Source organism: Paramisgurnus dabryanus, chromosome 7 (assembly GCF_030506205.2).
Source record: "Paramisgurnus dabryanus chromosome 7, PD_genome_1.1, whole genome shotgun sequence".
NCBI classification, from domain to species: domain Eukaryota; kingdom Metazoa; phylum Chordata; class Actinopteri; order Cypriniformes; family Cobitidae; genus Paramisgurnus; species Paramisgurnus dabryanus.
In genome coordinates, this window is record NC_133343.1 from 21,579,565 (window position 1) to 21,716,529 (window position 136,965).

The following is a 136,965-nucleotide window of genomic DNA, read 5'->3' on the forward strand; positions in this document are numbered from 1 at the left end:
TGCTGGTGCAGTTCTACCGATTACAGCGAAATGGACATCAGCATGTCCAAGAAGAAAAAGAGTATGAGAGAGTGAAAGAGAGAAGGGAAGGGGGGGTGACAGGTTTGGAACAGATATACTTTGAAAATGACTGAGACGGATTTGTCCAGTTAACCCCTCTTTAGCCAAATGGTTGAGAGATGTGAGCTGGAGTGGGTGTGATCAGAGGGAGCTTTGGAAATCAGGTTTTTGTGAGCCTTACAATCTCAAATGCCTGGTCAAAGACTCAGCAATAATTATTGACTATTGAAACTAACAAGTATACAAACTTCTTTGAAGTTCTCAGCAAAACGTGACTTGGAGAAACAGCACAGACAGAAAAAGAACAAGGAGGAGGAAGAGAAAAAAACTTACACTGTAAAAAATTCAGCTTTTTTAGTTAAATCAACATATTTTTTTAAGTTAAAAGTAAAATTAATAAATATATAAGTTAACCAATTTCAATTTGTTTTTAAAAGGTTTTGTCAATTATCACAGGTTAAAACTTAAAATACTAAGTTGAATTGACTTGCTGCATTTATTTTACACTGTAAGATGAAAAAAGTTTGCATGACTTTCAAGAAAACCAAAAATCAGAAATGTGAAAATAGCAGGGAAATAAAGTAAATAAAGAATAGAACAATAGGAAGATTGCAGAGTGGAGTAAACAGAAGAAAGATGGGGTGGGACGATCGCTACAAAAATGAGATGGAGGAGTTATACTAATGACTAACTACTTGCAGTGAATATATGATTTTTATTGATGGGATGGACTCTTTGCTGAGTTGTAACAAGTTTGTCTTTTTTATGCCTAGGCGATCTATCGAGGTAGAGAAAAATTACACTTGACCTTTCATTCTTTTCTTTTTTCCTCATTGAAGTGAAATTGTCCTGGAAAAATGTGAATGTGTTTTCTCCATTCTCTCCCGCTCCCCTCCTTCGTTCTCTTTCGCATGCGCTTTTACTAAAAATTGAAATATTGATCTTAATTAGAGTTTGCCGAGCTCAGCAGCTCGCGTTGAGCTTTGAGACAAGCGGCAGCAGACATCTGTCTAAGGCACTTACATCCCTGCCGTCACAGCGAGGGAACGATAGAAAGGGAGGGTGAGAAAAGAAGAGTGATTGCTCCATGAATTTCTCTTTCTCTATGCAGATAACTAAAACGCGGTAAGTGACCGTATTTAAGGAGCATTATGGGCACAAATAAAAGTTGGTCTTGTGCCCTCTTTGGCCTTAAAACAAAAATCAGACGAAATGTGACAAATCTGTCATTAGATATTCAATGCTTCATGATGCATAAACAACTCTTAAAGTTCATAAGTGCATAGTAATGTCCAAAGATTACAAGGTTTCTTTAAAACCTGTGCAACAGAACACTGTAAAAAAAATCCATAGAAACTTTTACTTGTAGCTGGTTGCCGGTAACTTACCGTAGATTTAAAGACTTTTAAAAGTCTTTGTCTTTACAGAGTAAAACTAAATTAACAGCATCAAGCAAAGCATTCTGGGAAACAAAATCTGAAGCAAAAAACAGAAAAAGGCTGATGATGATTTCTGGTTCCCAGAATGCTTTGCATGAGGCTGTTATTGTATAGTTTTATTCTGTATAGATAAACACTTGTTAATATTTAAAATTGATTTAACTTCGAACAAACTCTTGCCAGTAAATAACATAAATTTAAATCTACAGTAAGTTACCGGCAACCAGCTGCAGGTAACACTGTCATTTCTACGGATTTTTTTTTAACAGTGATAGCCCATACTTTTCCAGTACTTACAGTAGTATGCTGTTTTATCAAATAAATAAAAACAATTTGAAGGAAATACAATATTAATGATTTTACAATAGTAACGGTATTGAAAACAGCATTTTGGTGGAAACACTGTAAAAAATTAGCTGTTATTATGCAGCTGGTTGCCAGTAACTTACTGTAGAAGAAAAGACATTTGTTTGTTCTTTTAACGTTGAAAAAACTGTTGCCGGTCAATAACATAAATGTAAAATCTACAGTAAGTTACCGGCAACCACCTTCCAGTAATACTGTAATTTTTTTACAGTGAATGGTACTATTGTACAATTTTTGATATGGACATTGTGTAAAAGTTTTCGTCCCTAAACTAACAGTAATTTTAATGTATATTAGGCATGATTTGATTTTTTCCAAAACACAAAAAAGTTCAACAATATTTTTGAATCAAAACCTGAGGTCAAAACAAGAGCTGCAACACAGAAAAGATAAATAAGTTGCATGGAGTTGAGTGATGTTCAACAACTTTAGTCTTGATTTTACAACACCCATATCAACACACGTTTTCATGAAATATCCTTTCCTCCTAAACGATTAAACGGGAATCAGACAGAGCTGGATGAGAACTGTTTGCCTTCTCTCCATCTCTCTCTGTCATCTTGCTTGCGAGCGCAAATGTGGCTGGCATCATGGGGCCGGCCTTTATCTCGTTAACTGGCGAACAGGCTCGTCACTGCCAGCGAATGTGTCGTGTTCCGCAGCGAGACCCTCGACACGGCGTATTAATGCCCCCTGTCGTTGCTGGCGCCGATGGTTAACCAGGTTTCCTGTAGCGACCGGCAGTCGTTTGTCACAGAGCACGGAGCATGAGGCCTTGGTTCAACGGAGCATTAATAGCCTGAATATCAGCAGTCCCCGCACAGCAAGGGGCGTACAGAGGATTACGGCTCAACATCATCCCCGCCGTACCACTGTTTAACACTCAACATACTAATTACATTATCCTACCAAGAGGAGAGGGAGAGGAGGAGGGCAGCCAGCGACTGGCAGGCTCATCTACCAACGGATCCTCAATCAAGTACGCATTTTAGGAGAAGACAAGGAGAGGGAAAAGGAAAATGACATTGTCAGAAATTAGTTGTGATTGATTTGTGCAGACAGCAGTTACAAAAAGAAAAAGTGAGCAGGGTAGAAAAATGGGTTTTGAAGAGCGTGAAGTGCTGTATTACATTTGTCTTTTCCTATAGATTCCTTAAGACTCAATTACAGTGACATGAGCGATGTTTCGGACACAAGCAATGTTCTGAACACGTGTGGGAAGAAAGATACTTTAACAATGAAGTCACTTATATAAAACATGCTGCTCATATGAGTTGTGATTGAACTTTAATGTTCATTTTAATACTTGAGAAAGGCTAATTTTTTTTACACAGTAAACAATGCAGGATGAAGTTAAAGGTGCCATAAAATAAAAACAAACTGTATTTACAGTACCTAGACATAGATGAATAATAAGAGCTCTGTACGTGGTAATGACATATCGTGAGCCTCAAACGTGTTTGTTTCCTCATTTTATGTAAACCTCGTGCACGCAAAAGAATGCTGGAAAACAGGCCAATCTCAACATAACACAGACTGTGACATCATCAAATTACACATTAAATTAATTACAAAGTTGTTAAAAGGCTAAAAACAAAGTTTTGACTGCTGAGTTAGCACTACATTAATGCTATATTTTAGCGTTTATGCTGAAGTTCTACTATTGACTTTACAGTTACGTTTTGCAGGTCCATACTGAAAAAAAAAACTAACTTCCCACTCAGAAACGACCATTTACAATCTCTATATATATATATATATATATATATATATATATATATATATATATATATATATATATATAAATATAAAACAACACACATTCATGTATGTATTTAAGAAACATTTACATGTATATATATATATACACATATATACACATATATATATATATATATATATATATATATATATATATATATATATATATATACACACATACATATATATATTTATTAATATTTTTATATATTCTTTATTATATATAAATAAAAAATAATATATAAATAAAAAATTTCTTAAATGTATATATATATATATATATATATATATATATATATATATATATATATATATATATATATATGTGTGTGTGTTTAACTATACATAATATTTAAACACAGCACAAACTTACATATTATGCAAAAAATACCTTTATTTTGTATGAGATTAATCTAGATTAATCTATGCCCAGCCCTAGTAAAAGCGTTTCTGGATCATTTTTGCACTTAATAAATTTACATACCGTCTATGTAAATAACAAATAACAATTTAACATATTACTTTAATGCATTCTTTGGCACCTTTAAAACAACTTGGTTTTGCAAGTTAATTCAACCGACTAAGTTTTGACTTGTTTTTATAAGTTATGTCAACTTATCACAAGTCGAAATTAATTTGTTTAGTTAAAAAGTAACAAATATATGTTGATTTGACAATTTTTTTTTCAGTGTAGTTTTCTTCATTGTTAAATGAGCATGTGTGTGTACAGAAGTAATCAGCCAAAAAAAGGAGACCATAATCGTGCAAATTTCAAAGTGATTTTATTTCAAGCTTTTGATTTAAAACACTTCTCAAGATTACATTCAAAGCAATAAAATATGTTCCTTGTTTGCATAATAAGCTTAGAAACTTCGAAATGCAGTTTTTAAAAATCCCTGAGTGTTACTTTGACACTAATTCCACGAACTCAAAATATAAACTTCGGCATATTTTTGATGAATGGGCATCTCATTATGCAGACCTATTTAAACTGAGATACAGGGTTCCGCAATTTGATAAACTTAAAAGACATATTCCGGGAAATAAATATAAATATAATTTCTGGAATTCGCATATTTGATTTCTTGCAAGTAAACAAGGCGAGTGACTTAAAACCAAATCGGCTCATTTATTAAAAGAGAATATTCCATAAAGGTTCAAGAGAAACTTGAATTTCTGAAATAATAGGACAAAGACATTTCACAGATTCTTTTTTAAAGAATAAAATAAACCCACCATAGAACCGCAGCCCACCTTTGGTAGGGGTTCTGAACACAGAAGCTAGAAGCGTGGCTTGATATGTAGTTTTTTTCCTGTAACAGAAAAAAGAGAGGAGAGAGGAAACATACCATAAAGAAAGATTGTGCATCATAAATAAATAAATACCACTTAAAGATTAAAAGCTTTTTATGCTCTCAAGAAAGTTAATTAAGACTATTGGTTGATACATACCAGTAACCAATACTGAAAAACTAAGGGCTGTAAGGCCTACATTTATAAGAAATTGAAAAAGCAAGACAGAAAAGCAAGAAATAAATAGCCCCGACAATGTAATGACAGAAGTAGCTATCACTCTGGTGTCACTGATGGAGGAGTGACACAGGAGTATGTGATTGTTAAAGTGTGAGTGATAGCACAGAGGAAGAGAGAAAAGATGCAGGCAGTGATGCATGGAGCGTGTGCTAATTTATGCAAAGCTGAGAGAAGTTTGTCCGATCTTTAGACTGAGAGTGGCTTAGACTCTCATTAGTAACAATTAAATGCCGTTTCTTTGTATGTGTGTGGCTGTAGCAGAGATAACAGAGCAACCACACAGCATGACCGGTGAGCAGGTGAGTATAAGCAGCACTAGTTCAGTCTGCATGTAGCAGATGATTTCAGTCAACAACAGGATGGTAAAAGTGACAAGTGAAAGGCTCTGGTGGTCTGGTGGGCACCTGTGCTATTCTAAGAGAGAGATCTGCCATCAATGATCCCAAGGGGAAAGTGATCTGGAACTTGGCATGGCAGAGAAATAGGAAGTTGGCAAAGGGTTGTGTGTGTATGTATAACAAGCACAACTTTGAATAAGCATGCAGACATGACAGAAATAATCTCACATTAAAGCTTAGGAAATAGCAATTGCCATAAAAGTACATGACAACAAAGCAAAGGATAAATAATGAATCAGACAGACCTGAACATGTGTACTGCATGTTCAAATGTTTACAGAGATGATAATACTGCATGAGTGGCATGCCTAAGTTTGTCCATGTGGCTGTGTAAGAGACACTGTTAGGATGTGAGGTCAAAGGCTAATCATAGCAGTTTCTGTATTGCAGTAACTGATATGAGAAGCAAAGTATAAAATCTCGAAAAAGAGAAAGGCTAAGTGATAGAAGTTTAGTTGAATTCTTAAAGGTTATGAGCGGTTTCTCAGAACTTGTGAGAGAAGTTGATCATTATTTACTTTAAGAATGTGTGCGAGCATGAAACAGGTTTGGATTATTGGGTGTGGAGAAAGACACTTCCATAGGGTTTGACTGAGAGAGAAAGAGAGAGAGAGAGGATATAGGGCCCCAGTCCTCTAATCCGTGAGACAGACATGCCAGCTTCAGCTGTGCCTGTCCTTAACAACAAACCTAAATATTAGTACCTCCTAAGTAAGAAGTATATACCTAATGTAGGCCACGCTTAAATAATATCAACCCCCTTGATATAATTACCCCGCTCACTACGTCCTAAATAACCCGTCTACTTTGTCTAAAAATATTTAGCAACACCAATATCCATCCCATATATTTACACATACTGTACAGTGACTCCCAAAAATATATGGAGAAAAGCAAAGAGCTTCAAATAAATGTCAGTAAACCAACAATGCTGTCTTTCAGCAAAGTCACTATTTTGAGCAAGTTCCTCTCAAGTTGACACAGCTACCATATAGAAGAATTAAAGGGATACTCCAGCCAAATATCAAAATTACCCCATGATGTGTACAGTACTCACCCTCAAGCAATCCGAGATACATATGTCCATGATTTTTCAGACGAACACATTTGGAGTTATTTTAATAAATGTCTTTGCTTTATCAAGTTTATAACTGTAGAAAACAGGGATCAGGGAACACCTTCTGACTTTGAGGCTCAAAAAAGTGCAAATGTTAAACTTTATAAACTATAATACTATCTTTTGGTAATGACACCATCTTGGACCTAGAGTCACTCCGCAACGTACCCACTATGGTAAAATTCTCTCGTGAATCGCCTGAGTCCAAGATAGCGTCATTACCGGAAGCTAGTTATTATTGGGAGATTAATTGCGATTAATCGCATACAAAATAAAAGTTTGTGTTTGCATAATATATTTGCGTGTGTTTTGTGTGTAATTTTGAGTGTATTTATAAACACACACACATTTAAGAAATTTAAGAAACATAAAATAAAATATAATATAAAAAAGATATATAAAATAAATGTAAATGTTTTTTAAATACATATATGCATGTGTGTGTATTTATATATACAAAATAATAACAAACAGTGCACATACATATATTATGCAAAAACAAACTTTTATTTTGTATGTGATTAATCACAATTCATCTTTTGACAGCCTCAGTAAATTTAGTTTATGAAGTTTGAAATATGGAATATTTTTTTTACAGAATCTCATCGATTACCCACTGAAGACCTGTATTAACCACTTGGAGCCATGTGGATAACCTCTGTGAGGGATGAATGCACTTTTGGGGGGTTTAAAATCAAAAGTTGTTCCCTGATCCTTGTTTTCTATGAAGCTTGGAAGAGAAAGGGCATTTAATAAAATATCTGAAAGATGATGGAAATATGTACCTCGATAATTTTGATATTTGGCTGGAGTGTTCCTTTTAGGGATGCTTAACGATTAATCGCGATTAATCTATAGCAGAATAAAAGTTTTTGTTTACATCATATATGTGTGTAAACTGTGTATAATAACTTTGTATAAATAAATGCACACACATGCATGTATATATTTAAGAAATGTTTACATGTGTATATACATTTGTATATTTATGTATAATTTATATTATATACAAATATAAATACTTATATTTGTTTCTGAAAATTATACATGCATGTGTGCAAATTTATATATACATATTTATTATACACAGTTTACACACATATATGATGTAAACAAAAACTTTTATTCTGCTATAGATTAATCACGATTAATCGTTAAGCATAACTGTGTTTGACTAAATTTGAGCATCTAAATAAGTTTTCTATTATTTTTATTAACAGTACATCAATTTCAAAATCAATCCACTGTTTTTGTGAAATACTTTGTTTAAAACTTTTACTTTATGTTCTATTTTCATGGTTTTCATAGATTTTTAAATGCATTTGTGTTCAAAAAATAGCAGTGTACTAATAAAATTGAAAAAAGTGCAGAAATGTTATTAATAAATTTTATTTCCTTATGTATTGAATACATTTCCCAAAATGTATTGAAAACATTACACATTCAATTCCAAATCGAAGCATTTACAAAATGTACAAGTGTGTCTTGTTCTTTAAAAGGGAATCAGAGATAATGAATATTAAGCTGTTAAACATTTTTCTCTGTAGACCCCTATAAACTGAATAAATTTCTTCAGATTTAACTTAATTTTGAACTATTAAATAACTAGTTGCATAAGCATTGTTGTTGATAACTGCTGCACATCTGTTTCAAATCGAGTCAACCAACTTCTAGAAACAGATATTTTAGCCCAGGATCCACAGTTCCTATCAATTTTTAGATTTTGTTTCAGAAACTAATTTTTTTTATGTCACTCTCACCCCAGACGTTTTCAATGGGGTTGAGATCAGGGGATTGAGCTGACCACTCCATTACCCCTGGAAGCAAGATTTTGCCCACTTGCTTGTGTATTTGGGGTTGTTGTCTAGTTGAAACACCCATTTTAGGGGCATTCTCTATTCTGCAAAGGGCAACATAATCTCTTCAAGTATTCTGATGTATTCAAACTGATCCATCTTCCCTTAAATAGGCCCAACACAGTAGTATGAAAAACATCCCCATACCATTTTTAACTGTTTTTACAATGTACTGTGACTTGAATTCAGTACCTGGGGGTCGCCTGGGCTTCTGTCGATAACAACTTGACCCCAAAAATAACTATTTTACTCTCATTAGGACACAAAATGTTACACAATTTTTCTTTGGGCCAGTTGATGTGATCCTCACATGCCTTTTTTCTACACTGGTGCTTTACGGGAGCTTCTTACCAACAGCTTGGCTTCAATCAGATGACTTCTGATTGTCAGAGTACTTACAGATCATTTTAGATCATCTTTGATCCTTCTAGAGGTGATGAATGGCTGAATCTTTTTCTTTCATCTATTTAACAGAAGTTGCTTGTTTTCTTCCATGTGTTTCCATTTTTATGTTGCCAATTTAAAGCATCTGAGATCATTTTAGCTGAGCATCCTAAACTTTGCTGCGTTTCTTTATACGTTTCCCCTCTCAATTCAACTTTTTAAATCAAATACATTGTTCCTCTGAGCAGTGATTGGGACGGCTCATTTTACTTAGAAATTCAGCAGCAGATATATTTTATAACAATGGGTGAAATATTTTCTTCCCCTCTTTTTTAATAAATGACCAAAATGAGTTTTTTTTCACAGAATGAACTCATTTTCTAATTAAACTTCACACTGCTATTATTTTGATCACGACCCTTTTAATAAATGAGTCAATTACTCAGAACAAGTAGTGTGGATATCATTACCAATGAGTCTGGTGTACAGATAACACTACTAAATCTGTATGTAAATAATGTGCAATGCAGACATTACTACTACTAATATCAGTGATTTATCAGTGTAATGATGTTGCACTGCTATTTTAACACAACTGTATTACCTGCACTGTTATTTTAAGCTATTAGTTGTATCACACAGAAATGTGTAAACGTAGTTTATTTTTGACATACACACCTTTGGCCTGTGGGCCTGCTGCAGGAAGAAGCTCTTGGGCATCACCGTTCTCCGCTGTGTCAGGAGAGCTGGACAAAGAAATGAAGGAGGGAAGCTTCTTAGGATCAGAGCAGGATGGGTCTTCATCTTCCTGTGTGGATTCTGCAGATGGACGATTCTCTTCCACTGATCTGAGAATGCAAAGCTACACTTTAAAATACCAAAAAACGGTTTATTTATAATGAAATGTTAAAATACAAAAATGATGCATAATTGCACAATTCCTCCTCCTGACCTTTTCAAAACATCTCTGTTGCGGGCTTTCTTGGCCGGTACCGGGTTCGAGTTAGAGCCGGTACGTTTTGTGCTTTGTCTGTGGTGGAGCTTACATTTGGATCCACGTGGACAGACACCCTTGCTGGAGAAGTCCGGACACACAAGAGTGTGTTTCTTCTTGCACTGTTGAGAGAGCAGAGAGTTCAGAAAACTTTCTTTTTTTGTATTCAAATTCACTATGAATGTGTTTATAGGTTGCTTATACAACGTGGGACACTGGGGGGTGAAAAGAATGTACAGGTTTCATGTTTGCCACAACTCTGCGGGAGTGCTCTGAAGTTAGCAAAAGAAAGTGTTTGTGTGTGATCACACATCAGTAGGTGTGCTTATCTGACAAGTGAGAGAAGGCGAGCGAATGCTTGTGTGTGTAAGCGAGAGTAGGTGAGAGTGTCTGTGTGCCCATGTAATTTGGGCGTAAATTGGTAGCTTCATTCTTTGGGAGACCCGATCCCTCCCACCTGTCAGAGGAGCTAATTATACCCCACTATGGGGTGAGGAGCGCGAGACTCGTGTATAAGTGAGAGAGGGAGACTGGGCGAGTGCGGTGCACGTTGCTCCAGAAATAGAGCGAGTTTGTGTCTGTGTGTGGGTAAAGGATCGTGTGTCCGGGAACAGTGTGGACTCCCAGTTACCTCTCGGGTCAGACCGCCCAGAGACAATCTCCCCGAAAGAACTCAGAGCCACATGAAACATTTCAAAATTCTGTCCTAGCAGAGCTCCATTACACCGCTCACACAGATCTACAGTTTTTAAAGTCAATCGAAAGAGGTTTTAATTTTGAGGTGCGTGTGGGTTGGGATAAAACGCCTCCGGAAATCATTACTAAGATGTCTTTAATTCACTCTTTATTCTAATAGTTGGATTAAGCCCTCAGGGACCGTCAGCACAAAATGTGTTGTCCTGTTCCATCTGTGCTGTTTCATTAAGTGCATACAGTATGTACAAACATCAGACAACATCTTGGGCCATTGTGTTGTATCAGGTTTTACAGTGCGTCAGATGGTATTATTTGAAGCGACTTATAACACACGTAATGTATACATTTATCAGCATGCGTGTTCCCTGGGAATCGAACTCTCAACCTTGTGTCCTGCTAATGCAAAGCTCTACCAATCGAGCTATAGGAAGTTAAAAGTAGTTAACCTTTGAGAACCCTGCACAGTTTCATTTTGTTATAGTCTGTCTAAATGTTTTTTTTTCACAGAAAAATTGCATCCTGTGTGAACAACCCCTTAGCAGGTTATAAGTAAGGGACCATATATGTTACTTCCTTAAGAAATAAATAACTACAATTTTAGAGGTACAACAGGCATGTGATAATAGACATCAAATTCAGATGAGAAATCTTTTTCTGTTTTATCTTCATAAGGCAAGTAGATTTAAATTATTAGTCAATTTTCTAAAAAAAAAAAAGAAAAAAAAAGAGAATTTCCTCACCACCATGTCATCCAAAATGTTGATGTCTTTCTTTGTTCAGTCGAGAAGAAATTATGTTTTTTGAGGAAAACATTCCAAGATATTTATCATTTTAATAGACTTTAATGGACCCCAATACTTTAATGCAGTTTAAAATTGCAGTTTCAAAGGACTCTAAACGATCCCAAACGAGGCATAAGGGTCTTATCTAGTGAAGCGATTGTCATTTTTGGCAAGAAAAATAAAAATATGCACTTTTAAACCACAACTTCTCGTCTTCCTCCGGCTGTGTGAAGAGCCAGCGCGACCTGGCGTAATTGCGTAATGATGTCGAAAGGTCACGTGTTACATATATGAAACGCACATTTGCGGACGATTTTAAACAATAAACTGACACAAAGAAATTAATTGGTATCATCTGACATACAACAACGTAGGAACGGTCCTCTTTCTCCACACTTGTAAACACTGGGGCGAAGTTTCGCATACGTCATCAGTGACCTCTTGACGTGATGACGTATTACGTGAGGTCGCGCTGGCCGCATCACACAAACGGAGGAAGACGAGAAGTTGTGGTTTAAAAGTGCATATCTTTTATTTTTCTTGCCAAAAATGACAATCGTTTCGCTAGATAAAACCCTTATGCCTCGTTTGAGATTGTTTAGAGTCCTTTGAAACTGCAATTTTAAACTGCATTAAAACTGTTAAGTATTGGGGTCCATTAAAGTCCATTAAAATGAGAAAAATCCTGGAATGTTTTCCTCAAAAAAACTAATTTCTTCTCGACTGAACAAAGAAAGACATCAACATTTTGGATGACAATTAAATGAAAGTAAATTATCTTGATTTTTTAAAGAAAATGGACTAATCCTTTAAGTTGATAACAATTACGCATAGTGGCTATGGGGTGTTCATATCCACGGCAACAGCTTGTGGTAAATTATTATACAAAAACGCTAAACGTATATATTTTATAAATACATACAATCTTGTGTAACTGGATTATCGTACCCAATGAATCTGGGTCTCTAATGCCCCCTAAATCATCCTATAGACAACATCATCACTCACCACACTCATGGCTAATTGGTCCAATTTGCTAAATCCCTCGCCACTTGAATTCAGTCGATTCCAATTTCACCCCATTTCAGAAGAGCATTTGGGGCCTTTCTTTTTTTAAACACCCATTTGTTTGTCGTTTGACTGATAACATCCGCGTTGAGCTTTAATCATCCAAAGCTCCGCGAAGGCAGACAGGACAAACGTGCGCTTCGTGAAAAATCACAAATATAGTAATGTGGGTTAAGCTGGAAAATCTACTCAGGAAAGTATGGCAGACCTATTTGTATGCTTTTATGCTTTCATATAACTATCAAATGTTATTCGGTCATATTTTGTTAACAATTATTTCTTATCTGCCTAATTTGAAGGCAAGTTTATAAAAAATCGTACATTGGATTTCTCTTTCTTAAAATTTAAGAAAAACAATATTTTAATTGATTACTGGTTTACTTTACATCATTTAAATGTAACAAAAAGATTAGAAATTCATATTGTAAGGAATGAAGTAGGATATTAGTTCTGATACTTGATCGTTCTTACATTATGACAGACGACCATACCTATAAAACAGGTGTCTGAATTGTTTCACTGGATATTCCTGAATAACAAATTACTATTGCCATGTCTGAATGATATGTATGCACTAATGCTTGGAATCCTTTATATATGCATACACAGTGCAATGTCAGAAGAAATGGTCAGTAAATGGTTCCTAGCAGTCAATTGTGGGGGTACCCTTTCAAAAAAAGTACACATTTGCACCTAAAGTGTTCATACAGAGGTATAGGTACATATTGGTACTAATTGTATATATATGTGTGCATACAGTGGTTTGAAAAAGTGTTGGCCCCCCTTCCTGATTTCTTATGTTATTGCATATTTGTCACAAGTTAATGTTTCAGATCATCAAACAAATTTAAATATAAGTCAAAGATAACAGCAGTGAACACAACATGCAGTTTCCAAAACTACATGGCCCTGTGTGAAAAAGTGTTTGCCCCGCTGTTAAAACATAACTTAACTGTGGTTTATCACACGTGAGTTCAATTACTCTTGCGACACCCAGGCCTTATTAACAGTACATTCACACAGGGCTTAAGCCTTAACGCTTCCCATTCACTGTTAATGGGTGACGTCATGCGTTGCCGAACGGAATTGTGGATCCGTCGGCGCCGCGTTACTGCCGTTGCTCGCAGCAGAAGTTGGACATTTCTCATCTTTTCAAATGGCAATGCGTGTGCAGCCAATCAGATCGCCTTATGCAAATAACCAAGACCGGAGGATGTGTTGCGGTCACTGTGATTAGCTGTTGGCCCCGCTTCAGGTGAGCCTTTCAACAAGCGTTAACGCTTTCATCCTGTGTGAATGTACTGTTACTGCCACACCTTTTCGCAATCAAGAAATCACTTTAAAGGGACCTGCCTGACAAAGTAAAGTAGACCAAAAGATCCTCAAAAGCCCCCCACACATCAGGTCGAGATCCAAAGATATTCAGAAACAAATGAGAAAGAAAGTAATTGAGATCTATCAGTCTGGAAAAGGTTAAAAAGCCATTTCTAAAGCTTTGGGACTTCAGCGAACCACAGTGAGAGCCATTATCCACAAATGGTGAAAACATGGAACAGTGGAGAACACAGTGGAGTTGCCGTTCGACCAAAATTACCCCAAGAGTACAGCGACAACTCATCCAAAAGGCCACAAAAGACCCCACAACAACAACCAAAGAACTGCTGGCCTCACTTGCCTCATTTAAGGTCAGTGTTCATGACTCCACCATAAGAAAGAGACTGGGCAAAACGGTAGAGTTCCAAGACGAAAACCGCTGCTGAGCAAAAATAACATAAAAGCTTGTCTCAGTTTTACCAGAAAACATCTTAATGATCCCTAAGACTTTTGGGTAAACACGCTGTGGACTGACGAGACAAAATGTTCCCATTACGTCTGGCGTAAAAGTAACACAGCATTTCAGAAAAAGAACATCATACCGACAGTAAATATGGTGGTGGTAGTGTGATGGTCTGGGGCTGTTTTGCTGCTTCAGGACATGGCAGACTTGCTGTCATAAAGGAACATGAATATTGCTTTCTACCAAAAAATCCGGAAGGACAATCTGTTCGTGAGCTCAAGCTAAAGCGAACTTGGGTTCTGCAGCAGGACCATGATCCAAAACACACCAGCAAGTCCACCTCTGAATGGCTCAAGAAAAACAAAATAAAGACTTTGGAGTGGCCTACTCAAAGTCCTGACCTCAATCCTACTGAGATGCTAAGGTGGCATGACCTTAAAAAGGTGGTTCATGCTCGAAGACCCTCCAATATGGCTGAATAACAACAATTCTGCGAAAATGAGTGGGCTAAAATTCCTCCACAGTGCCGTAACATTGACTCACTGCAAGTTACGCAAATGCTTGATTGGAGTTTTTGCTGCTAATGATGGCCAAACCAGTTATTAGGTTTAGTGGGCAAACACTTTTTGAAAAAAGGCAATTTTTTCCCCGTAATAATAAAAACTTGCATGACAAATATGCAATAACATAAGAAATCTTGAGGGGGGCAACACTTTTTCACACCACTGTAAGTGGCACACTAATAAACACATTTTTATCTAATTAATAGCAATAATAACACCTAATTCAATAGCTAAATATTTTAATTTGATAAAAATAGGCACTCTACAGTTTAACGTGTTTAATGCAAAGAGTGTAGAAGATCTCAATCAGTGCAAGAATAAGGCTATTCCGATTTATAAAGAAATTTGGAAATGTATTAGTCCATGTAAAGTCAATCATGGGAATCGCTTTGAGACACATTATAAATGTTAGAAATGTATTGCTGAAACATGCCACAAAGACTTATGTAGTACTTAATTGTGGAGTTGGAATTTTTAAACTTATTTTCACCATTTCTGAGTTCAGGATTTTTTTGTCGTGCCTAAAATCGACTGCGGACACGCCCACACCACTTCAGAGTAAAAATGCTGCCTATTTTTCCAAAATTTTGATTTATTTACTTTTCCCTCATTTAAATTTGGTTGGGTGTTAAATAACAAATTTTTCTGTTGTGTGACAAACTCAGAACACATTTAATATCTGACTAGGGACATTAAAGGAATAGTATGTCTTTGCTGAATTTTGATGAAGTTTTAATGGAATAAAAAGGTTGGTATTTACTGTACAGGATCATGCACGTGTTGCAAGTATGTTTTTGCTGTAAATTAGTTTTTTTGTTTAAAGGAACTAATGCTTGTTTGTTTCCGAAGGCAATATGCTCTGTTGGTATTCCTAGAAGTACACCCACATTATTGAGAAACCTCTTTAATCTTAAGAAATAATTCTTAGAAATCTTTACTATGATGCACTAACAAAATAATTTTATAATGAACATATTAAACACCAATATTTGTATCATGGACAAAGATGTAATAGTTTTGAAAACTATGTCAGATTTAATAATTCTACAAATTATATTTTATTTGACTGCTATTTTCAGCTTAGCTTATATTGAGTTTCATTATTAGTTTCTTCCCTTTTTGAGGGGAACCACGGAACTAAGCCCTGTATTAAACACAGAACCTTACCAGAAACACAAAGACACTGCTACTTTATTTTAAATAGATTTGATGACTAACGTTTAAAGTTCAAAGAACGGAACCCCATCAGTTTTTTTGGTACACTTCTGTAAAGTGTGCCTTACTCCACGCGACCTGCACGTGCTAAATTAAAGTGCAATTTCTCTTGGTCAAAATGATCACAGATTGACAAAAAATCTCAGTAGTTTGACTATAATGAAAAATAATTAAATTATACTATTATTTTTATAGTAATCTTACGACTAAAATCCCAGCATAAAGCCAAAAGGCAAAACACTTAGTAGCCCTTTATATAATTTTCCATAGTTTAATAAAATAAAAATAAGATTAAAGGTTATTAAAATATGTTGTTTTAATTGTAGTAAAAAACAACCACAATTTTACTATGGTCTCACCACAATAACTATAAGGTTTTAGTAGTAAAACTTTCCTAAGGGAGTACCTAATCTTAATCTTAACATCTTAGTTCTGTATGGGACTTACTGTACAGTGCACCTTACAATCAGCGCTATTATAACAGAGGGAGGCAAGACGAATGTGCCCAGTAAATGGGAATAACACCACAATTAGTTGTATATATGTAACCCCCTGAATAATTGTAAGAAAACAGTTACTTAAAAAAAATATTGACAATTACAGACTCACAATTATAGATTTTGATGAATAATGTAATATTTTTCACTGTTAGTTATTGCTTATTTAGACTTATTATTAGCAGTTAAAACGGCGTGTTTGGCACATTTACCTCAGTGTTTACGTTACTTAAATAATATTGCTGCTTTTTCTGTAATAATATCAGGGTTTCCCCCAGCACATTTCAGTTCGGGCGGCCCGCCTAAGCTTGGAAACCCTACCACCTTAACTAGGTTGTCCAGAAAAAAAAATGCTGCACAAAAGTTCGTTAACTGCATCTCGGAGAATAGCGCATACGCAGTAGTTACACTCCTTTAAGATAATGTAATTAATAGTGGGAAATAATCAGTTTTTAAAATTTTTGCACCATCTATCATCATTCGCCAGACGCTCTACAACATATGGTTTAGTTTGTGTTTATTAACCCTTTAGTATCACTTCATCACGCAGCTATTCCTATTAGAGGTATCTGTTAAAAACATTTAATTCATTAATAATCTAGTATGTGTTCATTTTCTGTCATATTTTCTTCAAAATTAAGTTTTATTTGAGTGTTTTAAATAAAAACATTTTAATTTTCAACATGACGCATATGCACCGCCCCTTTGATTGCCACGCCCTCGACCCCGCCCAACCTACCACCTTAACTAACACATTTTCTGCGGGAAACCCTGAATATTACAGTTTGTATGTCAATTCTGCTACCTAATATGTTTATTTATGTAATTATATGCTGATGCTGTAATGTGAAATTATATAAGGATATTTATTTCCCTATGAGACTGAGACAGTCATTGAATTTCTTGCCTTTAATGTGCTTGTTGTATAAATGTTATTTTTGTTATGGATTTTAATGCATGTTTATATTATTATTTACGTTCATATTGCAACTGTCCAGCACTGTATAATTGTTCTATTGCAACAGTGAAGGCATGATGTACAGATTTTTCTTTATTGTAGAACCAAAAGCACCCGCCCTTTTTTCATAATTAAATAAAATTTCAAGGCCAGTTTTCATCAGGAATAACGTGAGACACTCTAATTGTGTTTCAGACACTTTACTTAATACACTGATACGTTTGGCACTTTACTTAATACACTGATACGTTTGGAAGTTTTTTAAACAGTTAGCGTGTTTTGGCAAATATTTACTATAGATATTGGACACTGGATTCTTCCCTTGGGAAAAATCTAATAGTTACTTTAATGTTGCCACGACACAAACATGGTAAAACCTTTTCCTTTGTTGTCAAACTCTTTATAAAGAATAAAAAATACTATTGCAAGGTTATATCTTAATTGTACAATGCTTATCCAGGAACTAATCCATAGTCTTATATCACACGCAGCAAGAACAAGATCTGCTGTATGTCCTTTATTGTTGTGTACTGCTTTGCTGATGATGATGTTGATTGCTATTTTCCAGCATACATCACGCCTGCAAAGTAAAGCCTGGAGTACAGTACAATAAAAATTAACCATACTTCGACCTTAAAGAGACACTCCACATTTTTTGAAAATATGCTCATTTTCCAACTCCTCTAAAGTTAATCATTTGATTTTTACCGTTTTTGAATCAATTCCAGGGCTCAAAATTAACTTTTTTATTTGGTAGCACCGGTGCTCCCAACTTTAAAGAGTTAGGAGCACCAGCAAAGATTTAGGCGCATCCATCCAAAAATTAAAAAGCACCACAACTACAATGTAAATGTTAATAGATTTATTTTATAAAAAATAAAACACCACCACCGGGCTTTACACATCCTATGGCCAGCATTTAAAATTTGGTCTTCTATTTGTTTTTTTGTTGTTTTTTTGCTGCATAGATTCCTAAATTAATACCCAAATGCTGTTGAAATAGTATAGCAGCAATAATAATTTAACAATTACAGGTAACATGATTAAGATTACAATAGAAAATCTAGCAAACACGTAAAACACTGATTAATTGTGACTTTACAAAAGTGACCCTAATATAGAAGGCTAATATATATTATTATTGATAACTGCATTACCAGGATGATATTTCTACTAAATAGGCAATGTTTTAAAAAATACAACAAAAACATACCATCAGCATTGTCATGTTGCACATCAACATGGACCACAAGGATGTTGGTCGGATGTCCATTCACCAGCGCATGCGCACATACACTATCAAACACTCTTTGACAGACAGGTCGGTGTCTCCATCAATAATGAACAAATTTATCACGACACGTCTTGTGTTTTTGGCACTTTCGCCATGTTTAAGCAAGGTACGTTTGGCGTTTAAATGTTTTGATTCCGCCACCAACGCCGTTTTACAGGATTTACAGTAAACACAGTAAGTAAGCCATTTTCATAGCGGAGCCACTCGTAATCTTTATGCCACTCTCTCCGAAAGGTTTAACGTCAACTCGTATTTTCCGGTGGTGGAGTTGCATTTGAATCCGGATCATCGTCATTAATTACAGTAATAACATTGCCTGTAATCGGCTCGTTCTTGTCATGCTCGCGGTTCGTCTTTTCACATTTCCGCGCTTCATGTACCAACGTAGCACGGCAACAAGGAATGACTGACGCTCATATTAACCAATCTGCGGTCTTCATTAAGTGCAAGAACTTAATGGTGAAATTTGATTGGTTATGTAACGATGGAGAGAACACTGAACCTGGGACAGCACCAGCACGCAGCATCACAATCAAGTCGCACCACAACAAAATGGGCAGTCGCACAAATGCTCCCAAATATATTTTAAGGTCGCACAGATTAAATTTCGGTCGCATATGCGACCAAAATGGTCGCAATTTCGAGCCCTGAATTCAGATGATCTCCGGGTCTGGCGCTACCACTTTTAGCATATCTTAGCATAATCCACTAAATCTGATTAGACCATTAGCATCACGATAAAAATAACCAAAGAGTTTCAATATTTTTTCTATTTAAAACTTGACTCTTCTGTAGTTACATAGTGTCCTAGAAAATTTAAAATTGTGATTTTCAAGGCAGATATGGTTAGGAACTTTACTCTAATTCTGGCGTAATAATCAAGGACTTTGCTGCCATACCATGGCTGCAGAAGGCGCAATGATATTACGCATAGGGCTGGGCAAAAAAATCGATTTTTCGATTAATCGTTTATTAAAATGTGGTCGATTCAGAATCGATTTTTTTTCTTTCATATTTATTTCTGCAAACATTGAACAAAAGATTAACGTTAATCGAATTACTAGTCTTCTTCACTAGATGTCACCCTATTTTTTGCTTTGCGCGAGGTTACCAAGGAGTGAGAGGCAAGCCTGTCATTCATTAATTTTTTATTTGAATAATTACCCACTTGTAACCTGCTGTTCTTTTTATTAGTATAGTATTTTTATTTAATCTATATTTATTGAGTTGAATCGAGAAAAGAGTATAAAAACCGGCCCGAGAACCGGAATCGAAAATTGAATCGAGAATCGAAATTGAATCGATTTGACAGCTTGTGAATCTAAATTGAATCGATCTGGAAAATCTGAATTGATACCCAGCCCTAATTACGCAGTACCCGAAAATAGTCCCCTGCTGTTGAAAGTTACCAAGGGGACTATTTTCGGGCACTGCGTAATATTATTGCGCCTCCTGCAGTCATGTTACCACAGCAAAGTCCTTGATTATTACGCCAGAATGAGAGTATAGTTCCTAGCCATATCTGCCTAGAAAATCGCAACTTTTAATTTTCTGTCTGTCTTAGTACACGATGTAACTACAGAAGAGTCAAGTATTAAATAGGAAAAATATTAAAACTCTTATTTTTTTGCGCAATGCTAATGGTCTAATCAGATTCAATGGATTATGCTAAGCTATGCTAAAAGTGGTAGCGCCAGAACCGGAGATCAGCTAAATGGATTCCAAAACGGTAAAAATCTAATGTTTAACTTTAGGGGAGCTGGACAATTAGCATATTTTAAAAAAGGTGGAGTGTCCCTTTAAGGTTACTGTTTGGCGGTGAAAACGCAAGGGTTTGCTGTCCTGACTCGTACTGTACCATACCGTTGGTAGAAACAATGTATAAGTGATCGCCTCTATTGCATATAAGATGGGTCGGATCTGTTTAGCATTGAACTGTACTTAACATCATGCTGGCATCTCCTGGACATTTATAATTCAACAACATTGACTGGAGTCTAGTCTCTGCCGCCAACAGACTGTTTGATGTATATTGAACTTAGATGGCTAGAAGTAGTGGGATTCAACCGTTTTCAATCTCATTGGTTGAAAAGAATGTAATGTGCACGGCAAGCTAACACATGTGTTATCCTAATGACATTTTCTTTAATCATTTCATATGACTGTTGATAATGATAGCTACAATATCACAGGAATGGCCGGAATAAATCTTACCTAACTTATAAGTTGATTGGCAATTTAGAATGATATCTAATTAGTAGAAAATACCACTGATGGGAGGTGGCTGCAGTACTGAGAAGGCTCATTAACTTTGATGTTCACGGCTGTGGTCCGAGGAAAAAAAACACAAAAGCCTGCGTCCTCGCCATCCATGCTCTCTCATACATTTTAATTTACATAAAAGCAGCAAAATAGGGAAATGAGAAGTGTGTGAGGGGAAAAAAGGGAAAGTAGATGGAACATCTTTATATCAGTGCAAGTTAACAATTTTCCACTTGATTTAAGAAAGGCTGGGAAGTCTCTGGGGCCTATTAGAAGAGCTTTCTACTGGCCACAAAGCAGAAAGAGTCAGCACATTTTACATTACCGAGACAGAGAGCAAGAAAGCGAGAGGGAGAGACCGACAGAATGTATGGTGTGATGATGCGCGCTATAATGAAAGCTCATAGTGAGAATAGTGACGTAGTGATAAAGGCATGAGAAGAGTGATCAAAATGAAGAGTGAAGGGAGATGACCAGCAAACAAAGGGGGAAGCATGACAGAGAAAACAGAGAAAGAGAGCCTAGAAAATGTAGGAGAGGGAGGATGAGACAGGTTTAACCCTTGCTCTGCTGGCGTCTCCATTGCTGGCCTCTCGCCTGTACTGCTGTCATCAGCACTTTTTCACGTCCATAATTATGGTGTGCTATCCATCATATCTAAGACAGTGCTTTTGGGATGGTGCAAATTTACAGACCTAAGCACTTCAGCTAATAGAATAAATATTAATATCTCTCTCCTTATATATTCTCATTCTCACCCCAAATATTTAAATGAGCCCTGACACCGAGAGAATGCATTTGTTACGATGGAGGGAAAGCAAAGGAGAACAAATGGAGAGAGAAGACAGTGAGAGAGAGAGAGAGAGAGAGAGAGAGAGAGAGAGAGAGAGAGAGAGAGAGAGAGAGAGAGAGAGAGAGAGAGAGAGAGAGAGAGAGAGAGAGAGATGGAGAGAGAGAGACAAGTAACAAAACATACTACGGAGGATCGAATCATTGCAATCAGAAAAATTGCCAATTAAACATTCTGTGTAAGACAATAAAGCTACTGAATGCAAACAGTTTATAATTTAATTGATCATTCTTTCCTCCTGGAATAAATTAATTGCTATCATCTCATATGCTTGGGATCTGTGTAGCAAAATGCCACCGGAAATTGGGCAAACACTGCTAAAACCTATCCTACAACACCACTCAGGTCATTTGAAAGACTTTGAACAACTTCTCAGACAACACCTGGTCAAAGACCACCCATTAAGACAAAAAGAGACCATCTGACCGACAAATTAACTTAGTGACCACAGTCTGTTTTGCCACTATGTGCCAATGAGGCATCAAAAACAGTTCTTCTATGGTATCACTATGAAGAACCTCATAAGCACCTTTATTTGAAAGATTGTTGGTGTTGCTACAGCTATGTTCTACTAGTTAAGTAAAGTTAGCCTACAGCCAAGCCTTCTTATTACTAAAGTATTAATGAACTTCATTTTCATGGCATGAAGCCAGCCAGCGGTCAGTATCTTATCACTGTATGCATGTTAGAATATGGCAGGTTGCATTGATGTCAACAGTTGACAAAAACTAGAAACTATTCTAACTGGATAAGACCAAGAAAATAATGCAATTTGACTGTGTAAACACCTGTCAAATGCATGCGCTGGTTTATACACTTGGCACTATGTATAAAGGACAGGTGTGATGGGAGAAAACAGGAGCATGTGTGTATGTGTGAGAAAGCCTGGGTGAAGACAGGGGTCATGGATGGGTTAGAACTTGCTGGATTTCAGAGCATATGAGGACACTAGTAAATGTGGGTCATGCGGCCCTCTCCTGTACTGCCCTCAATGTGCCACTCACAAACATGGAAGAAACCAAATGCGCATTTCATAAGTACCCTGATGAAGTATCAGATCATCAGGGTAACAGTTTTATTAGCTTTATTTATAACTCTTTCGAAAGTAACTTTTGGTTTTTAAAGAAGGGGTGAATCAAATAACTTCCTGGGATTGGTGTTGTAGACAAGACTGACATCATCATAATTCCTCCCCCTTCGGAGCTGCAAGTTAACTCCTGTTGGCATTGCATTATGACCGAATCTTTCAAACATGGTAAGGAGGGTCACATTTCTGGCAGACATCAGAGGTATTCAGGCCAATCACAACGTACAGATTAGCTGGCCAATCAGGGACCGTTTTGAACAAAATAAAATCATAGTAGTGGCCGTTAAAGGCGATAAGTGAATCTTTTTGTTGATGTTTGAACTGTTTTCAAACAAACGGAGCGTAGCTAACTCCTCCCCTCCCCCTCCCTTCCGTGCTTTCATGAAAGCGCCCACCCCCAAATACTTCTTGTCGTTTATTGGCTGGAACACTTTGTTATCATTTCTGGTGCTAGGTTTGGTCACTTTGTTTTATTGCAGTTTGTGGAGCCTATGCTGTCTACAGAGATCGCGTTTTTTTTACAGTTTGATCAGCGGACAGGCAGCAAGCAGATAGTGAGGAGATGTTTGCTGTATGTAACCAAAAATGTTTTATGGTCTAAAACTTGTGAATTCGCTACGAGCACCTTTAACTTCCAGGTCTTCAATGCGGCCTGTCCATCAAAACCAGGATACAAAATAGCCTATTACTTATTGCTTTTGATGTTTTTGAATGTAAAAACCACACAAACGTCATGAGCAGATGTCAGAAAACAGTATAAAACAATAAAAACAGCAGATTCATCGACTTTTTAATTGGTACATACTCAAAGTACAGTACATGAAATAATAAGACTTTAATGCTGCGTTTACACCAACCGCGTTTCAGGCGTCAAAATCACGCCTACCGCACCTAGTTTGCCGCTTGAACAGTTTGAATGCATTCGCGTGTGTAGATCGAAGTAGACGCACAGAAAAAGCAAGCATTTGACGCGCGTCAGAGGCAAAATCCGCTTCTTGTGGGTGGGGCAAGTGCTATGCCATTGTCTGTTTGCAGGATGGCTGATGTTGATTGTGCATTTATTGTGAAAGTTACCGGTTTGTATTTAGTCACCTTACTATAGGGGGAAAATAAACGGCGCGGGTCGATAAACGTCACGTGAATCAAAAGTGAAATGTATATTTACAACTTACCAGGTTGCCCAATGTCCTCACTGACACTCTTCCAAGCGAGGTCCTTTTATTCCTTTCTCTATAGAAATAAGAACTTGTGTCGTTTAGCTCCGGGTGACTGCTCACGGACAATATCAAGCCTTCATGCTGAATGAGTGACTCTGGGCGGGGCTGCCGCAACAGCAGCAAGCAGGCTCCTGATTGGTTAACGCGGCCCAAAAATCCACCAAAGTTCACATTTTTCAACTCGGGCGTCAGCCACAAATTCGCGTCAAATGCAAAATGCACAAAAAAAATCACCATTCGCGCTGCGGGATCTCCAGACATGCATCAACGCGTCTTCACATTGACTTAACATTGAAATCACACGCGCTTGCCGCCTCTACTGCGTCTGGTGTAAACGCAGCATAATGCAAGTAGAATACAGACGATACTTTTTGGTGGCAATTATGGCCTAAAATGTTGGACATTTGTTGGACATAAGTTTATTGTAAAAGTCACAGTTGTTCTTTCTAACGATCTGCACTATTTATGGATTTTTTTTTTATGGAAATATAAGTGTTTACAATACAATAAGGTGAAAATATAAGGTGCTCATTTTTAAAAGAATAAATTTCCCCACCGAAACTTTTCTAAATAAATGAATTTATGTATTTGGGTGACATTTATCAAAACTAACGTTCGACTAAATAATTACTGGCTTGTTGTAACCAACAAATACTGTATTCAATACTGCTACTCTTTACTAACATGCAACTTAACGGAGCATTTTCCAAAATGTTCATATGGTTATAACACAAACGAAAAGTGACAGTGGAGATTAGTAATGCATATTTATGCTAATAGTTTAGAATAAAAAAAGGTTTATTCGGTTTCATTACCAAACCAGTAGGTATATAAAAAATAATTTTGTTTAATTTGTTAATTGTTTGGGAATTGGCTGCTTGCTAAAGGTAGCTTTAAAGTTGATACATTTACATACATAGTATGCGTTTACACAAACACACACCAGCAAAATTTTAAATAAGTTTAAGAAATGAGGCAAGCAAGGAAAGTTTACATATACTGTGTTTACAATATAATTGTCCAGCAGTCTCACCTTATCACCCTGAGGACAGTAACCTCTTACGAAGTCCTTGCAAATGTCTGCTTTGCGAGAAACATAGACGTGGCTGTAGGGGCAGCTACTGTTATTACAGATCCCCTTCAGGAAGTATGAGCACACAGGCATCTACAAAGAAAAAAACAACAGGAAAATAATTTTAGGTATTAATGCAAAAACACAATCTAATGATGGTAGTACGAGACTTGTAACAATACATCCCAGCCTTTTAACTGACTGTCTAACAGATGTGCGGAGATATCAAGTAAGTGATGGAAAAAATAAGTGATTTATGCACAAATGGCACCATTATTACGTTGTATTCTATTAAGTTTTTTATCAGTTTTTATATTACTTAACAGTAATTATATACATGAGATTTGAACAGACTTCATCTGAATATAATCTGCATGTATGAATAATCTGAACGTGAGCGAGAGCTCTCCTGGCTTAAAATAGCATGTGGGGTTTGAGCACACGACGAGCGGGAGGGAGCACCGCTGCCCTCTTAAGTGGAATCTCATTTCCATGGGGGTCGTATCATTTCTGCTTAATTAACTGCAACAGAAATATTGACCCAAGCGGGGCGTTGTACCGCCCGTATGATGTGTTTATGTGCAGGGGAGGGGAATGAACGCTTGCCATGACAGGGATTGAAGGGGTGTGGGGGATGGTTTGGGGCAGAGGGGGTCTTGTTTCTCAGTTATTTGGAGGAATGATGTTCGAGGGAATTGGATCGTTTTCAATTGCAGGCGTGAACTCGAGCCATGCTTCTTGACATATACACGGGTGACATATACAGGGTGTGGGGTTAAATTGAACCCCAAGGCTGTGGGATGGAAAAGGAGGGGGTTTAGGGCGAAATGGGGGTTGGGACTAGCAGGTGGGCCTGCCCGCAATAAGGGTGCCCTGCTTCTTGAAGACAAACGGACAGCTGGCCTCTGTGCATTGCAAGGGTATAGGGTGATGACTGTCACAGGTGCAATGATTCGTGTTTTAAACAAGTGTTAGAAGTGAGGCAGGCAGGGGAAGTATGTGTGTTTTACTGAAAGTGAACTCTGTCAGAGGGGAGAGATTTTACTGTGCCAAATAAACAACACAAACAGGTGCCAATCCTCAAGTCTGCAAGGAAAAATTCAACCTGGAATACCTTCACTTTTCTTGTAACCTCTTTATTTACCAACCCTGCTTTTATTATAATGAGTGTTAAACTATATATATTTGACCGTTGGCCCGTTGCATGTTTCTCATAGCACTTTGGTCCCAAATCAATATTTCATGTCCATTTATTTATTTACAGTATTTATCCAGTAAGTAGCCCTGAAATAAGAAGGCATTATTGCATTATACAAAAACCCGATCACCCTGTTTGAGCAAGCCGTATTTAAACAAACCAAGTAAAATGACTTGTTCAATACAAGCAAATGCCAAGTGTTAGCATGTAACAACAATGCAAACAATACTGCATTAAAATAAATTGAAATTATAAGTCAGTGTAATAAGTAAAAGCCCATAATAGGCCTTTAAGCAAACGAATCATGGCCATAAAAGACACTGTATGACCCACATGTGTGTGTCTGTCTGAGAGGGGAAGGTAAGTAACAAGATCGTAATGTTCACTTCTGGAGAATCTAGACTAGTATATGATGGGTCACATGTTGCTGATCCCGCCTCCACCTGTTTCCATGACGGCAATGTCTTCTCACAACCAGGCAAAAACTTCCAAGTATGTAACTCTGGAATCTACTGGGATTACCTCACAGATATTGACACTGTAAGACACCATATCATGACCTGAGCGAGGAAGCTTAGAACCTGCCAAACCATCTTTCATTATCACCCCACAGGCCATCAAGCACCGAAAGTAACCCGATACCACCCCGGACAGTCGATCGTGACTTCTGTTAAGACTTTTATGGCTTTGTAAACAAATTCAAGCTGCATTAGTTAATCTTGTTCAATTACTACCATAAGGAATGTTGAAAAGGAAGGCTTTGATGAAAGTTTGGACTTGCCTTCTCTTTGGCTACTTTATGAGAGAATGGACACGATCCATCTGTCTGTTTGCAGGTGCCACGTAGAAACCTGTCGAACAAATAAGAATTTCATGTTGAATGCTACCAATAACAGAGTTTCTGTAAGGCTGATTAACCTTTCATATACAGAGCAACTTGAACATTTTCAAACATTTTATTTTTTAATACCAAATAATGTTAATCCAACAAGTTTGTGAGACTGACAGTAATACCAGCATTATGTATAGGATTTTTTTGGGAGACACCATACTGTAGGAATTCTGTGATTTAAAAGGCACAAAGCAGAAGCAAAAAATACTCAACAAAAGAAGAAAGGAGGGCTCTTTTAAAATTTAAACAAGGGCTGTCAATCGATTCAAATGTTTAATCTAGATTAATCGCATTATTGTCATACAGTGAGAAGCAGCAGCACCTGATAAATGCACACCTTGCGTCGTATGAAGAAAAAGTGCCTGATTTTGAGCGTGGAGCTCGCGTTGTATGAAAAAACAGCATCTGACTTTAATTATAAATGGAGTGGACGCATGTCAATAATCATAATCAATTATTATTGATTATACCGTCGAGTTGTTGCAGCCCTAATTTGCACTATGGAAAATAATGTGGACTAGTCTAACTTTAACCAAGACTTTGCATGGGTATTTAAACCACCAAATATTGACATCTGAAATATCAGACTTTGGGTAAAAACTTCACTTTTCATAATAAGGTTGACATTTGCATGGAATTGCCCACGGTGTATGCGGATATGCAGTACCTGGTGCAGACCGCCACTTTGTCGGGGTCATGGATGTAGGGGCAGGCGTCTCCATGATTACATTTGCCAAACCGGTTGTAGTACATGCAGTACTGCTTGGCTTTCTGTTTTTTCTGACGGGCCTGTCGGATTATAGCTAAACTCCTCTGCACAGCACGGCTGTAAAAAGAAATGAAAATAAACCATCATCTTGTGAAATGTATCATACCGTTATCCTGTAGCATTTACAATATATAAGGATACTAACTTGGCTATGTATCGCGTGGCAGATGTTTTGGTCATGTTGCTAGTTAAGGAAACATCCGGATTGTACCACTCTCCTGTAGTGTGGAAGACAGAAAATTAAGGGATCTTTATACAAGATCAACACAAAGATAAAACAATTTAGTAAAATAACAGTACGGGATGGTTTCTCAGACATGGATTAGACTAGTCCTAGACTAAAATAAATGTAAGAGCTGTCCAAACTGAAAACAACTTGCACTGACATATCTTAAAATACATCAGTGCCCTTTGTTTTTCATGCCAGAATTAAATATTTTCTAATTAAACTAAGGTCTAGTCCTGGCTTAAGCTAATCCCTGTCCAGGAACCACCACTACATGTTATTATTATTACGTTATCTGTGTTTGTGGCATTATGGAAACACACAAATTAACTATACAAATTAAACCTTTGTAAAAAAACATAGTTATAGGATGATGCTTGTTTTACCTATGGCCTCATTCAGGCTTGCACACAAGCTTACTTATTTATACAAGCAAGTCTAATAACATGTAAACACAGGTCATCCCGTTCAGCAGGCCAATCAGTACAACTATGACATATATCAAGCTGTCTATTTATAAGTTAGAGTCCGTCAACCGTAGCCAAATGGGAACATGAGAAAGAATTGCGTTTAAAATGAGAAAGAATTGAGTTAAAGGGCAATGAGGGCAAAAGGGGATCTGGGTGCATGTAAAAAAAATGCCTGGCTGCTGGTCATGTCAGTTAAAACTGTGAAATCTATGTTAAAACCAGAGTGAGTCTGTTTATGGTAGTTATACCAGACCTGTGCGCGTTAAGAGTACTGTTGCAGTTGGGAGATTATAAGTGGATAGTGTGTATGTGCGTTTTGTGTAAATTTAAAACTCTCATCACAGGGCTGGATCTGATCTTTAATTCCAATTCCGCCATAGGCTTTAAGTTTTAATCTGGGCCATTTACAGTTTCTGTGTCTCCGTCTCAACCTGTGACCTGTGACGGATGGCAGCTATATTATTTCAGAAGGTGACCCACGGCACCCTCTACTCTTACACCACAGTATGCGTTGAAAATCTGTACAGCGTTCCCATACAAAACCAACATAGAGTAAATTGATCCCCAAAAACAGCTGCAATACCAAATTAGCATATATTTATGTAAAAACAAACAAATAAAAAAATGAATTTCACATATAAAATGCAACACACATCCACATTTATAAACATTTTCGTATATCATATTAGACAGTCCCTCTAGAAAAACGCGATTATGCAATCGCATGATTCAACACATAATCAGCCAAAGTCCATATATTTATTTTTTAAATACGCAGCACTTTCGCAGCATAATTTGCAGATTTCCGTGCGCAAAATATGCGGGCTTGCATGATTTCATAATCCCCGCATTTTCCTTGTAAAAGTCACATATATCTTAGCAGAAAGTTGAAAAATTTTGCATTTACCTCACACAAACGCAGCCATGTCCACTGTTGCCATGGAAACGTTATGAAGTGACGTGAACTTCATTGAAAAGCTGCAAATGCTGCAAACAGCTTTTGCAAGTTCCCGCAGTTTTTTCAAGTTCCCACAGTTTCATTGCATAAAATTGCATAAATATCCCACATAATCGCACTTTTTGAGAAAACATGCAGCAAGATCAAGGATTTTTGCCCACAACAATCACACAAAAAAAAAACTATTTTCTGGAAGGACTGATTACACTGCAAAAAATGACTTTCTTACTTAGTATGTTTGTCTTGTTTTCAGTAGAAATATCTAAAAATTCTTATATTAAGATGCTTTTTCTTGATGAGAAGTCTAGTTTTTAGACAAAAATACACAATTTAAGTGAATTTGGGCTTAAAACAAGCAAAAATATCTGCCAATGGGGTGAAAAAAATCTTGAAATAAGATTTCTTTTTTCATAAACACTTGAAGCTAAATTTTCTCACCCCATTGGGAGATAATTTTGCTTGTTTTAAGCACAAATTCACTTAAATTGTATATTTTTGTCAAAAACTAGACTTATTTTCTTAGGTCATTTTGCTCATCAAGAAAATACATCAACATTTTTTAAATATTTCTACTGAAAACAAGACAAAAATACGAAGTAAAACAGCCATTTTTTGCAATGTATAACCTTAAATCAGAATTTTTTTTATATACATATGTATAAACAGGCAATTATTTTTGTCAAAAGGTTACCTGGTTTACTGTTAGGCGTGCAGACAGTATGAGTGCGAGAGAGCTTATTGGCTGAGACTCTGTATAGTGCTCCGCCTATCCATCTCATGCTCCGCCCCCTCCAATGTCTTTCTGATGTGGTCCTCAGTCGATTCTGCAGGAGGATTCTGAATTTGAAAAAAGCAAAAGCAAAACTGAACAACAGGAAAGCAATGAAAGTAACACTTAAACACCAACTATCGGCCAAAATCTAATCAACATGATTGTTTTATTTTAGTAATTAAGGCTAAAACAGTTATATATTTTTTTTCTCTTTGGTCCAATGATAACATAAGTCAGGGAGGAAGTTTTTTGCTACTGCGCCTTCAAGACCTCAGGGTAAAAACCTTTGGCGGGTTTGTTGTTGTCAAGTCCAGTATGGTACCCCATCTACAATACAAATATTGATGATCTATCCCACATTTTACAAATACCATGACCAGGCAAGCAAACTCCAAAGACATTGCTAAAATGTGGTCATATGCAAAAAAATTCAGGAAACTGAAAATGCAATGATGGCTGTATATGCTTAATCAATTGTCTTTTTCTAGATTGGAGAGGAAATAATCAATTTCGTCACAATTTAAAATTCAGTGATTTCTTAAATCATGACATGACACCTGTAAGAGACTTTTTACTGCATATCGTATCACTCCACACATCTCTGAGTGAGGGCAACAATGCAGCTATTCGCTCCGTCTCTCCTTCAGCTTCCTGTGTGTTTCACCATCCCACCTTCAACACTCTTTTCTAATCTCATCCTCACCTTTCCAAACACACCAACACTAACACACACTCTCTCTCGCTATCTCCCTCTCTTACTCCTGGCTCCTGTGTCACAGCACTCTGGTAAATTGCTCCTTTAATGGAGGGGACGGCCGTGTGGAAATGGAGAGAATTGAAAAGAGGAGGAAATCATTGAGATAATTGCCAGGGCATGAGGCCAGAGCAGAAAGACTGCCCCCAAACATACTCTCTGATGCTCTCTCTCTCTCACACACACCAACACACACACACAACATAATTCTCACATTATTTTGTTTCAAGAAATTTTGGTGCAAAAACAAGAAGAAATTAATTGTTTATTTGATGTATGTGGTTAAGAATGGTAAAACTTTCAAATGGTAATTGTCACTTTTAAATTAATTAAAAGGGAAAGTTCACCCCAAAATGTCTGTGTAACACAATGTAAGATCAAGGCCATAAACTACCTGCATAAATGTACGAATTCCCCTGAGAGTCGCCATTCACATTCATTGAAAAATAAGGTTAGTAATTGATAACAGAATTTTATTTTAGGTCCTTAATTTATTGTTTTGTTATTTTAGTATTACTCAATATTACATCCTCAGTGCTGTGTGCATACAGTCAAATATTTGTGTCAATACTACAGTATATGCTAATCGTACTCATGTACTCTCAATTCTATATAGTCAATCTGAGGTTATGTATTTAAAGTTGGTGTAATAAGTAAAAGGGTCACTAATCTGTATTAGAAGACATGAGAGCTTTACTACAAAATGTTTCGAGAGCCCATCTAAAGCCCTACAGCAATTGCCTTCAACATCAATCTACACCCAATACAAGAGCTTCAACTACACAATCTATTGCCTCGGCCATTATGTCCAACCCCAGCCCACACATACAGCACAGCATCAACACTGAGGTTGAACACTCCTACACACACACACACACACACACACAGAAAGCATCACTGGCTTAAATACAAGAAGTTGCCAAAAATGGCAATGGGTTTTAAAGGTGCTCTGTGAAATTGTTTACTTGTCCAAAACTTTAAATTAAAGGTCACATTATACACACTGTAAAAAGTAAAACATGGCTGTTTTTCGTTTGATGTAATTTTTTTCATTCCAATAGCCTAAGCTTATTAGATTGTTAAGTAAAATTAAATTTTGTAATTTGTATGTGTCTTTCAATCTATTTTATTAGATTGATACAATATAAATTATAACATAACAATTGAAATTCAAATTATAAATTCGATCAAACGACTTTTATTAGATTGATAGAATATAAATTATAACATAACAATGAAATTCAAATTATACATTCGATCAAACGACTTTTATTAGATTGATACAATATAAATTAAAACATAACAATGAAATTCAAATTATACATTTGATCAAACTACTTTTATTAGATTGATACAATATAATTTATAACATAACAATGTAATTCAAATTATACATTCGATCAAACTGCTTTTATTAGATTAAGCACGGTTTGCGCATGCGCAGATGAAAACTCGAGAGAGTTCTTCAGGGAGAGACCGAAAGCAGTTGACGGTTATCTGCTGAACAACGCGAACAGGACCCGTTTTTCAGGTAAGGGGGAATTAACCAAAATTGCACGTCTGCGTTATCCTTTCCCTTTATACTCACACTATAATTTTTATAAGGTAGTTCAGTTTTCATAAGGTGACTGTCACCGTTTTACCTATAGCCAGGTTTACAGGCTAGCGTGACCTAGCATTATGTAATAGTGATAATATTAACGTTATATAGACTGATATTATGAAAGGAAAAAATATTTTCTCGCTCTGAATGTTGTAAAAAAGTTGTTTTCATGACTAAGGCTTGAGTATATTGCATTTCTCTGCCGACAATTAACGTTAAATGAATCACCTCAATATGTGACGTGTAATGTTACACTGATTTTGCCGCTCGGAGTTTAGGCTAAATGCTCCGGGCGCTCAATGCCGATATGAACGTGGATTTTATATGCTTTATGTTTTACATTTGCGAAGGCGGAAATGAATGTGAGGGTGGTGTACTCATTTATTTACTCATTAGGGTTATTTATTGTCTCGCCAGGATATGCCAAGTGATGAAGAATTGGAGCAAAAGTCCTCAGTAACATGCCCTCAACCGCAGCTGCTGTATCAATGTTATTTGGACTGACATACCCATGGTTTCTTATTTGTTCTTATTTGATATATTCACATTTTAATATGCTATATATGAAATTGAACTTGAAATGAACTGATTACTTGAACTGTCTCAGAATGCTGTATTTGTAAAACGTTTGTTTTGCCAAAAAAGTCTGTAAAAACAGTGATTTTCTTGGGATTTAATAAATATTTAAAAGAACGTTTGATCTGACTCATTTAAACATGTATTTATATATTGAGATAATTTAAAAAATTTAGATTATGTCAATTGTGAAGCCTTTTATATTGGAATGAATACATATTTCAGATTGAAGGAAACTGAATTTAGATCAAGTCTTTTAAAAAACCTTTTTTTTAATTTAAGCCAATTTAAATTTTTGATTTACCCCAAATTCAGAAAAGAGTTTGCATGAAATGCAAAAAATTAGTTTGAACTGAATGGTTTCTAAACATTAGATCAATGTAAAATCTTTATTGTGAATGGTTACTTCAATTTTATTAGGTTAATCCAATGTTTCACTTTTTACAGTGCACGCTGGTTTTTCTCTCATGTTAATCATGAGTACCTATAGAGTAGTATTGCATCCTTCATACATTCAAAGAGTCTTTAGTTTTATCAGATTTATAAAAGACAGATCAGCTGTACAGATTCTTTCCACATTAACCCGACCCCCTCGAGGGGTAATGCAGGTGGAGCAGGTCGCTTGCGCTATTCCAGTTAAAGTGCCCATATAAGGACTTCCATTGTACTTCCTGCACTAAAAATTGTCCATAAAAAATGAAGCAAGATCGTTATGTATGAATCTTGTTTGTAAAAAAACTTTCAGCAGCTTAAGTCAGAATGCATGAAATAGCTTGAAATACAAGAAATGACCAGGTGTAAAAAGGTTTTAAAGCAAACCTCAGAAGTGACAAAGTTACCCCAACAAAACAGCAATGTAAAAGACTGAGACACATGAAAGTTGTGATTAAAAATCAGGTTTTTTTGTACAAAACTCATCGATCTGAAAAGAGCTCTGTCCCTGATTGGCCAGCTAATATATAGTGATTGGCCTGAATACCTTTGACGTCAGATGGAAATGTGACGCTCCTTACCAGGTTTGAAAGATTCGCTCACAATGCAATGCTAACAGGAGTTAACTTACAGGATGTGAGTCCAAGTGGGAGGAATTATGATAATGTCAGTCTTGTCTACTTCAACATGCCCAGGAAGTAAACTGTTGCTTACAATCCGTGTGTTTGTTGTAGAGATTCACGTTGGAAATTATTACTTTTGCTACCAATACACACTTACACACCAAAGGAAATGTAAAATCGTGAATCGGGGCCATAGCTGCTCTTGTACTAATTAAGATAAAGTGTAAAGAGTCTAAGCCTAAAATTCCACATTTACATCTTCCACTTTCCACTGGTTTGTTTTTCTCCATTGAAGGCAATGACATTACTTGTTCATCTACAGGGGAACCGCCATATATACCTTTAGATAGTGACACGAAAGGCATGTCACAACGCATAGTTTTGCTGTTCTATTTCATCCCTACTGACCGCCAGAGGCGGTGCTTAAGCACTGAATGATCCATCTCGCGCATGCGCAGGTCGAGTGTTTATACCAACAAAGTCACCCGTGACCCCTGATGCCTACGGAGAGTCTATAACTTCCGGTGACATCAGAGGATCTGTTCCTTTTCATCTTCTCGCTTCGCAGGTTGTTTTTTCCGCGCTAGCAAAAGACTAGGATATTGTGTTTCATTCGTTGCTGGTGGCCTTGTGGCATTGTATTGTCGGAGCAGCGAGTTGCTCGCCCTCCAAAGGCCGCAACGGAATCCACCGACAGGTGAGTTACAAACTTTTTACATAACTGCTCGTTTGGTGCATTTGTTGGTGACGGCTGTGTTTTCGCTCCCTCTCCCGACATTTGTAATCTAACGTTAACAGTTACCTTTATATTATTGATTCATCTGCGATTTATTGTTGTAACACGGACGCGTTTTTGGTTGATTGTTCAGCTGCGCTCGTGTAGTTACTTCGTGCCAACTCGGTTGTGCCGGTTTATTTTGTTAAACGTCTTTTTGCGCTTTAACTGCGCTTTGTGTATTTAGTACCAACTCGGTTGTGTCGGTTTTTCGTTTAAACGTTCGGCGCTTAACTGCGCTTGTGTATTCGTGCCAACTCGGTTGTGCCAGTTTTTTGTTAATCGTTCGGCGCTTAACTGCGCTTTGTGTATTTTGCAACAACTCGGTTGTGCCAGTTTTTTGTTAATCGTTTCGGCGCTTAACTGCGCTTTGTGTATTCGTGCCAACTCGGTTGTGCCGGTTTTTGTTAATAGCGCTTACCCTTAACTGGCTTCACAACGTTTGCGGTGACGGTTGTGCTTTCGCTCCCGGCACCGGTACTGCGTTTAGTGTCTTATTATTTCGTTGCCCTAAGCTGGTGGAGGCAGTGCTTTCGCTCCCGTTCCCAGCATATTTGTGCCTCAGGGACTAGATTGGTGGCAGTGTTCCCGCTGAAGCTAATCTTTTTTCTTTTTTGCTACATTTGTTGGTGAAGGTTGTGCTTTCGCTCCCTCTCCCGGCATCTGTACTGCATTCTGTGTCTATTTTTTCGTTGGGATAGTTTACCCTTAGCTGGTGAAGGCAGTGTTTTCGCTCCCGCTCCCAGCATAGGTGTGCCCCTGTGACTAATTGGTGGCAGCGTTTCCGCCGAGGCTACCTTTTTTTTCTCAGTTGCCAGCATGGTTGGCAACCACTCCTGCTCGGCCTGTATGGCTCCTCTGCAGCTTGAGGATGGCCATGATTTATGTCCCTCATGTCTTGGCTTTGAACATTTAAAGGAGGGTCTTTCTGACGACCCCTGCATGAACTGTGGTATCATGCCTCGGGCAGTGAGGGCAGCTAGACTGGCTGAGGTGGAGCAACTGTCGGGCTCTACTTCGTCGATTGGACATTTGACCCCAGCCCAGCGACTGGTTCCAGATCAGACTGGGCAGTCTAAACGTCAGGCTGCTGAGGCCGCAGGCCCCACTCCTGCAAAAAAGGCCAAGGGACCCCGGCTTGCCTCTAAAGTGGACCAACTAACAGCGGAGCTCAATACTATGAAGTCCCTCTTCCTGGCTTTCCAGTCCGGGACTGGAGCAGAGCCGCCAGATGATTTTGTCCCTTCGGCAGCCTCCTTGGAGTCGGAGGACGATGTGCTTTCCATGGCAGCTTCAGCTGGCCAGTTTAATGAATATGAGCCAGAGGTACTTCCACAGATGGGAGCCTCCCAACCTTCTGCGGCCGGCTCCCGGTCTTCAACCCATAGCTCTACTGGTGGTGTTGAGGACTGCTCTATGGGAGCCATCATTCGTATGGCTCTTGCTCGTCTCCAGTTGGACGTCCCGCAAACTCAGCCGGCTCCGGCCAGTGCTTTTTTCAGGCGTGTCCCAGCCTCCGTCAGCTTTACTGCGCCCCCATCGGAGGAGTATTTGAGGGAGTTGCAGGCATGTTGGAGGGATTCTAAGGCCCTCTCTCATGCAACGTCCGATGGCCGGACCCTGGCAGCCATGCAGGACGCACAGAAGTTCGGATTGGACCGCATGCCAGCAGTTGAGCCGACAATAGCGGCTCTTATCATCTCACCTGATGAGGCTTTGAGGCCGGATGCTAGGTGCCCTCGCCCCCAGTGCCGGGTTACAGATGACCTGCTCTGTAAGGCCTATGATGCAGCGGCTCGCATGGGACGCATCGGTAACTCCATGTCCCACCTGATGCTCGCTTTGTCAACTTCCCTGCAGGAGACTGAGTTGGATGCCTCTGTCCACAGCTTTAGCGTTGCTTCACTACAAGCATTCGCATTGATGTCTAGGGAATTGGGGCGGTTGATGTCTACTCTTGTGCAGGCTCGCCGCCAGGTATGGTTGGCACAATCTCCTCTCACTGAGGCCTGTAGGAGAACCCTCCGCAGTGTTCCGGTGGAACCAGGGGAGCTGTTTGGTTCCGCAGCTCTGGAAGCGCTTGAGCGCACGGTCCAAGCCGGACGGACTCGACAGCAGCTGTCCGGGCTTCAGAGAAGCGTTCCGCCTCCTAGCAGGCCTAGAGGTCCTCCAGCTGTCCCACAGCGCAGCTATCGTCCACAGGCTCACCCCAGGGGCTACCTAAGGTCTCTGCGCCCACGTCCACAGCCTGCTCAGCAGCAGGCACCGACCTTTCGGGTGCCTGACCGGCTGCCCTCAGGACAACCTCAGTCCTTTCCGACCCGTCGTGCCTCTGGAACCTTTAGAGGCCGGGGACCCCGGCGCTGAAGCCCGGGGGTCGGCCGTCGGCTGTTTTTCCCAGCAGCAGCTCAGCTATTGGGCTGCCTCCACCAGGGACCCATGGGTGCTCTCAACCTTAACCCACGGGTACAAACTTCAGTTCCGACGCCGGCCCCCAGCCCATGGCCGGGTCAAGATGACCATCATAAACGACCCGGCAAAAGCCCAAGCCCTCACCCAGGAGTTGTCCGCCCTCCTGGACAAGGGTGCCATCGAGCCAGTAGATCCCCTATTGCACCCCGGGGGGTTCTACTCAACTTACTTTCTGGTAGCAAAGAAAGATGGCGGACTCCGTCCTATCCTCGACCTGAGGGGTCTCAACAGGTTCCTGAAGGTTCTGAGGTTCCACATGCTGACCACTGCAGAGGTTCTACGTACAATTGCCAAAGGAGAGTGGTTTACGTCAGTAGACCTGAAGGATGCCTACTTCCACATCCCTATAGCTCCACACCATCGGCAGTTTCTGCGGTTTGCCTTTCAAGGGCGCCATTTCCAGTTCCGAGTGCTCCCATTCGGTCTCTCCCTCTCCCCTCGGGTGTTCACCAGGTGTGTGACCGCAGCCCTTTCGCACTTGCAGTCGCGGGGCATGAAGATTCTCCCATATCTGGACGACTGGCTCATCTGTGCGCCATCCCAGTCTCAAGTGGCACTGGACACGTCGTGTCTTCTCTCCCATGTGGCCCGCCTGGGCCTCCGGGTGAATTTTACAAAGAGTTGCCTGGTTCCATCGCAGGGCACGCTTTTTCTCGGTATGACTCTAGATGCAATCACCATGAAGGCTCGCCCATCACCACAGCGGGTGGACGACATCCTCCACCTCCTCCTCCTGTTTCGGGAGGGCAGGCAGTTACGCTATGTGGAGTTTTTGCGCCTCCTAGGGAAGCTGACGGCTGCCGCTACCGTGATTCCTCTAGGACTGCTGTCGCTGCGTCCCCTCCAGAGGTGGTTGCACGGCTTTCATCTAGATGTCCAGTGGCACCGACACAGGAAACTCAAGGTGTCACGTCGTTGCCTTCTTGCTCTGGCCCCATGGAGAGTAAGGTCATTTCTCCTGCAGGGCATGCCCTTGGGTTCCATTGCATCTCGTCGGGAAATCCTCACAACAGATGCTTCTCTCTCGGGGTGGGGTGCTGTGTGGCAGAATCGAACAACTCAGGGGCTGTGGTCTGTCCGGGAGCGCTCACAGCACATCAATGTTCTGGAACTGCGGGCTGTGCACAGGGCATTGCAGGCCTTTCTTCCCTTCCTGGGAGGCCGGCATGTGCTTGTGCGATCAGACAATGTCTCAACTGTGTCTCACATAAACCACCAAGGAGGCACCAGGTCTGCACCGCTGCTGCAGGCGTCCCAGGACCTCCTGCTGTGGGCAGGGCCACACCTGGCCAGCCTGAGGGCGATGTATTTGCCTGGGGAGCAGAATCAGGCGGCAGACTTACTCTCCCGTTGCAAGCCTCCGCCGGGAGAGTGGCGGCTTCATCCGGATGTGGTCCTCAGCATCTGGGACATCTTCGGCAGGGCAGGGGTGGATCTCTTTGCCTCAGAGGAATCGACCCATTGCCCCCTCTGGTTCTCCTGGACGGAGAAGAGCAGCCCTCTGGGCCAGGATGCTCTCGCACACGATTGGCCAGAGGGTCTCCTCTATGCTTTTCCGCCAATCCCTCTGATTCTTCCAACACTGCAGAGAGTCCTCCAGCAGGGTCACAGGCTACTGTTGGTAGCCCCCTTCTGGCCGGGAAGAACATGGTTTCCACTGTTGTACAGTCTCTGCAAAGGTTCACCGTGGCGCCTCCCAGACAGGAGGGATCTCCTGTCTCAGTTACAGGGCCGAATCTGGCATCCCGATCCTCATCGCCTGCAGCTGTGGGTCTGGTCACTGCAGGGCCCGACCCGCTGCTGACTGAGTGTTCAGATGGCGTCTGCAATACCATATTGAATGCAAGGGCGCCTTCTACCCGGGCGCAGTATGAGAACAGGTGGCAGCTGTTTACTACATGGTGCTCAGACAGGGATGTGGACCCTGTGCACTGTTCAGTTCCAAAGATTCTAGAGTTCCTCCAGTCACTCTTGGATGGCGGCCGGTCCCCGGCTACCTTGAGGGTATATGTGGCAGCTATTTCCTCTCTACATGCTCGGGTGGACAACGACACTGTGGGGTGTCACAGATTGGTGTCTCTTTTTCTGAAGGGTGCATGGCGGTTACGCCCCCCACGAGCACAGCGCGCCCCAGCCTGGGATCTGCACCTGGTGCTCGATTCTCTATGCTCACCTCCCTTTGAACCCCTGGCTCAGGCAGAGCTGAAGTGGGTCTCTATTAAGACTGCCTTTCTCCTTGCTATCACGTCAGCGAAGCGTGTTGGGGAACTTCATGCGCTCTCTGTGAGTAACTCATGTTTGCGGTGGAACTCCGATGGCTCAGGGGTTACCCTGTGGCCGAATACAGCTTTTCTTCCGAAGGTTTTGTCTTCATCCAACCTTAACCAACCTATCCACCTGGCGCAATTTACTCCCCCAGAAGGGGAGGATAGATTACAGCGGCTGTGTCCCGTACGGGCTCTCAAAACCTACGTGGTCGCGACTGCGAGTATAAGGCAGTCAGACCAGCTCTTCCTCTGCTATGGTGGTCCTAGAAGGGGCTGTGCTCTCTCCAAACAGCGGTTGTCTCATTGGGTGGTGGATGTAATCACCCAGGCATATAAACGAGGTGGTCACCCCCTGCCATCCGGGGTGAGGTGCCACTCTACCAGGGCGGTCTCAACTTCATGGGCGGCCCTGCGCGGCGTGCCCCTGGAGCGCATCTGTGAGGCGGCATCATGGGCATCCCCAAGTACCTTCTCCAGGTTCTACCGGGTGAATGTCGCCACCCCCCATCCACTGGAGGTGGTCCTGTTGCCGGACTCTGTGCTCTCCTCTCAATAAGGTATGTGCTAAATTCCTCGTGACTTTTTTGGTATATGTCATCCAGTGCTTAAGCACCGCCTCTGGCGGTCAGTAGGGATGAAATAGAACGAGAGTTACGTATGTAACTACGGTTCTATGAATCCCGGATGACCGCCAGAGCGTTCTGTCACTCAGAATCACTGTGTACTCGCAAGAAGATTCTGTAGGAACAGATCCTCTGATGTCACCGGAAGTTATAGACTCTCCGTAGGCATCAGGGGTCACGGGTGACTTTGTTGGTATAAACACTCGACCTGCGCATGCGCGAGATGGATCATTCAGTGCTTAAGCACCGCCTCTGGCGGTCATCCGGGATTCATAGAACCGTAGTTACATACGTAACTCTCGTTATTCTGCATTGATACAACTGCATTGATGTTTGAAAAGGTTGTCCTTTGAATGTTTTTAATTAGTCATTGGTGGGCCGTAAGTTGCAAAAGGTTAAGAACCCCTGGCCCAGCTAACACGCATAAATGGTTTTTAAGGTTATACTTAGGATCCAAACCCTAAGCATAAGCAATAACAACAGCACATTTGCCTTAGGAAGCACCATCAAATATTTAAAGATTAAACAATATAAACAGGCCTTGGCACAGAAAGTAAAACTAATGAAAAAATCAGCTATTAACACATGCACTGATAAAAGTGCCGAACGACTTGTAGTGCATCAACTTCCTTTTAGCTGTAAGAGCATATGTCACACATAATTCACGCAGGTCTATACTGGCTTACTGACTGCAGTCATGGGAGCAATAATGAGGCGTAATGGGAGAACAGTAGCTGCCCTAACCGGGTCTTCGACAGAGCACCCATGAGCCATAATGGAGCCTAATGTAGCCACGACATGAACAAGGAACATGCACAGCAGTTAACCTCAATCAAAGTGATAAATGAATTAAATATAGAGGGCTCAAATGCAAGTTTGCTTTCAGCAGGGTTTGTTTAAGTTAAAACGTCTAAATGTAATGAATTATATGTTATTCCTAAAATTCAAAATACTTTTAGATAATTTGGAGAACACAAGGTTAAAGGATTAGTCAATTTTCTTAAAAAAAAAATCCAAATAATTTACTCACCACCATGTCATCCAAAATGTTGATGTCTTTCTTTGTTTAGTCGAGAAGAAATGTTTTTGAGGAAAACATTCCAGGATTTTTCTCATTTTAATGGACCCCAACACTTAACAGTTTTAATGCAGTTTAAAATTGCAGTTTCAAAGGACTCTAAATGATCCCAAACGAGGCATAAGGGTCTTATCTAGTGAAATGATTGTCATTTTTTAAAAGAAACGGCCGGAACAGTCCTCTTTCTCCACACTTGTAAACACTGGGGTGTAGTTTTGCACACGTCATCCGTGACCTCTTGACGTGATGACGTATTACGTGAGGTCGCGCTGGCGCATCACAGGACCGGAGGAAGACGAGACGTTGTGGTTTAAAAGTGCATATTTTTATTGCCATAAATGACGATCATTTCGCTAGATAAGACCCTTATGCCTCGTTTGAGATCGTTTAGAGTCCTTTGAAACGGCAATTTTAAACTGCATTAAAACTGTTAAGTCTTGGGGTTCATTAAAGTCCATTAAAATGAGAAAAATCTTGGAATGTTTTCCTCAAAAAAACAATTTCTTCTCTACTGAACAAAGAAAAAAAATCAACATTTTGTATCACATGGTGATGAGTTTTTCTGGATACATTTTTTTTAAGAAAATGGACTAATCCTTTAACAGAACAAAGGTCATGGCATATACTGATAATTTTAATGCATTTTAAGTTGCACTGAAAAAAATGATTCATTGAATTTAATCAATTTTTTTAAGGTAAGTGGTTGCAATCAATTTATTTAAGCTACATTTAAACAAAAGTTTTATATTTTACTTGACGTTACTAATCTTTTTTGTTTAAATGTAGCTTAAATAAATTGATTGCAACCACTTACCTTAAAAAAATTGATTAAATTCAATGAATAATTTTTTTCAGTGTGTTTTGGATAAAAGCATCTGCCAAATGCATGAATGTAAATAAATGCAAATATAATTATTTTATGAATCTTTTGAAATTTGAGAAGAGTCACAATTTACTGCACTAGTAAGGATAAAACCTAAAACAACGGTTTTTAAAAACACAGTTTTAAATCTAAATACACTGAAAAAAAAAGATTCATTCAATTTACTCATTTTTTTAAGGTAAGTGGTAGCAATCAATTTATTTAAGCTGCATTTAAACAAAAGTTTTTTGTTTTGCCTTTCTAATTTTTTTTGTTTAAATGTAGCTTAAATAAATTGATTGAAACCACTTAGCCTACCTTAAAACAATTGAGTAAATTGAATGAATCATTTTATTCAGTGTTACAAAGAAAGCAGTATGAGGTATGTCAACATGATCTTACAGTACGAGAATTTGTATGTAGTATACGAATTGGCTAATTCATACAAAGTGAATCATAGAAAAAAAGGACCATTATCATAAAAAAGCAATAATGAAATCTCACCCCTAACCCCAAAGTCACAAGCGAAAGCAAATCATACAAAAACATACGAGTGTGGTCGAACAAATGAGCCAACTTGTAAAATACGTATAAATTGCCATGAGATTGCGTTGGGTATGTACGACACAATGATTGGATGAACTGTCCCTCTCTTTAATAAGAAGCACAGCCAAAGACTGCTTTGTGACCTCTTGTGCCTTTTGTTTTAAAAGACAAGTAAGAGAGAAAAAGCTACATCATCTATAGAGGTCTCGTCCAGTTGTCCTTGAACTCTTTCAATTGTGATATCTTCATTGAACCAGCACTCTCTAAATCACACATCCTCACAATGTAGGGGCAAAATTCCTTCAGTTGCTATTCTGGTATCAGTTACGTTAACTTAGACAGAAAGCGATGAGAGCTCATCTGCCATAAGAAGTAGAGTGAACCGGCGTACTTATACTCATGGTCTGGAGGGACATAACACGTCGACCAATGTATCACTTGAATGGCAGTGGAGAATTATTTTTATGGGACACACGATGGGTTGTAATTGCGCTGTTGGAGTTGGGTATGATTTAGTGTTAGGGGGCTCTGACCCTGAAGCTATGATATAAAAAAGTCTTCATGCTCTTTCTAAGGTTCTACAAGTGGATATGATAGAAAAGAGCGAAGGAACTTATTTTAACTTATTTTATTTTAACTTATTTTTAATTTGAAAACAGGCGCTTACGGTTAAGAACAACGAAATGTAAAAATGACATTTAGGCATACCAGATTTGCTGATGTTGATGACCCATACCTCAAGCAGCTGAATCGAATCGCATTTTTTGTCCCTTTATTTCATTGTCAAACTAAACGCTTTTACAGCAAACATCTCTAAGGCATCATGATTTTTATCACTGCCATTAGACACAAATCTGTTTTTTGCTGGTATGCGGCATATTTAGGGGGCACCGTAAGCAACCATCAGCAAGGAAGGGTGTGACTCACTCACACCTGTGTCAGGACACAAAAAAAAAACATCAGCTTTGTTTTCTGTCTAGAAAATTGCCTGTGAACGTCACCTAACGTGCTTCATGTGCATTAACTTAAAAAATAAAATAATTAGGAAGTAAGTCAGGTCTAGTTCACTAATATAGCAAATGATTGCATACGTGCACTCGACTGTCTGGACCAGACATGTGCATGCATGTGTGCTTGTCCCATTGCGTTTCGACCGCAGATGAAGAAGAGAGCAAATCAGCACTCTGGCAGGGTGATTAACGATGTGACTTTTGTTTTGGTGACGGGGAAGAATTCACAGGCCGCACGGGCATTCGCAATAATGCTTGTCTTGTCTATTTGGCTGCAGAGAAAGCATTAGTAAGCTCATCCTGAAGAATAGACAAAAAGAGTTACCCTTGAAATGAGCTAGCTGCTTTCACTTAACCAATTTTCGTTGTGTAAATGAGTTTTTGCTTTAGGCAAAGTGGATAATGAGGGGTAACTTAGTGATAACAATACTAAAGACTATTAGATGTGGAAAACTAAACAATTTGTTTGAAGAAACACCTAAAGGGCAGACAGGTGGGCACTGGGCAGATTGTGATAGAGCTGGGGGAAAGATGACAAGATGCCACTTTGACTGCTTCCTACTTCAGTTTCCCATTTCACCTTTTATTAAAACTCACTAAACAAACTTAAAGGGACACTCCACTTTTTTTGAAAATGTGCTAATTTTCCAGCTCCCCTAGGAGTTAAACATTTGATTCTTACCGTTTTGGAATCCATTCAGCTGATCTCCGGGTCTGGCGCTGCCACTTTTAGCATAGCTTAGCGTAATTCATTGAATTTGATTAGACCGATTTTTTTAAGCAGATATGGCTAGGAACTATACTCGCATTCTGCCATAATAATCAAGGACTTTGCTGCTGTAACATGGCTGCAGGAGGCACAACGATATTACGTAGTGCCCGAAAATAGTTCCCTGCTGTTGAAAGATACTAAGGGGACTATTTTCGGCTGCTGCGTAATAACATTGCGCCTCCTGCAGCCATGTTACGGCAGCAAGTCCTTGATTATTACGCTGGAATGAGAGTATAGTTCCTAGCCATATCTGTCTAGAAAATTGCAACTTTTAATTTTCCATCGGTCTTAGTACACGATGTAACTACAGAAGAGTCAAGTTTTAAATAGGAAAAATATCGAAACTCTTCGGTTAATTTTTAGCGCAATGCTAATGGTCTAATCAGATTCAATGGATTATGCTAAGCTATGCTAAAAGTGGTAGCAAACAGACATGGAGATTGGCTGAATGAATTCCAAAATTGTAAAAATCAAATGTTTAACTCTAGAGCAGTGGTTTTCAATCTTGTCCTAGGGGACCCACAGCTCTGCATATTTTGTATGTCTCCCTTAACTGACACACCCAGTTCTGTTCATGGATCTCTCCCTTAATGAGCTGATGATCTGAATCAGGTGTGTTAGATAAGGGAGACATGCAAAATGTGCAGGGCAGTGGGTCCCCTAGGACAAGATTGAAAACCACTGCTCTAGAGAAGCTGAAAAATTAGCAGATTTTCAAAAAAAGTTGAGTGTCCCTTTAAACGAAATGTGACCATGCCTGTGAAAACCGAGCTAAAGTCTTTTTTTTGCGATTTACTGTTTTCTACATAAAATCATCCTACATCATGTAAAAACACTCAATATCAATAATATCGACTGAGTAAGGCCATGTCAAAGATTGAAATGAAAGGGAAACAATGGTTGAAAACTTTGATGCTCCTAATCACAAAATTAGATTATGAGACTTTGTCTGAATTTTACGGGCAGGGTCATTATAGTGGATGTAAAACCTGTAGCTGTCAGTACCTTTAATGCACTGTAAAAAGTGTCTGCCAAAAACATTTTGAATGACAAGCAACAACAGACTTTTAGTAGATATTTTATGTGTAAATCTTGGAGGCATATAATATATACTATATATAGTGTCATTCTCAGCCATGAGCTGGCAGAAGAAGTATTATTAGTCAAACTTTTCTGGGTGTTAAGATGCTCTATTGCTCTACATTAATTTCACCAGTTCTTGTTTCTTGTTCCTCCTGTTCACCCTTTCTTTAGCTCTTATGATGAGATGAATGGAGAGGTGGTAAACGAGAGGGGAGCCATGCTGCGGCACATCCTGTGCTGATCAATACCAGAGCACTAAACCTGATGAGGGCCACTCTGGCCACTCCACCCACATGAGAGAGCGCGTGACCGCACGTGTGCATGTCGACCAGAGAAAATATAGGGGAAACGTTGCGATCGTGTCCTGTTTTTAGCTCTAAAAGACATAAATAATGTTTGAGTAAAATACTGGAGTAGATGTGTAATGTTATGCAGTAGATGTTTTAACATATACGTCTTAGTATGTTGAATAAAATATTACACCTACTGTACAATAGGGGTGGGGGAAATCGATTGTTAGATGCATCTCGATGCAGACGTGGACAATTCTGAATCGATTCACAAATGTAAAAAAAAAATTGATTCTTAATAGTTAGTTTACAAAATAATAACGTGATGTTATCAGAACCAAAATGTAGAACTCAACTGCTGCACACAGATAGCTTGAGAGCACATACTGGATGAGCGGAGCTTACACGAGCAGTAGAGAAAGAAAAAACAAATACATTTTAGCTAGCCCTGTTTGACTAATTTTAAACTGCAAGATAAACAAAATACACTTTGTGATGGTCTTCCTTTGACTTTTCTTTGTTCAGTGAGCGGCAGTGAGAAAACATCAACTTTAATTTACTGACTCATCTGAATGTGCAAATACAGTAGCGTTTCCCAAAACCTGCCACTGATTGTTTAGACATAAAAACACAAATATACTTCTGTAAAAATATGCACATAGTTTGTTATCCAGACGGAAGCGCTGGGTGCACTGCATTAGATAAATACAGTAGTACTGCCAAAATCACTATGTATAATATTGATGATGATTAGACGATGTGTCAGTTCGTGAAAGTTAGTGCCGGTTAACATATAGAATGAATACATCTCATTTAATTACTAATTTTTACTGGTTTTATAGGGCACCTATTTCACTGCTAAAAAAACTTATTTTGTGTTTTTGTTATAATACAAAGTGTGTGCGTGGTGTATGGTAAAAAAACACATTATTTTCCACATATTGTACATTTTTGTAGTTCTGATTTTGTACAAAGCTCATGCATTTCAAAGACGCTGTGTCCGTGATAAGCCTGGTAATCTGTATATTGTGATTGGCCTGCATCCCTCTGACACCAGCCCTCCTGACCATAACTTGTGTCAGTGTTTACTTTGGGGTATGTACCTTCTGCATATCGTTAACATGTACTAATACACACTTACACACCAAAAGAAATGTAAAATCGTGAATCGGACCATAAGACCCTTTAATGTCTGAAAAAAGAAACTTTAGAGACTAGTAGCAAAAGTGCAAATACAAGTTCGGCTCCAAACGCAAATGTGATGTGATGACGTCACAAATATGTTAATTAGTATATAGAGAATCGATTCTGAATTGTATTGGGACCCTAATGCTGCGTTCACACCAGCCGCGGTAGAGGCGTCAAGCGCGAGTGATTTCAATGTTAAGTCAATGTGAAGCAATGACGCATGTCTGGAGGTCTCGCGGCGTAAATGAGGTGTTTAGTATGGCATGGTAGACGCGATTCCGAATGGTGCGAATTGAGCATTGCTGCAGGAAACGCGCGAGTTGAAAAATTTGACTTTTGGCGGAAAAACATGCCGCGTTAACCAATCAGGAGCTTGCTTTAGTAGTGACGTGATAACAGAAAGCAAGCAGAGTCGCAGAAGCCCCTCCCATGACACGAATTTCCGCGTGAGTGTCTCGATGACTAGAATTTACATGTGAATAAAAGCGAGCAAACTCAAAATGTTCAAGCAACAAACTAGATGCGGTAGATGCAAATTTGAAGCCTCAAACGCGGCTGATGTGACCCTACAGTTACGTTACATTCACACGGGAAGGAAGCATTAATGCTTGACGGAAGGCTTGTCTGAAGCACTGCCAACGGCCAATCACAGTGGCCGCAACAGATGCTCCGGTCTTCCATAAACGTAATTGGCTGGCTCGGCCGAAGTTATTTGCATAAGGCGATCTGGTTGGCTGATGCACCCGTTGCCGCTTGAAAAGTTGAGAAATGTTCAACTTCTGCCGTGAGCAATGGCAGTGACGTGGTGTTGACGGACCCACATTCAGTTTAGCAATGCATGACGTCACCCATTAAAAGTTAATAGGAAGCAGGGTTTCCCGCAGAAAATTTGTTAGTTAAGGTGGTAGGCTTGGGCGGGGCCGAGGGCGTGGCAATCAAAGGGGCGGGACGTATGTGTCATGATGAAAATTAAAATATTTTTATTTAAAACACTCAAATAAAACGGTGTGAAGCGCGTACGCGCTATTCTCCGAGATGCACTTAACGAACTTTTGTGCAGCTATTTTTTTTCTGGACAACCTAGTTAACTCTTTCCCCTCCATTGACGAGATATCTCGTCAATTAAGAGAAAACGCTTCCCCGCCAATGACGAGATTTTCCGTCTTTCCGCAATACCGCTATTATCCACCAGGTGGCGCCCTTCCGCAACTTTTTAAAACCGGAAGTATTGCCCTATGGCAAGCTGCTGCATGTCCGTGTCTGTTTTAAAGATCGCTCTGAATGGGATCTCTATGAAAAGTCTGTCATAAAAATTTAATTATCTCTGCTTTTTGCTCAAAATATGGTGTTTTTGCAAAAACCTACCCATTTTCAAAAGCTGATTGCAAAAGAACCACTAAAGGTAAGATGAAACGTTTTTTTTTTTGTTTGAAAGCAGAGGGTCTGTTCTTTCATTTGGTATATTGTATGTTTATATATTTAAAGAAGAACATTTTCTGGAAGGCATTAAACTTTGGTGAAAATCATGAAAAATGCTGGCGCTGGGTGGCAACTTTTTTTAAAAACGCTGGCGGTGAAAGAGTTAAGGTGGTAGGGTTTCTAAGCTTAGGCGAGCCGCCCGAACTGAAATGTGCTTTGTATAAAATGTTTAATCAGTATAATAAAAAAGTTGAGTTCCTCATGTAAGCCTATTCTTGTCCTTTAAAGGCTAACTTTAGGTCTTCTGTTGAGCATCTTATTTTTTTACTTCTTTAAATAACAACAAATAAGTATATTCATTTTATATAGCTTAAAGAGTGTTTTTTACAGTGTATTATCACATAATAAATAGATCAGATTGCCTTTAATTAAACAAACAGTGGCCACTTGCACAAGAAGCTGATTGGCAGGTAAATCTGCAAACAAGAACAAGTACCGTATTCATAAATATAAAAATTAACAAAAAATGAAGATGCTGAAAACAAAGAGCAAAACAGATAGCACGTAATGGGAGGAGGGCAGTTTGTATGCTTGCATGCATGAGCTTGTGTAATTTATGCCCAGGCGTCCGTGTTTACGGCTTTCTTAATTCAACTCCTGCTACTATTAATGTAGTTAATGTTGAGATTATATCTATTTTCTGGTGGCTGCCGGGGATTTACGAGGGCGTTTCCTCCCCCACCCGGTTCCCTCAAACACTCAATCATCAGACATAGTCGTACTGCTGACTACACACTCCCACTGCTCTCCAGCTCGCTGCTCTGGACGCCGGGTCACTGCATGGTAGGGTGAGGGGCTAAAAAGCCACCCGTCTGTCTGCTTCAGTCTCCTGCCCGCTTGAGCTCTTGGGTGATGGACTGTGCAAAGCCATCTTGTTTGTTAACCAACAAACACAGAGACACTTACGGCATTATAAAAGCACGTCAGACAGCTGACAAAACCATGTGTTCCCGATGCTTGAGTGCTGGTAGACCACTGCGCTACCGTAGCAATGCAGAGGCAGGTTCGATTCCCAATAAGCACAGATAAAAGTTCCGAAAAAATGTGTAACTTAAATGAAATAAGTAGCTTCGGATAAAAATGTAATGTCTGCCAAATGTGTAAATGTAATGAGTACAGAATGTGGCAGAGCGCCACAATCTAAAATACTCTAAAAATAAGCATCACCAACAAATGAATGAATCAAAGCTAGGTAGATCGTTAAAAATCTTCCCTTATCTTCTCTACCCCCACGCTATCTCTCTCTCCCTCTCATTTCCCTCTCTCTTGTAATATTTCACAATGCGTCACAGAGGTTCAAATTGAAAATCCCTTGATGAATCAATATTTATTGCAGGCAGCTAAATGAATGGCGGTAAGTCATCACAGCTCAAAGGCAGTCTGAAACCAAGCACGCCATCTCACAAAATCTGCATTACACAAATGAAACCCCACAAACACACACTCGCTTACCCATTATAAATCCAGAAGCACTGCCCCACCGAATCTAAATTATCGCTCAATGACACAAATGTAAAAAAATCGGTAGCACTTTACGGTACAGTGCCTGTTACATAAAGCAAATTAAGTTTAAATATAAATTGAAGTTTTTATGTAATATACATTACTTATAAAATGTAGTTTTACTGCATATACATTAAAATAAAAAATGTGAAGAGTATATCGTAGGTCCTACATAAATAACTGTGTAATAAAAAATGGGAAATAAATACACAAGAATCAGAAAAACATTGTTTAGATTTAAATAATGCGGCACGTATTAATGTTATAAATAACAATAGCACCAAGTACAGTGACATTTATAGAATGTATTCAGATGCGTTTTGATCAATCAGCTCACAAGTAGACGAAGCTAAATACAGATGTAAACGAGGGCTAAATTGTTTTGAGCTCATCGACTTTCGACTACATTCAGACGTAGTTGGAAATGCAGTCAGCGGATTGTTTTTGTGGTGTAGACGCTCATAATAGCCACAATAGACCGCCTACTCTCCAACTACTGACCTAAAGCTTTGTTTATACTCGACGCGTCCACTCGGGCACGTTGGTGCTCATGGTAAAAATGCCGTCAATGCGGAGTGGGCGGTCGTACACGAGACCCCATTTCGCGTGGAGGCTTACCGTGCGCATGGCTCCGCATGCGGAAATGACTGAACTGGAGGCGATTCTGTCCGAACAGGCAAGCCTGTGATGTATCTCTTTAATCAATCCATGCAAAACAATGCGTATACTATTTATCTGACACTCAAAGTAAAGTATGGCAACTTTGCAGTTTAAAACACAAATTATTTTACATATGATTCAGAATTTTTGGCGTATATATGTATTGAATGAACCACTGGACGAGGCTCGCGTTGTGGACCAAAGCGCGAGTATAAACAAAGCTTTTCCTTTGGTCCGGACTTCTAGCGCACCCACAGTGTTCAGGGCGGTCTTTACCATGGGTTCACACCAGCCGTGTTTGAGGTGTCAAAATCGCATCTACTGCGTCTAGTTTGCCGCTTGAACATTTTGAGTTTACTCGCTTCATTCACGCGTGAAAGCCATGCATGAAATTCTAGTCATTGAGACATTCACACGGAAATTTGCGTCATGGGAGGGGCTTCTGCGCCTCCGCTCGCTTTCTGTAATCACGTCACTACTAGAGCAAGATCCTGATTGTTTAATGCGGCACGTTTTTCCGCCAAAGTTTAATTTTTTTAACTCGCGCGTTTGCTGCAGCAACTCTAAATTAGACGTGCGAATGTGGTGGAATAGCATCTACCGCGCAACAGTAAACACCTCATTTGTGCCGCGAGGCCTCCAGGCGCGCGCCAACGCGCATTCACATTGACTTAACATTGAAATCACTCGCACTTGACGCCTCTACCGCGGCTGGTCTGAACGCAGCATTAGACTTTCATTAATATAACTAAAGCGGCTGCTCTCCGCCTCTTTAACTTTTGCCTAATTTTGCAAGCATGTGAAAGTTGCGCAAGCCCTTACATGTATAAAACTTTGTGTAGCATGTTTACTAACAACACAAGCAGCAATACACTGACATAATATTAGTGTGCATCAACCCATTATTTCCCCGCTCGTGTTTTAATGAAAGCAAATGGACTTGCGCCCATAGACCATTCCCTCGAAGTAATCAGGAGAGAGCTGGTCGAAAGTGAACAAAAAAGACAGATTAGAACAACAGGTGTGAATGGGGATGTGTCACACTAATGTAAGGTACAATAAAGTGCAGTTACTGAAACATGGAAAGGCAGGAATTAACCAAATGGACAAAATATTGATCAGTATATTTCAAAATCAAAACACACATGGATGTTTGAAACAGGGAAGCTGAGGGTAAAATCTCAGCATCTTCTAAATAATGAGCTCAAATGAGAGTATTCCTGAAGACCTATTAATCATCTATTTCAAGAGTAGCTGTACATGTCTGTTGCCCAAAATGTTTTTAACTAACTTTGATGACTACATACTGAATATCAGGAGTCTAGACTGTTTCTTTAGCATCAAAAGCCTTCACAAACTCATATTAGCCCACTAAACCATGAGCAACAAGTAGTAAACACAGTGCGCTATACACATAATGGAACCTATTATCAGCTCTTTGTGATACAGCATGAGCAGAAACAGGAGCGACATTACTACAGTATATTTAAAAACCCTACCGACATACTGTAAACATTTCCCCAATTCTCAATAACCAAAGTTACAGCTCCTTAAGCAGCCTACCAGATATTTCAAATGATTTAAGGTACTGGTCCTGCCAGAAAGAGCAATTTTTTGTAAGTGCTATCCACTCAATGCTCTGTAAAACAATTCTCACTAAGGCAGAAAAGACCAGAAAGAGAGAGCGAGTCTGGAAAAGAGAGAGAGAGAGGGGGAGATAAAAGAGAAGGTTATTTTGTTTAATGTGGCAACCTTCTTAACATATAACACCTATAATCCACAGCCTCTTTTTTTCTACATGACTAAGCCAGGCCCGCACAGCAGGGGGATTTATGAAGATCATTTTAACTCTGTAGATAAGAGCGGGAATAAAAAATTTACACCCACATGCATGAGTGCTTCATTTACACCCTTAAGTGAATGGGATTTCGCAGTGGTCTCCTATCAGGCTAAAGCTAATGCCATAGAGACACAGCTGTGACCCCCCTCCTCCTTCTGGCCGGTCTTCATATTAGGCGTTCACAATTTAGAAGCTTTCTAGCTTGTTTAATTTTGCTCTTCCCAGGCTAGGACTCAAATTCTTTGTCTCTCTTGCAACTGGTTGCCTGTTACACCAGTCTAATCTCATAGGAATTCATTATTTACTATTTAAAAAATGGCTTAATCGTATGAATTCATATAATGTGAATCATACAAAAAATGTGCTTTTATTAAAAAAAAAAACAAGTATTATGTCTAACCCCTAATACCACACCTTAACCCAGTGGTTCTTAACTCTTTCTCCGCCAGCGTTTGTAAAAAAGTTGCAAGTCAGCGCAAGCATTTTTCATGGTTTTCACAAAAAGTTTAATGCCTTAAAGAAAATGTTCTTCTTTAACTCTTTCCCCGCCAGCATTTTTAAAAAAAGTTGCCAGCCAGCGCCAGCATTTTTCATGATTTTCACAAAAGTTTAATGCCTTCCAGAAAATGTTCTTCTTTAAATATAAAAACAAACAATATATCAGATGAAAGAACAGACCCTCTGCTTTCAAAAAAAAAGTTTCATCCTACCTTCATTAGTTATCTTGTAATCACCTCTCAAACATGGGTAGGTTTCTTCAAAAACACCCAATTTTGAGCAAAAGGCTGAGATAATTCCATTTTTGCGAAGGACTTTTGATAGAGATCAGATGCAGAGCGATCTTTAAAACATACACGGAGTTCTTTCTCTTTCACGTGAGGTGCTATTTCCGGGTTGTATAAGTTGCGGAAGTGCGCCACCTGGTGGATAATAGCGGCATTGCGAAAAGACGGAAAATCTCGTCATTGGCGGGGAAGCATTTTCTCTTAATTGACGAGATATCTCGTCAATGGCGGTGAAAGAGTTAAATATATAAACATACAATACACCAAATAAAAAACGAAAGATAAAAAAACATTTCATCCTACCTTGATTAGTTTTCTTCTGATTACCTCTCAAATATGGGTAGGTTTCTTTAAAATCACAAAATTTTGTGCAAAAAGCTGAGATAATTTCATTTTTGTGAAGGACTTTTGATAGAGATCAGATTCAGAGCGATCCCTTAAAACACACAGAGTTCTTTCTCTTTCACGTGAGGCGTTACTTCCGGTTTGTATAAGTTATCCACCTGGTGGATAATGGCGGTATTGTGGAAAGCCGGAAATACTCGTCATTGGCAGGGAAGCGTTTTCTCTTAATTGGCGAGTTAACTTGTCAATGGCGGAGGAAAGTGTTAAATTGGTGGGCGTGAGATGGTGCCAGGAGGGGCCCAGTTTTATGACATTTAACAATTTTATTATTTTATCATAAAGTTTGTGCAATCAAACCTCAATATAGCTACCAACCAACAGCACTACATTACATAATTTAATATGTTTTGTTTTTCTAATTCAATATCTAAGCTGGTGAGGTTGATTCATATTAATTTTCTTTGGGGGTGGGCGTGAAAGGATGCACAACAGTGGGGAATGCCGAAAAGTTTGAGAACCACTGCCTTACCCCAACATCACAAGTGCGAAGCCGATCAAAATGAATTCATACAAATCAACCAGCGCGCAAAATAGCAAAATGAGATTGCGTTGGTTAAAACAATTTCTCAATCTAATGCACAACATCAGTGTTTGTCTCTGTCAAATAAAACAGTGACTTATATATGATGTTAATAAAATAAATTAATATTTCTAATTCCAGTACAGATTCTACTTTACAACTCGTAGTACTTAGGAAGGACCTTAGTTATAATAAAAAAAATTGCAAACTGCTATATTTGTTTGTTGGGCATATAAACAATTACACTAAACAAAATGAGAATAATAATTTAATCAATAAATTAAAGGGATAGCTCAACCAAAAATGAAATTCTGTCATCATTTACTCATCCTCATGTTGTTACAAACCTTTATTTTTTTCTTTGTTCTGATGACCGTTTGTGGACCCAATTTACTTCCATAGTATTCTTTTTTCCTACCATGGAAATGAATGGGGTCCACGAACCCCTACCGCCTTAACTAGGTCGTCCAAAAAAAAACCTTTCGCTGCACAAAAGATCGTCAAAGTGCTTTGCACTATCTATCAACGTTCGCCAGACATTCTACAACATCTGCTTTAGTTTGTGTTTAGTAACCCTTCTATCTCATCACGCAGCTATTCCCGTTAGAGGTAAAAACATTTAATTTAGGGATGCTCCGATCAGGATTTTTGCAGCCGATACCGATCACCGATTTGTAATCTTCGTGATCGGCCGATACCGATTCCGATACCGATTTTTTTTTTTTAAAGCTGATATGCAAGCTCTTTGATGACTGTAACTGTTACATTTTTTCTAGATAAAATAATACCACGGATGTTCCCTTTGTTATATTACTTGCAGTAATTAGGTATATTATTGTTTTAATAGAGACTCAAATAAATAAGCACAACAAATATTTATTCTGCAAAGAGAAATTTAAAATGGCTTTAAAAAGGCTTATGTCTCCTAAAAGTACTGAAAATAAAACACTTCACAGTCTTTACTGTATTAATTAAATATACACGCATTCGTATGAAGTATAAAAGTTCTTTAGTCAAGAGCAGAGAGTGATTTTATTGAGAGATGAATTACGTTACTGCAGCTTTAAGACATGAGAGAGAGAGATCGCTCTGTTCACGTGCACTGATGACAGGCTGCTGTGTGTGGGCGGCGGCTGAACGCAGACAAGCAGCTGTGAGGAAAATGAAAGTTTAAACGCTCAAAACTTTAAAACGCATGCAAATAATAAACTTTTGGCATGAGGATGCAATTGTCCGTGATAGATATGTGTTGTATAAGCTGTTTGATGGGGATGTGAAGACGCCTCGCGCTGTTGACCGGAGCGCGTCCTCGTAGAACATACGCATATCTCTGTAAAAGCAAAGAGAGACATACAAATCTGCACGCCGCACATGAGCAACGGGTTGTAAAAATGCTCGCGCTACGTAAAAAATGTCTTTAATTGCAGCCGCATTCAGGATCCTTTTGATGACAAAAGTAAACAGAAAGATCGGTTTATGAGATCGGCAGATTTAGCGAGCACCGATCGAGTCATTTAATGCCATTATCGGCCGATACCGATCGGCGGCCGATCGATCGGAGCATCCCTAATTTAATTCATTAATAATCTAGTATGTGTCCATTTTCTGTCATAGTTTCTTCGAAATTAAGTTTTATTTGAGTGTTTAAATAAAAATATTTTCATTTTCATCATGATGCGTACGCCCCACCCCTTTGATTGCCACACCCCCTCGGCCCGTCCACCTGCCCAACCCTACCACCTTAACTAACAAATTTTCTGCGGGAAACCCTGAACAGTTTGGTTATACATTTCTTTTCCTTTGTGTTTATCAGAAATGTATTCAGTTTTGTAAACACATAAGAGTAAATGATGACAGAATTTCCATTTTTGGGTGAACTATCTCTTTAAGACTAATTTATTAAAAAAAAAAAATCATACATTTGTCACAATATGTTTGTTGTTGCATGTTAACTATTTTGGAGAATATACAACAAAGCATATTTATTTATCTATTTGCAAATTGTTGTCCATTTACTATTAGCAAAGACAGTAGAGATGAGAGAGGAAATTACAAAGGCTGAATCTAAACCTCAACGCAACTCAATATGTTGGAAGCATAACTGCAACCCTCTAGGCAACGGCTCAAGTGGAGTACTACAGTAGTTTTCAATTTGCCATTTGTGTTTTCCATTTCGCATTTGCCATAAGCCACTTAAAGCTCCGCTTGAATTAAGGGTCTCAGTCACCTCCCACATGTTCTCATAAGCATGTGGCCCATCCCGGAAAACATGTTTATGGTCTGTTATTATGGTTACAGTAATAGATTACCATGATGAGCGGCGCCTTCTCTCTGTCATAATATCAGTGGTGATGAGGCAGTTAGTTATGGTTCTGAATGGCGTTATTAAGGGTGAGGCGGTTATTTAATGTTTTATTAGGCGCTGAGAGACTGATAAAACAGTGAATGTCAACCGAGAGGTTTTAATCAGCCTGGTAATTGGTTGTGCCGGGCTGTGATTGCGAGCAGAGCGCACGCACATGTGCAGACACAGATTATGATAAAACAAAACCATTAAAATGAGCCCTAATGAAGAGAGGGCACACGGGGAGTACGTGGATTAAGGGGGGCAGTGCCTTACCTGGCCGACTGGACTCTCCTGACCCTGTAAGAAAGAGCAGGGCTGTGGTGGATTGCTTGTGCTCTGCGCGTGTCAATCTTGTAGCGTGTTTTGATGACCCTATGTGACGTCTGGCTTCGGACTGAAGGAAAGAGGGGGCCTGCAGAGGAAAAACAAATCACGAAAGGAAATTAATGGTTGACGTGTCACTTTACCAATCAATAATACTTAATCACCTAATGATGCCCGCATGAGCTATAACCAAGTCATTAGTTAGTCAGCCTGTGGTTTGCAAAAACTCAAGTTACATGTTGTAGAATTTTATGGTTCAAATCTCGAAACATCATTATCCCATATCATTAAAAATGCTAAGCTCTGAAAAACTCTGAAATTAATCCAGGTTATTTATAATGATCTCAAATAACTTTTTGAGCTATTAAAGAGTATACACAAACATTTGGATCCTACTTCCTTTCTTATCCTGCTGTGTGCAAGAAAAACTGGCCTTTTGTACAAAGGAGGTTGTGTTATCAATGCCTTTGCTTATTTTTTTATATTCCACACTAAAAAAGAATGTATATTGTTAAGATTTTGGATCTCATTCCAGATTATGAATCTCATATCGCAGTGTCCCTGTAGTTCTGCTCAACTGGTAGAGCATTACATTAGCATTGCAAAAGGTTACAGGTTCGAAGAAACATGCATACTGATTAAATTTATAGCTTTTGTACATTAAGTCAAGTTGGATAAAGGTGTCTGCATAAATGTAAATGTAATGTAAATGTGGTCTCAGACTGCACACCAGTCTGTGTCTGCACACTAAACTGGTTTTTGTGAGGTCTGAGTTCTGCTCTATGGGACACACACATTTAAACACACACACACACACACACACACACACACAATGGCACGCACAAAGTCTTCCTTTGGCAGGTGCGCTCCTTAATAAGCCGCACATGGAAAAATGACTGAATAACAAAGGCAGAATTTTTATCAGCCTAATAAATCATATCAGTCTTTCCACCCCAACCCTTCCTTTCTCTAAGTCTTATTCCTTATATCATTTCACAGATCCATCAGTGAGGCAGAGGGAAGGATGTGCGGGAGAGAATAAGTGTGGCTTTTATTTATTTCCTTCTGTATTCATTTATCCATCATGTTGCTTTATGACTGGCTGGGATGAAGTGACATGCATGCATGCGGGCTGAGTAAAAGATGGACTCGGCATGGCGGCTTTCGCTCGTCGCCGCTTTACACCGGAGCTAAAAACCCAGAAGATTTATTCCCAGCAGCTACAATTTAGCATGTTAGACAAGCCAGCGGGGGGAATGAAATTACTTAAAGAACTTAAAAGAATCAAAGAGGGTTGGTGAGACAGAGAGGCTTTGACTGAAACTTTATACGGTATAATAAAATGCATGCAATAAGATGGAACTTACATTAAAACCGTAATTATAGAAGTGATTGATTTAGTATGCAAGTAAATAGGCTAAATTTCTCAAATGTACTACTCTTTTGCTCCAGACAAAAGAAACACTAAAAAAATAAAAAATATACTTGGTTATCAAACAAGGATTTCATTAAATTGACTGGAATAATTACAGTATTGCAAATGTTTCCCTTGTGACTGCACATCCATGAACATGTTTGAAAGACACTCGAATTTGTCACTAAGACTCTGACAACACTTTGTCTTTGTAATGAGTCAGGTGAGAGAAAGGACCATAAAAACATGATAGCTTACAAAAATGCTATAGGGAAGTATAGAAAGAAAGAAATAAGTAAAAACGAAAGAAAGGAAGAAAGAAAGGAACAGAAGAAAATAGTATAACCGAAAGAAGGATGAGGAAGAGAGAAAAAAGGAAAGAAAAGTAGGATTAAAGAAAGGATGAGGAAGGGGGAAAAGAAAAGAGAGAAAGAAAGAGACAGGAAAGAAAAGAAGGATTAAAGAAAGGATGAGGAGGGGGAAAGAACAGAGAGAAAGAAAGAGTAAGGAAAGAAAAGAAAGATTGAAGGAATGATGGAGGAAGGGAGGAAAAAAAGAAAATAGAGAAAGAAATAGACAGAAAAGTTGGATTTGAAGGAAGGATGAGGAAGGGAGGAAAAAGAAAGGAAGAAAGAGACAGGAAAGAAAGATAGGATTTGAAGGAATGATGAGGAAGGGAGGAAAACAAGAACAGAGAGAAAGAAAGAGACAGAAAAAGAAAAGTAAGATTGAAGGAACAGAGGAAAAGTAAGGAGGAAAGAAAGTGCCAGGAAAAAAGAAAGAAAAGTAGGATTGAAGGAATGATGAACATTGGGAGGAGTAAGAAAAAGAAAGAAAGAAGAAAGAAAGACAAGATAGAAGGGATGAAAATAGGAATGCGGGAAAAAAGAGAAAGAATGGAGAAGAGTTAAGGAGAAAGAAAAAAGAAAAGGACAGGACAGGAGAGAAAAGTATGATTGAAGAAAGGATGAAGGAAGGGAGGAAAAAAATAAATAGACAGGAAAGAAATGGATAGGATAAAAATGAAGGAGTGATGGAAGGATGGAAGAAGGGAAGGGAAGAAAATGAAAAGAAAGAAAGAAAGAAAGAAAGAAAGAAAGAAAGAAAGAAAGAAAGAAAGAAAGAAAGAAAGAAAGAAAGAAAGAAAGAAAGAAAGAAAGAAAGAAAGAAAGAAAGAAAGAAAGAAAGAAAGAAAGAAAGAAAGAAAGAAAGAAAGAAAGAAAGAAAGAAAGAAAGAAAGAAAGAAAGAAAGAAAGAAAGAAAGAAAGAAAGAAATTAGAAAGAAAGAAAGAAAGAAAAGGACAGGACAGGACAGGACAGGAGAGAAAAGTATGATTGAAGAAAGGATGAAGGAAGGGAGGAAAAAAGAAAAGTAAAGAGACAAATAAAGAGACAGAAAAAAGTAGGTTTGAAGAAAGGATAAAGAAGGGAGGAAAAAAAGATTGACGGAATGATGAGGAATGGTGGAAAGTAAGAAGGAAAGAAAGAGGCAGGAAATACAGCTTGAAAATGGAAAGAAGGAAGGAATGAAGGAAGGAAGAAAGGAAGGAAGAGACAGGAAAGAAAAGTAAGATTGAAGGAATGATGGAGGAAGGGAGGAAAAAAGAAAGAGAGAAAGAAAGATACAGAAAAGAAAAGTAGGATTTGAAGAAAGTATAAGGAAGGGAGGAAAACAAAAAAGAAAGAAAGAAAGAAAGAAGTAGACAGGAAAGAAATGGATAGGATAGAAAAGAAAGTAAAAGAAAGAAAGTGACAGGAGAGAAAAGTATGATTGAAGAAAGAATGGAGGGAACAAGAAAGTAAAGAGAGAAAGAAAGAAAGAGACAGAAAAGAAAAAGTAAGATTGAAGAAAGGATGAGGAAGGGAGAAAAAGAAAGAAAGAGACAGGAAAGAAAAGCAGGATTGAAGAAAGAATGGAGAAAGGAACGAAACAATGAAAGTAAAGAGAGAAAGAAAAAGACAGAAAAGAAAAAGTAGGATTGAAGAAAGGATGAGGAAGGGAGGAAAAAAGAAAGAAGAAGGAAAGAAAGAAATGGATAGGATAGGAAAGGAAAGAAAAGAAGAATTAATGAAAGGATGGAGGAAGGGAGGAAAAAGAAAGAAAGAAGAATGAAAGGGACAGGAGAGAAAAAAGGAATGAATGTGAGATGGAAGGAGGGACGAAAAAGGAAAGAAACAGAAGAGAAAATAGATTAAAGGATGGAAAGATGGTTGAAAAAAGGAAAAGAAAGGTATGAATGATGAAAAAATAACTATTAAATGAAGATAAAGACCAAGAAAAGAGGGATTATAATAGAGAAGTGTTTTTGTCTTAAACTTAAAGCAAGCAGTCTTTCCACAGTCATTTAAATATCTACTTGTGTCCTGTGTTTATGAGCCATTTCTGGATGTTACAATAAAACCTCACATTTCCTTTCGCAATATAAGCCCTTCCTCCTACTATTTTTCCCTGTCTTCCAAGCCAGGGCACCCCTCTCCATTTATCACCAGACACACACCAGCCAGGGAATTCATCTTCGACAAACATTTACCGATGATCAAATCTCGGCACAGCACGGTCTAGTGACAGAGCACAAAGCGGAGGGATGAATCTGATTGCACGTGTATGTGATACGGCGGACCCCTTATGAGCGTTTATGTGCGTTTTACACTACGTGATGAAGTGTTCATGCTGCAGAGTGTACGATTGGACTGCGCAAGAAAGAGAGCACACTCGCGCTTGTGTGTGGGCCTACTTCGAAGGGTTGCGTGCCCGAGTCTGCGAAATTAGTTGTCTGGCTCAAAGTCACTTTTTCACACACCTCTCATCTGTACCACAGACAGCAGCCCCACAGATGACAAATACACCTTGTCAGAGAGCTTGTGTCTTACACAGCCAGCTGTACGCTAGGCACTTCGCTGTATTGTTCCACCTTACCTATTGTCTAATGATAGCGCCGCAGAATTGATGTCGCCCGCGTCTTTGTGTGCGGCCGGTTTAGTGCAGTGCTGAACGCTAGGTGCCAAAGCTCAGGCTGTGGTCCCTGTCAGGGCACTTTTATTGATGTGTGTGCTTGCAAGTGTGTGTATATGTGTGTGGTAAAGGCCTGTCAGTGGCCTATTAGAGGGAAGATTGAGACTCTACTCGGCACAGACTCACTCAACCAACACAACCTGCTGGGCTTTACAATCAGGCCCGGGGACTCATCCATCGCCCGCTGACACGCCGGCCCCGCACCCGTGCCTCAGACCGCCGATTATTTACTGAACTCACTTCAGTTTCGGTGCTCCGAGCTCACACCTTTATCTATTGCTTTCTGTCACTTGCACAGACTCATTTTTCTGACAGGTTCCCATGGTATTTTTCTGTCTATTTTTTTGTGGACGTTGTGTTGGTCTGCTTGGGATAACTGGGTAGTGATGTTAACATTAACAAGAAACATACCAATATAAGGGCTGTACAAAAAATCTATGAAGTATGCATTGAATAACTTTATAAAGATGCTGATTGACTTGACTTACTTTTGCTTAAAGCTGCAATCCGTAGTTTTGGCCTCTCTATCGCCATCTCTGTTTGAACTACAAAACATTTCTATTTAAAACTTTACAAACTAAAATAACTAGCTTCCGGTAATGACCGATGCGCATGTATGAAAGAGTGCGTTTCCAGCGTGTGACGTAGTGTACGTGACGCAGTGGAGATGAAACGAGAGAGACGGGATGCTACGTCACAAGCTTGTGAACATGAATTGGTTGTAACCGGAAGCTAGTTATTTTAGTTTGTAAAGTTTTAAATTATTTAGATTTTTCTTATAAATTGCATTGATTGCCCTCAGTAGGTCTTCATTAACTCTTTCCCCGCCATTGACGAGATATCTCGTCAATTAAGAGAAAACGCTTCCCCGCCAATGACGAGATTTTCCGTCTTTCCGCAATACCGCTATTATCCACCAGGTGGCGCCCTTCCGCAACTTTTTAAAACCGGAAGTACTGCTCTATGGCAAGCTGCTGCATGTCAGTGTCTGTTTTAAAGATCGCTCTGAATGGGATCTCTATGAAAAGTCCGTCATTGCTCAAAATATGGTGTTTTTGCAAAAACCTACCCATATTCAAAAGCTGATTGCAAAAGAACCACTAAAGGTAATGAAACGTTTTTTTTTTTTTGTTTGTTTGAAAGCAGAGGGTCTGTTCTTTCATTTGGTATATTGTATGTTTATATATTTAAAGAAGAACATTTTCTGGAAGGCATTAAACTTTGGTAAAAATCATGAAAAACGCTGGCGCTGGCTGGCAACTTTTTTTAAAAACGCTGGCGGTGAAAGAGTTAACCCACTAGAGCCGTGCGAATTACTACAATACTACAATATTACTAGAATTACTACAAGGACGGATTAACTTTTTAGGGCTTTAAATACAGAAGCAGCATTTACTACCATTATAAAACTTGGAACAGCCAGGACATTTTCTAAAGTAACTGCAATTGTGTTAATCTTAAAAAAGATTATCATATACATCAAGAATGGCTTGGGGGTGAGTAAATCATGGGGTAACTTTAATGATTTTCATTCTTTTTCTGACTTTTCAGTAATTCTTTTAATAGAAAATACATGACTCAAGTGAATATATTGTTTGATTTATTTTCATATAATTTAAGAAAAACCTATTACTGGCTTAAGGGCTCATTATGGTTGTGCGTACGTCCTATGGTGTAGCCGTGACGGCGTAGGCTACGCGTCAGTTTTCATCAGGGTTTCCCGCAGCACTTTTCAGTTCAGGCGGCCCACCTAAGCTGGGATACCCTACCACCTTAACTAGGTCGTCCCAAAAAAAAAAATCCACCAAACGCCACATGGCCGAAATGAGAGAAAGAAATGGTCCGTCACTGTCTAAAGGATAACTGGCCTGTTGATAAAACATTTAATTCATTAATGATCTAGTATGTGTTCAAAAAAGAAGAAGAAACAGCAACTTGTTGTGTAAGTTTTAAGAAGATCAGCAGTGATGGAAGTAAATAAATAGCAACTTATGTTGCAGTTTGAGTTAAATCCTCCTCAACTTGGCCCATCTTTGTTCTCATTGTCGCAAACGGAAATACCTATGCAATACCAATCACAGCGCTTGCGGTCCGCGTAGAACTGACGCGCTGTTAAAAATTTGGTGAGGTGCACATCAGGGTACTACGCAGAGGCTGTGGATAACCTACGGCGTGGCTACAGCATAGACCTAATGCACGACTATAAATTGGACTTGAAAATAGGCTAATTTTCCAGCTCCCCTAGAGTGAAACATTTGATTTTTACCATTTTGGAATCCATTCAGCTGATCTCCAGGTCTGGCGGTAGCACTTTTGGCATAGCTTAGCATAATCCATTGAATCTGATTAGACCATTAGCATCGTGCTCAAAAATAACCAAAAGTTTCAATATTTTTCTTATTAAAAGGATTGCTATTATAAGTAACCAAGGGGACTATTTTCGGGCGATGCATAATATAATTGCGCCTGCTGCAGCCAAGTTACAGCAAAAAAGTCCTTGAATGAGAGTATAGTTCCTAGCCATATCGCGATCAAAAATTCCAACTTTTAATATCCCGTCGCTCTTAGTACATGCTATAACTACAGAAGAGTTACGATTTAAATAGGAAAAATATCTAAACTCTTTGGTCATTTTTGAGTGCAATGCTAATGGTCTAATCAGATTTAATGGATTATGCTAAGCTATGCTAAAATTGGTACCGCCAGAACCAAGAGATCGCTGAATGGATCCCAAAGCAGTAAAAATTAAATGTTAAACTCTAGGGGAGCTGGAAAATGAGCTTATAATTTTTTTAAGTGTCCCTTTAAGTGTCCACACAAATGCATCTCACAATCGAGAAAATGTGTCAAAGATTTGTCACAGAGCATGCTTTTAATCATACTAAATTAAGATTTAATAGACAGCCTCTGTAATAATGTAACCGCCACCTTTTGACATTTTGAAGTAGCCAGCAAGTCAAGTCAACCTGTCCTTGGTGTCTTTCAAGATGTGAAATCAAGACATTCAAGCTGCGCTTCTTGCCACGTTCCCTGGAACAGATAGCTGCAGATATTGATAGCATAAATACTGGTTAAGTATATATTTCACACTTACTGAAATGTTCCTCCTCATCTATGTTATGACAGAGCAGTAGTGACACCCAGCATCCTCTTAGGGATTATCAAGCCGCGTCATCTCGTGTTCTCTGATCCCGTCTCTAAATTTGACAACTAATTCCGCTTAACAGCGGTCCGATTCATTGCTGTTCCATCTCTGTCGCATTATTGACAGCAAGAGGCCGTTTCTGCAGCAATCCCCCAGAGACACATCCTCTGATTCCCAGTGGGACGGCATCACTGACATAAATACTTTTCTGGTAAACCAGGAACACTTAACATCGCTTTAAAACTAGTGTCAGGGCAGAGTGGAATTTCGTGGGACAAAGTAAGCATGGCAGAAAGAGTGTGGCATGGCACTGGCAGAGACCAAATTGGAGCTTGTTGACTATTGTTTGATTTTACTTTGCATGTCTGTCTGTCTCCAAGCAATTTAGTCAATGATTCCCAGTGCCACCTGCGTTACTAACCAGCTGCTTTAACAGCATTCCTAAAACCCTAGGAGAGGGCAAAGCAAAAATATGATACCCAACGCAGAGGAGGGGCTTAAATTAAGCTCTTTAATTCGAGGTCCTGTAAAGGGCTACTGAATCCTAGGTAGTGTTAGTAACAACATTACATTTTGAAATACAGCCTACTGATGGAAAAAAATGGTATGAGAAGCAAGCTGCATTTGCTATCTATTCATGTTGCGTATCTTTAATAGGTGTGGTAGCCATACCGAAAACTGCATTAAAAGTCACCACACTCAAAATGACAATGAAATAGCATACAACGGTAACTACAGAGCAAGATCCCACTATATTTCATTGCCCGGCATATGGCATGCAACAAACAAGTTTGCATCATTTGGTGACATTTGCTTTATGACGAACGTAAAAAAACATTCAGCCTATGACTGGAGGGGAGCCATTACACTCTGACGCCAAATACCAAAATGCCTCTTCTCCATTCTGGAACAAACAAGAGAGGTCTACTGAATGTACATATCTGTGTCTGTAAGGTGTGTCAACATAGATCCCTATTCAGCCAACTGTTTGTGCATGTCTAACAGAAATGGAAAAGGGCAAAGATATAAAAAGTGCAAACAAAATCCCAGATAACACAGACAAAAAACAAGATGGGTGTCATGAATGCTGATGTGCTTTGGACAGAGCCGATGAAAGATGCAGAACAGGAAGAACCTCCACACCGTGAACCATGGCCACTGCTGGACCACTGTGTTGCCATACCAGTGAAAATTGGGGGAGGCTCAAGTGTCGCCCATGAGGCCAGGAATCATCAGTCATCAGCATGGCGCTATCGTCACAGAAACAAACACCACATTAACACACATAAATACTCAGCCCTGCATCAACATCAGCTGATGACTGGACCAAAGATGGCTGGGACTAATAAGAGCAACACGACACGCAACGAGCATCCCTGACTGCTGCTTAAACTGCGTGTTAACATTAAAGTTACTTTTTTACTTGTGCTTGTAGCCTTTTTGTTGGAAATCAATACTTTAGAACCCACATCATGGAAATGTTTCCATATTGCTAATGTTAAATCCTTTGGGATTTCACCATTGCTTAACGTCCGCAGGCACCCGGTTGCATGTCACTGCTGGTTAGAAACAGAGCAGGAAAAACACAAATAAGTAATGGCAATGGCTTTCTTACCCACGCTGCTGTTTTCATCCGGTTATGGCAATAAAGACATGAATAAGAGATGAGAGGCAATAATTCTGACCTTGCCCTCAGCCTAAGAAGACTGCACTGCTATCAAAACACAAATGTGACACGTCCAATACACTGGATGGGATACAATAACGATATCGAAGCAATACTGATAATGTTTCCTGAGATTTAAATCAAAGCACATCGATGTAAATAAAATTGAGATATCACTAAAGTTCAAAGCAACAAGTATTTATTAGACGAGTTACAGATTTAAGTACTTGGCACGCATCTATCACATAGGAGATCTCATGAAAGTTAAGTGCCCTATGCCCCAATACAACACTAGATATATGAAACTCTGCCCATCACAGCTGAAAGCTGTGTATCTTTTAAAAGATGGAGGTATGTTTTTGTAAACATCCGAGCAGTATGTTAACCACACAAATAATGAATTGCAGATATAGCAGACTGCACCATGTACCCAAATTACACGTGAGTGATTATGCCAATTGCAAACGCTCACAGAATAACTTGCAGATAACCGCAGCTAATGTACATGTATGCATGCGTGTCCCAATGGCGTGCACATACCCACAACATTGTGTGGTGGTGACAGGCCGAATAAACTTGACTGATGCATTTTGGGTTGAGTGTGTATGTCCACTGAGAGCTAAAGACCCTCTCAGGCTTACTTCACCTGTCAGCCACCTGTCTGCTATCAAGGGCAAGTAAGAGTCAGTGGCAGATCAGGCCAAACCCTGCAATGGTGTTGTTCTTGCAGGACATCATTTATCACAGCGTGTGAATGTGGATGAGCTGGTGTTTGGTTGTTCATGCTCGATCAAGTAGGAGCATTCGACTGTCTTAAAAACTCAAGTTGTACTCACTGAGTGAGACATTGAGCGTGACCGAACAGTCACTAGGTTGTGCGCTTGTAAGTGTCGATGGCTTACTGAATGAGTTATGGTGGTCATGAAAATGTCATTGAGGTAAACATTCACCTAGTCAGAGGGGCAAGTAGCTTGAGATGGTCTTTCAACAAAACGGGACAATAAATTATAGCCGCTAGACCCTAAAGACACGTAATGATGTAAGGATGTAAAGATGGCTGCGCTATATGCTTAATCAAAATATTATTCACTAAAACACTTTCTCTTTATGTCTGACCAGGTAAATATATATTAGTTGGGTATAGCTGGGGAAGATTACTTTTAATATATGATTAACAACTGAAATTTAATTTTGGTCCTCAATCCAAGAAGATCCACCTCAACGTCAGTTCACCAAAGGTCAGAAGTCCCAGGGAAAAGTTCAGGCGGCCGTGCTCCATGTTCGTTTGGCCTGCCTTAAATGCATAGACCTGTTTTCACACCCAAAGTTTTGGGTGTCAAGCAGGTGCTCTAAACACAAAACGTACATGATGCCGTACTGTCCCTCTCATTTAATATCCCTTCCCATCTCTTCAGGACTCTCAGTTCTTACTGGCACGAATGCCGGCAGCTGCTGTTGGTTCTAATTGGTCCCTCTGGGTAAGGCTGGCACTGAAGGCTATGGGCATCTGTTTGGAGAGGGCAAAGAGGAGGGCAAATAACCACTGGAGCAGCTGCCCTCAATGTCACTAGGGTAAGTGCAAGGGCGCTGAGAAAGGGTAAACCCCTGACCTTCAGTGAATCTGGACACGCAACTTCAGATGTGTCATTTGGGAGGAGTTAATAAGAGATCCCTCAACAAGATACTCGGTGTTGGATATGTGCCACACAAAATCTACAAACCGGTTCATGATAGGGAGGGCAATAAGTGACACGGTCCCATCACTGTTGTAAGCTAAGAGTCTTCACCTCAAGCTGGTCATTAATATCCACAAACTTGTTAAGTGGAGAATGCTATGAAAGGGGATCCGGGACATGACAAGTGTTCTGGCAGGGTAGGGAGAGGGACAAATCAGTGGCCCTTAAAATAGACCAGGCCGTATTCACAAACTTTAACCACAGAGCTGCACTGAGGAGCCATATCGTTTAGACTTTTAAAAGATCTTTAGATATTAATTAATTAGTTGCCGATCTTATGTAACATATAAGCCAGAATGCAGTATGCAATAAATTAAATATTAAAATTTGATTTACCCTCCTACTTGTCATAAACATAGCTGTGTACACCTGCAAAGTTATCTCTGTAGTTTTCCTAATGGGGGCAGTGCTTCCTAAGAAAAGGTCAGACTTTATGTAACATCAGGTTGGGTAACCACAGCATGCCACAGTGTTTATGGTCAGACAACCTGACTATATTTATTAATCCACTAGACATACATTTATTTCATGCTCTCTAGACATTACTTTAGTATATAAAACTGCATTTTTTTTTTGCAGTGCTTCATAAACGTTCCCCTTTGTGTACAGTGCATCCCTTTGTGGCCCCTCAAACGTAAAATGTATGACATAAAACTTTCTAAAACATACAATTTTAATTAAACAAAACATTAAATTATACAACGTAATGCGGTTGGTTAGTAGCTTTATTTTTCTGATGTTTAATTACACAAAATGTAAGATAAATAAATGTATTTTATCAAATGTCATAAAACTGGGGCACCCCGATATGTGCTGTACATATAAATGAATGTTTGTGAACTACAATACTGCTGTGGATATCCAAGATGGTTTGTGTTGATTTAAAGTATTTACATTACTCAAAGGTTAATATTAACTACCAGTGTTGGGGAAAGTTACTTTTAAATGCATTAAAATATTAAGTTACTGACCAAATAAGGAACTAATTACATTACTTAGTAAACTTTTCATGGAAAGTAATACTTATGTTACTTTTAAGTTACTTTTGTGTTACGTTTTTCTTACTTACAAGTGAATGTTTGTGAACTACAATACTGCTGTGGATATCCAAGATGGTTTGTGTTGATTTAACGTATTTGCATTACTCAAAGGTTAATATTAACTACCTGTGTTGGGGAAAGTTACTTTTAAAAGTAATGCATTACAATATTAAGTTACTTACCAAAAAAGGAACTAATTTCATTCCATGAAAAGTAACTAAGTAAAGTAATACTTTTAGTTACTTTTGTGTTACTTTTTCTTATTTGGCTGAGGCTTGATCTCTTTCAGGCCTTGCAGGTGTTTTTTTATGAAGTTCTGCATTCAGAAATTGCATATTTCCATGGCAAAAAAGTCAAGCTCTGGGGTCTCATTTATAAAACTGTGCTTAGGTTCCTTACTAAAAGTCTACAGACGCACAAAAGCCAAAAATGGCATACGCCAAAAAAATATGAAGACTCAATGTTCCATTTATAAATCATAGATCACGTGCAAGTGTGAGTACATGAATCATTCTCAAGGGGATCGCACACCGGCCGCGCCGCTCAGCGTCGCGCAGCGCCGTTCTAAAAAAAAAAAAAAAAAAAAAAAAAAAAAAAAAAAAAAAAATCGAACACATTGTTTTCTATGAATATACGCACACCGGCGCCGCCCAGCTGTGACACAGGAAGTTGCTCAAATCCCTGTCGTGCCACACAGCGCCACTCACATAGTTTAACATTAAATAACATCATATTTGTCCCAAATCATTAACGATTAACATTGGCTGTTAACATATATTTTGCATTTTGAAGTAGACGCTATCTGACAAAGCTCGCGCTATTTAATGTGCACTTCCGGTTTACAATACCTCCGAGTTGTCCTAGTCGCGACTCAACGGGGCGCGACGCTGAGCTGCGCGGTCGGTGTGCGATACCCTTAAGATCCCACCCTGCAAGCCCATTCTCCTATTAAGTTTGTTTTTTATAAATCACAACCTTTGGGTGGAAACTGGTGTATGCACGTTTCCAGCCCTGTTTTGTGCATACGCACGCTTTATAAATGAGACCTCTGGTCTGCCATCTCTGTTTCTGACTCAAACTGTTCCCGCTGAGGCACGCATAGATTGCCTTATTCTACATGACTACCTTCAGTTCAATTCAATATATTTTTTTATCTAATTAATTAAACTAAAAAGTAACTTGCATTAGTTTTTAAAAAAGTAACTTAAATATTAATTTGTTCATTTACAAAGTAATACGTCACTTTACTCGTTACTTCAGAAAATTATATTATTATGTAATGCACGTTACCTGTAATGCGTTACCCCCAACACTTTTACCTACAGGTCAAGTTTTTTTTTTTTTTTTTTTGAACTAATCCGGTCTTAAACATATCAATATTTGTACTTAAAAATTGCAGTCAGGGGTGTAATGTAAGTGCAAGGTTGGGACACTTTTGGCCTTCCAAAAGCATAACAGAGCGTAACAGAGACAGTGCTAAACGTTGCCATGTCCTGTTTATATCCATTTAGCTATCTCAGCTTCACAAACATTCTTCCTCTTGCAGTACCTACATGCAGTCAATGCAGTGTTGGACTTGCCAGAAACGCCAAAGACCGCTGATGCTGCACACTGTACTCTAAGTCATTTGCATTAAGAAAACATTGACCCGTAGACTAATCAAATGCTTTTCTGGACAACTAGTTGACTAGTAAAGTGGATGAGTAGTTCAGTGTGAAAATAGCATCCGGACAGTGAGCCAATAAATGATACAAATTTATACAAATAAAACTAAGGAAGCGAGAGAGCGAGAAAGAAAGAGAGAGAGAGAGAGAGAGAGAGAGAGAGAGAGAGAGAGAGAGAGAGAGAGAGAGAGAGAGAGAGAGAGAGAGAGAGAGAGAGAGAGAGAGAGAGAGAGAGAGAGAGAGAGAGAGAGAGAGAGAGAGAGAGAGAGAGAGAGAGAGAGAGAGAGAGAGAGAGAGAGAGAGAGAGAGAGAGAGAGAGAGAGAACAACATTTAACCACTGAAGGCACTAAGGTTTAAGACTGATTGACCACTACACATACCACACAATCAATACAACAGAGTCCACTGTCCCTAAAAGATAGACTCTTCCGGCCCAGTGCTTTACACATGGGAGCTAGTGCTAATGTGCTGTCACATTTTAAATATACAGATGGGAACTGGCCCAAATTGGTGAATGAATGCTTTTGGCAGCATGATAATCAGTCAGTGTCAGGCAAAAATACACCAAGCAGTTACCGATCTATAGCTCTCAGCATGTTTTCTAGCTTGGAAGCGTTACAAGTTGGTTCATACAACTGAGAAAATTAATGTGCATAAAGGATCTTACTTGTCTTAAAATAACCTGAAAAGTATTTAGATCAAGTTAATAGCAAGGGTACTGGTTCATATATTCAAAACCTAAATTGAGATATTTATAGTTATTGATTTAATGTTCATATGTAGATTAAAACAGATGCATAACATAATAAAAATATCTAAAATGTGAACTGTTTCAAATTATTTAAGCTTAAACTCTGATGGTGTCCACATTTAACTGTGCAACTGGCTGAGCTTGAAATACAGTAGTCTACTAATTCAATTAAAGGACTAAAATAAGTAAACTATTTTAATGAAAGTAATAATTGATGTGATTATTGTAACTTGTGAAGAAATTTAATTTTTACAACCAATAATGCAGACAATAATACCAGACATTAGACACTGTATAGAGAATATCTGACCGGATAAGTTACCATCACTATCCAGGATGGAGCCCAGGTCGCTCTACAGCTACCCTGACAGGAGACAAACTAGCTATTTCCCACTGAACAACTCACCAGGGACAAGAGAAAATGAACTGGCCCTAATCAATACTATCCAGATCCTCTCGCTCTTGCTTGCTCTCTCCTATTCATTGCTTACTACTGTGCTGTTCACAGAGGGAATGAGAAACAAATGCACAAATAACACACAGCACTGTGTGCAAAGTCAGTTACAGTATAATGAAGTAACACTGAGCTACAAAAAAATAGATGGTTATGTTGCGTTCATTTCAATAGCTACATGATTTTTTTTCTCACAATAAATTATACAACTGTAATCTATAAAAAAAAGATGCTACTGGTATTCTGCTACCCAGTCTCACAAAGTTTTGTGATATAGTCACGCGCTTTTTTTGATTCTTTTTTTGTGATATTATCACAAATTTTCGCGTTTTTTTCGTGATCGTATAATGAATTCCTGTTTTCGTGTGATTATCACGTATTGGTTACTCAACTGCTCTTTCCTATTTTTAAACCATTGTCGCCTGGCGTTAGGGTTAGAGTTGGGTTTGGGTAGGGACATCATTTTATGTAAATCTAACCCTAAACTGAAGCGACAATGGTAAGAAAATAGGACAAAACAGTTGAGTAACCAATACGTGATAAATCACACGAAAACAGGAATTCGTTATACGATCACGAAAAAACGTGAAAATTTGTAATATCACGAAAAAAGAATAAAAAATACGTGACTATATAACAAAATTTCGTGAGACTGGGCTGTATTGTACATAACTGTTCAGTCAAAATTTGTTTGGTCTAGAAGGATATCAGAATTCTGAATATGCAACTACATGGTTTTTATATGAAAGACAAACAATAGTTAGTTCATTAGAAATGCACTAATATATTCGACAATCAGCTGCAAATGTTATAAATGTGCCAAAATAAAATATTTATCTTACTTTGTGTCACTTTTTAAATGTTGGTCTGATAATTGTTAAATGAATCCAATCAATATTAAATGAAAATTATTTGTTGATGCAGCAACAAATAAGCCAAGTTATAATAATATATAATAAGTGATATATGTTAATGCTTCTATTTTTTCTTAACTAAATTTTAATTATTTAGATTACAAAAGTTCAAATAAGTTAACAAATTACATAATTATTAAATTACAATACTATATTTAATACTATGTTGTTTATATTGCTGTTGGGACATTACTCTAAAATAAATAAGTGATACGTTTAGGATGAGAACTTGTGAAGGGTCCTGGTGACAAACAACATTACTAAAGCACAATCTTTACATGACGGGTGTACGTCTATGTTTCTTTTTGGATGTGGTAAGTGTGTGGGATACAGTGAAAGCTGTGAATTGGGAAGAGCGCTGTTATAAGTCCACAGGTGCAGGAAAGACCTTCGACAGAATTCTCAGCCAGAAGCAGGTGGGTAAACAACACACTGCTGCTATTCAAACTCACTCACACAATCACAAAAGTCTGTCTCCTAATGTCAAATAAGGATAATTTTTGAGTGACTTTGGCTATTTTACAATACATTACAATCCACGGTGAAATGTTTTCATGCATTTATAAGAGATTAATAATGGGTTGTAGTTGCATAGTTTGAACGGCTTATGTAAAGTAACAAATGATTTGGTTTTACTAAAAATAATATAGGAATTGTAAACTATAACAGTACTATCACTTTTTGGTTATATTAAAGTCAGCTAAATCTTATCAAAGATTACCTGCATCCAAAACAATCGGTCTACAAAAAAAATCTAAAGAGTAAAAACAGATAAAGCGCAGTTGTTGACACAAATGAATACAAGGGTTTGTATTAGGAGGCCAAGAAAACATGATTTGAAGCTTAGAATCTTTCCTTTAGAAGTCATTAGGTAGTTTAAATGATCAATGGGCCCTTGTGAAAGGGTTCCCTCTGCAGGATATGAGCTGCATTTAACATTAAACATCCAACCTGAACAAACACACACAAAAACACTTTTCTAAATATATGAGGAGGCCATTCAGAAATACAGGTTTGATAGGAGAATCTATTAAAGTCTATTTCCATTTCCAGTGAAATTACTGAACCTAAACATTAAATAAAAATTGAATTTAAAAGAAAACAGATCAGACGCACTTAGAGGGTTTTGCATATGAGCTCTTCATATACAGCATACAAATATGTTATACTTACTTAGACAACAGAATTACATTTTGCATTAGTATATTTATTGATTTTATGCTGAACAGATAGAACTAAACTTAAACATAATCTAAATTATAATTTACAGTTAACACTGTACTGTATGTATCGGGTCATTTCAATTGCAGTATGGTGACAGCGAGCATTCAAATTTAAGGATCTGCAATTGTTTTGGTGGACTTCCCCGCCCTAGTCTGGGCTGGTGTCTGCATAGTGATTTGTTGAACTGATACAGGTGCAAAAATAGAGAGGCTATGCCTAACATTGTGGAGATCTGGTAAGTTGGGACAGGCACGGCAATTTTGCCAGAGGGAACCCAACCAATGCAATACACTTATTTTATTTAAATATTACCTGTAGCTTTTTATTTTATGAGGAGGAAGACAGATGTGGAGTGGAAGTGATGGGATTAAGACATGATTTAGGCTGGACCCAAAGGCTGGACTCAAACATGCATCCACGCAAAAACACATGGGCCCACTGCTCCACAACAAGTTAAAACACATTAAAACAAATGCACATTTTAATACTAAAAACTACCTCTTCTACTCAACTAGACTCAATTAACTTCTCCGTTCAAAAGCAAATCTTACTAATTAAATACGTTAAGCATTAATTATGTAGCCTGAGTGGGAGCCTATAAAACTATACTCACCAATTCTGTCCAATCGATACACTAGGAGTGGAATTAGCAGTTATCTTAAAGTCTTTTAACAACATTGCAGGCTGACAGACTAACACAAACAATCATCCATAATTAAACGGATTTGTGTGCGCACACACACACAACAAAAAAGAAACACAGGCACACAGTGTAGTGCATCTAAAACATACACACACTAAATGGTTTGACATTACAAAAAGATTACAGAGGAAAGAAAAGAGTATTTTTCTTATAAATCTATTGCATTCCATTTAAATATCTTCAAAGCTAAACAATTTCAATTTCAACATATAATCGAACAGTTCAGTAGCAAAACCCTCTAAGTGCGTCTGACATGTTTTCTTAAATTAGCATTTTTTATCGTGCTCTTATGTTCAGTAATTTCACTTTAATGTAAATTGAAAGGTTATTTGTCAGTAATTGAAATGCCTTTTCACAAATGTCACTTTAGTCTTGGTATTTAACAAATTTGACTTGACTTTGTCTTTTGCTGCATAACCCTCTAAAAGCATTTAAGCTTTTTTCAGTTGCGCCTTACTGCAGAAGACGACATCCAGGGGGGCGGGGTTGGATTCAGATCCAAGGATTGGATTCAGATTCGTTACCATTTCCACATTGAGTCGTAACTAAATTAAGTTATTTTTTGGACAGAAAAATTAACTTTACTTATGACTACAATAAAAGTAGTGCCTTTAGGGTGAAATGTAAGTTTTTTTGCTATTATGTTTTGGAATAAAACATTTTGGGTACTACGAGTAATCTTACCACATGCAGTTTAATACCTTTGAATGGATACAGTATAAAAATGCATAATTATTAACATATATATGACATGTTATTTAGAAATTAATAAATTGAATATTTATCTTGTATGGACTTTTTTGTACTTGTTTTAACACATCTTTGCTTACAGCCATTAGGAAACAGGTTTCCCTCGTAGATGGTTTACTTAAAAAAAAAATGCTAATAAAAGATTTAAAATACATTTGTATTTTTATATTACTTGTATAGAAATATCCGTGTAATAAGTGGGATAATGTACAGCCAAGCAGGTCGCAAATAAATCCCTTCAGCGATATCACGCTGTTGGGAACATGGAACGTGTCCCTTACCTCTCTTTACACCTAACTGTGATTCTTTCTAAATTATGAATCTTTCTTTACTATATTATTTATCAAACGTAGACTTAAACTGGTAAGAGCAAACGTTTGGGACCACAGGTTGCAACTAATTGTGGGCTGCAACAACGCAAATATTCTGGTTCATTTGGCGGAATAAAGTATACAAAGTAGATCCAACCTCGCCCCCTGGATGTCGTGTTCTGCAGTGAGGAGAACCATCTCGCTTTTTGGCAAAAACCTCCACTTCTACAAAAAAAATCCACTTCTTTGGACAAGACATTGTAAACAATGGGGTGGACAGTATGACCAAAAATCTATTTTACAGAATGAGTCATTTTATTTCACTGTATTTATGCCTTTCAACTTTATGATTATTTTGTTTTTTGAATATACAAATTTGCAGAAATGTGCCAATCACTATTTTGTGCCACTCACTATTTAGCTTTTAACTAAATCCTTACTCAGTTTTAAAAATAGAATAAAGTTCGTATTCAAGTAAAAATGCACTGAAGATAAAAGACGAAGAGAGACTAAAGAAATTACCCGGTCATTTGTTATGAGTGGATTATTTCCCATTTCTCTATCACACTTAGTCTAATATGCGGGACTGCAGAGTTAGCCACGCCCACTTATTTACACTGCGGAATACAGGGAATAGAAAGATCTGTTACATCTAACATTTTATTTCATGGTAACGGAATATTCCGCCATACTGCCTAGCCCTAGTAAACAGATACAGCAATCACAAAATATGCAACTAGAAACCTTGCAAATGATGAAAGTCAGAATTCAAAATGAAGGAACTCCCATACATTAGGGGGAGCTATAATGCATGTAGCTGTCACATTCAAGTTGTACTTGGGTACTCACAAGGGACCTGCAGTCATTTCATATTCGTCTTCCGTGCACTTTGAGAAATTTGCTGGTGTTTAACGTATTCTGCCAACAAACCAGTATGTCTAAATGGCCTGAGGCTGGCATGAAGTGGATTTGAGAGTATTATTATGTGATTTTTTGATGTGGGTGGTGTTTAGAGTGTTTTGCATTATTTATATATAAAGAAGAAAACGAAGGAAAAGAAAATAAACAAGTGGAAGAAATAGAAAGCGAAAGAAAAGGCAAGGAGGTCATCCATTGACAAAACACATTTGCTTCCCATATTTCATCTGTCTATCAGTCTGAGAGCTCTGTGTGTTAAACAATCTCCCACACAGTTCCCAGGATAACACATGTATGGGCTGTCTGTGGATTTAAATTTGGACAGCCACCTGTGAAGATGACTGAGATAGCTGGATGGTGCAGCGTGTGTGTGTGTGTGTGTGTGTGTGTGTGTGTGTGTGTGTGTGTGTGTGTGTGCGTTCAGGGTTTATGGAGCTTACTTGGATAGGGGGTGTTGAGCTAGGGAACTTGCATGCCAATTGTGGCCAGGAGTGTCTAAGAGGCACGAAGGTACTTAACTGTTCCCCTGAGAGCAAAATAAAGATTGAGACTAAATGAGAAAGAGAACATCCAATGGAACATAAAGTCGCCCTGCTTGAAAGAGGATCTTCGTGAAGAAAGAACTGATTTTGGGGGGAGAACAAACCAGGTCATCCGGTATAACCAGAAGGGAACGAGAAAGGCAAATTAATGGATGCCTACAAGGTTTGCTGGCTTACTTCTCCGCCCAGAATAGACCTTGAGCTCCAATGTCTGGGCCACTTCGACTGAAATGGAAAGTTGAGAGTGATTAGGGTCGGGTTTCCCAGTTCGCCCCTCTTTCTTGGGCTGTGTGCCAGGTGGAACGGACTTTGGGTTTGAGAGGCATGCGTGCACTCCAGCCCCTGGATGGCCTCTTTGGCTGACGTACCGCAATAGTCAGCCAGTTAATTAGTAGAATTTCATCACTCCGTCACAGAGCAGGAAAGAGAAAGTGATTGGAAGGGACAGAAATATGCCATTAGTCTATGATTAGTGAAGTTGTTTCAAGCCCATACAGATGGTGTAATTGTAACACAAGCTCCAGTTCAACTGCACTGCTCAGTAGTGGTTGCTTTATTGATATCTTCCTATTGATTGTTTATGTTTTTTTCAACAAGTAGGTAATTGAATGTGCAGTGATATAAGCCAATGAAGTAAGGCTGCACAGTAAATGTGGTGTAAATAATGTGATAAACTATATGCAATTCAATTATGCCTAACATTTTGAGTTTAATTAATAATAAAATATTTTATATTTATATATTTTTTATTTATTTATATATTTTATTATTAAGAACATACATGTTTCACATTCTTTCTGTAAAGAAAGCATAACTCTCCCAGTTTCACTAGTCTCCCTGCTATCTTAAACTTCACAGAAGTATCCGTCATGCTATCCATTACCACAGTAAATCATGTCATCTTGACCCTAAAAAAAAATAATGTACTTGCAATGGAGATCTATTGGGCCAAAGCATTCATGAGTATTTAAAAGTGTAAAGTTTGTGCTTTGTTAAAGTTTATATGGGCTCACTTTAAGACCAAATTAATGCACAGATTCTGTTATACATGCATTTCATATTCAGAAGACATAACTATGTTTACGAGGATAGTTGTGACATTTTAAAATGATTTTGTGTAAAAGTGCAAGAAAACATGAATGCTGTATTTGCAAGCTGTCTGAACAATTTGCACATATTCATGTACTGGGGGGCACATGCTTCGGAGGTGCGCACACACACACAAAAAAAAGAGCGCGTAAGTCTCATGTTTAAAATCTATACATGATCCTGGACCACAAAGCCACTCGTAAGTTCAAAGTCCAAAAGAAGTTCTTAGCAACGCATAATTATAACTAATGAAAAGGTTTGTTTTAGGGCTCTCTGCTGGCTTACTGCTGTAATGCCGTAGTTGACTAGAAATTTTAGGCTTTTTCTACAAATATATGACTTACGACTGGTTTTGTGGTCCAGGTCACATGTCTTTTGCTTGAGTCAAAATTATTTTACTGTGGTAATGTTGCAGATGATGTTGACAGACAGTAACTAATATTCACACCACAGCATTCATCTTAAGCAAGTGTAAAATTAGCATTGGCATGGTGTTAACAGTTCTAAAGTAGCCACACTAAAAGGTGCACCGATTATTTTCCACCTGATTAAAACATTTTACACAAAGAAATGGGTAGAACTTTACAATAAGAGTTTATTTATTAATATTACTTAATAATCAGACTCACAATAAGCAATATATTTCATTAAACATTGTTAAAATCAGTTAAAACAAATATACTTGTTCACTGTTCATGTTACACATTCATGTTTTAAAAAATTAAAAAAATAATAAAAAAATATTTTATATATAGTTTTTTATTAATTTTTTCTTTTATAAAACATGAATATGTAACATGAACAGTAAACAAGTATATTCGTTTTAACTAATATATATAAAGTGAGCCCATATATAAACTTTTACAAACACACACACACACGCACGCACGCACGCACGCACGCACGCACGCAGTATGTGCATATACATACATATATACACTCACCTAAAGGATTATTAGGAACACCATCTGAAAGCCCTATACAGGGGGACCTCTGAGAAAATCGTGCTTCTCAGAGGTCCTCTGTGTTTTTAATCCCGTCTGAATCGGCAATGTCTGTGTCCGTAAGAATTCCAGAGCAATTTACCTACTGTTTTTCGCCGAACTCAGAGGTCCTCTGAGAAATTTAATCCCGTCCGGATGCAAATGTCTGTGTTTGCCCGCAATATCTTTTGAAAACGCGGTTCATTTCGTGTTTTGGCCAACGTGATCTGCCGTAAGGTCTTTCTAATGCGCGTAAATTGTATTTCCTGAGTCCTCTTCATTCAGATATGGATGTTTTTACGCATTCAGCAAAATAAAATAATTAAATCAAGACGAGCTGAATATCAAACACTGTTAAGACTGGCCACTGTAATATCATTAACGTTATAAGAAACTCAGTTCAAAGTTGTTCAACTCCGGAATGGTAATGTTAATTAATAAAGATAATAAATTGTTATTAATCATTATTTCTTCATTTCTTTGGGTTTATTATAAGCAGACAGTAGGGGTGGGCGATAAACCGGTAGACAAAATTAACCGGTAGAAATTTGTCAACCGGTAGAGATTTTGGACTATCGTTTCTATCGAGGTTACGTGCCCACGTCACGCTCCTGTGCGTGTGGTCGCGAAAACGTAACGTTTGTACACGTATTTAAGCACTGCAGTTTTAAAACAAGTTATTTTAAGCCATTGAAACACAGACAACAGATCTGTATGCGTGCGTTCTTTCTGTGTGTCAGGAGCAGACAAGTCGCGCAACCGCTGCTCTTTCTGTCTGTGAGGAGCGCGCAAGTCGCGCGACCTCTGCTTATTAAGCTCGTGAGCATTTTTCCCGCTTTATTGGCCTTAAATACACATATGCGTCAAAATTCCCATCTTTGCAAGCATCATCATAAACACGACCAGTAAGGTCTTAAGAGAAAGCGCATGTGTAACAGTGTATTGGATCCGGACTTTGGTCTTAAAGGGGAAGTTACCTAATTTTGCTCCTGTCTGTCACTCGTGTTAATCAAACAGCATTGAGAAAAAAATCTCTCGCTCCTGATTAAATCACTTTTCTACCTTAAATAAAAATATATATAGGCCTATACATACATGCATAATTATTTATTATCATTCTTATTGACTGTGTATCTTCAGAGAGCTTGAGTTTTGTTTGTTTTTATCTTCTTTCTATGCTTGTATATGTTTTTTGTGAGAATTATGAACATTTCTATGGTATTAAAGATTTAAACCTTATTAAAACATAAAAAACTCTACCGTGATACATATTGTTATCATGATATAAAATTAATCCTATCGTGATAGAAGATTTTGGTCATATCGCCCACCCCTAGCAGACAGTTATATAAAACACGTAGGCTAACGTAACTTTAGTAGGATTTGTATATTTTATTTTGATTTGTTCAAATTAAATTAATAAATTACATTCTGTCATAATTTTACATTTAAAGCAAAATATTAAACATTACAAACACGCGTATCCAGAGCACGTGCTCTTCTGCAACGCCCAAATGCATGAAACAGACACTCCATCTCTGGAATAGCCTGCATCATTTTAATCCCGTCCGAATCGGTACATAAAATCACAGACGTCCTGGGGGACACGTTGAAACTCAAACGTCGTTGGAAAATTAATCCCGTCCGAATAGTGCTTAATACTGAGTTTGACCCCCCTTTCGCCTTCAGACCTGCCTTAATTATATGTGGCATTGATTCAACAAGGTGCTGTAAGCATTCTTTAGAAATGTTGGCCCATATTGATACGATAGCATCTTGCAGTTGATGGAGATTTGTGGGATGCACATCCAGGGCATGAAGCTCCTTTTCCACCACATCCCAAAGATGCTCTATTGGGTTGAGATCTGGTGACTGTGGGGGCCATATTAGTACAGTGAACTCATTGTCATTTGAAATGATTCGAGCTTTGTGACATGTGTATTATCCTACTGGATGCAGCCATCAGAGGATGGGTACAAGGTGGTCATAAAGGAATGGGCATGGTCAGAAACAATGATCAGGTAGGCCATGGCATTTAAACAATGGTTGTGTGTGAAAATCTCAGTAACTAAGCAGATTGTGAAATACTCATACCGGCCCGTCTTGCACCACTAATCATGCCACACTCAAAATTGCTTAAATCACCTTTCTATCCCATTCTGACATTCAGCTTGGAGTTCAGGAGATTGTCTTGACCAGGAACACACCCCTAAATGCATTGAAGCAACTGCCAAGTGATTGGTTGATTAGATAATTGCATTAATGAGAAATTAAACAGGTGTTCCTAATAATCCTTTAGGTGAGTGTATTTCATTAAATCATTGTTAAAATTAGTTAATACAAATATACTTGCTCATTGTTCATGTTAGATAATGTTAACAAATTGAACCTTATTGTAAAGTGTTACCAAAAAAAAGTGTATTCAAACAAGATCTGGTCTAATCATTTTATTTTACATGGAGCATGTAACTTCCTAGGGTGCAACATATTAAGATCCTGTCAAATACTATTCACTTTCTCTCTGTAACCCCTAGCATTAGACAATGTTTTTGTAATTGACCTTGGCTGGATGTGAAAAGGGAATTTTGTGCAATGCTGTCGACAACTGAAAACATTTCTGCATGATGCTTTGGTGTTGTTGGTATAAACTCATGATAACTGATAGACCAGCACAACATAAACAAAAAATACTGAGTGCACCCATCAAACTCATTACAGCCATAAAAGAAAAAATGTCAGTCTTTCATCTCGTATTGCAACATGCTCATTGGCTATAGAGTCAGGTTCATCTCTTACTAGGCTTTGTAACTTACGCTGTAACTTGGCAACTTGGTAATCTGGTCATTTGTCAAGTTGGACAGAGTGAACAAGGGAGATCACAGCCAAAAATCAAGTAAGGCACCAGGGAAGGTGGTGTAAATGGCAAGTCTATGTCTGAAAGATCTATAATTGACAGTGATGTGATAAAATTGTTCTTGGATTTAGTTATTTAAAACGATATGCACATCTGTGAGTTCACATACCCACAGCCAAAAATATAAATGGATATTAATCAGTCTACCTGATCTTACACTTCCACCCCACCTGTCTTTCAATAGTCACCAACATTGTCATACTATATAATGAACTGGAGATATGACAAATTGGAGATTTTGCAGGCATTTTTAGCAAATTCTTGACCATTTATTTATAAAATAAAGCTATTACAAGAAAATCACGGCATGTGATCAAAAAATTGTTGGTTCAACTTATTAAAATTAGTTACCTGGTTGCCTTAAAATTTTGAGTTTATTCAACTAATAAAATAGTAGTTAACTCAAAAGTTTTGTAAAAATTGTTTATTTAAAACTTTTAATTTTTATAAGATGTATTAACTAAAAGTTTTAAGGAAAAACTGTAAAAAAATACTTTGCTGCCTTAAAATTTCTCATTAAATCAACTCATATTTACAAGTGATGTCAACTTACTATTATTTATCTTGACAAGAGATGAGTTGTTACAACTTATAAAATGAAGTTTACTTTTTCAACTATATTTTATAAGTTATAACAACTCACATGTAGTTACAGTAACTCATCTCTAGTCAAGATAAATAATAGTAAGTTGAAATTACTTGAGTTGATTCAACATTTTTTTTTAAGGAAGGCAAAGTATTTTTTACAGTGAACCAGGTAACTTACATTTTTGAGTTAATCCAACTGTAGCAGTGTGAATCTTTGGGTTAATCAATTCGATTTATAATTAATAAACTGTAAAAAAAAAAAAAAGGTCAATTCATACTACTATTTTATGTTTAGACCTGAAGTTGACATAACTTATAAAAACAAGTTAAAGTTGTTTAACTTAATTTTTTAAGTTAAGTTTTAAGTTATAATTTAACAGTTTAGTTCAGTAACTTTCTCTAAGTAAGAACTCTACTTCCCTTATTGTATACTCAAAAATATATAATATATATTTATTTACAACGGTCTTTTTCCAAAAATTGTGGGTCACCATTAATTTAGAAATGCAAACTGTGCATTCTTTTTCTGGACAAAACTTTAAAAAATCAGTACAAAATCTTCATTGTTAGTAGTATTCTGACTTTTTGGTAGCGAACTTTCACTTTAAAGTTGGCACTTTATAATTGACATGCAGCAACCAGAGGATGGTGGTCTCATGTGTCAACCCTAATTCTTAGAGAAGAGCAAAGCAATATTCACTTACACTCCATCAATAAATCATAACTCAAGCATGTTTTGAAGTCTTACGGACATGGACACACACACACACACACACACACACACACAATGAACGCATGGAAGGCACCAAATGGCATGTGTGTTTTTAAATAATTAGCAGGTGTGTCCTGTTTAAAGTTTCTGATTTATTCGGTCCCTTGGGTTACCGGAGACCCCTTTAGAGACAGTGAAAACATTTATCCCTAAAACAGGAAAGGAAAGAGTTTAAGCGCAGTGTCTCATTTCATTAGAGTTTGGATTACACTTTTCGTCACTCAGCCGTCAACTGCTGGCACAAACGCTCAACAAATGCTCTCACACGACAAGCATTCATTGCACAAACGCAATCTCGGCTCAAACACGACAATGTGTACAATAGTTAGACAATAAACAAATTTTTTGTTTGCTCATTTCTTTGGTTATATCAGGTGCACATCAGAAAGATACTTTGCGTTGAGCAGGGGATGACTGTGCATAGCAGTTGGGTGTGTCACGCAAGACAGAGGAGTGAGAAGCTTTAATTATGGCCAGCTGACAGTTTGACAGGAGAGCAGGCAGAGGGCCTGGGGCCCCCTTTCCTCAGAAAGGAGAAGAGCAAAGCCCAGAAGCAGTAAATAATGTCTCTCTATGTCTGTCAGTGATTGTACAAGTATTACACACTGGGAATCCATGTCAAACATGGGGCTTTTGGCTTGATTACTCAACCCGTGGTTGTAATCTGGGTGTTACACTGATATGCTGCTACATTCTGACCCAAGGTTTTAGCAACATCTATTTTTAAAAAAGGGATTCTGCGAACAGATTTTGTTTGCTTTATAATCTCCATGGGTTCTGCCTGTTATCGCGGATATATATATATATTTCTATTTTGCGTTTTACTTGAGTAAAAAACACAGATTTGCACAATTTCAATAACTTGGATTGATAATGTGTTGAAGCGGAATTTTCGTAACTGTCTTTGATGGACTCATTTAACCAGAATGCACTGCGCAAAACTGAGTCTTTAGCTCCACCCACTTACCACTGATCGATGCAGCCTTCAGGCTTGTTCGACTTCATGCGGCGTCGCAAGAACCGACAGCAGGATGACATCAATTTTCCGCGAGAGCGATTTATAAGTAAACTCCTCCGTATAATTTCGTGAATCGCTCTCGCGGTAATTTGACGTCATCCGGCTGTCGATTCTTGCAGTGCTGCATAAGGTCAAACAAGCCTTATAGCTTCTTTTACCACTCAACCTGCTCTCAAATCAACTCAAGTCAACTTGAAGTTAGCCGGCAGACAAACCCAACCAAAGAGTAACTCCGCTTTTACCGTCTCTGAAGGGGAAAATCACCAAAACCCTTGATAAGATGACTAGAACATGTGCAGTATGTGGCTGTAAGGACAACAAATTCTGGCCAACGGATGTTAGTTTTTATTGTGTACCTCAACGTTTACTCAAAAATTTGAATATGCAGCCAGCACTTTCGTCAGGATGACTTAGATCACCTGAGTCCGCGGGAAAAACGGTGATGTAAAATGGTCAAAATATCTAAAACATCATTTGGCATCAAGTTGTTGCTCTTTTTGGGTAACTAAGGTAAACTTACTACGTAGAATGTTATTATCATGTTGTTATTATTATGAACATGAGCAAAGCACTCTAACGTTAGCTCAACTGTCAATCAAGGGAACGTTATCATCTACTGTCAATCATCTCGCCCAAGACCCGCCCCCATTCAGAACGTTCAGAATATGTAGTCCTGCATTTTTCTTCTGGTGATTTGACGACGTGTCAAATCAACGTTTCTTTAGCAGTTAAGAGCTTTAATTTTTTATACAGAGTTAGTACATTTGATGGCAGCACAATCAACTTAATATATGTGATGAAATATAGTGTTGGAGCATAATGTTGTTTTAGGGTGGAGTTCTGCTTTAAAAGCACTTTCTCTTGTAACATTGAACATAATTGAGTTGTCAGTGACCTCCACACTTTATTACCTGCTACACTTTATTACCTATTTTTGGTCTTGTAAGGTTTGAAATGAGTCAGTAGAGTGTCAGTAGGCACACTGATACAAGTAGTGCTTTCAACACCTAAAAGAGATGTCGTGTTTACGGGGAAGCAGGTTCAAATCAGGGCTGTCTTGCCACAGCATAATTCTCAGCTTTCCCCTGCAACTATGCTGCATGCTACTTGGTATTTCTGTTCTTTATAGCAAAACACTGCAAAAACTGACAACAGACAGCTGAGACAGACGAGTTGAAGCTTATGGACATGGGATATACTGCAAAAAAAACACACAAACGCAAACACACGCACATAATTGCTGTTAACAGGTGGTGGGTGGTCCTCCCGAAGACAGGCCTGCTGGACACATCACAAGCAGGTCAGTGTGAATGCCAGAACCAGTACAGAACACGAATATGAATAGTTGGATGTTTATCCAGTGGACGCTGGGGGAGATATTACACCCCATTAAAAAGTGAGCTGGCCCATCTGCTTGACATGCAGGGCCTGAGAAAGTGATGTGGAATGAGCAGAATGTCCAACCCAGAGACTATAAGTCGACGTTGTGCGGGTGCAAGCGTGACAGTTGCGGTGAATGAGACCAGTGTGGCAATACAGTATTTAGTGAAAATATCAGGGTGACAACCACCTATCCATCCATCCATCCATATTGTCATACACACAAACTCAGCTCTCAGCTTTCAAGTCAATCTGTATATGCACAGAGAAAGTCAATCCCAACATACATCACTTACAGCACTAATACGAAATGTGGGCACACTGCTGTCTTGATCAATTTTCAGCCTAAGAGCGCGCGCCAATACGTTAGATAACCTATCCCAGTTCCATGGAAGGGTTACTGCTTTACACCGTAGGGCTACCATGGGATCCTAAGGGCAGGTGGATCAAGTAAACCGGGGCCTGTCGACGCACATTTGTCATAAACAGAGTCTACATTACCGTACTAAAGCTGGTATGCTTTCTCAAAATGGCAATGAGATACATAAGAATGGGAGGCGGGGGAAGTGGGGCGGGATGGATTGAGTGAGCTGATGTGGTGTGAAAAAAAGTGTCAGGAACTGAAGAAAGTGTGAACTAGTCAGTTATGGAAAAAACTATTTAAAATAAATAAACATACCACATAAGGATTGTTTGGCTGGGGAACCAAAATTACCACTGGATTTTTAAGGTTACACAACCTCTGAACTCTTTATTTAACCTCTGGTTGCTGGGATATATACATCCGTAGAAAGCATTTTGAGATTTTGACAATTCAAAGCCACGGTATAAGCGAAGGGCAAAATCCAGAATAGCATCTGACAAGTTCATACACTTTGCTTCGCAGCACAAAGCGCGGATGCCAAATGATTGCAAAACAGCTTTGACAACACGATGGAAGGTATAAGGGCTGGTATGGCGGTATATTCCGCTACCGTGAAATAAAATATCAGATGTAACAGATTTTTTTCCCGTGCATACCGCAGAATGTAAATAAGTGGGCGTAGCTAATTATGCACTATGCATGTTAGACTGAGTGTGACAGAGAAACATGTAAAATAGTTCACTCACAAACAAGTAATTTCTGTAAGAGCAGATCGCTCGCTCGCTCTCTCTGTGCTCATGCAGCAGGTCTCTCGCGTCCATAGGTCGCAAGCCATGCGCAAGGAGGGGACCTATTTCACTGCTAAAAAACAATGTTATTTTGTGTATTTAGCATAATACAGTGTGTTTGCGTGGTTTATGGTTTCAAAAACACATTTTTTCCACAAACCGTCCTTTTTTTGTAGCTCAAGATTTCACTCTCTTCCTTGAAATGCACTGATTTTGTAAAAAACTTATCCATTGAAAAGCAGTGTGTCTCTGATTAGCAATACAATCTGTATGTTCTGATCAGGGTCCGAAATTAACTTTTTGGCTCACCTGCCACGGGGACTGGTAGATGAAAAAATCCACCAGCCAAGCATATTTTTTACCGGCCAGAATAATAAACAGCCTTTTTTTGTCACATGTACATTAATTTCATTTGCTGTATTCATGGCAGGGCTCGCAAAATTTCAAAATCCCTGGTAGCCCTTCGGGCAGGCACTCTTCAGTTTTTGGTAGCCCGAAATGAATGCAAGTAGCCCGAATAAAAAATACATTACTTTTAAATGTAGAATATTAAGACAAAACATCTATCAAAACACAAATAACACATATCAATTTTCAGTACATATCAATCATCAGCACAAATTTTTCTTCTAACCGAAGTGAAATATCTATACAGCAGATTCTGAATCTGAAATATTAATTGAAGTCACAGATAAGAAAATGCCACTTGACTTTGTGGGCATAGCACAGGCTTATTCGATTAGTTTTACCACAGGCCAAATTTTGCCAATACAAAGCCAATGGGTCCTCTAACCACAATGTTTAATCTGCTATGCTTGTTGTTGTTTTGATGCTGTTGGTTTTTTAAACAAACAAAAAACTGGATTTCCATGTTAACCAACTTTTCCTGCTCATCCACACACCAGATATACTCACTATTTAAAAGTGGTTTAGTGGGTCACAAAACTCACAGTTTGGATCATCCATTTACAGATTGGATCATTTTTTCGATCAGAAAAACATGGGCTACTGTCGCTTTAAGAGCGATTCTGCACTCTCTTCACTGCCCGACGTGCCTGTACAATCTATACTTTAAAGCTTGCTGCGACAGATTTAATTTTCTTACGTGAGGATAGTAATGCCTGACAGGACGAAGTTGGAGGATTTGCCCAACAAATCCATGACAAATCAGCGCGAAAGTGAAAGTAAAACTCGAGCGCGCGCTCAAACGTAATTTAAATACCCAATGCCTGAATTTCATACACCATTATTACCCATCCAAATCTGTGAAAGAATGCATAAGCATTTAAATATATTTTTTCTCCTCCCTATAAGTAAAGATAGCCCGACGGGCAGGGCGGGGATACTAATATGCAGCAGATAGCTGCAGACCGCAAGTTACATGCAGTACTAGCTAGCAACAGACCGTCTCTAGTGCGAGACTTGGAGCGTAGAGACTTTCTGTGGCTAGCTCACCTCGTTCCCAGATTAGTTACTGGCAGACACATTATATTGCATTAATATTTTGGTATGAAAATCACCCGCCAGTGTGGCGGGTAGCCCTTTGAATTTAGTCGCCAAACGGAAAATCTACCCGCATTTGGCGCTTGGCGGGTATTAATTTCGGACCCTGGTTGTGATTGTATCATTAAAAAATAGCCTACTACCATTCAAAAGTTTAAGGGTCACTTTCACTTAGGCTATTTAATAATATTTTCCACATATTACTATAATAGTAAATTGATCAAAATTATGGAACTATGAAAGTTAATACTGTGACTGAAGATTTTTAAGAATTATCTGTTAGTTTGAGACCCCTGCATTACATCATTTATCACTGACTGAAATTCAGATGAACCTTATTAATAATAAAGATGAGCCCTAAAGTCTGATTATTTGACAGTGAGTTTACATTTCATTTTGTATGAAGGCTAAATACAAATAAAAAATGAAAATCAATTTATTTACACCATTTTTGTTTTTGTAAATATTATATAGTTTTATAGGAGGAGGCTTCATAGACTTGGTAATTTCATTTATTTAGAAGTTTGTATGTACAGACATTATTTTTGGGCATTTATTTTAACATTAATACCGTTATCGGATTGTTACTGTATCGAACGAAATTTAGAAGTATACCAGCGATAAAAATTTTGACCATATCGTCCAGCCCTATGTGGTGAGCATTTAGTTAAAAGCTATATTGAGTGGCAAAATTTTATATTTCTTAAACAATATAAACTGAAAAACATATATAGCATGAAATATACCGTTACCGTGAAATAAAATTCTGTCTCATTCTGTGAAATGGATTTTTGGTCATATCCCCCACTTCTAGTGGGTAGGTGATTTTAAAACAAAGGGTGGACGAAAGATTTTAAAGTATTGTGCTCAAGTTAACTAAAGCCCGGTATACACTGTGCGATTTTAAATAGTCCTTTAGGATTGTTGCTTGCCACACTGTGCGATATAGATCGTAATTAAGTCCATGTCACACTATATGATCTCAGTTTCCATCAATGTCAGACTGTACAAGTTTAAAGACTTTTAAAAATCGGACGCACGCAAACAAACGCATCCGCAGTTTTACGTCATCAATTGACGACGGCTGGGAAAACACACGCTGAAGCGAAGGCTAACAAACCGAAACAACATCTACTGTTCATTTTAATCATGACTTGTCTCGAGCATAAAAAGAAGAAAAAACGAAGGAGAAGAGTACCTGGCATTTGAATTTCCAGCGCGATTTCTCTCCAGGCTGCTTCATTTTTATCCTATCATGGTACAGTGGCGATGACACGTTGTACAAACACTCTTTATTGTTTCCATAACTCCACAAGTTTCTCCTCCTGCTGTACAGTCTACCTGGTTCTTTTTTACATTTGTCTGCGTTGATTTGTTGTTGTCGCCACACTAATTGTGTCATCGGGTTCTGTGCTTCTATTGGTTATTGAGCTGCCGGTTGTCGTAGGGAGATGTCACACAGCAGGATTGTATCTCAAAATTTCTGACACTGCCATAATTTTGTCGGAAGATAATTTTGATCGCAACGGTCATTAATCGGCTGTCTTTGAACATGTCAAACTAGCGATCAAAGACGACAGATTTTAGCCTGGGATTCCAGAAATCGGTTAGGATTTCAAAATTTGTCCCAGACAGCTAAATCCTGGCTGAAATCTCACAGTGTGCACCGGGCTTAAGCTTTTTGCTTATGTCATCCATCCATTCGTAGTGCTTACGTCATCCATCCATTCGCGTATTGCTAACGTTATGAAGACTCCATTTGTATTGCTTTCTGAATTTCGCCACGGATTAATACGCATCCAACTGAGTGTGCAAGGTGTGCAAATTTTTACGATGATAAATGCGAAGAAACGCATATAAAAATGATGGATTTCGAAATATATATGCGAGCACAAAGTTGTTACTTGTATTGAGTTCACGTTTTGTATAAAGGAGGTCATTTGGCTCAAGTTTTTCTAGGAGTTAGACGACTGCTAAAAACATATATTGTTCATATTGTAAATTAAGTTCAGAACATTTATATTATGTCATATCAAAATAAACACAAAAAATTTAGTTTAGTAATCTTCAAATTTTTAGGCATTACCAACTGAAGTATTATTTTTTTTTAAGTTGATCCAACTTTTACTTTTTACAATGTCAATACATTTACCATCACAGCATGTCAACACACTGGAAAACATTAAAGGAACAGTATGTAAGATTGTGGCCAAAACTGGTATTGCAATCACAAAACTTGTGGCTAAAACTGGTACTGCAATCACACAACTGGTGGCCAATACACAAAATGACAACATAAACATCAGTTGAGGGCTGCAACTCCACTTTTTAATGACAATATCCTGGCCGGACCAGGGATTTAAGTATTTGAAATGAAAATGATTTCTTAATGTCTAGTGACATATCAGGGCAATTTTATGATTAATTCAAATAAATTTCTTACATACTGTTCCTTTAAACTTCAAGTTTCAAGTCTTGACAGAAATCAGTTAAAGATTTCTATAAAATTACGTCCAAACAAAAATATAAAATGTACAACCTGTATAATAGGCCGCCAATAGACTGCCCGTGTGTGTGTGTGTGTGTGTGTGTGTGTGTGTGTGTGTGTGTGTGTGTGTGTGTGTGTGTGTGTGTGTGTGTACTTTAAAGTGGCTGGTGAGGGGTGGCACTATAAAAACTAGTGGAAAATGACAGCGAGATCAGGCCTGTGACAGGGCAGAGGTGTGATTTATGGGTAAATAAAAAGCTACATAATTGCACTGTAACAGGACCCATATGGAATTTGGCAGGGCTAAGTTGTGTACTTGTGCGTGTTTCTGGAATTGCAGTAACATGACTATGCAAGAGTGCATTTAGAGGAAGAGTGATGTGCCCAACTTAATCACAAATTGCCCAGCAGGTGAGCATGTGCATGCAGCGCCTGCGTGAGATTCCCTGCTGAAAAAGATACACACTGATTTACACACCGAGATACCAGACTAGCAAAGGGAGATGCTACTTTGACCTGAACGATGTGTTTGTGTGTGTGTGTGTGTGTGTGTGTGTGTGAAAGGGGCGGCGTACACACATCATACCAAATAAAGTCATGGCAGTTAATTGCTCTGCCACATGGGAGAGAGGTTGCCTGTGCAAACACGCACAAGAGGGAGATGTACAGCTGATTTTCCACATCAAGCTCTAGGTCAGGCTACGTTTCCATTGCCCTTCAAATTGTGCAAATTGACTTTGCGGATTGAAAATACAGGAAGTGGAAACGCGTCAATTTCATAAAATAAAAAAAACATATATTGCAAACAATTTTTTTTTTGCTCGCATGAGGTGGTTTTTCAGAATTCAGAAAAGGTGTATTTCGCGATGAAACTGCAATGGTAATAATAAATGTATTCGTATTTTCAGGTCACCTAATGTACGCAAATCACATTATTTGAGATACTAAACCATCCCAGAAACGCCTTATACATGTTTGCTCCCAAGTATAGACATTTTCATCGGACGCACGTGCGGTGACGCAATTAGGCGTCTTAAAGGTGCAGTGTGTAATTTTTAGAAGGATCTCTTGACAGAAATGCAATATAATATACAAAACTACATTGTCAGGGGTGTAATAAGACCTTTTTATAATGAATCGTTATGCTTTTATTACCTTAGAATGAGATGTTTTTATCTACATGCACGTGGGTCCCCTTACGTGGAAATCGCCGTTTTGTGCCACCACGTTTCTACAGAAGCCCTTAACGGACAAACATTTTTGTCTCCGACAATGACATGTTTTCCGGTGGCGGCTACTGTAGCTTCTCTATGCATTTCAAAAGTGAAAGGTGAGCAGTGGGCTGAGCGTTTGGTTGCAATTTGCAACCTCACCACTAGATGCCGCTAAAATTTACACACTGCACCTTTAATGGAACTTAACTTCCGGTCTCTGTTTAATTAATGGTCTGACTAGTTGCTAAACTGAACAAATACCTTGTCGAAAATAACAAATGTTTTGGTTTCCTAAAGCCGAGGGAATATGGCGATCATGGATTACCGCTATTTGATGGGAGGTTTGGCAGCCGAACTGTAGTTAAGATTGTATACATTATATAGTACACAATTTTACACAGTAACGTTAGTTCAGTGTAGTTTTTGATATGCTTTAGCTATGATTTGAACTAAGGTAATGTACAACCCCAAAACAGAAAAAGTTGGGACACAGTAGAAATTGTGAGTAAAAAAGGAATGGAATAATTTACAAATCTCATAAACTTATATTTTATTCTCAGTAGAATATAGATAAATATCAAATGTTGAAAGTGATACATTTTGAAATGTCATGCCAAATATTGGCTCATTTTGGATTTCATGAGAGCTACACATTTCAAAAAAAGTTGGGACAGGTAGCAATAAGAGGCCAGACAATTTAAATGTACATATAAGGAACAGCTGGAGGAGGACCAATGATTAGGAATAGGAATGTTGTCCCATTCGTGTCTAATATAGACTTCTAGTTGCTCAACTGTCTTAGGTCTTCTTTGTCGCATCTTCCTCTTTATGATGCACCAAATGTTTTCTATGGGTGAAAGATCTGGACTGCAGGCTGGCCATTTCAGTACCCGGATCCTTCTTCTACGCAGTCTTGTTGTTGTAATTGACGCAGTATGTGGTCTGGCATTGTCATGTTGGAAAATGCAAGGTCTTCCCTGAAAGAGGCGACGTCTGAATGGGATCATATGTATCAAGAACTTGGATAAACCTTTCAGCATTGATGATGCCTTTCCAGATGTGTAAGCTGCCCATGCCACATGCACTCATGTAACCCCAAACCATCAGAGATGCAGGCTTCTGAACTGAGCACTAATAATAACTTGGGTTGTCATTGTCCTCTTTAGTCCGGATGAAATGGCATCCCAGTTTTTCAAAAAGAACTTCAAATTTTGATTTGTTGGACCACAGAACAGTTTTCCACTTTGCCAAAGTCCATTTTAAATGAGCCTTGCCCAGGGAAAACACCTGTGCTTCTGGATCATGTTTAGATATGGCTTATTTTTTGACCTATAGAGTTTTAGCTGGCAACAGCGAATGACACGGTGGATTGTGTTGACTGACAATGTTTTCTGGAAGTATTCCTGAGCCCATGTTATGATTTCCATTACAGTAGCATTCCTGTATGTGATGCAGTGCTGTCTTGGGGCCCGAAGATCACGGGCATCCAGTATGGTTTTTCAGCCTTGACCCTTACGCACAGAGATTGTTCCAGATTCTCTGAATCTTTGAATGGTATTATGCACTGTAGATGATGATAACTTCAATCTCATTGCAATTTTTCTCTGAGAAACTCAGAAAACTATTTTTCACCGCAGCATTGGGAGAATTGGTGATTCTCTGCCCATCTTGACCTCTGAGAGACACTGCCACTCTGAGAGGCTCTTTTTATACCCAATCATGTTGCCAATTGACCTAATAAGTTGCAAATTGGTCTTTCAACTGTTCCTTATATGTACATTTAAATTTTCTGGCCTCTTTTTGCTACCTGTCCCAACTTTTTTTGGAATGTGTAGCTCTCATGAAATCCAAAATGAGCCAATATTTGACGTGACATTTCAAAATATCTTACTTTCAACATTTGATATGTTATCTATATTCTACTGTGAATAAAATATAAGTTTATGAGATTTGTAAATTATTCCATTCCTTTTTTACTCACAATTTCTACAGTGTCCCAACTTTTTCTGTTTTGGGGTTGTACTTGTAGTTTATTTTTCTTGTTATCAGAAGAACTTTCTTGATATTGATTCTTAGCAGAGTTTACCTGAAGTTACGTTTGTTCCAATGAAAGCCGTTTGATTATGTTGTTACTGCTGAAACAGTCTATAAAAAGCTTTCCTTGCCAATAATGTTTGGATAACACTCCTTCATCACCTTTGACTTAAAATACTGTACTATTACCTCAAATAAACACTTTATAGGTTGTTCCCTCAAAGTACAAGGGGCTTTCCTTGGCACTAATTTTGGGTAACACTCCTACACTGTAAAACCTAAAAGTTAAATCAACTCAAACCATTTAAGTAAACCAGTTGCATTAGTTTTAAAACACAAACATTTAAGTACTGTGAACTTAAACAAATTGAGTCATATGCAGTTATGCACTTATATTTAAGTTCACACTACTTAAATATAAGTGCATAATTGCACATGACTCAAGTTCATAGTACTTAAATTTGTGCGTTTTAAAACTTAAATGGTCTAATGCAACCGGTTTACTTAAATGGTTTGAGTTAAGTTAACTGTCAGGTTTTACAGTGTACCTACATTTAATTTGAAAATAACAGCTAGTGCAGTGGATATGAGACATGCTGAAATAGCTGTAGTCAAAGCACACGATGGAGAGGCCTTGGAAAGGAGCAGATGCATCTGACAAACACAGGAATCTTTTCTATCTGCAGGGAGTGAAGACTAATCAGTGCAGACCAAGTTGGCTTTGTTTGTGTAACTCTAAAGGGTCTTGAGCCAAAATACAGTTGAGAAGCTTTGGGCGGCCTCATTTCCTTCTCTCTCTCTCTCATCTCCTAGCTATTGTGTTCTGTCATTTATCTATTTTATGGGATTATCGAGGCACTTCTACCCTGCCCGCAATTCATTACACTCCTAACTGCTCACTTAGGTTTATGCCCCTTTAAATCCCCCACCAGATAACCAACCAGCCTCAGTAAACAGAGAAAGAGGGAGGGGTAGAGAGAGAGGGGGTACGAGAGAGAGACATGAGGAAGGCACTCATCAGAGAAGGAATTAAGAGATGTCACGCGGCAGTGGCCATGGCAGTGAGGAGAGGCAGTTAGTGGTGGTTTTTAACGCAGCTGCCCTCTTTTTCCTCATTAGTAATTCAATTTGCTCTTTATTAGCTGCTCTTATCTCCGGCACAGAGTCCCTCTGGCTAACCCCTCCATCACCCCCACTGTCGTTCCTGCTCTCCCCCTTCCTCCGCATGCTGCCTGACGTCCGACACGTTTGTCCCTAAGAAGCTTTCGCCCAGAACCAGACAAAACTTTCTTTTATACATCACAGAGACAGACAGATTTATGGACATTCTGATGCACAAACAAAAAAGACGAGTTTGAAAAAGAAGTAATCATAATACTCTGCGTGCAGAAACGGACCACGAGCGATTACATTGAGATGGTTCTTATTGCCTAGTACGTAGGAATGGAGTGGAGGGGGTGGAGCTGGCTGTAAAAACAGTGATTGCTTTCCATCAGGTTGGGCTTATATTCTCCAGTTCGTTAAAACAATCCAATTTGCAAAGGGATAATTACGCATTAGCTCCTTTTTATCTACTGAGCGAGAGCGCTGGCAGGGTTTGATAGTGTAGCCGTATTCGGCGTGCCACTGCTGCAAATTACCCACTATCGGCACATGTACACCATCACGGGCCGATTGGGCAATTAATTAACTCCTCGTATCCCCAGCGGATACAGGCCATAGCACCCTATCATGCTCCTTCTTAAACCAATGAGGCTCCTGGGAGCATGGTGCCCTCTGTTGGAGGTAAATGGTCAAAACTTACAGGCTTAATTCATGATTCATGAAAATTCATCATCACACCAATCTGATTTGTTTTCTTTTAAACACAATGTATATGCCATTAATCGCAATTAATATTTATATATATATATATATATATCCTGAAGACTTTAATTTGATTTTTCAGGTGTGTTTAATTAAGGTTGCAACTAAACTCTGCAGGACATTGGCCCTCCAGGACCAGGGTTCCCCACCCCTGTTATAGCGGAAGATTTTCTTTTCCGAGTGGATCATCAAGACTATTGGTCATCCCAGTTGTCAATCATTCTGATGATATGTTTACTAAAGGGTGCTGTATGTGCTTGTCCCTAGGTTTGCTTTCTGCGCACTTTAAGGTGTATATGTGATGTGGGCTATGGTTTTAGCCATTCATTGGAGCTCGCGTTCTTACCATATTTTTTTCAAAATGTCTGAGGGTCGCTAGAGAAAAAGTGTTTACAAATTGTATCACAAGAAGAGAAAGGCCTCTGAAGAAAGACACAAGACCAGTGTTTTTGGGAGAATGCCTCAGTCGCAAAGTTTCTACTCAACAGGTAAAGTTTGGCATGCTATTTGGAGAAATCCATTTAATATCACTGCTAGTAAAAGTTGATGCAAGTAAGCTATGATTAGCGATGCTAGCTAAGTCACAAACCGATTTCAGGAAAATCTTCCGCTATACCTTTAAATTCATACATGTATTTGTGTATTTATATATATATCATCATTCTGTCTCAAGCGTTGTTCTCAAGCGTTGTAGACCCAATGGTTTGCAGTTCATTCTAATGTTTTTTTTAAACTCTAAATTTTAATTAATAGCTTCTTTGTAAAGTCTGTATAATTTGACGGATTCACAAAAGATGCATATTGATACAATGATAAATAAACATACATTATGACAAACCTACTTTCCAGGGTAGTCCAAATGTGGAAAAAGGAAACAATTTCAAATACAATATGCTCTTTTTGCATTCGGGAGAATGTTTGAATTGAAATGTTTTTATAATACAATTTACTCTGTTTATACTTTACTTTTCTTATATTAAATTACTTAACTCATTACGTAAAAAGACAAATGAAATATTTATGTCATGACCGCTTTCAATCAGAATTTTGATTATGCAGACCATTCTGTAAAACATGGTAAAATGAGGTAAAAAATGATGGACTTGTAAAATGCTCGTTGTACTACACTAATAACTACTCCAGATACTTGAAATGTGCAAAATTCTGCAGCCAAAGTTTTTGTGTGAGGCCTAGTGGTCTAGAATGGTGTTTCTTAAACAGGGATCCACAGACCTCTAGTGGTATGATGCATAAGTGCAAGAGGTCCATACAGTAGAATTTACATTATTATAAAGCGGTGTCCCTATTCTAAGGCTGCTTAAAATGAAGCCTTAAATGTGTCTTTATTTCTCCATGTTACTAAGGATAGAACATAGGGATACTGCACAGGCTAGGCTATACTGAGATTTTTGTGCACTTGTAACAGCTAAACATAACGGCTGGAAATTTCAAAATAAACATTTAAATCATTGTTAAATAAATGTGTGTATTTAGCAGAAAAAAAAAGTTTATTGTCACTGTTTTAGTATGTAAGTCATGTTTCGTATTAATATAATGCGGTGTATGTTGCGTATATTTCTAAGATGATTAATTTGATATACTGTTGGTTAGTTTAATCTACATAATGTGTCATATTTTCTAAAATATTTATTTTAATAAGTCAGAAACTCTATGCTGTGTCCCACTGACAGGCGCTGTGGACGCTTTAGTGGCCTTCAGAGGCTGCGACCTTCAAAGACTGAGTGCTCGCCTTCTGCGGTCACGTCCTTAGAAGGTTGCAGCCTTCGAATAATTTTTTAAGCTATATTAGTATATTTTGCCATTTTCTGATACAATAGACAGCAGAACTGTGGATGCAACAAAGATGCTGTTGAACATGTGGTGGGACTTCATACTGACAATAATAGTGAATTAAACACTGTTAAATTTGTTTGCTATAAAAAGATTATTGATGGCAATTAGTATATTCTGTTCTGCAAACCATTGGGTCTACAACGCTTGAGAACAACGCTTGAGACAGTATCACTGAAATACTTCAATGAACTAATCTCATAATGGCTTTATTACTACAGTACCCAGTATACTGTTCATCTCTGTGTTTTTCATGAAAACATAAAGATCATTTCAACTCTTCACTGAGGAATACAAACAAAGCTGAGATAATGAATTTCCCAGAGACTGTTTTGTGTTAATTACTATTTAAGCCAATTAGTCACAGTAGGTGTAAAAACAATCTCTTGGTCTGCTGGTTTGAAAAAAGCTGCATGATATGCAGTCTTAGTAACTGACCTGATCTTGAGTTCCCCAAGGAAGCGGCTGTCAGAGAGAGGCGGCGCAGCTTGTGCTTGCCAAATGAAACCAGCACTTTGGACTGTGCTCGCTTGGCACTGGTCGGAGACTTCACCTGACTGGGTGTACGCCTCCGCAGTGAATACCGGCTCCTTGATGTCACCACAACAGGGATGTTTCTCCTCTCTAAGGAAGGAGTACTGGGAATAAACAAGCATGTATTAGACATGGATAGACAAAAAAAAATGGAAGAAATAATAATGAATATTTAGGTAATAACAAAATGTATTGTTTGAATGTTAGCTTGCACAGCTTGTTTTTTTAAAGTGCAGCAGATAAATGAAAAAACTGTGTGCTTCCATCAAGGGAATAATTTAAGAAAAAAGTGTCACAGTTGCAACTAATAATTAATGCACGTTTTTTTTCAGATGCATTTCAGAAGAAAATATCTCTACTTAAAGGAATAGTCAATTTTCTTGCAGAAAATGCAGATAATTTACTCACCATGTCATCCAAAATGTTGATGTCTTTCTTTGTTCAGTCGAGAAGAAATTATGTTTTTTTTAGGGAAACATTGCAGGATTTTTCTTATTTTAATGGACTTTAATAGAGCCCAACATATAATACTTAACACTTAACAGTTTTTTTCAACGGGGTTTCAAATGACTATAAACGATTTCAAACAAGGCATAAGGGTCTTATCTAGCGAAACGATTGTCATTTTTGACAAGAACAATTAAAAATATGCACTTTTAAACCACAACTTCTCGTCTAGATCCGGGCGTGATGCGCCAGCGTGACCCCACGCAATACGTTATGACGTCAAGAGGTCACAGAGGACGAACGCGAAACTCCGCCCCAGTGTTTACAAGTGTGGAGAAAGAGGAACGTTCCTACATTGTTGTATGTCAACTGATACTAATAAATGTCTTTGTGTCAGTTTATTGTTTACAATGGTCCGCAAATGTGCGTTTTATATATGTAACACGTGACCTCCCTACGACACTACGCATTTACGTTAGGTCGCGCTGGACCGGACCTAGACAAAAAGTTGTGGTTTAAAAGAGCATTTTTTGTTTTTCTTGTCAAAAATGACAATCATTTGGCTAGATAAGACCCTTATGCCTCGTTTGGGATCGTTTATAGTCCTTTGAAACTCCGTTGAAAAAAAACTGTTAAGTGTTGAGTTAAGTATTAAATGTTGGGCTCTATTAAAGTCTATTAAAATGAGAAAAATCCTGCAATGTTTTCCTCAAAAAACATAATTTCTTCTTGACTGAACAAAGAAAGACATCAACATTTTGGATGACATGGTGGTGAGTAAATTATCTGGATTTTTCTTTTAAGAAAATTAAATGTACCTTTAATTTTGTTTATTAATTTTAATTTTTAAATTCTAACCAGAACTAGAAAAAATAACTCTAGGGCTTTCACACTGCGCTTAATCCTGGGTTATCTTCATTTTAAACCCTGCTTTGAACCCTAGGTTAAGGATCGTTTCACACTTGTAATTTAGAAGCGAGGTTATCCCTGAAATTAACCCAGGGTTATGAAACCCAGCTAACCCTGCTTTTGTGTGAAACGAAGCAGGGTTAGAATGTTATGACCCCAATTAAACACAGCTGAAGCAGCTAACCGAGGTGTTCAGGGTTGCTTGATAATTACAGGCAGGTATAGGAGCAGGGTTTCAGACAAGTGACCTAGGGTTTAGGAATGCACAGTGTGAAAAGTCAGATTATAAATATACCCAGGTTTATCTCTTAACCCATGGTTAAGTACGAACAGTGTGAAACGTGAAACAGATAACCCAGGATTCCATTAACCCGGGGTTTAGAATAACCCAGAGTTTACTACTTCCAGTGTGAGAAGAATGTGACGACTTGCCCCAAACTGACATGTGTGCTAATGTTGGCTAAATCTCAGGGTTAGCTCAACATAGCATGTCAGCTAAAGTATCAAAAAGACACGTTATTTTCTCCTCTATTTTATGCAACATAAAAAATTTAACATTCATGCCTAAACAAAGTTGTATTGCATAAATTTAAAGTGATTTTTTTTACTTTTTAAGCCAAAAAAATAAGAAAACGGTGCTAACGTCAGATAAGAGCGATCTTGACCACATGTGAACACAAAGTTGACTATAGAAGTCGTCACACAAAGTGGCTATTTGATTTTTGAGATAGAGCCTCTTGTGTTGGAGTTATGAATAGTGTGACAACTTACCCCACTCTCACCTACTCACTCTCATGTTTTTACACATATATTTGTTCTGATGAAAACGAAGAAAGATATTTTGAGTAATGTTTGTAACCAAACCGTTCATGAGCCCATTAACAGGAAAAAATAATACTATGGAAGTGAATGGGACTCATGATTGGTTTGGATACAAACATTCCTCAAAAATTCTTCTTTTGTGTTCATCAAAACAAAGAAATGTATACAGGTTTGTAACAACATGAAAGTGAGTAAATGATGACAGATGTTATATTTTTGTTTTTACATCGTCCTATTTGAATATGGTGCACTGAAACTCAATAAAACAAAGCCCTTACTTGCTAGCGGACCTTCTGATGATCTTGGTTCTGCTCCTAAGCTTGAAGGCACCAGCTGATATAGAAGTGGTGGGAGGGTTTGAGTGGGCTGGGCTTGAGGACATAAAATGCCCCCTTTCCCCTTTTGGATTATTCTTACTTGCAGTCCACTGATACGCAGTGTTCTTACGGATAGACGCAGGAACTGAGCCAGATGTATTTGATGTAGCACTTTGCCCGGCTGCCTTCCAGCAATAGCGGCTGGTGTGGCTTACAGGAGATGTGGAGGCAAAGCCAGTTTTAGATTTTTTAGCTACTACTGTTGATGTTGTGACATTTTTTAGCTTCTTTGGTCCTTCAAGTCCACCCTGAATTATTCTTACAGGCGCCTTATATGATTTTGGTGAAAGTGGCTTGCGTAGGTGTTTGCTTGAAGTGTTTGTTTTCCCAGTTGTCGATGAGGAACAAGCTGAAGACACCCAGGTGTACTTTGAGGTCTTAGGACTTCCAGAGGAAAGAGTAGGCTTGCGAGAGATTTTTTTGTTTGAGCCAGAGACTCGTTTGACAGAGGTAGTGCCATGAGAGGATCCATGGGCAGGGGAGAGAGATGTCTCTATGGAGCAAGCTTCCGCCTTAGGAATGTTTTTTATGTTTACGACCTCTTGGGTTTTTATGTTTACAACCTCTTGGTTTTTTACCCAGGTAAACTGAGATCGCTTATGGTGCACGCCGACACATGTCTGTGTTGAGTCTGGTTTTAGTATGACTTTTGTCGGGCTTGAAGAAGCCTGAGATTTAAGGTTACAGTCAGAAGAAGCCAAAGGAGGATCCTTATTGATTGCTGGCATTATGACAGTCCTACTAGATAAGGCAGGAGCAGGGAGGTCTGCTTTGATTTTTAAGTCAGAGGGATTAGTCACAGTCGAGGATGATTTTAAATTGGGTTTTATCTTCGTTTCAGGTTCACCTTTTTGATCTGTTGATGATAAAGCAGAATCCACCGTGTTACTGGTAGATGAACGGTTAGGAAAAGTTTGTCTAGCTGCTGGTAAAAGCACAGTCCTCCGTTCACTGGTTGTCTGTACTGTGGTGTTTTCCTGTGAAGTTTTACTTTGGACTGAAGATCCTGCAGATGTACTTTTTGTTTGCTTTTCTGGTGTCTTTTCACTGCTCCTAACAATTTTTGTATCAACTCCTGAAACAGCTGTAGATGTGGTGCTGATGTGATGAGAGGGATGGTTTACATTAGACACATGGGTATAAGGGTGAGACACATGTCTCCCAGTAGCCCTGGTGGACTTGTTGCTAAGTGAGTAAGTTTTCCTCCAGCTCACGGCAGAATTATGTACATATGGCTGTGGCAATGCTGAGTATGACTGTGTGTAGTGTGATCCATGACCCCGACCCCTCCGTGAACCCCGTCTGGCTCGATCCCATTGGGCGGAGCTTGAGGGAAATCCACCTTGAGTGTTTTTATAGTCATCAATAAGATCTGCAATATGAACAAATAGTAGTGTGTGAGGTCAGATGGCATTCAGTTTGGTAAGACAAAACAAACTATAGGCTTATAACTGCATTAGACAAACATTAATTACGTTACTCTTCTTCAAAACCCTCTGATAGATCTTTATAAAATACATATTGACCGAATTAGATCATAATTGATTAACATATTTAAAAAAAATGAATGACTGAACTAAGAGGTAAAGGCTTAAAGATATGATAGACGTGATCTGATACTTAAGACAGCGTATTATTGGCAACGATGCTGGATGTAAGAAAACACGCGTAATCATTCAAAAAATGGGTTTTTACTTCATTACTCTCCATTACAATAACCAGCGAAGAACTACAATATCAGCCATTTGGTTAACCTGCCAATAATTGACATAATTCACAGTATACAGTGTCATATATTTCAGTTTGAGCGTTGCTTCAGTGAATAACCGTTAGCTTAGCCACACTCTTACTGAACATTTGATTGCAGTAAATATGTTAAATAACGAAAAGGGAATTAAAATACATTCACTATTAAAGTGTTTAAAACATACTCACTTTGCAGCTGCTCTATTTCTCTTTTTAGCGCTTCACGTTCAGCCATCTTCAACCAAAACACGCGTGTCATAAGACCGCGACGAGGCAAGTGATGACGTACACAACCCGCATCCAATCACAACAACGCTTCTCAACCAACAGATGATACTGTGGTTTTGGTTTAGATGTGAAACAAACTACGTCTGCTTGTGTGAAACTTCACACACCGAATAAATGTCTTAGTGAAACGTAGTTTTCTAAACTATTTGGAGCAGCATTATAAATGTCCGACTATGTATCGTTTCTATTAATGTAACTTGAAGTTTATTTCTTATTTGGAAGAAGATTTGACAGTTCTGTATTTAGTAGAGAAATCGAAAGTAGTTGCTGACTTCGGTAAGCAGGATTGTGTACATCATATCAATGTTTGCATGATTTAAATGTAAAAAAAAATTAAACACCGTAACTTCACACTTGTAAACTTTTATTATAATTAAACCTTATTCGTCACATAGAATGACAAATCAAAATGTCAGTGATCTACTTTTGAAAGTTACTATAGCTACTTACGGTCTTGTGTTTACAATGCAATACAATTACATTTTTCAGTCAATCTGCTTTGCCTAACTACAGTATATTGTAAGATTTTAAGTAGTTTGCAAGAGTAATCTAATGCACGTTTTTCTGAGGAAGTTTAAGACTGTATGGACAATTACATGCTATAGAATGCTAGGCCCATGTTCACATTGCTAACAATAGTGTTGTACCTCCAGTCTTTCAGGTGACAGGATTTAAAGAAATGAATTCAATGGACGAGCATGAGTACTTCATCATTATTGCTAAATCGCCTCCACCAAATGGATATCCAAGTCCTGGTCAAATATGTTTTATACATAAGAAACGGTATGAGGAAAGACAGAAAAGAAACAACAACAAAATATTGCCTGTAACATGTATTGGCAAATTCTATGAATATGAACTTGAAGCTGGGGTTTTGCACAAACTGACACGAAGATCAGCAGAATTACTGTTGGCACTTGAATCCAATGAAGAGCGCATGATGGCACTAACCAATAAAGAAGAGTTGGAGAGGTCTTTGCATCTGTCAGAGGGCAGTCCAGTTTTTGTGGAATTGTCTAACAAATGGCTAACAGGTGTGATTCGATACATTGGCAAAATCACATCGACTATATGTAGCAGTGAGCCAATAGCGGGAGTCTTCTTTGGGGTAGAACTACAGGTGAGTAGTTTGTATGCTAGACTGTCACTGTGTTGCATGTAGAAGAGAGACCGAAGGGTAAATGATACAAACAGTGTACTAAAATTTGAACATTTTAGGACAGGAGTGGGGAACCCTGGGTCCTGGAGGGCCACTGTCCTGCAGAGTTTAGTTCCAACCCTAACCAAACACACCTGAATTTCAATTCCAAGTAATCCTGAAGATTTTTCAGGTGTGTTTAATTAGGGTTGGAACTAAACTCTGCAGGACAATGGCCCTCCAGGACCAGGGTTCCCCACCCCTGTTTTAGGAGCATCTAAAGCAGTGGTCACCAATCCTGGTCCTGGAGGCCCGGTGTCTCTCCAGAGTTTAGCTCCAACCCTAATCTAGCTCCAACACACCTGAAGCAGCTAATTAAGGTGCTTTAGGTGTGTTTGATTGGGGTTGGAGCTAAACTCTGCAGAGACACCGGCCCTCCAGGACCAGGATTGGTGACCACTGATCTAAAGTACTATTCGGACAGGAGTAGTTTTACATAGGGAGGTGGGGAATTTTTTTATATTTGAGCTTCTCAGTGATTTTAGTCCCGTCTAAATGCTCCATGTCAGTAATCATTACGGTCAAAATCACTTCTCAGAGGCATCAAACTTTTTACGAAACTGACGTTCTCCCCAAACCGAAATTAAGCACAGCGTTTCCTCTCTGGTCCGATTTAGAGGTTTTCTCGGCGTGTTGCCTGTTTGAACATGTGATATCAGGAAGCACGGAAATGTGCACGTGACGCCGAGGGAGGTGACGCCCTGCTAATCGAGTTACCCCTCCCACTTCTGAATGTTTTACTGAGATTTCTAATCCTGTGCGAATTGACCAGCTATATTACAGACTTACTGTGGTAAATCACATTACTCCTTCTACCCCCGTAAAACTAATCCTGTCCAAGTAGGGCATAAGTAGCCCTAAACAGACAAACTGCCCTATAGAGCGTGTTTTGCCACCATGTTGTTCTTTTTCTTCATCTGTATTTTTAGAGGTAGCTTGCATCATCATTATGTTAAATATGCACAAAGAAGATTGGCTGTAATGCGCAACCTTACAGCTAGATGCCATTAAAATTTATACACTGCACCTTTAAAAGTAACATGAGGGTCTAATTCTTTTTTTCTAGGGTGAAGATAAAGGAAAGGGCCTGAATGATGGCTCCTACTTCAGCAAAACATATTTCAAATGCCCCAAATACTCAGGCATTTTTGCCCCCTTTACCCGAGTCAAACCAATGGATACTAGCAATTCCATGTCACACAAGACACCTGCTGAGCCTCTTGTTATTGAAGACAGAGTGGCTTTTTTTGATGAAAGTGAACATCTTCACCATGGCATGGTTATTGACATAGTGGACAAGGAAGGCGTCAAATGGGTTGTCATATCCACTGTGAGTACTAAATTACTTTTAATGTAACTCATGGTTAGGGCCACATGGAAATTACACCCACAAAACTACACAGATGTTTGCAGAACATGTTGTATACCAAGTTTTATATGCTGTACATTTAATTTCCTCCCCTCGGATGTATCAAACATAGCAAATGTTGTGGCTAATTTGTATACTTTGTATACTTATACTACCCGCCAATAAGACATCAACTCATGTTTAAATTTGTCAAAATCAGTAGAGAAAACACAAAAAAATCAGCATGTTTCATTTAGGCTTGATCAACGCTAGTCTCATGAGAAGATTAATTAGATTTGTCTCCTTGTATCCAGAAATAAAAACAATCATTTTTGTAAGTGACAGAATATTTTTTTTCTCAGGATAGGGATGAAGATGGGAAGAAAGGGGGAGTCAAAGAAGTCCCATTGGAATGTGTACTTAAAGAGGAGTTGTTACCTAAAGGTAACATGCTCAAATCACTTTCCATGCAGTCTACATTTGTTTTTCTTTAAAACCCTGAGCTTTTATACAATAATTCGGCCACATACACAATAATTTCTGTACTGTCAGTGTCAATATTGTATATGGTTTTTTTTTTTCTTTTATTGCATTATTTAATTGTGTTTTATTTATTTGGTTTAAACAGATGAAACTGAAATAATGGACAGTTCTCTTGGCCCAGAGACAGGAGATGTTATGGATGTAACAGGAATCACTATTGGGTCATTAGTGAAGGTGAACTATAATACACCTGTGTACGGAATTGTCCGCTGGATTGGATATTTGTCGGAATATCCTGAAAAGCGTGTTGGGTTAGAACTGGTAAATTCTTTGTAGTGAAATCTGTTCATAATGGTCATCTTTATGAGTTGTGTTAGTCATTTCACAGATTTAAACTAGTAGCCTCTGGACTATTTAAATAATTTGTAAAAAAAAATATTTTATAGGAGAACAGTTGTGGAGTGAGTGATGGAACATTCAAAGAAAAACGTTACTTCCAGTGTCCTCCTAAATGTGGTTTATTTGTGAAACTGTCATCTTGTAGTCCCGATGACCGTTTTACTGGTGCAGCGGAAACAATGTTTAATGGAAAGTATGGTAAGAACCTGTTGTACTTATCATGATTCATGGAAGTTCCAATTTACATTATGGATATGTGTCATATAGTATCAGTGAAGAGTGACATTTTACCGTTCTACTGGTTTATTGGTAAATTATTGTCACAAACAATATTGCAATGTCCCCACAAGGAAGTTCTGAAACTTGCACATGACCTATGCATAATTTTTCTTCTCTATAATAGATCATGACGTGGCAGGTGCATCTCTGGATCAGGAAAATGTGCCACCAATTAGTTCAGAAGACGTGTTAAAGCGACTGACTGGCAGAATGAAGGGCGTTCAGGGTCACTGCAACTCTTGTTATATGGATTCTGCCCTGTTTAGGTTAGAATTCAAATCAAACTTTAAGGTCTATTTCTTGTACGAAATATAGGTGCAAAAGGGAAGTAGTGGTATATGAATTTGTAGTGTAAATGCCAATCTGTCCTAAAACACTTCTGAAAGCAGTGAAGCACTGTCTACTTCCCTTTCAATCAACTTTTGTTTTAAACTTTGTCACTTTTGTGTACTTTTTGAAAAAAAACAAAAAAACATTTGAACTCCTAAATTTACAGACTTCACAGACCAACATCAGTATACATTCTGCTAAATGAATTAATAAAGATACGTAAAATAGCAGATGTTACGCTCAAACCTGTACCTTGTTATGTACAGACAGTCCGTTTTTTTTACATATGTGACCAGACATAAAACCAATCATAAGTGTCAGATTTTTATTTTAGATTAATACATTATCTGAAAGCTTTCCATTAATGTATGGTTTAGTTAGCATTGGACAATATTTGAAAATCTGGATTCTGAGGGTGCAAAAAAATCTAAATATTAAAGGTCCCATTCTTTCTGTGTTTTTGAAGCTTTGGTTGTGTTTACAGTGCGCAATATAATGTATTCTATGAAGTTCCTCCTTCAGAAACACGTAACGAGTTCTGATTGTGTAGTTTGTTTAGTGTGTTGTGTTTCGATAGCAGCTTAGCTTGCCGTTAGCTTAGCTGGTACTTGCCGTATTACTTTATTCCTTTGGGCTTTATCATTTAACAGGTATTATTTATGCTAATATAGCAAAATTACACACCAACTAGGGTTTAAAAAATAGGATCAGGAAGAACGTGACCTTTAAGAAAATTGCCTATAAAGTTGTCCAAATGAAGTACTTAGCACTGCATCCACTTACAGAAATAAAAGTTTTTATATGTTTGGTAAATGTACAAAAAATCTTCATGGAACATGATCTTAAAGGCGGGGTGCATGATCTCTGAAAGCCAATGTTAACATTTGAAATCACCTAAACAAACACGCCCCTACCCCAATAAAATATGGACCTTCTTTTGAATAGACCGCCCCACACATATGCAACCCAGGCAACGATGTTTGGTTTTAGACACCCACCTTACTGCTGATTGGCTACAAGGGTGTTTTGGTAGTCGGCCCAACATTTTTATCAATGCGAAATCATTTTTTGAAATACAATGAGCATATTTTAAGAATTTTAAATCTTTTATATGAATAAGATTCATTATGTAACCAGTATAATAAATAATTTAAAAATATATATGTATTCATTTCTCTTCACTTATACCATAGCCTAATCTGATTTCTGTTTTGTCATCCAGTTTGTTTTCTTGTTCATCAGTCCTGGATTCTCTACTTTTTAAATCCACAAACCATGCAGACCAACCCATTCAAAATACTCTTCTAAAAGAAATCGTCAACCCTCTGCGCAGGTGAGTACATGAATTATATTAAGCTTATCATAAATATTTTTCCCATTTAAAAACAAAATCAAGTGAACGCAATTCATTTTAAACAGAGATGGTTTTGTACGAGATAAGAGTGTGATGAAGCTTCGACATCTATTACAGAAGCGCAGCCGTTGCTCGACTTACACCACAGATGAGAAGGGTATGACATCATAGCAGTTTTCCGTACTATGTCAAGCCTCAAAGAGATTTATCATATTGCTTACTCAGCAGCAAGTCATCAAAATAAATCACAGCTGTTTCCAAAAACATGTAAATCTCGAAGATCTGCTGACTGTTAAGCCTATAGGATGTTTGTAGTTACTCCAAATACCAAATGTTAAGGTATTCAAAGCATTTATGCAGCATTTATTGATTTATTTTTTATTTGTTGTGTGTAGACCCTGAGGAGTTTCTCACTCTCATCATGCAAGATGTTCTCTCTCTAGACCCTCCACTCAAACTGTGGGTACTGCGTTATTTCATTGTTTAGTACATTATGGGGTTTCCCAGACATGGTTTAGATTAAGCCAGGACTAGGCCTTAGTTATATGAGGGTATCAAAGCAGTTTTTACAAACATACCTTACAAGAAAACATAACTAGTTGAGATAAAACAATGGCACTGATATATTTTAAGTAGGGCTGTCAAAATTACCGCGTTAAAGCAAATTCATTTTAATGCCACTATTTTTATTAATGCAATACGCAATTTCTGTTTGACCCTTGGTCTAGCCCACAGCTGGATGATTGAGACGCAGCAAGTGGACCCACGCTGTCTAGATGATTTGGAGGTTTTCATAAAAATAAGAACATTAAGCTCTCGTCTAGCGAATCCAATGCTCTAAATGGTCATTAAACATCTAATATGATCTTTATCTGTACGTTTCCTGAGAGGTGTACCGTCCCAAATCCATGATCTAAATCAAAGATGCGTCTTCATTCACTTGCTCGCATTTTGGTTTCGTTTTTAAATATAGAAATATCTGTTTTTAAAAAGAATTCACGCAGGTATGACCTATAATCTGTTATATCTTAAGTTAATGTTTGGTTAACTGTTGAGGAAAAGTTTCTGTTGTGTAACATATTAAACCCTTGCATATCTTAAATCGGCCTGTCTCAATGTCAAAATTAAACAATAAAAGAAAAACATACATTTAACATAATATTGATATTGTTTTTGCTTTGCATAAACAAGTGTAGTTCTGTCATGTTTTGTCAGATTCCAACAAATCATGCATAAGTTTTTTTTAAATAGAGACTGTTAAAATATAAATCACTAATTTTTGAAAATTTGCTCATCCCAACTCAATTTGGCAGCACAGGTCAGAAATGATGCAGCAGCAAACAGAAATGGAGAAAGAACAAGGTCTTCTAAAGGGAAAATCATATATAAAACTATGGCTGATGGTTCTGTTAAAAATGTATACAGGCTGTTGTAAACATACATTTGCATATAGCATATTTATTTAGCATATTTATCCAAATCCATGTGGATTAGACATTAAAACTTGAAAAGTGTTAAATTTGGGTAAATTTAGAACAGATAAAAATGTGAGATTTATTTGCGATTAATCGTGAGTTAACTCATGAAATCATGCGATTAATCTAGATTAAATATTTTAATCTATTGAAAGCCCTAATTTTAAGATATGTCAGTGCAAGCTGCTCTCAGTTAGGACAGCTCAAACTAGCATTTTAGTCTTAGACTAGACATAAGCCTTGTCTGGGAAACTGCCCCTACATGTTTTATATTGCATGATAATTTTTATTCCACTTAACAAGTCTGTTCTTATTGTTTTATTGTTGCTTTTGAGAAACTAATGTAAATTATTTACTGTATTTTTTTCCATGTTTTTGCAAACTATTATTTTTCAAACACAAATCATTTTTTAATCGAATTCAGATATACAAGAACCATTTAAGTATTGATTAGTCAAGTTTAGATTCGCAACTACAATGTTTGGTAATAGTTTAAAATAGCAGCAACTTTCCATCTGCTAAAAGTGTTGTACTGTATGTGATTGTAACATTCAAATAAATCTCCTATATTCTGAAATATTCATATAATTTTATTCCTTGATCAGGAGTCAGTCAGGTACTAAAGGCAAAGTGCAAAGCTGTTACTACTACCAAATCTTTATGGATTACAACCATGATTTGGTACTGCCGACAGTACAGCAGCTTCTGGAACATTCCTTTTACAGCAACAGTCTCAAATTAGCAGAGGTACTTTCCCTAATACGCATTTTATTTAGGTGAAACTGTCTACTGTACTTTCACTTCTGTTTTTCACTTCTGCGATGCAGTAGTGTGGTTTCACAGTCCATTTTTTACCTGCAGATGGTGCTGTTTATCTCTACTTAAATATCTATGCTTACAGTACAGTACGTATACAGTTTATATTCTTTATGTCTCTAGATACCTGCCTGTTTGATTCTTACAATGCCACGCTCTGGAAAAAGCTTCAAAATGTTTCCAAAAATCATTCCATCTACGGAACTAGACATCACCGGTCTTCTTTATCAGGGTACGTTGTCATGAATAACAGGACACTCACTGTTTTTTGTTTCTGTGTGGCTATCTGTAGCATACGTAAGGTTTGTTTGTTTATTAGGTCCTCACCCATGCGTGGTGTGCGGTCAGCTAGCAACTGAAGAGTGTTCTGAATGCTTCAAGGAATCAGTTTTCAGCCATACAGGATTCAAATACTTCTGCAATAAATGTTCTGTTCAGGTCAGACCCTTTCGTGCTTATCATTTTGTTTTATTTTAAATATTATTTTATGTGTTATAAATGTATGCATCTGACAAATCAGAAAAAATTGTAAAAAATTAACCTATTGCATTGCACCATGCTCTACCAGTTGAGCTACATGATACACACGTACTGTATATGAAAAATCTGTGCAATATAATTCTTAACAAATCTAAAATTTGAAATGACAGTGAATATATCAGAGATTTTTCATTTTGTATCATTCTGAATCCATCAAGGCACTTGAAGGGAACACAACATGTCAATGCCAGACTGAAATTTAAATTTATTTGTTTTATATATCACACCTGCCACAGGTTCATGCTCACCGACAGCGTCAATGTCACAAGCCCAGCAGCTTACAGCTTCCTCAGGGCTTCTCACCGAGTTCAGGCTCAGATCCACGCACTCCTCCACGAGAAAAACTAGAGCTGTTCGCTGTGCTTTGTATTGAGACCAGCCACTATGTCTCTTTCGTCAAATATGGACCACAAGCTACTGACTGGATATTCTTTGATAGCATGGCTGACCGTGTCGGTAAGTGAATGTGTTGAATTTTGAAATTCAAATACGTTTTTTTTTGTTCACAGTACGAATTATACAATATCATCCTTGTAGGTGAAGAAAATGGTTACAATGTCCCGCAAGTGTGGGCGTGTCCTGAAGTCGGCCAGTATCTGAATATGCCTCTGGCTCAGCTAGCAAATCAGGTGCCTCGAGAGATGGAAGGAGTGGCAAAACGTCTTTTCTGTGACGGTTATATGTACCTATACCAGAGCCGCAGTATGTCTCTTTATCGTTGAACGAATTAATGCTTAATGCACACACATGTACAGTAAATGATAGGTCTGCTTTGTGAATATGAGGTGGGCGGTATAATCTTATTAAACATAATGGATGATAAAGCTGATTTTCCTTAACAGATTTAGAGTTAAATAAAACTACTCAAACGTGCCTTGTATGTATAAAATTGTTCAGTATAAAATTATGGCACTTTTTTAATCCATTCTGGATTTTTTTATCGGAATTGAAAGAGTCTATTTTGCTGTATTTCTATTTATGCTCAACACTGCACTGCAAGAATACTTTAGCTTGCTGCTTAATTCCTATATGTTTAAAAAAGGGATAAAGACATTTTTGTTTACATTTAAAATTGACAAGATAAAAGATCCTGCTGCAAAATGTGTAGTTTAAGAATAGATGTTTAAGAAAACTTCCTTTTCAATTGTTGTTGGTTTTTGAGGACTATTTATTAAATTCTGTATAAGTGAATAAGATTATGAGCCATATGTAGGGACAGTTTCATAAATGATCTGTCATCATGTTTTGATTTATTTTACTAGACATCCATTCATTATACACACTGTCTTTTGAAAATCAGGTTTGGCTGTTGTTCTATTGCATTTGATTTAATTCCAATAAAAAAGATCAAGCAATACATAAATCTGTTTTGACAGCAACATTGATATGAGGAACTACATCCTCTGCTTCCTCTCTCAGTTTCACTCGCGTGTGAGCCGCATAGATCTAATAGAAATAAGTTCATTACTTGCCTCGCCTTACCAATCAGGATAAGTCAAAGATGAGTCTATTGTTTGTTTGTGTCATTTTCTGTCATATACATATAGTAATTAATTATCTCTCCCAGCACTAAATTGACTTTTGTGTAATCATCATTTGCTCTGTAAACCTTTGTGGGATAAGATATGCTCTGAAAAAGCTCAATCATTTGGATCAAGATATGCCTCAAGTTTGAGGCTTCACTAAACATTTACACTAGGCTGTTGTTGCCTAAATGGTATAGAGTCTGGTCAACGCTTCTAATCTCACGGTTGCGCCTGAGGTACCCTTGAGCAAGTCATGTTTCCCCGAATTGCTCTGGGTGCTGCAGCTGCCCAGTGCCCACTGCTCTGGGGTTGTGTGTGTTCATGATTTGCAGTGCGTGTGTTCACTATTCGCTAGGATGGGTTAAATAAAGGAAGGTATTTAGAGGAATGTTTGTAACCAAACCGATCAGAGACCCAGTAATCTAGAGCGAGTAACACAATGCCCCACATTTTGTGTGTACGTAGCATTACAAAGTCAATGTAAAGATGCGATCAGATGCATCCTCTTGTGGGGCGTTACGAATGACGTGATGGGCGGCGCGTTTGCTGCGAAAATGCACTATTCACCTCAAATGCATCTTTGCCCAAGTTGAAAATATTCAACCCGAGCGAAAAATGTGCATGACACGAAGTTAAATCCCTCGAGTAATCTAGAGCGAGTAACGTGATGCCCCGTGTTTGGTGTGTATCATTACAAAGTCAATGAGTCATGTGAGACATTTGTGCGGAAATTTGCATCATGGGAGGGGCTTATGAGACTTTGGCAAAGTTCACATTTTTCAACTCTTGCGTTTCCCGCGGCAACGCTCAATTCGCGCGGAACGGATGGTTATTTGCGTCTTTGCGTTGAGTTAACATGTAAATCACTCGTGCTTGCCGCCTCTTCCACGTCTGGTGTGAATGTTTTTTGGGCCAAATTTTATAAAAAATGCTGTGTGTGTGCGCGTGCACCTGTGTGAGGATTAGAGAACACCACTTTACATCTTAGTTCGGCATCTTTGGCTGTTTTTTTTTTTTTTGCCAAATCTATAAAAATGCTCTCATTTTGACCCCAAGAGACTTATAAGGGTTAAAAAATCTTTCTTCATGTTCATCAAAACAAAGAAATGTATACAGGTTTGAAACAACATGAGAGTGAGTAAATGATGACAGAATTTTCTTTTTTGGGTGAACTACCCCTTTAAATGCTGAGGTCACATTTAGAGTATGGGCTACCATATGACGTCACTTTGCATTTGGACAACATGGAATAAGAAAAATGCAAAGTTTAAGGCATTCATCTACATACAGTCGGTTCCCAGAATTGCATATCTTGAATTTTAAGGTAGTTTAGGAAAGGAAATTAAACACAAAAAAGAACTATACTATACATTTTATCTTTCTCTTTGAATTTGAAAGTTTCTTTTAATTTCTTTAATTGTGAAGCTTTTTGAATTGCTTCAACATGCTCACACATGCTATATTCATAAAGCATTGTTTAAGGAAGCGGGAAGCGCAGACCTGTGATCAACAATCCATGATTTATAAACACAGGAAAAGTAGTAATGTCTGGCACTGTATCAATAAGATGCTCAATGCTTGTTAACTTCATTATGTTAAGCACTCAGGGTGGGGTCCATTTCAGCTGAATGCACCTGACAAATTCAATTGAAAGGATTTAATAGAATTACCACCAACAAATAGTACTACTATATTAAGATTATTTAAAACATGTCAGTCCATTCTACTAAATGCATATTTTATAACCTATTACTGTCAATTATGTTTTACAGCTTACAAAATCATCTGTACTGTAGCAACTCAGATATTTGCATTAAATGGATAGTTCACCAAAACTGTTATTAAAAGTTATTAAACTTATTAAAGTTAAAGTAACATAATATTTACTTATTTTAAATAAAAACATTTAAACTTGTTTTTATAAGTTATGTCCACTTATTAAAAGCCAAAACTTAAAATAGTAGGTTGAATTGAATTAACCAAATTGTTTTAACTTCATGCTGCAGCATTTTTACAGTGTGGTAAATAGGCAATTAAAAGTATAAGCTAATAATATAAATTACCTTATTCATAGTCAACAGCACAAAACTGCATGAAGAAAATATTGTTTTAGGTCATCCAAAAGTATTTCGATTGAATTCAGTCTGGGCTCTGGCCTTCTTTTATAGTTTGTCTATGTGTTTCAGTCCCCCTGTTCTGCTGGAAAATTAATCTTCAACCTAAATGTAGATCTCTGGCTGACAGAAACAGGTTATCTTCAAGGTTTTGTGGTCCCAGTTTTTACACCTGGCTTGACAAAATTGTGTAAACATGATATATTTGGTTTGCCAAAGCAACTTTCAGACCACAACATTTTATTATTTTGTCAAATGGCTTTAAAAAATATTTTTTTTCTGACATTGCATAGCTATAATTTATTTTCTTATCTTAGTACTGTCTGACTTAAATGTAATTTAAATAAATTTGATTAATTTTTAGTGGTGGGCAAAGATTAATCGCATACAAAATTAAAGTGAGTATTTGCGTAATATGTGTGTGTGTGTGTGCACTGTTTGAAATTATAATGTATATTTAAACACACCAACATACACACATATTTCAGCAAGTTTTAATTTATTTCATTTATATATAATATAGAACATGGGTCTTCAATAAGGGGTCCGCACCCTTTGGGGGTCCATGGTGATTTTACTGGGGGTCCTCAAAATATTGTTTGAATGCAAAATATTTTATTTTTGAAAAATGAAATTGAGTATGAACTAAAAATGCAATAATAGGCCAATAAAAAAATTTGGTTAAAATGAGGTGCATAACGTTCCCACAATAAATTCTATCCCAAAATATTTTTATTTTAATATAGTTATTTATAGTAATAGTAACAATCATAAAAGTAAATCCAGTCCTAATTTGTTACATGCACTGAGGGGTCCCTGCTCCTCATCTTTATCCATTTAAGGTGTCCTTGCCCCGAAAAAGGTTGAAGACGTCTGATATAGAATATATAAAAATATTAACATGCACTGAGGGGTCCCTGCTCCTCCTCTTTATCCTCCTCCTCTTTGTCCTTGCTCCAAAAAAAGGTTGAAGACGTCTGATATAGAATATATAAAAATATAAATAAATATAAAAAATTACTAACCCTTAGCTATGTATATTGTGTTAGACTTGATGAGACCAGTTTTAGTGAACTTATGTTGCTGTTCTTGTGTTGCTCTAATTGCTTCTATTGTAACCTCATTTGTAAGTCGCTTTTAGACAAAAGCGTCTGCTAAATGACTATATGTAAATATACACAAATATATATACAAATGTTTCTGAAACACATACATGAATTACACACAACACACATTCATACATTTTGCAAAAAATCACTTTTATGCACAATTAATCTTTGCCTTGAAGATTAGGTTTTAAAGAGCACCTATTGTCCGATTCACATGTGTACATTTCCTTTGGTGCGTTAGTATGTATTAGTACAAACCTTTTATCTGAAGCACCCTGTATTGTTCGTATATGAAAATAGCATGCTGCTAACTAGTTGTAACTTCAAAGATCCAGGAACATTTATTAATGTAATTCATGGGCATAACACTTGATAATTCTGTAGGGCTGGTTCTTTATAAACAAGAGGCCCCATTGTACAATGCTTAGCCACAGTAAATTACTGTAACACTTGTGGTCACTTTGAGTAAAATGCCTTTCTTCAACAAACTGTCAAATGCATTGTTAGTAAGAATTCAAATAAACTATGCTTCGGTCTAGTAATAGGTCACTAGCATGGCTATTTACAGTTGCCAAGCAACACTTGCCGAGCATCTCGGTGTATTAATGTAGGTTATTAATGTGAGGTCATTTAACAACAAAAATAAATGTGGCTTATCTAAGTCCATTTTGTAAACATGTTTAGTTGCCCAATAGTCTGAAACTGAAACATCACATCCACAGAAACCTATTTATTAGAAACAGATTATTCAAGTGCATAATTCAACCGGGATAAGTTTCCAATTTAATAAGGCATGCTAACCCAGTAAAACATCCATACAGTGGATGACTTTGATCTGTTCTCGCCATTGTCAATTTAAATTCATGTTTGAAACTATGAGGACCATGCCAAGACCTTATCAAATCTCTCATTTTGTTAACAGCTCAAACATGCACTACTGCTATTACCATAAAATCAGCACTTTTTCGTAAGAAAGTGTCAGCATTTATTACAATTTGTGCCACAAACTGAACAGATGTTTCTTTCATCATCCTTCATCTGTTATTCTTCATGCACCTCAATGGGGAATGTGTTTGATCTCTATGTCCATTAAGAAGTTCGGCTTACGATCAGCAAAATTTTGTGACCTTAGAGTTTAATGACATTTTGCAGACTTATATTGGTGATAAAACAATATTAGACATAACACACATTGTGGCACAAGAACCAACCTGCCTGTCTGTCTGTTTATCCATCCAAAAAAATAAAAACTGTATATAGCTTTAGTAGCACTATACATTTAGTCACCTGTCATCTGTATATAGAAAGCATAAACATCTGTGAAAATAACATGTTTGCTATAATTGCACATTGCTCAGTGTCAAGTTAATATTAATATCCTACATGCTTACAAATGTCATGCTGTCATTTGTTCCACCGCTTATCCTTGTTTGAGGCTGGACAGTGTTTATTTGTGGTTCTTTGAGAAGGTTTTATCAGAGAGGAGAGTATAATAGAGCTACTGGCCTTTGCCTTATGAGGTGATTCCCAGAATGGTGACATTAGAAGGGCCAGTACGTCCTATTATTGTTCAGTAATTTGATTCCTGTTACACACACACCTGACATTTACACATATTTCTGATGGAGAGCTTAAGGAAGACTATAACACCTTTCTACAAAAAATGGTCAAAAATTTTCCAAGCTGTCACCGGGGCAGTAGCATTAAGCCCTAATTTGTAGGTACAGATATGTATACATTTAGTACCAATATGTACCTTTGGGGTAGTACTATGCACTCTTTGGTACCAATTTGTATGAACTCTTTGTAGCTATGAATTCTTTTGGTTCAAAGGTGTACTTTTTGAAATGGTACCACCTCAGTGGCACTTATGGATCACTGTTTGACAATTTTTCTGACAGTGTAGATTACAAAGTGACATTATATAAATTACAAGTAACATTTTATAAAACATGAATTAAATAAGTGAAAATTATATATATTTTCTTGAAACAGTTAGTTTCATATACTTTTTGACACACACAAATAAATACAATAATTACCAAAAAGTCCATGTTCCTGGTACACTACACAATGTAACTATACTCTAAGTTTACCTCTGACCCTATAGGCTGACAAATGGTGATGATCATTCATTTTTGATAAAGGGGCAACTGAATTGTCTCTCAAAAGGCCCATTACACAATGCATTCATGGGTCTGCAACAACTATCAGTATTGATTATCACCATCGTGCAATCAGTCGAAACTCAGATCACGCTCAGGTAAGCCTGAGCATGATCCAACACAAACAATTGTCTTGATTATCTGGCAATTCTCTAAGTAATGATGCTTTGGCTGAAGGCCTACTTGAAAGTAGCAGTGTTCTAGTTTTTGTCCATTAAAAGGAAGATGAAATCATATCACAGATTAGATCTCTTTATCTCAATTATTTATTTCATGGTACTGTATCAGTAGCTGGGTTTCCATCACCCTGTTTTTTGCGCATTTTGAAGTATCCCATCAAAAACGAGTGATGGACAATTTCGATTAAATTCTTGATGTAGCAAACATTACACCCATGTGACTGCCCATCTTGCTGCATCAGCTGACGTTGTCTTTTATATATGGGGCACAACATCAACCTAATGCCTTTGCTGCTAGTGTGTGCATAAAAATTCTGTATTTCTTTATATGCACAGCATTCTATGGCAATTACAAATTAATATAACTTGCCAAATTGTAACTAAATGCAGTCCTGTCAGGAAAAGCAGGCAGGACTGCATTTAGTTTCGCCCAAACAGAGAAAGATTATCTAAGTCCTATCAGTAAAGGCCTCAATAAGGAGCTTGCTGCTTGGCTTTCGAAGCGCATAAAGCTGATTATGCAGTGCACCGGCTCCTCATTTTATACTCGCGCAGCGGGGCGGTGCCAGCAGATGCAAAAACTGCATGCCAACGTTCGTTGGCTCTTTTCTCGAAGCAGATTGGTCTCTCTAATGAGTTCTCAATATGTCGGTCATTGTTGTGACGTCGAAGTGACCTTTGAAAAGGTCCCAATATCTACCATTTGGGTACATGTCAACTTGATCTCACGGAAAGTCGTGTTGTAGTTGTCACGGGGTGACGATCTTTCAGGGCGGAACCGAAAGTTGAGGAAGTTTTGGTTCCGCCCGGATGTTTCCGTCCAGACCGGAAAACGGAAACACCGGACATCCGGCAGATTCACGGAGGCTGTAATCAGCCGATTGGGCACAGCTGTGCCTAGTGGAAGAGATCGCCTGGCAATTGGATGATTATAGTACAGAGAGGAGTATATAAAGCACAGTTAGAACACAGTTGGAGTGCTTAGTGTGTGCTGGGAAACGGAGCTGTGCTCATTGTTGGACGTGGTGGCTGTCTGTGGTTCTCTCTCTCTCTCGTTGCAGTCTTGATTGTGGATCTGCTGGAGTAAACAGGAAAATCCTATGGGTAAAAAGGAACTTGTTCTAACCAATATTGAAGGAGTAAAGCAGGAAGAAAATTGACCTTCTGGTACAACGTAAACAAAGGCTATTCGCCGTGAGTATACCCTTTTTGTGTGGAGTAACTGGCAAAAGTTAACTTGTGTAACTATTGGAAACCTCCAGGAGAAGGAGGGCGGCCCTACCCCTATAAGAGTGTGGTGGGCGAGCCGTTAGAAGTATAACTTCAAACAGCCACCGCAACGAGACTTATTGTGGTCGTATTTCCCATCGCCTTATCGTAGCCCAAGCACAGTGGAGGACACCGGGCGCTTCCCTTGTTGTGGTGCACTTATAGTGTGGTGAGTGAGACTGTGTATTAAATCCTTTTCACGTTTGGAGTGGTGCTGTGTATATTGCTGTGGGTTGCTGTGTGTCTTGTAGACGAAGCCCCGCATCATCCATTTTCTTCCACTGGGCAGAGGACGGAGAGGCCAACGACTACAGAAATCACTGTTACTATAAGTAGTGTGCTGGTCGGAGTGCGAAGGGACGCAGACTAAGAGCTGTCCGTGACCGTGAGTAAACCATTGGAAAATATTTCGTGGTGTGAACTTACCTGTGTCTGTTTTCGTCGCAGAGTTGGAGGCGAAAGGGTCCGCCGCCCCGTGGTCTCTACGAAAAGGGCGCCCCCGTCTAGGAATCGATCGGCCTATGGGCATTGGAGATAGGGCAGCGCTCGACCCGGTGAGGTGGTGTGTGACCTTCGCCCCTCTGTTGACCTACGGAGGAGAACCATACCTACCCAGAAAGCTGTAAACAGCAGAGCCGGTGAGAAATACTCGAAGTCTCAGCAACAGTGTCTTTGTGTTCTAGCGGCCACCTGTGGAGAGAGAGCAGAACGAGAGTGAATCATTGAAGAGCAAACTGTGAACGTGATACCTACCCAGAAAGCTGTAAACAGCAGAGCCGGTGAGAAATACTCGAAGTCTCAGTAACAGTGTCTTTGTGTTCTAGCGGCCACCTGTGGAGAGAGAGCAGAACGAGAGTGAATCATTGAAGAGCAAACTGTGAACGTGATACCTACCCAGAAAGCTGTAAACAGCAGAGCCGGTGAGAAATACTCGAAGTCTCAGTAACAGTGTCTTTGTGTTCTAGCGGCCACCTGTGGAGAGAGAGCAGAACGAGAGTGAATCATTGAAGAGCAAACTGTGAACGTGATACCTACCCAGAAAGCTGTAAACAGCAGAGCCGGTGAGGATTACTCGAAGTCTCAGCAACAGTGTCTTTGTGTTCTAGCGGCCACCTGTGGAGAGAGAGCAGAACGAGAGTGAATCATTGAAGAGCAAACTGAGAACCATACCTACCCAGAAAGCTGTAAACAGCAGAGCCGGTGAGAATTACTCGAAGTCTCAGCAACAGTGTCTTTGTGTTCTAGCGGCCACCTGTGGAGAGAGAGCAGAACGAGAGTGAATCATTGAAGAGCAAACTGTGAATGTGATACCTACCCAGAAAGCTGTAAACAGCAGAGCCGGTGAGAATTACTCGAAGTCCCAGTAACAGTGTCTTTGTGTTCTAGCGGCCACCTGTGGAGAGAGAGCAGAACGAGAGTGAATCACTGAAGAGCAAACTGTGAACGTGATACTTACCCAGAGAGCTGTAAGCAGCAGAACCGGTGAGCAATACCCGAAGTCCAAGTAACAGTGTCGTTTGTGTCCTAGTGGCCGCCTGTGGAGAGCAAGGAGAAACAATTGGGGAACAGACTGTGTAACGTGATACCCACCCAGAGAGCTGCAAGCAGCAGAGCCGGTGAGAGACACCTCAAGTGTAAGCTAACAGTGCTTTTGTGTAGCAGTGACTATCTGTGGGGCATAAGGAGAACGTGGACGGACGTACGACAGGGAACGTAAAGGCACGTGGGGCGAGGACCCCCTGCCGGCCCAAGGAGAGGTACACCGACAGTGGAGATCTTCCTTACCAGTCACACCAAAACTATTCTGCCTCCAGGACGGAAGAAGGAGGGCGCCACGGTTAGCAGGGTCCAGGCTGGAGTCTGACGTTTCCCGTTCTCCCCCAGCTTATGGTGGTTGGCACCCTTGCTGCCCTTGGCCTGTCTGCCGTGGCTGCAGTCTCCCTGGAGGGAGAAGAAGAGGCCTATTAGTTTTAATTTTCCCTTTCCCCAAATTCCCAGTTCTTTTAAATATTTAAACTAAATAAAGCTTGTTTTAAATTTTACTTACCTGTTCCCGTGTTTGTCTGGTCATTGGGTTGGCTTTGGGGACCTCCTCGAGGTGGGAGTTGCAAAGGGGCGTGGCTTTAGAGTAAACAGCCAGCCCCTGGTGGTGACAGATTTTGGCGTAGTCGGCAGGGCCCCACCTCGAGTTGAGTAACCAAGGTCACCCAATGACTGACAACGCGGGGCCTGCAGCCCCACCCCGTGCCACATCTATTATCATGGGAAGCCCATGGATCCAGAAATACGGAGGAGCAGAGTCGGAGGTACGACTGACCGAATGGAAGGCCCAATTAGAGTACTTGGCCGACTTACAGGGCCTTAGCGCCGCTCAGCGGCTCCAGTTTGTGTTGAACTCCCTAGAGGGAGAAGCACGGCGAGAGGTACAAGCCGCCCCCGAAGCAATCCGAGCCACCGCCCAGACTGTGTTCCAGTTCCTTACTGAACAATATGGCGACCATACCCCCGTAGCTGTCCTCCGTTCACAATTTTTTAATTGTAAGCAAGGCCCCCGACAACCTATTAGAGCTTTTGCCCTCAGGCTGCGAGAGCAGTTCACTCGCCTGCAGGCCCGACGAGACCATGGGCTAGGAGACGGAGAGACCTTGTTACGCGACCAGTTCCTCCTGGGGATGAAAGAGGGCCCCGTGAGACAAAGTCTGAGGGTCCAGTTTCGACGGGACTCCGGGCTTACCTTTGAGGACCTAAAGAAGGAGGCACTGGCCTTGGAAGGTGATGAGGTTGAAGTAAGTGAAACCCCTGTATGTGCAGCCGTAAGTGGGAACACCGCAGCACCACCTGAACACGCAGATTGGAAGCAAGCCCTCAGAGTAGAATTGTTGAAAGATGTCCGAGAGCAGATGTCGGAACTATCTAAGACTCTTCTGGGAGAACTTCGTCAAGGTAGGGCGCAAGAGGAACCGAGGCCGGCACCCCGAGAGCGAGTCTACTCTGAGAGGGGCCGAGAGCCACCGGGGCGCCCAAACCGTTTTAACCGGCCCCGCTTTGAGTGGGATGACCAAGGGCGGCCAATCTGCAATCGTTGTGGAGAACCAGGGCATTATAGCCGTCAGTGTGGGCCTCGCAGGGCATCGGAGGGGGGTTTTTAGGACGACCGGCCACAGTGGGTCGTGTGGCCGGGACCCCTCGAGGAGACCCGGAAAGACGTGATAATTCAAGAGGCCAGATGGTGGGGCATAGCCCCATGGCGGAGGTGAAGGTATGTGGCAAGACGGTACAGTGCCTGGTAGATACAGGCTCTCAAGTGACATTGTTTGCCGAAAGTCTCTCGCAGGAAGTATTCGGGAAGCAGAGAACCCAAGGAGGAGAGGCCCCCTGGCTGACGTTGCGGGGCGCCAACGGCTTAGAGATTCCTTACATTGGCTATCGGCTGACGGACTTAGAAGTGCACGGGGTGTTAGTTCCCCAAAAAGGGGTGATCATCGTGGAAGACAGGTGTTTGGGAGTCCACCGAGCCCTACTAGGGATGAATGTGCTCTCCGAGTGTTGGGAGGAGTTATTTCGGGCTAGGCCCGGCCCTAGGATCTCCCCTGTTGAGAGGCCCCTATGGGAGCGAGTGGTCGCCGACTGTCGTCGGGTCCAGATGACCCAGGTCCGTAGAAGCCGGGAAGAGGTAGGAAGAGTGATGTGTCGCTATGCTTTATCTATCCCCCCTAGGAGTGAGGCCATGGTGTGGGTGAGAGTGGCCCCCCGAGGAGTTGGCCCCGAAGAGTGGGTATTGGTTGAACCCCACGCTGATTGCCCCCAAGTGGAAGTAGCACGAGGCCTAGCGGCGGTCCACCGGGGGAGGGTCCCTGTAAAGGTTCGAAATGACCACCCCTACCCAGTGCACTTACACCGACACCAGCGGCTGGCCCGACTCACGGGGGTTGCACCCCATCAGGTGAGGGAAGAGAGAGATGTTAGTTTCCGTCAGGTGTGCCCCACTGTCATCGAGGTGGCCCTGACGCAGATGGAAGCCCCCGCAAACAACGGGGAGAGGGACATGCCGAGACACCTGGCAGGTGAGTCCCTGCAAGGGGAAAAGCTGGAACAGGCGCAGACACAACGACTCCAAGCCCTCCTTCAGAAATGGCAACATGTGTTTGCAAGACACGAGGAGGATTACGGATGCACTAAGGTGGTAGAACATCATATTCCGACTGGAGATGCAGGACCCAGCAGGGAGAGGTACCGGCCGATCCCACCTACTTTATATACAGAGGTACGCTCACTATTGCGGGGCATGCTGGGGCGGGGCATCGTCCGAGAAAGCAGTAGCCCATGGGCAGCCCCCATCGTACTGGTGCAGAAGAAGTCGGGAGCTTGGAGGTTTTGTGTGGACTATCGTAAGCTCAACCTGGTGACTAAGAAAGACGCTTTTCCCCTACCCCGGATCGAAGACTCCCTTGCGGGTCTCACGCGGTCTGCATGGTACTCCACTCTGGATCTGGCCAGTGGGTATTGGCAGGTGCCAGTGGCCGAGGCCGATAGGGAGAAGACCGCTTTCACGACCCCGTTTGGACTATTCGAGTGGGAACGGATGCCCTTCGGGCTCTGCAACGCCCCAGCCACGTTCCAACGTCTGATGCAGCGCTGTTTGGGAGGTCAGTTAATGGAGTCAGTCTTGGTGTATCTAGATGATGTAATTGTGTACTCCCCAGATTTCGATTCCCACCCCCGGCACCTCGAAGAGGTTTTCCAGGCAATGGAGAAATATGGGCTGAAGTTGCAACCCGATAAATGCCATCTGTTGAGGCGAGAGGTCCAGTTCCTGGGTCACGTGGTCAGCGCTGCTGGGGTGGCTGTAGACCCTGGGAAAGTCTCCGCAGTAAGAGATTGGAGTGCGCCCAAGACTGTGAGGCAAGTACGTTCATTTCTGGGGTTTGTGGGATACTACAGACGGTTCATAAAAGATTTTTCCAAGATCGCTAAGCCACTTAACCAGCTGCTGGTCGGTACAGGGCGGAACCGGGGACGGGGATCACCCCCGATTGACTGGGATGGGTCCTGTGAGGGGGCATTTCAGAGATTGAAACAGGAATTGTTACAGGCTCCTATCTTAGCCTATGCAGACTTTACTCAACCATTTATCTTGTATACAGACGCTAGCAACCTGGGGTTGGGGGCGGTCTTGGCCCAACGACAAGCGGGAACAGAACGGGTGATTGCTTATGCAAGCCGAAGCCTCCACCCAGCTGAGAAGAACGATGCAAACTACAGCTCATTTAAACTGGAACTGCTGGCCCTGAAGTGGGCCCTGAGCGAGAAGTTTAAGGACTACCTCTGGGGTGCTAAGGTAACGGTGATTACAGACAATAATCCTTTGGTACATTTACAGACAGCGAAGTTGGGAGCTGTGGAGCAGCGCTGGGTGGCACAACTTGCCAATTTCGAGTATCAACTGCAGTATCGGCCTGGGCGAGAACACACGAACGCGGACGCCTTGTCCCGATTGCCAGAGGCGGACAACCCCGGTTGCCGGGGAGGCAAGGAAGAAGAAAGCCAGAGGGAGGGCTATCTGATAGGGGCCGTGGAGGCCCCCGGAGGCCAGCAGGAGGCGGTACCGGAGAATTGGGGCTGGGACCCCTGTCGGTGGAAAACGAGGCAGGCCCAGGATCAGGATGTGTGTCAGGTAAAGATGTGGGTGGAGCAGGGCCGACGGCCAACAGCGTCTGAGAGGCTGACTCAAACAGAGACGGGAAAAAGACTGCTGGGACAGTGGGACAAGCTGGAACTACAGGAAGGGGTGCTTTGCCGCAAGGTTAGTGACCCGAAGCTGGACGAAGAGGTGCGCCAGATCGTGGTGCCCGCCGATCAAGCAGCAGCCTTGGTGTCCGCCTACCATGATCAGCTGGGGCACCAGGGACAGGAACGGACAGTATCGTTGCTGCGCAGGTTTTTCTACTGGCCGGGGCTGGAAGCGTCAGTACGCAGCTTGGTCCAAGCTTGCCCCAGGTGTATGTTGTTTAAATCTCGACGAGAGGCTCGAGCGCCGATGGTGCCCATACATGCCAAAGCCCCCCTCCACATCATGGCGATGGATTTCCTGACACTGGGCCGGCCACAGGACCGCTATCCGAACATCTTAGTAATCACCGACCTGTTTACAAAATACGCATGGGCAGTTCCCACCCTTGATCAGACGGCAAACACCACCGCAACGGCTCTATGGCGGCACGTCTTCCAAACGTTTGGATGTCCAGAGTTCCTGCACTCAGACCAAGGGGCAAATTTCGAATCAAAGGTGATCCGAGAATTATGCCAGCTGTATGGGTGCACGAAGACCCATACGACGTCGTATCACCCTCAAGGAAATGGCTGTTGTGAGAGGTTTAATCAGACCCTGTTGGGGCTCCTAGGGACCCTGGACCAACGGAAGCAGAGCGATTGGGTGAGTGCTCTACCGAATCTTTTGCAAGCTTATAATAACAGCGTTCATAGTACGACGGGGTATGCCCCCACTTATCTGATGTTCGGCAGACATGTGCGGATGCCCACGGACCTGGTCTTGGGAGTGGCCGCTGGCCAAGAGGAAGGGAGCGTGACGGAATGGGCGGGGCGCCACCACCAACGGCTACACTTTGCTTACGAGCAGGTATCCCAGAAGATACGGGCTACAGGGGAAAAGAACAAGCGGCTGTACGACCGGACGGCCCGGGACGCCCCCTTGTTACCAGGAGAGAGAGTCTTGGTACGAGACAATCGGCGGCAAGGCAAAGGAAAGCTGAGTGACCGTTGGGAGCCCACCCCGTACGTAGTCTGCAGGCAACAGAGGCCGGGACAGCCGGTGTATACCATCCGGCCGGAAGGAAAGGCCGGCCCGGAACGTGTGGTGCACCGAAACATGATTCGCCCTTGCCCAAATTATCCCGAGGTCGCGAAGGAGGTAGTGGCAGAACCGGCACCGACGGCCCCCTGGATGGAAGGATGGGCTGTGGTACCAGGCCTACCCGTGGCAGCACCACCCCCGGCCGCCCCAGTAGAGCCAGAGCTAGCACCTGAGCCAGTTGAACCCCCGGCCGCCCAGAGACAATCAGAGCCAGTACCAGCGCCAGCTGAACCCCCGGCCGCCCAAAGACAACCTGAGGTTGTGCCCGAGCCCGCCGGACCTGACTCCCCTGTGAGGCGCTCCCAACGGGAGAATCGAGGCCGACCCCCTTCCCGTTACGGTGAGTGGACTACTCAAGGACATTCCAGGGACTGGAATGCATTGGCGGGGGAGGATGTCACGGGGTGACGATCTTTCAGGGCGGAACCGAAAGTTGAGGAAGTTTTGGTTCCGCCCGGATGTTTCCGTCCAGACCGGAAAACGGAAACACCGGACATCCGGCAGATTCACGGAGGCTGTAATCAGCCGATTGGGCACAGCTGTGCCTAGTGGAAGAGATCGCCTGGCAATTGGATGATTATAGTACAGAGAGGAGTATATAAAGCACAGTTAGAACACAGTTGGAGTGCTTAGTGTGTGCTGGGAAACGGAGCTGTGCTCATTGTTGGACGTGGTGGCTGTCTGTGGTTCTCTCTCTCTCTCGTTGCAGTCTTGATTGTGGATCTGCTGGAGTAAACAGGAAAATCCTATGGGTAAAAAGGAACTTGTTCTAACCAATATTGAAGGAGTAAAGCAGGAAGAAAATTGACCTTCTGGTACAACGTAAACAAAGGCTATTCGCCGTGAGTATACCCTTTTTGTGTGGAGTAAGTGGCAAAAGTTAACTTGTGTAACTATTGGAAACCTCCAGGAGAAGGAGGGCGGCCCTACCCCTATAAGAGTGTGGTGGGCGAGCCGTTAGAAGTATAACTTCAAACAGCCACCGCAACGAGACTTATTGTGGTCGTATTTCCCATCGCCTTATCGTAGCCCAAGCACAGTGGAGGACACCGGGCGCTTCCCTTGTTGTGGTGCACTTATAGTGTGGTGAGTGAGACTGTGTATTAAATCCTTTTCACGTTTGGAGTGGTGCTGTGTATATTGCTGTGGGTTGCTGTGTGTCTTGTAGACGAAGCCCCGCATCATCCATTTTCTTCCACTGGGCAGAGGACGGAGAGGCCAACGACTACAGAAATCACTGTTACTATAAGTAGTGTGCTGGTCGGAGTGCGAAGGGACGCAGACTAAGAGCTGTCCGTGACCGTGAGTAAACCATTGGAAAATATTTCGTGGTGTGAACTTACCTGTGTCTGTTTTCGTCGCAGAGTTGGAGGCGAAAGGGTCCGCCGCCCCGTGGTCTCTACGAAAAGGGCGCCCCCGTCTAGGAATCGATCGGCCTATGGGCATTGGAGATAGGGCAGCGCTCGACCCGGTGAGGTGGTGTGTGACCTTCGCCCCTCTGTTGACCTACGGAGGAGAACCATACCTACCCAGAAAGCTGTAAACAGCAGAGCCGGTGAGAAATACTCGAAGTCTCAGCAACAGTGTCTTTGTGTTCTAGCGGCCACCTGTGGAGAGAGAGCAGAACGAGAGTGAATCATTGAAGAGCAAACTGTGAACGTGATACCTACCCAGAAAGCTGTAAACAGCAGAGCCGGTGAGAAATACTCGAAGTCTCAGTAACAGTGTCTTTGTGTTCTAGCGGCCACCTGTGGAGAGAGAGCAGAACGAGAGTGAATCATTGAAGAGCAAACTGTGAACGTGATACCTACCCAGAAAGCTGTAAACAGCAGAGCCGGTGAGAAATACTCGAAGTCTCAGTAACAGTGTCTTTGTGTTCTAGCGGCCACCTGTGGAGAGAGAGCAGAACGAGAGTGAATCATTGAAGAGCAAACTGTGAACGTGATACCTACCCAGAAAGCTGTAAACAGCAGAGCCGGTGAGGATTACTCGAAGTCTCAGCAACAGTGTCTTTGTGTTCTAGCGGCCACCTGTGGAGAGAGAGCAGAACGAGAGTGAATCATTGAAGAGCAAACTGAGAACCATACCTACCCAGAAAGCTGTAAACAGCAGAGCCGGTGAGAATTACTCGAAGTCTCAGCAACAGTGTCTTTGTGTTCTAGCGGCCACCTGTGGAGAGAGAGCAGAACGAGAGTGAATCATTGAAGAGCAAACTGTGAATGTGATACCTACCCAGAAAGCTGTAAACAGCAGAGCCGGTGAGAATTACTCGAAGTCCCAGTAACAGTGTCTTTGTGTTCTAGCGGCCACCTGTGGAGAGAGAGCAGAACGAGAGTGAATCACTGAAGAGCAAACTGTGAACGTGATACTTACCCAGAGAGCTGTAAGCAGCAGAACCGGTGAGCAATACCCGAAGTCCAAGTAACAGTGTCGTTTGTGTCCTAGTGGCCGCCTGTGGAGAGCAAGGAGAAACAATTGGGGAACAGACTGTGTAACGTGATACCCACCCAGAGAGCTGCAAGCAGCAGAGCCGGTGAGAGACACCTCAAGTGTAAGCTAACAGTGCTTTTGTGTAGCAGTGACTATCTGTGGGGCATAAGGAGAACGTGGACGGACGTACGACAGGGAACGTAAAGGCACGTGGGGCGAGGACCCCCTGCCGGCCCAAGGAGAGGTACACCGACAGTGGAGATCTTCCTTACCAGTCACACCAAAACTATTCTGCCTCCAGGACGGAAGAAGGAGGGCGCCACGGTTAGCAGGGTCCAGGCTGGAGTCTGACGTTTCCCGTTCTCCCCCAGCTTATGGTGGTTGGCACCCTTGCTGCCCTTGGCCTGTCTGCCGTGGCTGCAGTCTCCCTGGAGGGAGAAGAAGAGGCCTATTAGTTTTAATTTTCCCTTTCCCCAAATTCCCAGTTCTTTTAAATATTTAAACTAAATAAAGCTTGTTTTAAATTTTACTTACCTGTTCCCGTGTTTGTCTGGTCATTGGGTTGGCTTTGGGGACCTCCTCGAGGTGGGAGTTGCAAAGGGGCGTGGCTTTAGAGTAAACAGCCAGCCCCTGGTGGTGACATAGTCACACAAAATTTGATTTACTTCTTTGTGTCCATGCTTTTTTTGTGCCTTGAGCATGAATGTCTTTTTCGTGTCACCTGCAGGTGTTTTATAATTTTTTTTCTATTATTAAAACATTGTCGGTTGGGGTTAGATTTGGGGTTTGGGTTAGGATGAACTTTTATGTATTGGTTTCTACATGTTTTTCTTCTGCTTTTAAAACTATTTCCCCTGGAGTTGGGGTTAAAATTGGGGTTTGGGTAGGATATCTAAAAATGTAACAGAAAGGGATTCCAACCCCAAGCAACAATGGTAAAAAAATAGAAAAAAAACAATGAGAAAACAATACATAAAATGCCATGAAAAAGAAAGTCGTGCAACGGACATAAAAACGGACTATTTATAGAAATTTGTGCAAGTTACACGAAAAACACTTGTGCTCAAGCAACGAAAAAAAAAGCTGAATTTTGTGCCATGGACATAAATAAATTAATCACATTTTGAGTAACTATAACACCACGTTCTGTAAGATCAGTCTCATACATGTATGTATTTTGTCCCAATATGTATTAGTACCTCCTTTTAATATAATATAAACTCTTTTTTGACCATTTTATTTGACAGTGTAATGGGCGTTTCACACGTTACGCTGCAACCGCGAGTGTTTAGTTCTTTTTCAATAGGAGATGTGCGGAAAGCAGCAAAACGGGGGCGGTTACAGAAGTGAAGCAGAGTTGGTCCACACACCTTGCTCGTGCACCTTAAATCCTATTCCTTTTGCGGACACGGCTCTTCATGGCAGGCGGCATTAAAGATAAACAGATTTGCACTAAATGCTGCAAAATACGCTTCCACTATACGAGAACAGCTGTAGCCGAGTGGCGATTTCGTCGCTTGCCGCGTATAGTGTGAAATGGCCATTAGTGTCATGGTCCTGCCTTCCTGTCATAGTGATTCAAAGTTCATGTGGCAGGATCGTTGCAGTACCCATGTTTGGTGTGGTAGCTCATGGCCTTTGGTTTAGGTAGTGTGCTCCGGTGTCTTGTCTCTTGTCCCCGCCCCCTCGTTCTCCTGCTTATTGTTAATCATTAGTTAATAATGTCTAGTCAAGTCTAGTCTAGTCAAGTCTAGTCAAGTCTAGTCAAGTCTAGTCTAGTCTAGTCAAGTCTAGTCAAGTCTAGTCTATCTGTCTAGTTGTTCGTGAAGTTTAGTGAAAAGTCTCTGTTAAGTGTATATCCCCTATTGATAGGTTTTGCCCCCACGTGGGCTATTGTTTTGTCTTGTGTTTTCACAATTAAAGTCTTTTGTTAACCCTTCCATCTCCGTCTGCATTTGGGTTCTTCCTGCAATCCTGACAATTAGTCTCATGGAGTTAGTTCTTCTAAGAAAAAGACTTAGACATGTCATTAATATTTCCATTAAAGTTTAAGAAGATTTATCATCAAGGTAACAAACTAAGCTCAGATTTGCCATTGTTACATTCAGTACATATTATTGAAGATTTCAGTATGAACTAAGGGGGCCATTCGTGCCAGTTCCGCCGGACACGTCCCGAACATGTTTTCGGGTTCGTTCTCTGGAAGTCGCGTTGGTCGACCACATACGTCATCAAGGTTTAATATTTCGGGTTCAATTTCAGAAAAGCAACCATTACATTTCAAGGTAAGAATGAAACTACAATGATTGTACGTCTTAAAAGAAATAAATCTTCATTTTCTAATGTATTTTAACTGAAATGTGAGAACCTTGATGACGTATGCGGTCGAGCAACGCGACTTCCGGAGAACGAACCCGAAATCCTGTTCGGGACGTGTCCGGCGGAACTGGCACGAATGGCCACCCTAGTATGAACTGAATATACCCAGAATATACTCAAATCAATATTATTTTACCTTAACAATTCACACCAATTTTATAGCTCTTTACTCCTAATGCATTTTAACAATGATGTCATTGAATTTGTATTTCTCTATTTTATGGGGAACGTCTGAGATCCCAGTTCCTAGCAAGTAATTTATTATTTCACATTCTAAAGTATGTTAACTCTAGACCTACGCCTAGTCCTGCTATGAGTAATCCGCTTCTACTGTAGCCAAAATATGTCCACAATCTACAATGTAAGCAAATTCAACGGTGATTACGAGCTGTTTGGTTTCATTTATTTTTAATATTATTTTTGGGTTATGGTTAGATGTGTTTTACATTTTCACTGACAGCCTAAATGTTGCCTTGTTTAGACGTCTGGCCTTTGTTTGGACAGCTAGACATTATATGAATGGAAAATTACTTTCTGGGAACACAACTGAGAATTTTCTCAATTATGAAAGAGCAACATCCAAGCAATAAAATGTTCCTCTGGCTTAAAATGGTTATGGACTCATTCTTAAATATCTTTGAGAGAGCTGTTATGAAGAAGCCCATTGAATGATAACTTATTTTTTTAACATTCTACATTTATGCATTTAACAAATGCTTTACCAAATGTGCATTCAAGATATACATTGAATCAGTACTGTATGTATTTCTTGAACCACCTGACCTTAGCATTACATGTATATACTATACCATACAGACAAAGATAACAAGATAGCATCTTATTAGTGTACATGTAGGACAGGGATGATTGTCCCCCTAAAAGATCAATGAGAAGTAGGTGAGTTTGAAGAGATGCATCTTGAGTTTAAATAAGGTTCTTTTCAAGAACTATTCTGAAGAAAAAAATCTAAATCCAATCCAACAATGATTGATGACAAACAAGCATAGGTGCTCATCTACTGCAGTTGACCAGAGTAAAAGACAGAATATAATGAACTGACCAAGAAGGTGAATCTTAACAAGTAGGCATGCACAAAAACCTTCTTTCTAATCCTTTAAGAGTCCCTCCTACACACATGCATTTTTTTCAAGGCTGTTAATATAGCACAAAGAAAAAATCTTGTTTTTTTTGCATAACACACTCGATTACACCCAGACAGTGGCTGTGGTCTGAAACATCACTTTGCACACCACTATTTACACACATCTGTTGTGCAGTGTAGACAGTGCCATCCTCATTCATTTCTTTCTCCTTGCTTTCTCCTAAACTTTGCTTTGCATCCCTTGAAGTCACCTGCTTGTTTTCTAACCTTCTAAATGTATCCCTAATGACCAAAACAGAGCTATGACAAATAAGTAGAAAGTGAAGGTTGTTGTTTTCTGCATAGTCAATGAGGGCTCACCTTCTTGGTTTTCTTCTAAACCTTTGAACAAGCCTTATAACCGAGTCATTATGTGGTATGGCTAATTTATTTATTTTCTCTTTGGCTAAAGCAGCTTTTGTTTGATGTTGCTTAGCAGCACGGATGCAGATAACACTTGTGATGCCTAATGAACGACTCTGGAGCTTGTGGTTAAGATTGTTAACTTGGTATTTACATGTATGGATAACGTAGGGTTCACAAGTTCACCTTTTCATCCTTACACATAAAAGAGATTTGGCCCGGTGTCCAAGCTTGAGCTTTACATTTTAAAAGTACAGTACTTTAATGATCATTAGTGATTTCAGACATTTGTATGTAACTTAGGTGACATTAAAATCTGATCATGCACATAGAAATCCATGTTAGTGTAAGCCAGGGGTCTCCGCAATAGATAAAACAATTTGGAGGGCTACTTTTTGATAGTCTACTTAAAAAAAATTGTTTTTCTTAATTTATTGTACTTGTTGATATGTTTTATCATTGTTTAAAATGCTAACATACATAAAAGAAGCCAAGCTTACAGACTCTGTGTGGGCATCATGTTGGAAACCACTTGTATAGCTATGAGACAAGTTTTCAATCATTCAAAGAGCATGCCTCTGTTTAATAAGAAAGTAAAACATTTGCTTTTCTCAATCCTCATGAACAAAATTAAGCCACAAATTTAAAGGGAAAGTTCACCAAAAATAATAGGGTACAATTCCTACAGTACAGTCTAAATAAAATAGTGCTAAATAACACTAAAAGCTTGTAATCATGGGGGAACCATTTATAGCACCTATAAAGCACCTTTGAAGAACCATCTGTGGATAATATAGCACCACTATAGCACCAGATATGGTTCTATATAGCACAATATGGTTCAACGCAGATGCTACACAGGTGCTATATGGCACCTAAAATGGTTCCCCTATGATTACAAGCCAGTGAACTACTTTTAGTGCTATTTATCACTGTTTGTTTTTAGAGTGTTGTAGGAGAAGAATACTATGGAAGTCAAACAAGTTAAATAATTTCAACTTGTTTATAAGTTATGTCACTGTAAAAAAAATTGCACCTGGTTGCCAGTAAATTACTGTAGATGATAAAGACTGAAAATGTTTCATGTTCATTTAACTTTGAACAAACTGTTGCCAGTAAAAACATAAATGTAAAATCTAAAGTAAGTAACTGGCATCTAGTTGCCATACCCAGTATTACTGTAATTTCTACAGATTTTTTTACAGTGTAACGTACAGTAGCTTCAACTTACATAACCAATTTGATTGCGGCATTTCTTTTTACAGTGAATGCTGCTCAGATTTGCTTGGTTACAGAGTTGTATAGTACTTAAGTTTTTTTTTACTTGCATAAAAGTACATATTCAAGTATACAAGTTTGAGAAAAGGGTGATTAAATGATGACAGAATTTTCATTTTTGGGTGAACTATCCATTTGAAGACATAACTTTAAATAAAAAAATCACCCTAAAAAACTACAAAATGTTGTTGTAATGCAGCACATGCTAATCAGTTAAGTCAATGTATCATCCATTGAATTAAACAAAGACTCCATCCAAACAGCATTAGAGTCTGACCTTTCTGTGCCATTGCATATATTTGTATAAATTAGTGCCACTTAAATATACACTAACAGCATCTCTCCATGCGAGAGCATACAGTTCAAATAGCAATTAAACAGGTAGCCCTGCTCCGTAATAGCATTATAAAGAGAGTAAAATCAAAATAGAAACGTCTCACGAATGTCTGCAGCTTTTCTTTCAGTGCTTAATGTTTTGCCAAATCACACAATTTGTGACTCTCAGGGGTACATTGAGATCTATTTTTATGTCGTAAATGGATTAAATTATACAAAGATGTTTTTAACTCGCCTTCAAAGCTCTCTTTGTGTCTTTACACAATTAAAATGAATTAAAAGTTAATTTAAATGGCTGTGTTTATAAAAAAGCCTATTCTTAATATTCTTAAGAGAGAAGAGTTTTTTGCTGCCTCTGCAGTTGAATTTAAAAACAAAAATTGATATGTCTTGAGGGTTATATAACTTCCAAAGTCCTTTAAAAGTATTAAATTTAGCTTCATCAAACCTACTACAACCATAACATAACCCGAGTATGTCCCGAAAGGCTATAGCTTCCCTGTGCATCTTTCTCTTTGTGTTTTATGGAACCTTCTGAGAAATGAGAATATTTTCCCTTTCTTATGACAGATGGGTTTGTTATTAGCTATATATAGAAAAGAGCAAGTGAGAGAGAGAGCAAGACAAAAAAAATGAATAACTATATGTTGAGTGCAGAAATGCATGTGGCCATAGTCACATGTATTGTACAGAAGTGTTGGTTACACGTCACATTATAAGTGTTTACCACACCGTCTTATTGATCAGTAATTGCAAATCAGGTTTCTTTTCAGTAAGGTTGTTTCTGAAACTCCTTCCTTAAGACTAATAGTCACTCTTGCTTCTCTCATTTTTATTCGCAGCATGACAAGACAGCTGGAAGCAATGGGGGGTCTGTTGTCCAACTAGGATAATATTTCCTCCAGCCTAATATGAACATCAAATGAAAGGCTCAGATGAAAAACCCTCTGTGTTTTCTTGTAAATGAAAATTGTTTTATCAGGCTCTAATGTTTAAGTTCATAAAAGGTTATTAGTCAGTTATTGAAATGCTTTATATTTTACAAATTCCACTTCAGTTGTTTCCTTGGTATTTAACAAATCTGACTGTCTTTGCTGCAAAACCCTCTAAATATATGCAAAACTTTCCACTTCCTTAAAAAGTCTACAGTCACTGTTCACTGTCATTTCTGAATTAATGTCAAAGGGGACGTATCTTGAAAATCTGACTTTTTCCATGTTTAAGTGCTATAATTGGGTCTCTGGTGCTTCTATCAACCTAGAAAATGTGAAAAAGAACAACCCAATAACTTAGTTTTGGTAAACCATTCTCTGCAAGCATGTGAAAAAATAGGTCATTGAAATGTAGATCCCCTTGTGATGTAAGAAGGGGATTTTATTAAGAGATACTGAGAAACACCATTGAAATACAAGGCTTCTCAAAAGCTTTAAATCTTTTTAAAATCTTCAAATTAGCTCAATTTCTTTCTGCCATTTTGATACAACTATTTGACTATTTGACAACTATCTCTGTGTATATCATTCATGAATTTAAATTGGATTCAGACCCTGCAGTGATTTCTAACTTGCATGCACAAAGAGCATTCAATTGTTTAAACAATGGGCAGTCAGAGAAATTCTATAGTTATACCGAGTAGCAGCATCTATTGTCCTGTTGTGTCGTATACAGTTATTCCATTATTTTTTTATTTTGGAACCACATCCCAAAGTTGTTGGATTAAATTTTTCAATAAGATCAACATAAAGCATAAAGTCTTCCAACATAAAATCTTATGTGCTCATATATTTTGCTAGCGTATAATAAAGTCCCTTCATCAAATACTCCGTGTGATTTCTTAATGTCTATTTTAGTCTTATAAAATAATGTAGGATGCATTTATCATTGTCCTTAAATGCAAAATTTCACTTCACATTTTCATCATGTTCAATGGCACAACACACTGATTTATTTCTCAAATCTCCCAGCTGAGACTAAATAATGACAAGCTCAAGGCAAAGATAACTGCTGATGTCCA

General features: G+C 39.3%; 3 protein-coding genes across 4 annotated transcripts; 2 read left to right on the forward strand and 1 right to left on the reverse strand.

The window, feature by feature from the left end:
* Positions 1-4,391: 4,391 nt before the first annotated feature.
* On the reverse strand, positions 4,392-103,593 carry zc3h3 (zinc finger CCCH-type containing 3). Of its 2 annotated transcripts, none has more exons than XM_073815177.1 (12): positions 103,471-103,593; positions 101,449-102,907; positions 98,885-99,084; positions 57,298-57,436; positions 30,451-30,596; positions 28,251-28,323; positions 28,004-28,162; positions 27,226-27,295; positions 25,208-25,339; positions 9,867-10,030; positions 9,593-9,762; positions 4,392-4,939 (listed from the first exon to the last, which is right to left on the reverse strand). In XM_073815177.1, exons 1-12 carry the CDS (start codon positions 103,538-103,540, stop codon positions 4,908-4,910), a joined length of 2,814 nt encoding a protein of 937 aa, XP_073671278.1. In that variant the 5' UTR covers positions 103,541-103,593; the 3' UTR covers positions 4,392-4,907. The 2 variants fall into 2 exon arrangements, with proteins under 2 accessions (XP_073671278.1, XP_065121098.2); XM_065265026.2 differs by having other exon boundaries at positions 101,437-102,907.
* Positions 37,499-40,678, forward strand: LOC135789109 (uncharacterized). Its single transcript, XM_065298747.2, has 2 exons — positions 37,499-37,919; positions 38,016-40,678. Exons 1-2 carry the CDS (start codon positions 37,734-37,736, stop codon positions 40,587-40,589), a joined length of 2,760 nt encoding a protein of 919 aa, XP_065154819.1. The 5' UTR covers positions 37,499-37,733; the 3' UTR covers positions 40,590-40,678.
* A 22-nt stretch (positions 103,594-103,615) lies between the features above and the next one.
* Positions 103,616-113,170, forward strand: cyldl (cylindromatosis (turban tumor syndrome), like). The gene is made up of 15 exons (XM_065298717.2): positions 103,616-103,845; positions 104,223-104,689; positions 105,834-106,097; positions 106,478-106,559; positions 106,744-106,919; positions 107,045-107,195; positions 107,401-107,542; positions 108,829-108,939; positions 109,026-109,117; positions 109,356-109,419; positions 111,041-111,182; positions 111,375-111,483; positions 111,571-111,689; positions 112,028-112,247; positions 112,329-113,170. The coding sequence occupies exons 2-15, from the start codon at positions 104,249-104,251 to the stop codon at positions 112,511-112,513; spliced, it is 2,298 nt and encodes a 765-aa protein (XP_065154789.1). The 5' UTR covers positions 103,616-103,845; positions 104,223-104,248; the 3' UTR covers positions 112,514-113,170.
* The last annotated feature ends 23,795 nt before the right edge of the window (positions 113,171-136,965 follow it).

Excerpts from the sequence above, each read along its gene's own strand:
- zc3h3 (XM_065265026.2), bottom strand. The coding sequence starts at position 103,540 with ATGACACGCGTGTTTTGGTTGAAGATGGCTGAACGTGAAGCGCTAAAA. Across the intron at positions 28,324-30,450 it reads CACGCCTAACAGTAAACCAG|GAGAGTGGTACAATCCGGAT; the intron begins GTAACCTTTTGA and ends TCCACACTACAG. Across the intron at positions 9,763-9,866 it reads AACAGAGATGTTTTGAAAAG|ATCAGTGGAAGAGAATCGTC; the intron begins GTCAGGAGGAGG and ends TTGCATTCTCAG.
- LOC135789109 (XM_065298747.2), top strand. The coding sequence starts at position 37,734 with ATGGGTGCTCTCAACCTTAACCCACGGGTACAAACTTCAGTTCCGACG. Across the intron at positions 37,920-38,015 it reads CCCCTATTGCACCCCGGGGG|GTTCCACATGCTGACCACTG; the intron begins GTTCTACTCAAC and ends GAAGGTTCTGAG.
- cyldl (XM_065298717.2), top strand. The coding sequence starts at position 104,249 with ATGAATTCAATGGACGAGCATGAGTACTTCATCATTATTGCTAAATCG. Across the intron at positions 106,560-106,743 it reads AGAGGAGTTGTTACCTAAAG|ATGAAACTGAAATAATGGAC; the intron begins GTAACATGCTCA and ends TGGTTTAAACAG. Across the intron at positions 107,196-107,400 it reads AATGTTTAATGGAAAGTATG|ATCATGACGTGGCAGGTGCA; the intron begins GTAAGAACCTGT and ends TCTCTATAATAG.